Source organism: Microcebus murinus, chromosome X (genome assembly GCF_040939455.1).
Source record: "Microcebus murinus isolate Inina chromosome X, M.murinus_Inina_mat1.0, whole genome shotgun sequence".
NCBI lineage: Eukaryota > Metazoa > Chordata > Mammalia > Primates > Cheirogaleidae > Microcebus > Microcebus murinus.
The window spans coordinates 8397501-8541679 of NC_134136.1; the positions used below are offsets into that span (position 1 = coordinate 8397501).

A 144179-nucleotide genomic window follows, 5' to 3' on the forward strand; every position below is an offset into this window, starting at 1 on the left:
ATTAAGATGATCATATGGTTTTTGTCCATGATTCTGTTTATGCAATGTATCACATTTGTTGATTTGCATATGCTGAACCATCCTTGCATCCCTGATATAAAACCCACTTGATCATGGTGTATTATCTTTTTGGTGTTTTCTTGGATTTGGTTTGCTAGAATTTTGTTGAAGACTTTTGTATCTATGTTCAACAGGGATTTTGGTCTTTTTTTTTTTGGTTGTGTGTTTGTCTGGTATGGTATCAGGGTGACACTGACCTCATAGAAAGAGGTAGGAGGAATTCCCTCCTCTTTGTCCTCTTTGATTTTTTTGAAAAGTTTCAAGAAGATTTGTATTAGTGTTTCTTTGATAGAATTCAGCTCTGAATTTGTGTGGTAATGGACCTCTCTTTGTTGGTGGTTTTTGTTTTATTTCAAAATATTAAGGGGATACAAATGTTTATGGTTACATGGATCACTTTTTTTTTTTTTTTTTGAGACAGAGTCCCGCTTTGTTGCCCAGGCTAGAGTGAGTGCTGTGGCGTCAGCCTAGCTCACAGCAACCTCAAACTCCTGGCTCAAGCAATCCTCCTGCCTCAGCCTCCCAAGTAGCTGGGACTACAGGCATTCGCCACCATGCCCGGCTAATTTTTTTTTTTTGTATATATTAGTTGGCCAATTAATTTCTTTCTATTTATAGTAGAGACGGGGTCTCGCTCTTGCTCAGGCTGGTTTCGAACTCCTGACCTCGAGCAATCCGCCCGCCTCGGCCTCCCAGAGAGCTAGGATTACAGGCGTGAGCCACCGCGCCCGGCCCATGGATCACTTTTATAATGCTTGATCCTGGCTATAGGTGTGTTCATCAATCAAATAGTGTTCATAGTACCCAGTAGGTTGGTTTTTCCTCTCCCCTCCTTCACCCTCCCCCCTGATTGATTTCCACTGAGTTTTACTACCTTCTGTACACATATGTGCTCATCAGTTAGTTCCAATTTAATGGCAAATATATATGGTGTTTCCTTTCCCATTCTTGAGATACTTCACGTAGGAGAATGGTCTCCAGTTCCATGCAGATTGTTGCAAATGGTACTATTCTATCAATTTTTTTTCAGCATATTATGGGCGTACAAATGTTAAGGTTATATATATTGCTCATGCCCCCCCCCACCTGCCTGGCACCCGATAAATGTTATTTCTATATGTCCACTTAAGTGTTGATCCGTTAATACCAATTTGCTGGTGAGTACATGTGGTGTTTACTTTTCCATTCTTCAGATACTTCACTTAGTAGTATGGGTTCCAGCTCTATCCAGCAAAATACAAGAGGTGCTATATCACCATTGTTTCTTAAAGCTGAATAGTAAGTACTCTATGGTATACATATACCACATTTTATTAATCCACTCATGTATTGATGGGCACTTGAGTTGTTTCCACACCTTTGCGATTGTGAACTGTGCTGCTATAAATATTCGAGTGCAGGTGTCCCATTTGTAGAGTGTCATTTGATCTTTTGGGTAGATGCCCAGTAGTGGAATTGCTGGATCAAATGGTAGATCTACTTGTATCGCTTTAAGGTATCTCTATATTGCTTTCCACAGAGGTTGAACTAGTTTGCAGTCCCACCAGCAGTGTAGGAGTATTCCTATCTCTCTGCATCCATGCTGACATTTATTGTTTGGTGACTTTTTGATAAAGGCCATTCTTACTGGAGATAAGTGATATCTCATTGCAGTTTTGATTTGCATTTCCCTGATGATTAGAGACGTTGAGAAGTTTTTCATATGTTTGTTGGCCTTTATTCTGTCTTCTTTTGAAAAAATTCTGTTCATGTCCTTTGCCCACTTTTTGATAGGATTGTGTGAATTTTTCTTGCTGATTTTCCTGAATTCTAAATAGATTCTAGTTATCAGCCCTTTATCGGATGTGTAGCTTGCAAAAATGTTCTCCCATTCTGTGGGTTGTCTGCTCTCTTGACAGTTTCTTTGGCTGTGCAGAAGCTTTTCAATTTGATCAGGTCCCATTTATTTATTTTTGTTGCTGCTGTGATTGCCTTTGGAGTCTTCTTCATAAATTCTTTGCCTAGGCCAATATCTAGAAGAGTATTTCCAACATTTTCCTCTAGGATTCTAATAGTTTCACACCTAATGTTCAAGTCTGTTACCCAGCGTGAGTTGATTTTTGTGAGAGGTGAAAGGTGTGGGTCCTCTTTCAGTCTTCTGCATGTGGCTATCCAGTTTTCCCAGCACCATTTATTGAATAAGAATTCTTTTCCCTAGTGTATGTTTTCGTGTGGTTTGTCGAAGATTAATTGACTATCTGAGGATGGTTTTATATCTTGGTTCTCTCATTTTTATGGCTGAGTAGTACTCCATGGCATACATATACCACATTTTATTTTATTTTTTTTAATTTTTTTATATATTTTTTATTTCGGCATATTATGGGGGTACAGATTTTAAGGTTTCAATAAATGCCCATTTTCCCCCCTCCCCCCACAAGTCTGAGTCTCCATCATGACCATCCCCCAGATGGTGCACATCTCACTCATTATGTATGTATATACCTGCCCCCCTCCCCCCTCCCACCTGCCCAATACCCTATTACTGTAGTACCTATGTGACCACTTAGGTGCTGTTCAGTTAATACCAATTTGCTGGTGAGTAACATATACCACATTTTATTAATCCACTCATGAATCGATGGGTACTTGGGTTGATTCCACATATTTGCAATTGTGGTAGATTTTTTTTATTACTGATTGAGTCTCTTTACTCACTATTGGTCTGCTCAGGTTTTATATTTCTTCATGGTTCTATCTTAAAAGTTTGTATATTTCCAGGAATTTATCAACTTTCTCTAGGTTTTTTAGTTTGTGAGTATATAGTCTCTGATGATCTTTTGTATTTCTGTGATATCAGTTGTAATGTTTCCTTTTTCTTTTCTGACTACATTTATTTGAATCTTCTCACTTCTTGGTTAGCTAGCAATTTTTCAATTTTATTTATCTTTTTAAAAAAACATCTTTTCTTTTCATTGATCCTTTGCATTTTTTATTCCTACTTCATTTACTTCTTCTCTAATCTTTGTTATTTCTTTTCTTCTGCTAATTTTAGGTTTGGTTTATTCTTGCTTCTCTAGTTCTTTGAGGTGCATCATTAGGTTGTTAATTTGTAATTTTTCTATTTTTTTGATGTAGACATGTAGTACTAAAACCTTCTCTCTTACTACTGTTTTGATGTATACCACAGATTTGAGTATATTATGTTTCCATTTTCATTTGTTTCAAAAATTTTTAATTTGTGTCTTAACATCTTCATTGACCTGATGATCATTCAGGAGCATGTTTTTTTGATTTCCATGTATTTTTAAAGTTTCCAAAGTTGCTCTTGTTATTTACTTCTAGTTTTATTCCACTGTTGTCTGAGAAGTTATTTGATTTGATTTTGATTTCTTTAAATTTGTTGAGATATTTTGTGGCCTAACATATAGTCTATCTTGGAGAATGTTCCATGTGCTGATGAAAAGAATGTGTATTTTGCAGTTGTTGGGTAGAATGTTCTATAAATGTCTGTGAGGTCCATCTTCTCTAAAGTCTAATTTAAATTCAATATTTCTATTTATGTTCTATCTCAATGATCTGTCTAATACTGTGACTGGGGTATTCAAGTTCTCCACTGTTATTGTATTTCTGTCTCTGTCTTTAGGTCTAGTAATATTTATTTTATGAATCTATGTGCTCCAGTGTTGGATGCATATATGTTTAAGATTGTTATAGCCTCTTGTTAAATTGATCTCTTTATCATTATATAATGACCTTCATTGTCTCTTTTTACTGTTTATAATTTAAAGTCTGTTTTATCTAATATAAACATAGCTACTCCTCCTATGTTTTGGTTTACATTTCTGTGGATTATCTTTTTTCAACTCTTTGCTTTCAGTCTCTATTTGTCTTTACAGGAAGGTGAGTTTCTTGTAAGAAGCATATATTTATATCATTTTTAAGCCATTCAGCCAATCTGTATCTTTTAATTGGAGTATATAATCCATTTACATTCAAAGTTAATATTGCTATGTGAGGTTTGGTTCTTGTCATATTGCTAATTGTTTTTTAGCTGTTTTATAAATACTTGATTTCTTTTTCTCTGTCTTTATTGTTTGGTGAAATTCTCTAGTGGTGTCATTTAATTCCTTTCTCCTCCTCTTTTGTGTGATTGCTTTACCAGGGAGTTTTATAATTTTGTGTGTTTTCATGATGTTGAAGATCATCTTTTCACTTCCAAGTTTAGGACTCTTTTGAACATTCATCGTAGGGCTTGTCTAGTGGTAATGAATTTTCTCAGCATTTGCTATTCTGGAAAATACTTTTTATTTCTTTTTGATTTGTGAAACTTAATCTTGCTGGATATAGAATCTTGTCTGGCAGCTTTTTTTCTTTCAGCAGATTAAATATGTTATCTCATTCACTTCTAACTTGGTACCACTGCCTTGAGTCATGCTGAGACAGAAACAGTATCACCTAACATTGCTTTTAAAATATCAACACAAATGTCAACAGAAGAAAAAGGCAAATAACAGCTTGATGTTATTATAAAAACAGTTTTGGCTTTAAAGACATCCTGAAAGGAACTTGGGAAGCCCCAAGAATCCATGAATAACACTTTTAGTACTGCTGATTTAGAGAATTTCTTGCACATATATATCAGGATACATTTATTAGATACATTTATTCACTTATTTATTATTAAAATGTTCAAAGTAGAATCATTTTAATTCCAGAAAGCTGGAAATAGTTCAAACATTGAACAACAGAAGTATGAATAATAAATTGAAATATATATATTTTGAAATTGAAATATATATTATATTATATATAATATATTAGATTATATTGACATTCTCTCCAGTGGTAAAAATTAATTAACTGCAGCTACACATAATGATAATAGATATATCTCAAAAACATAAGTTGATCATATGCATCTCCAATCATGAAGAAGTAACATGGACCTGATTTATCATCCCAACATATATAAATAGAAAACAAAAAAATATAAAAAACAGAATAGGTAAAAATGGCAGATCAGTGGTGGAGAAAAAAAAGAGGTGAATGGGAGAATCAACCACAAAGTCTGGAGAGTGGGAGATATGCAATAGGGAATAGAGTGTGGGGTGACCACACTCACCTGGCTAGCCAGGGCAGTGTGATCTGACCCACAAGAGAACAAATGTTCCTGTACCGACCTTCACATCCACTCAGGTGGGTAAGCGCCCGAAATCAGTGCAAAGTTGTGGCATGGGATGACAGGCTATGTGGAGAAGAGACCTTAGTTGGAAACATTTTGAACTCCCTGGTGCTCTGTGCTAGGACTGCACTGGGTGGGGGAGGGGCTGGTCTGAGTGAACGCTTCCCAGGACCACATGAGGGAGTTCAGAAACAGGCTTCTTGCCTCTGGAAGTCAACAGGACCAGAACAAAGGAGGTGAATGCTGAAAGGAAAGCTCTGGCCCTGGAAACCACTGAAGATTTGGCTGGCTCAGGACAGGACACAGGGAGCAGGACCCTCTACTGGACTGACATGAGACAGCAGGACAGGGAAGTAGTGGGGGCAGCCAGGGGCTTGTTGAAACACCCTGCCAAACCAGCACCTGCTAATCCCCTGAGCAGTCACTCCCAGTGCTGCCTCTCCTTGAGTGGACAGCTGCCAATTTGGGGGGACTTTTGTGCCAGCAGGGCAGCTCTACCCTTGGAGGTGGGGAGAAATGAGAAAAGCCTCTTTCTGTGCTGGGACGCTTGGTGGTCTCTGGCAACACCCCTCCCCCAGCCTGGAGACTTTCGTGCCAGCAGGCTAGGCTACACCCTTAGAGATGAGGAAAAGTAAGAAAAATCGCTTTCTCTATGCTACTGGTGTAAATCTGTGGGACTTTGGAACTAAAAAATTGTCCACAAATTGTAGATTTGGCTAGTCAAGCCAGAGTCAGTGGGCAAAGATTGAGTGTATCTCCTCAACACTGGTGCTCTAAACCAAAGTCTGGTGGCAGTCTTGGGCAGCACCCCTTCCCCAGCCTGATGACTTCATGCCAGCAGGGCAGGCTCCAACCTTGGAGGTGGGTAAAAGTGACAAAAGTCACTTTCTCTGTGTGACAGGCATGAATCTGCGGGGCCTTGGTACTAAGCAATAGGGGGCAACCTGTTGATTCAGTCCAGAGGTTCAGCTCTGATCATCTGATAAGAACATAATACTAGGGCTCACTCTTGGCACCTGGGCCACTGCCAGCTATGGGGTTTGTGGACTGGGAAGGAAAGTCCTGGCCAGAGTCTTCAGCAGTTGCACCAATTGATGCCCCTCCCATTAGAATCTGCCTCACAAGTGTGGCCAAAGAGCCCTAAATAACATATTAGTGGCTCTCCCCTAGCAGCATATCAAATAACCATAGAAGTATACACTCTTAAGCTTGCAGGCACCAGTTTTCATTACCCCACCTAAAGTGGGAACAGGGTTCAAGTAAGCCTCAGGAGTAACAAAACATTTACCAATGATTGGGGAATTCATATACTCCATTCAGGGGAGTAGAGCCCAGCACAGAGGCATTGGAACACAGTGATAATTGGCTCCTCCATGCAAACTACAATCAACAACAAAGAAGACACCTGCATAGCTCAACACAGTGCCTTCCATCTCAAACTATTGGAAGGCAGTGGAGTCATACACACAAGAGTGATTCACCATCTAGGAGCTTAAGCAAGAGGACCAAATTCACTAATCTCCATTGGCAACAGGTGAAGACAACAGAGGTAACCCAGCTGACTAAAACATCTCTAAGGCAATACAGGACCCAGTCAGCTGGGTTACCAGCTCCCCAGCACTGTCAAGGATCATGCCTTTGGGGACTTAGAGATAAGGCCATATACCAGCCCAAGTACCCCCAGTTCTCAAAAAAGGAGCCTGATGAGAAAGAATCAACAAAAGAATGCAGGAAACATGAAAGATCAGAGAGAAAAGTCACACCCAAAAGAAAACATTCGATCTTCAACAATCGATACCAACTTACATGATATGATTAAATTGACAGAGGAAGAATACAAAGATGAACTCATACCTATACTACAGAAATTATTCCATAACATTGAGAAAGATGGTATCCTCCCCAACTCATTCTATGAAGCCAATATCACCTTGATGCCAAAGCCAGGAAAGGACATAACAAAAAAAGAAAACTGCAGACCAATATCCCTCATGAATATAGATGCAAAAGTCCTCAAGAAAATCTTAGCAAATCGAATGCAACAGCACATCAAAAAAAAATAATAATAATTCAGCATGACCAGATGGGCTTTATCCTAGGGATGGAAGGCTGGTTCAACATATGCAAATATATAAATGCAATTCAACACATAAATAAAAGCAAGAACAAAGATCATATGATTCTCTCAATAGTTGCAGAAAAAGCATTTGACAAAATCCAGCACACCTTTATGATAAAAATGGTTAACAAAATATGGATAGATGGGACATATCTTAGAATTATTAAGGCAATATAGGATAAACCCACAGCTAATATCATACTGAATGGAGAAAAAATTGAAAACGTTCCCACTTAGAACTGGAATCAGACAAGGTTGCCCACTATCTCCACTTCTATTCAACATAGTGCTGGACCTCCTGGCCAGAGCAATTAGATAAGAGAGGGAAATTAAGGGTGTCCAAAGGGGGCAGAAAAGACCAAACTCTGACTCCTTGCCATTGATATGATATTATATCTAGAAAACCCCAAGGATTCAACTTAGAGACTCTGATAGCAACTGATAAATAAATTCAGTGAAGTCTCAGGATACAAAATCAATGCACACAAATCACTTGCATTCATATACGCCAATGACAGTCAAGCCAAAAATCAAGTAAAAACACAGCACCTTTTACAATAGCTTCAAAGAAAATTAAATATTTAGAAACATATTTAATAAAAGAGTTGAGAGACATATATAGGGAGAACTATGAAACACTAAGAAAAGAAATTGTATAAGATGCAACCAGATGGAAAAAATCTACCTTGCTCATGGATTGGCAGAATCAATATTGTTAAAATGTCCACACTACCCAAACTGATCTACAGAATTAATGCTATCCCTTTGATAAGTACCATCATCATTCTTAACAGATCTAGAGAAAAATAATTCTACTCTTTGTATGGAACCAGAGAAGACCTTGTATAGCCAAAACAATCTTAAGCAAAAAGAACAAACTGGGGGATATCAGTCTACCATAATTCAAGCTTTACTACAAGGCTATAGTAACCAAAACACCTTGGAACTGGCACAAGAACAGAGACATAGACCTTTGGAACAGGACTGAGAACTCAGAAATGAAACCACCCATATATTGTCATCTAACCTTTGACAAAGCAGACAAAAATATACACTGGGGAAAGGAATCTCTTTTTAATAAACGGTGCTGGAAAAACTGGATAACTACATGCAGAAGATTGAAATTGGATCCCCATCTCTCACCTCTAACAAAAATCAATTCACGATGGATAACAGACTTAAACCTAAGGCATGAAATCTTAAGAATCCTAGAAGAAAATGTAGGGAACACTCTTTCAGACATTGGCCTAGGCAAAGAATTTATGAAGAAGACCTGGAAAGGCAATCGCAGCAACAACAAACAGGGACACAGACCAATGGAACACAACAGAGAACCCAGATATAAAACCATCCTATATAGCCATCTGATCTTTGACAAAGCAGACAAAAATGTACATTAGGGAAAAGAATTCTTATCCAATAAATGGTGCTGGGAGAATTGGATAGCCATGTGTAGAAGACTGAAACAAGATCTGCACCTTTCACCTCTTACAAAAATCAACTCAGGATAGATAACAGACTTACACATAAGGCCTGAAACTGTAAGAATTCTAGAAGAAAATTTGGATAAACTCTTACAGACATTGGCTTAGGGAAAGAATTTTTAAAGAAGACCTCAAAGGCAATCACAACAACAAAAATAAGTAAGTGGGGCCTGATCAAACTAGAAAACTTCTACACATCCAAGGCAACTATCATCAGAACAAACAGACAACCTACAGAATGGGAGAAAAAATTTGCATGCTACACATCTGCTAAAGGGCTGATAACTAGAATCTATATAGTTCTCTGGAAAATCTGCAAGAAAAAAATCCAACAACTCCATCAAAAAGTGTGCAAAGGACATGAACAAAAACTTTTCAAAAGAAGACAGAATAATCAGCAACAAACATATGAAAAAATGCCCAATGTCTATAATCATGAGGAAAATGCAAATACAAACCACAATGAGATATCATTTAATTCCAGTGAGAATGTCTTTTATCAAAAAGTCCGAAAACAACAAATGTTGTCATGGATCCAGGGAGATAGGAACACTCTTACACTGCTGGTGGGACTGCAAACTAGTACAACCCCTGTGGAAATAGTGTGGAGATAACGCAAATAACTAAAAGTAGAACTACTAAGCGATCCTGCAATCTTATTTCTGGGCATCTACCCAAAGGAAAAAAGGACATTCTATTAAAAATACATCTGTAATTCAATATTTACAGCTGCACAATACACAACTGCAAAGATGTGGAAACAACTCATGTGCCCATCAATACATAAATGAAATAATAAAATGTGATATATGTATACCATGGAATACTACTCAGCCACAAAAAATGATGGTGAACTAGCGCCTCTTATATTTTCCTGGATGAAGCTGGATCCCATTTTACTAAGTGAAGTATCAGAAGAATGGAAAAACAACCACCACATGCACTCACTATCAAATTTGTACTGACTGATCAACACTTATGTGCACACATGGAAGTAATATTCATCAGATGTCAGGTGGGTCAAAGGGGATGGAGGGAATGGGTAAATTCCCAACCAATGGGTGTAGAGCACAACGTCTCAGGGATGGACATGCTTGTAGCTCTAGCTTGGGTGATGCAAAGGCAATATATGTAACCAAAATATTTGTACCCCCGTAATATTCTGAAATTTAAAAATAAAAATAAAAATAAATCAAATAACCAACAAAAAGGACTAACTACTGCCATTTTGTTAATTGTTTTCAGATTTTGTAAATTCTTTATTCCTTTCTTCCTGTTTTTGCTGCCTTCCTTTATGATTAAGTGATTTTCTGTAATTGTATACATTGATTTCCTACCATTTATAATTTGTATATGTATAGACTTTTGTTTTGTGTTTAACATGAGCCTTACATAAAACATCTTATAATTATAACTGTCTATTTCTTTTATTTTCTATTGATGCATAATATTTGTACATATTTATGGGATACATGTAATACTTTCTTACATGCATAGAACCTGTAATGGTCAAGTCAGGATACTTAGATTATCCATCACCTTGAGTATTTATCATTTCTATGTGTTGGGAACATTTAACACGCTCTCTTCTAGATATTTTGACAGATACAATACATTGTAGTTAACTATAGTCACCCTAATCTGCTATTAAACCTTTGAACATAATGCTTCTATCCAAATATATGTTTGTACCCATTAACAAATCATCCAATCTTCATTCCCCACTCTCACACACACACTTACCAGCCTCTGATATCTATTATTTCACTCTTCACCTCCATGAGTTCAATGTTATTAGCTCCCACATATGAGTGAATACATGCAAAATTTGTTTTTCTGTGCCTAGCTTATTTCACTTAACATAATGTCCTCCAGGTTTGTTCATTTTGTCCCAAATGACAGGATATCAGTCTTTTGTATGGCTCAATAGTATTCCATTGTATAGATGTACCCCATTTTCTTTATCAATTTGTCTGTTGATTAACACTTAGGTTGATTTCATATTTTTGGTATTGTGAATAGTTCTGCAATAAACACGGGAGTTTATTGCAGGTTGTCCTTTGATATACTGGATTCTTTCCTTTGGATAAATAGTAGTGAGATTGATTGTACAGTAGTTCTATTTTTCATTTTCCAAGTACCCTGCATACTGTTTTCCAAAGTGATTGTACTAAGTTATATTCCCACACAATGTACAAGATTTCTATTTTCTATAAAGCCACGTCAACGTCTGTTAGCTTTTGTCCTTTCAATAATAGCCATTCTAACTGGGGTTAGATGATACATCATTGTAGTTTTAACATTCACTTTCCTGACGATTAATAATACAGAGCATTTTTTTATATACCATTTGTATGTCTTCTTTTGAGAAATGTCTATTCATGTCCTTAACCCACTTTTTAATGGGATTATTTGGTTTCTTACTATGGAATTGAGTTCATTTAAATTCTGGATATGAGTCCCTTCTCAGATAGTTTGCAAATATTATCTTCCATTCTGTAGGTTGCATCTTCACTCTGTTGACTGTTGTTTATTTTGCTGTGCAGAAGCTTTTTAGTTTAATTCTCATTTTTCTAATTTTATTTTTGTTTCCTATGCTTTTGAGGTCTTAGCCATTGAATTTTTTCTTAGATCAATTTCCTAAAGTGTTTTTCCTGTGTTTTCTTCTAGTTGTTCTATAGTTTTAGGTCTTATGTTTAAGTGTTTAGTCCATTTTGTTTTGATTTTTGTCTATGATGAGAGATAGCGGTCCATTTTCATTCTCTTGCATGTATACATCCAATTTTCCCAACACCATTTATTGAAGAGGGAGTCCTTTCCCCCACTGTATATTCTTAGTATGTTAGAAATCACCTGGCTATAAATACATGGGTCTATTTGGGGTTCTTCATTCTATTGTATTGGTTTATGTGTCAGTTTTTACACCAATACCTTGTTTTTGTGGTTACTGTAGTCTTGTAATATAATTTGAAGTCAGGTGATGTGATGCCCCCAACTTTGTTCTTTTTGCTCAGAATTCCTTTGACTATTTGGGTTCATTTTGGTTTCATACAATTGTTTTGAAGATGTTTTTCTAATTCTGTAAGAAATGACATTGGTATTTTCGTAGGGATTGCACTGAATCTGCATATTACGTTGAGTAGTATAATCATACTAATAATTTTAATCCTTCCAATTCATCAGCATGGGATGTCTTCCCATTTGTTTATGCCCTCTTCAAATTCTTTCTGTAGGCTGGGTGTGGTGGCTCCCGCCTATAATCCTACCACTCTGGGAGGCTGAGGCAGGAGGATCACTTGAGGTCAGGAGTTTGAGACCAGTCTCAGCAAAAGTGAGACTCTTTCTCTACTAAAAATAGAGAGAAATTAGCCAGGCAGCTAAAAATATAAAAAATTAGCAGGCATGGTTGTGCCTGCTACTGTAGTCCCAGCTACTCAGAAGGCTGAGGCAGGAGGATTGCTTGAGCCCAGGAGTTTGAGGTTGCAGTCAGCCAAGCTGATGCCATAGCACTCTAGTCCAGGCAACAAATGAAGACTCTGTCTCAAAAAAAATAATTATTTCTGTAGTGTTTTGTAGTTTTCCTTGTAGAGCTCTTTTGCTTCCTAGGTTAAATTTGTTCCTAGGAATTTTATTTTTTTGTAGTTATTGCAAATGGGATTGCCTTCTATATTTCTTTCTCAACTAGTTCATTATTGGTATGTAGAAATTCTACTGGTTTTTTATGTTGACTTTGTATCCCTCAACTTTAGTGAATTTATTTTTGAGATCTAAGTTTTTTGGTGGTGTCTTTAGATTTTTCTATATACATATTATATCGTTTGCAGAGAAAGGCAAATTGATATCCCCTTTTCTAATTTTGATGCTTTTTTGGTAAGATATGTGGTCTCACTGTATTTTCTGAGCTAGACTTGAACTTGGCTCAAGCAATTCTCCCACCTCAGCCTCCCAATGGATGAATTTTATTTCTTTCTCTTGCCTTATTGCTCTAGATAGGACTTCCAGTATTCTGTTGGATAAGAGTGGTAAAAGTGGGCATCCTTGTCTTGTTTAAGGGAAGAATTTCAGCTCTTCTCCATTTGTTATGATATTTGCTGTGAAATTGTCCTATATTGCCTTTATTATGTTGTGATATGTGCCTTCTATGCCTACTTTGTTGAGATTTTTTATCATGAAGGGATGTTTAATTTTATCAAATTTTTTCTGCATCTATTGAGATCATCCTATATTTTTTTCCTGCATTCTGTTGCTGTGATGTTTTACATCAATTGATTTGTGTCTGTTGAATTATCCTTACTTCCCTAGGGTAAATCTCACTTGATCATGGTGTTTTACCTTTTTGATCTTATGATGGATTTGATTTGTATTTTGTTGAGGATTTTTACATCTATATTCATCGGGATACTGGTCTGTACTTTCTGTTTTTTTGTTGCATCATTGTCTGGTTTAGGTATCAGGGTGATTCTCGACTTACAGAATGAGTTATAAGAATTTCTTCTTTTTTAGTTTTTTGGAATAGTTTGAGAAGAAATAGCATTCTTCTTTGTAAGTTTGGTAGCACTAAGCAATGAAACCAAATGGCTGAAGGGCTTTTCTTTGTTGGGAGACTTTTTATTACCAATGCAATCTTGTCACTTATTATTGGTTTTCTCATGCTCTATTTCTTCCCGATTTAGTCTTGGTAGGTTGTACATGTCGAGGAATTAATCTATTTTTGCTAGGTTTTCCTGTTTCTTAGCATATAGTTGTTTATAATAGTCTATGATGATCTTTTTAAATTTCAAAATATTACAAAAGTACAAATGATTTTGGTTATATGGATTGCTTATATAATGTTTGAATCAGGGCTTTGAGTATGCCCATCACCCAGATAATGCTCGCTGTACTTGTTACCTCATTATGTAGATTTTCACCTGTCCTCTCACCCCCCTACACCCTGGTTGATTCCTTTGAGTTTTACTGCCCTATATGTACATCTGTGCTCATTAGTTAGTTGAAATTTAATAGTGAGTATATATGGAATTTGTTTTTCCATTCTTTAGATACTTTTCTTAGGAAAATGGTCTCCAGTTACATACAAATTGTTACAAAAGGCATTAAGTCACCCTTCTTCATGGCTGAGTAGTATTCCATGATATACATATACCACACTTTGTTAATCCACTTATGAATTGATGGGCATTTGGGTTGATTCCATATCTTAGCAATTGTGAATTTTGCTGCAATAAACATTCGAGTGTAAGTGTCTTTTTGATAAAATGAATTCTTTCCCTTTATGTAAATACCCAGTAGTGGGATTGCTGGATCAAATGGTAGTTCTACTTTTATTTATTTGAGGAATCTCCATGCTATTTTCCACAGAGATTGTACTAATTTGGAGTTCCACCAACAGTGTAGAAATATTTCTTTCTCTCTGCATCCGTACCAACATCTATTGTTTTTGGACTTTTTAATAAAGACCATTCTGACTGGGGTAAGATGTCATCTCCTTGTGGTTTTAATTTGCATTTCCCTGATGATTAGTGACATTAAACATTTTTTATATGTTTATTGGTCATTTGTCTATCTTCTTTTGAAATGCCTCTCTTCATGCCTTTTGCCCACTTTTTAATGGGCAGTTTGATTTTTTTTCTTGCTAATTTGCTTGAGTTCTTTGTAGATTCCAGTTATAAGTCCTTTGTCAGACGTGTCTGACAAAAATACAAATATTTTCCTCCCATTCTATAGGTTGTCTCTTTGCTCTGTTAATTATTTCTTTGGCTGTGCAAAAGCTTTGTAATTTGATCAATTCCCATTTATTTACTTTTCTTGTCACTGTGTTTTCCATTGGGGTCTTCTTCAAAAATTCTTTGCCTAGGCCAATATCTAGAAGAGTTTTTCCAACATTTTCTTCTACAATTCTTATGGTTTCATGCTTTACATTTAAGTCCTTATCCATATTTAATTAATTTTTGTAAGTGGCGAGAGATATGATGTTTTTGAAGGGGGATGAGCTTTGGAAAGTCATATTTCACCATCTTTCTGATACAATGGTCTTATTTCTTTTTTAATGTAGGCATTTACTAATTTTCTTCTTAGCCTTGTTTTCACTGTATCCCATAAGTTTTGGTATATTGGTTTCCACTTTCATTTGTCTCAAAGTATTTTCTAATTTCCCTGTGATTTCTTCTTTGAACCACTCTTTGTTCAAGAGTTTTGTTTAACTTCTTAATATTTGTGAATTTAAAAAATTTTCTTCTAATATTGATATCTAATTTTACTCCATTTTGTTTGGTGAACACACTTTATATAATTTGTCAATTTTTAAAATTGATTTAAATTTCTTTGTAGCCCAATACATGGTCTATCCTGAAGAATGTTCCATGTGCAGTTGAGGAAGATGTGTATTCCAGTATTGTTGGGTAGAGTGTTCTGTATGTGTATGTTAGGTGTAGTTGGTGTGTGGTATTCTTTAAGTCCTCAATTTTCTTATTTATATTCTGTATAGTTATTCTGTATATTATTGAAAATGGGGTATTGAGGTCTACAATTATTATTATAGAACTGTCTCTTCATTTCTATCAATTTGCCTTATATATTTTAGAGCTCAATTTTTGGTGTGTATATGTTTATAATTATTACATATTCTTGGTGGGTTGAACTTTTATCAATATATAATGTTTTTCTTTATCTTTTTAACAGTTTTTTACCTAAGTCTATTTTTTCTGATATTAGTATAGCCACCTTAATTCTCATTTTGTTACTATTTGCATGGAATATATTTTTGATCCTTTAATTTTAGCCAATTGGCACCTTTGTATCTAAAGTGAGTCTCTTAATTTCTCACCACAAAATATTGTAACTATATGAGTGATATATATGTTAATTAGTTTGATTGTAGTAGTCATTTCACAATGTATATGTATATCAAAACATCACACTATACGCCTTAAATATATAAAACTTTTATTTGTCAATTATACCTTAATAATGCTGAAAAATTAAATAAAGTGAGTCTCTTATAGATAATACATAGATTTAATTTTTCCCATTCTTCCAATATTTGCCTTTTTAAAAAGATCAATGGCAAATGCTGTATACATATTTTTACCATCATAACCATTTTTAAGTATACAGTTCATTAGTGTTAATTATATTCCCATTATTGTGAAACTGATCTGCAGAAATTTTTCATTTTGAAAAACTAAATCTCTAAACTTATTAAACAACTCCTCTTTTCCCCATCCACCTGGCCCTCGGTAGTCACCATTCTACTTTCTGTTCCTATGAATTCAATGATTTTAGATACATTAGTGGGATCATACAGTGTTTATATTTTTGTGACTGGCTTATTTCACTTAGCAAAATGTCTTCAAAGTTCATCCATGTATTAGTATGTGTCAGAATTTCCTTCTTTTTAAAGGCTGAATAATACTCTACTGTATGTATACACTGCATTGGTAGATACTTGTGTTGTTCCACTTTTTTTGCTATTATGAATAAGGCTGCTGTGAACAAGGGTATATAAATATCTCTTTGAGACCCTGCTTTCAATTTTTATGGGTATATACCCAAAAATGGAATTGCTGGAGTATATAATAATTGTTTTAAATATTTTAAGGAATCACTATATTGTTTCTCATAGTGGCCACACCATTTTACTTTCTAACCTACAGTGCACAAGGGTTCCAATTTCTCCACATTTTCACCATCACTTGTTATTTTCTTCTTTTTTTGCAGGGGTTGGGGGAGGAATAGTGGTTGTATTCTTCAGGGCTCTCCAGAGAAACAGAATCAATCATATATAAATAATTTATTATAAGGAATTGGCTCACATGATTATGGATGGCAAGTCCCAAGATCATCAGGGTATGTCAGCAACCTGGAAACCCAGAACCAATGGTTTCATTCTAGTCTAAAGGCTGTCAGACTCTAGTCCCAGGAAGACTCAATGTTTCACTTCAAGTCCAAGGGCAAGAATAAAGCCAATATCCCAGTTAGAAGTCCATAGGTAGAAAGAATTCTCTGTTATTCAGGGAAGGGTCAGTATTTTTGCCCTATTCAGGCCTTCTACTAAGTGGATGAAGCCCATCCACATTATGGAGGGTAATCTGCTTTATTGAATCTACTTATTTAAATGCCAATCTCATCTAAAAACACCTTCACAGAAACACCCAGAATAATGTTTGGCCAAATATCTGGTCTCCCTGTAGCCCAGTCAAGTCAACACATAAAATTAACCATCACAGTAGCCATCCTAATGAGTGTGATATGGTATCCATTTACTTTTACTTGCTGATAAAAAAGGACTTAATTCTGCCTATTTGCTATTTGTTTCTTATTTTTCTTACATATCTTTGTTCCTCACTTCCTCCAGTACTGCCCTTTCTTTATTTAGTACATTATAATGTACAATTTGATTCCTTTCTCATTTACTTTTCTGTGTATTTTTTAGTTTTCTTAGTTGTTACCTTGAGAGTTACATTTATTTTTGTAATATATATTACATATGTATAATATGTATAATTATACAGATACAAATATACAATTAAATTTATAATAATTTACTTTGAATTAATACCAATTTATCACCTTTGCTTCAATTATATATAAAACCGTGCTCCTATACAGCTCTGTCCCTCTCCCTTCATGTTGTTGTTGTCAAAAATTACCTCCTTTATATTGGGTATCCATTAACATACACTGATAATTATTGTTTTATGCATTTTTCTTTAAAATATTATAGAAAAAGAGGCATTGCAAACCAATAGTACTGTAATACTATATAATACAATTATATTTTTATATTTATCTGTGTAGCTAATTTTCCAGATTTCTTGTATGTCTTCAAGTTATTGTCCAATATCCTTTCATTTCAGCCTGAAGGACTCCCTTTAGTATTTCTTGCAGAGCAAGTCTACTAGTGACAAACTCCTTTCAGCTTTGGTTTATCTGAAATGTTTTAAATCCTCCTTAATTTTGTGAAAGATAGTTTTGCTTGATATAAAATTCTTGCTTAACAGGTTTTTTTCCCCCTTTCAGCATTATGATGATGCCATCTCAATTCCTTCTGGATTCTATGGTTTCTGATGATAAATTTGCTGTTAATCTTATTGGGGTTCTGTTGTACATGATAAATTGCTTCTCTCTTGTTGCTTTCAAGATTCCACATGATTTTGTGTGTGGATATCTTTAAATGTATCTTTTTGGAACTCATTATGTTTATTAGAATGGTAGATTCATGTTTTTTTTTTTTTTAATTGGGGAAGGTTTTGGTCATTACCTCTTAAAATACTATTTCTTCCCCTTTTTCTTTCTCCTCTCCTTCTGAGACTCCTATTATGTGTTTTTGGCACACTTGATCATGTCACACAGGTCTCTTAGACTGTTTTTTTTTTCTTTATTCTTTTTTCTTTCTGCTCCTTAGATGGCTACTTCTCAGTTGCCCTATCTTCAAGTTTTTTGTTTCTTTTTTCTGCCTGCTCAGGTCTGCTGCTGACTTGTCTAATTGAATTCTTAAATTCCAATTATTGTACTTATCAACTCCAGACTTTCTGTTCGGTTCCATTTTATAATTTCTATCTCTTAATTGATATTCTCTATTTGTTGAGATATCAATTTCCTGGTTTCTTTTAGCTCTTTGTGCATATTTAATAAGGAAGATTTACTAATTTTTTTCTAATAAATCCAATTTCTGTACTTGAGGGAAATTTAATTTATTCTGTAAATAGGCCACACTTTATTTATTTGCATGCCCCATAATTTTTTGTTAAAATCTGGACATTTAAAATAATATTATATGGTAAGATGAGAAATTAGGTGTGTCCCCCTCTTGGGGTTTGTTTTTGTTGCTTTCTGTGGGCGGTAGTTGTTTGTTTAGTGACTTTCAAAACTATTTTTGTAAAGTCTGTATTCTTTGTTGTATATAATGTCTGAAGTCTCTTTCCCTATAATTTGTGGTCAGCTAATGTTTTTTAACAAAGATTTTCTTGAATGCCTAAAGTTAAAGAAAAAGAAAAAAAAAAACCTCTTCCACATATTGCAGATTGGCTTTGTATTAGGGCACTCCTTCAACACTTAACCAAGGTGTTTACAACTCTGCTTTATCTTGCCCTACTGATTGTACTGAGCCTAGAGATCAGCCAGAGGTAGAAAACTTAGGGTCTTCTCAAGTCTTTTCTGAACTGTGTCCTGTCTTGGGTATGGACATGTCTTTCTAAATTCCCAAGTATATGTATATGCTTTTTAATGCCCTAATTTCCTAAGAAAACTTTCTCCAATTTTTCCTTACAGGCTTTGAACATGTCTATTGATTACTTTGACAAAGACTCTCCTTTGGCAAAACTTGAGTCAGGCTACTGAGTCTTCTTTCTAGTCAAAAAGAAAAAAAGTCCCTAACTTCAGGCTTTGTCATTAGTCTAATGGCTTTGCCCACTTAGTATAGTTTCAGCAAGAATCCTACTGGATCTGTTTAGCAAAAAATCTTCACCTTTGATATCTAATTTAATTTCTTATCCCCCATCGTCAACGTCCTATCCCCCTGGACTGCCTTCAGTAATAATTCTGTCAAGTTGGCTTAGCCAGAATCCCCCTTACCCCTGATATTTCTCCTTAGTAATTTTCCGTCCACTGACCCTCATCCTGCTCCTTGGCTATAAATCTCCACTTGCCCCTCTTGTTTTTGGAATTAAACCCAATCTCCCTCCCCTACTATAATATCCCATTGTTGTGGTCCCCCTGAATAAAAAACTGCCTTACTGTGTTTAACAAGTATCATGAGTAATTTTTTTTTCTGTAACAGTCTCAATTGTAATGTTTTGCCCCAGGTGGCATATTGTTCATTTGGCTTACAATGTTTTTGAGGAATACCCTCTGCATAGCCACTTTTCCACTTTGAGTGGATTCCCACATAGGTGAAGCAGCAATGAGCCCCATGCATCAATCCTTCAGGAGCCACCAGGCAGGCCAGGAGAAGCACAATTCTTTGATAATAAGAGTTGTGCTCTTTCCAAAACCAGGAACCAGATCCTACACTGAGAATGCAGATTACTTTCTTCAAGACTACAGCTAAGCTGAGGAGGCATTAGGATAAGAGCAAGTAAAAATATTGCCAAGCTTTCCTACAATTTTTTTAAGTTGCCTTATTCTTGGTTCATCATTTGTTTGGTTGCTATAAACTTTTGCCAATTTTTCAGAGTTCTTACAAAGCTTATTCAGACAGATTTTTGCTCAATTATTTGGTGTTGTTAGGGATGAGTCCTTGGTGCTACCTATTTCACCTTATTTTCTCACTCTCTAATATTTTAACTCATTCTTGATCCCTCATTGGCAGCTAGAGTAGCCAGATCAGGACCTGTTTTGCATAAGCTAACTCAGAAAACCACGAGAACCTCAGACTGCAGCCTGAACTAGCATAGTGAATGAGTGTCAAGCAAATTCAAAATTATGTTTTTGCTTCCCTTGGTAGAGAACCTTCAAAATCCATAATCACATATTCCTTCTAAGATATCTTCCAATATTCATTAGAAAATCCTATAATTGTCTTCTAGGTGAAATTCCATTTATTATTACTCTGATTATTCATATTACTCTCTAGATGTTTGGTTTTAATCATATTTAGGTGTTAGAATTGAGTGAAACATATCAGGGAGAAATAACACTTTATCATTATAGGAAAACTACCACAGGTAGTACTATCCCAGGTATCTCCTTTGATAATTGTCAGGTTATTAAAATTAGAAAACTTTATCTTACTTAGGCAAAAAAGTAAAATAAAATAAAATAAATGTAATTTATTAGAATGAAAATGGTATGCCACAAAATCAAAGGTACCACATCAGTTTTGGAACCTTGGCAATAGGAGTTTTTGAGCTTTTGAGGAGTTTCTAATTCATTGCCATTAAAGTGATGCAGTTGTCCACTTTTAGTCTCCCTAAGTTCAAAATTACAATTTTATAAGAGAGTAAATCTTATTGGCCCAATTTGGATTAGGTATATTTATCTCTTTAAGAGTTATATTATAGGTAATATATGTAGATATATTATAGATAATATATGTAAGATATATATTATGAGATTTATTGTAAGGAGTTGGCTTACATGATTGTGAAGACTGGCTAGGCAAATCAAAAATCCATACAGTAGACCATGAGAAAAGATAGGCCAAAGCTCTTGGGCACAAGCTAAAGATGTTGTCCACAGGTAGAATTTATTCTTTTTCAGGGAATCTTCCTCTCTCCTCCTAAAGCCTTCTTCCAACTGATTGGCAAGAATCACCCAAATTACTTTGGATAATCTCCCTTGCTTAAAATCAATTGATTATGAACTTTAATCACATCTACAAAACACGTTCACAGCAACAATTAGATTAGTGTTTGACTGAATAATGGAGAACTGTAGCAAGTCAAGCTGACATATAAAAATGATCATCACATTGAGTGAGGCCCATTTCTGTGGCTCTAGGCTCCGCTTTGCAAATTATAACAGGGTAGTAACCAGAAAAGGAGGAATTGCAGAGATCTGGGGAGAGTAGCCTATGAGTACCGCTAAAATGCCTACTCAATGGCTCTAACATTGACATATGTAGCAGTACAATTTATTAAGTCATTAATTTGTGGGTTTTTCTCTTCCATGTATTTTGTCGTACATCATTCCAAAAATGTAGTCAAACCCCTTGTGCTCTCTTGCCTCAGGAGAGTTAGAACTAGAACCAGAAGATACCTACAGTATTTCATTTTCTTTTCTTTTTTTTAAAGTTGGATCTTTATTTTTTAATTAAAAAATTTAAAGAAATTGATATATAATAGATGTACATAGTTTGGGGATACATGTGATCATTTGATAGATTTATATAATCAAACTAGGGTAGTTGGGATATCCATTACCTTAAATATTTATCTTTTCTTTATGCTAGGAATGTTTTCATTATTTTCTTCTAGCTATTTTGAAAAGTACAATTGAATAATATTAACTATAGTCACCATGCTGATCTATTTAACACCAGGTCTTATTTCTTCCATCTAAGTATATATTTCTCTTTTTAATTTTTTTTATTTCAGCATATTACAGGGTTACCTCATCCAATGTTGACACAGAAGCTACAGAACCACCACATTTCAAGGATAATAAGCAGGCATAGATAATAAGGATATCATTGGTAGCCTCCATTATTAAAGCACCATACGGGCTTCTTATATTCTTCTGTGATTTATGGGGAGGGGAAGGGATGGCTTGGATTTAATATCCCATCAGCTCAGTAGGGTGCAGATTTGGAGGCAGATTTAATTAAACTAAAATAAAACAATGTGGTATTGCTTTCACATCTATCTGTGAAGTTAAGAGTTATACTTCCTACACATATAATAAGCTTGGTGACAGAAAAATTATTCTCCCTCCAATCCAATTCTAAATTCTCAGATAAGGGACTCTGAACAGCTCAGCTGAGTCTGATGCCCACCCTGAGACAATCAACTATGACCATAGGAATAATGTGATATTGAAGCATGGGCACTGGGGACCCACTCCTATGATCATATAGATTGGGAGTGTCATTTCCTGGAGAAGGTAAGAGCAATCAGTTTAAAATATCCACTACAACGCCACCATTAACTTCTTCTTCCTTAATTCAGAGGGTGTTATCCTATGCCTAATTGTTATCTGGTCTCTTCAGTAGCTTTAGTTCAAGTCATCTTTCAAAAGTGATGCAGCTCCAAAATCTATTTTAATACCAGGTTTCTCTCTGTCTTACAGTTCTGAAGTACATATTCTGAATACCCAAATCTTCCTCCAAATTCCTGCCATTCATATAGCAAACTCCAATCGGCTTTCCAGAGATATAGACAGAGAGGAAATACCAGATAAATCATTACTCAATTGAGCCAGGCACAGTGGCTCATGCCTGTAGTCCCAGGGACTCAGAAGGCTGAGGCAGTAGGATATCTTGAGGCCAGGAGTTTGAGACTAGCCTGGGCAACATAGTGAGACCCAGTCTCTAAAATAGTAAGAAAAATCAGCCAGGTACAGTGGCATGTGCCTATAGCCCCAGATGTGCAGGAGGTTGAAGCAAGAGGATCACTTGAGCCCAGGAGCTTAAGGCTGCAGTGAGCTATGATTGTGCCACTACATTCCAGCCTGGGTGACAGAGTGAGACCCTGTGACAAAAAAAAAAAAATACTAAATTGATCAGTCATTAATTCAATCAACAAATATTTATTAAATGCTTTCTACTAACAGATACTGGTATAGGTACTAAATATACACCCCATCTCAATCTACCAATCTTAAGTGATGTTATACATTGCACAACCATCATTACACTGCAAATAATAGCATCACTCTAAAATGCCACAAATATCCCCCCCTCACATCCAATCATATAAATAACCCTCCCTTCCCACAAAGTTCACCAGAGAAGAATATAGGTTGTTCAGAATATGAATATTATTATAGTTAAAATAATATACTAACATCAATATGAAATATAAATTTTGATATTAATAATATCCCCCCTCACATTTAACAATATGACTTCTCACCTAAGCAAGCTCACTGGAAAGGTTATACATTTTGTACTCTAAAAGGGCATCATCGAAAGCAAATAACATATGACATCAACATAAAATATCATAATAGTTCACCCGTTAACATTTAAAACTACTAGCCCCCTTCTATCAATTCAACCATTTCTCTCAAAATAAATTAAACACCCCAAATATTTACAAAAAAAATCTTCCTTCCTCCCTCCCCATCCCATTATTTTTTCAGTCTTCTTATATCCAATTATTCAAATTCCTGGTTGGAATCCAGACCTCTTTTTCAGGTGTAGACTAGGATACTTTCTGGTATAAGTGATGAGCCATGCTGTTATGTTATTCCAACCCCAAGACTCTCATGTGTCCTACAATAGGTTTTCTGATCTGATAACCAAGAATCTCCCTTCTGGCATCTACCTCTACAGTAGATAATAACAAAATCATATTCTAAATAATGTATTTCTATATAAACCTCTTCCTACTGTCAAATCAGGCTCTTATTCCTCCAGAGAAAGTAAAGTCACAATATATGTACAAGACTTTTAACAGAGCTTTACTTTAAAATTTGCAATCTCATCTAGAGTGACCCTATTCTCAAGAAATTTGTTGGATCTTGAGTCTCAGTAACAACTAAAATACTAGGATTTCTCCTACTGGAAGTGACAAAGCACCTATAAAGTCTTTCATGAGTCCTAGCTTTCTAAAGTTCAAAGAGCAACTATCAGAGCTTATAAGAATAAATGCCACTCTCATGACAGCTTGGAAACAAAACAAAATCCTAAACTAAAGGTGATACCTAAAATGGCTGACACTTTGAAGCCCCATCTCTTATATAAATGTGTTGCTCTCATTGTTATGAAAACAAAAAAAAACAAAAAAAACACAAAAACATAGTCCACAACAGAGGCTTAATGTTATTTGGACAAAGGAAGAATAGAGAAAACCAAAGAGATAAAAGAAGTGTCAGTCAATCCATGACAGCTTCCCAGATTCTACAAAGTAATAGATTTAATTCTTCCATGTAAAAATCTACCACTCACAGAGAACATCTCCTCTCTTAAAAATGACACCTAAGGCCAGGCGCGGTGGCTCCCGCCTGTAATCCTAGCACTCTGGGAGGCTGAGGCGGGTGGATTGCTCGAGGTCAGGAGTTCAAAACCAGCCTGAGCAAGAGTGAGACCCTGTCTCTACTAAAAATAGAAAGAAATTAATTGGCCAACTAAAAATATATATATATATATAAATTAGCCAGGCATGGTGGCACGTGCCTGTAGTCCCAGCTACTTGGGAGGCTGAGGCAGTAGGATTGCTTGAGCCCAGGAGTTTGAGGTTGCTGTGAGCTAGGCTGACGTCATGGCACTCACTCTAGCCTGGGCAACATAGTGAGACTCTGTCTCAAAAAAAAAAAAAAAAAAAAAAAAAAAAAAAAAAAAAAAAAAAAAAAAAAAAAAAAAAAAAGAATGACACCTAAGAAATATTCATGTATTTCAGCCAAATTCAGAAATTTTCTATACTGGCACCTCTATTTTCCAGGTTGTTTTCTATGATCCTGCACTATACACACTTCCCTTTGGTTTCTACCTCACATATATGAATTTATTTTCCACTGTTCCTGAGATATGCTCCATTTTATCCTGCAACACACTCCTGACTCCTATGTTTCAGCTTTATTGTCTCTGAATTAGGACATGTACACAGGGACTTAGTAGGGCCTTTTCATACTTACTTCCTTGACATGCTACTAGAGAATTAGCATTTATAGAAGTATGTAGAAGTGATGCTTGGTGTCCAGATACTCTTGGGATTTTGGCTTATGGACAGTTCCTAGACAACTTGTTAGAATGTGGTGGCAAGCTCACTGATGGTGAAGTTAATGCGTGGCAGCTCTGGTCAGAAATACCTGAGTGAAACAAACACACACAACCAGATAGTAGTCAAAGACCATGAATGATCCTCACATGCCCAGTTGAAAAAAATATCCTCCCATGTACTGTGAACAGAACAGACCACTCTCAGCATTTCCCTTAGTAGTCCAATTTCTAGAAACACCAGTCTTTCAAATTTTCTTAGGAATCATGTATCATAGATAGTTTTCAATTGTATAGCATTTGTAATTTTTTTATAAGGCAGCCAATCCATATGGATTTCCCAGTTTTATTTTCTGAGAGATGGAGTTAGACTGGCATTAAAAGTGTTGTAGTGGGTCTGTGGGTCTATAGAAGGAAGAAACTAATGATACAGATTGATTGTTCTAGCTCTTTCTTGCCTTTAACCACTTCGGTATGAGTATCAACTATAGTCACTAGCCACAGATGAACACGCACGTCAACTTTAGCCGACAGCCGTTATTTGAAGGCGCACAGCCCAGCGTCGACTTTAGCTGACAGCCGTGATATGACTTTTCTAATTTTTCATTTATCAAAATAAAATTGTGAACATTTAAAAATAACATAATGAAAACATATATGTATATGTTACCTATTCTGATTTACAAGTAAAGCTGCCTGTAAAGTAAGACAAGCTTTCAGTGCTTTAAAACTTTCGTCATCACACAAGAGCAAAACAGATTCGTTGTCAATGCACAGCACAAACTATTCTGCGGACTATGAGTGCCAGCTGTGGGCAAGGTTTCGTGGCGGGTGAGCGCCATACCGAAGTGGTCAACAGTTAACTTGTACCTCCCCAATTAGGTTAGTATTATCTTTCCTTTGTACAGTGTATCCAAGCTTCTAGTTACTTCATTTTGTAGGGGGGTTCAGCAAAAAGATGACTCAGATAATTAGATATAAATCAAGAGAGCATCTTACCTGAAATTATGGTGTGTAGATCTGGAGTAGGAATACCAAACATCAGGTCTGAAGGAAGGTACCAAAGTCAAACCAAATACACACATCCAAAGAAATTCATCGAGCTTTTAAATGGGCCTCAGTTGAAGATGAGAAGCCAAGGTATGAAGTCAAATGAGGTTCAGAGGTACAGGAATATTGGAAATAAGGAGCAGTAAGTCTGGGCAGAAGTGGTACATTATTATTCTTAACAGCATTCCACCCACAGCTGACTTTTTACAATAGCTGTGTTTGCTCGGAAAGTTCGGGCTGATGAAGGGGCTGAGCTGGGGTGGACATATATCCCCAAGATCCCCTTTCCTAGGTAGAGATTGGGTTTTTCCAGGGTTACCCATAGAAAACGCTAATGAAGTCCGGTGCATTCCTGAGGTAGTAGGGAGAGTTCCCATGATTGTTTCGTGATCCAAAACTGGCCGCTGTTTCACCAAGATTATAATATCTACTCTATGTTATCCTTGTATTTTCCTTGTTGGGCCAGAGACAACCATAGTATATATGGTGGAGAACCATATCAGGTAAAGCATAAAGCATGAAAACTAGAATAAGTGCATATGAATTGGCATGGGTATAAGTTCAAAATCATAGGGAGGAGAACCAAATGGAGTCTTCCACTTGGATGTTCTTGGCTGGGAATTTATAATGATTAGAATATTCTTTATATGTCTTTCTATATGCTATCAAGATATTGGTGAAACTAGGAGAAAAAAGGAGGTAGCAGGATTAACAATCATGATTACTCTGGAAGGGGAATGTTCAGGGTAGAGAAGTGCAGTGAATTGTTATTAATAAAAAGGAATATCAAGGTAGCAGATATGTAGGATGAACAGTCTAGAAATTTAATGCACAACATGAAGAGTATAGTTAATAAATTAATATTGTATTTGGGATTTTTGTTAAATAAGTAGATTTTAGCTGTTCTTGTCACAAAAAAGTAACTTGAGATGATAGATATGTTAATTTGTTTCACTGTAGTAACCATCTTACTATCTATATGTATTCTATAACACCATGTTGTAAACCTCAAATATATATAATAAAATTTATTTTTTTATAAAATGGAATATCATGATAGTAAGACCTTAGCTCAGCTGGATTATCATTAGGAGACACAGCAGCAGTCATAGTTTATTACCCAGTTTGATCAAAATAATCTTGCCATTAGTCTACAGGTATATGGCAACAGGCAGAAAGATGTGGACATGTGAAGCTATCATCGGCAGGATTCAAATATGCTATAGAAACAAGAAATAAAAACTAGGCACAACCTTAAAATCTGTACCCCCATAATATGCCGAAATAAAAAAAAAAAAAAACTAGGCACAGTAGTCAAGGTCTGATAGCAGGGGATCCCATGGTGGTGGAAAACTTTCTTCATGAATGAAGTAGCTATGGCTTGTCCTGTAAAGGAGAAGAAAGAATATGATTCTTGTGGACAAGGTAGCCATTGAGTTAGATTTGTTTTATGCACAAGATGACCATTAACAGGATAGAGAAAAGGTGAAAGACTTCTTTTATAATCAAGGTAGCCATGACTGGTACAGAAGCAGAAAAACATAAAGCTTCTTTCACAAAAAAAAAGTATTCAAACTGAAAGTAGAAGACTTCTTTTGTAGAAAATTGGCCATGGCAAATGCTGACAAAGAGATAAAAGACTTCTTCATGAACAAAGTAGACACAGTGGCTAGAGTGGCAAGATGAGTGGAAGATTTCATTCCTTTCTTGAACAAAGCAGCCACGTGGTAAGTGTAAACAGGGCAATGGGAGACTTATTTTGTGAAGCTCTGGTTAGTACAATTTGGGAGACCAAAGCTTTATTTTGTGAACAAAGGAGACATAGCTAGTATAGACTAAAAAGCAAACATCTTTTGTGAGCAAAGCATCACCAATGGTACTGACAAAGAGGTGAAAGACTTCTTTCCTAAACAAGATAGCCATGGCCAATGCATGGAATAACAGCAAATACTTTTTGATAAAAAATGTACCCATGAACATTATAGGCATGGGAAGTTGAATAATTATTCATGTACAAAAGCACTTGTGGCTGGAGCTCTTTGTATATTTTTCCCTTTCTTATTGATTTGGAATAATATATATAATATGCAAAAATAATACTATGTAACAATTCTAGCACTTACTATGTGTTTTCAATGTTTTGCATACATTACTGTGTTTAATCTTGAAAACAACCTTGTGGGGCATGTATTATGGTTACTGTTATTATTATCCCTACCTTATATATGGGAAACTGAGGCATGGGGCAATTAAATTAATTGTTCAAGGCTATACAGCTAGTAAGTGGTAGAGCCATAATTCAAATCCAAAAAGTATTCCTGCATACATTCTGATCCTGATCACTTTACTATACTTCCTATGCAGAGAAGTAGGAGACTTATTTAGTGAAAAAACTAGCCATGGTCAGGTCAAAGAGGGAGAAAGGAGATTTCTTTTAACAGCACAACAGCTATGGCTGAAACACGTAGGAAGGTTGACAGTTCCTTCCCTGAATACAGAAGCCATGGTTTGGGCAGAACAAGCAGGTGAAAAAAATGTGTGTGGAGTGTGGGAGGTGTGGGTAGGGGGTGAGAGGAAGGATCAGAGAATCTTTTTCAGTAGGAACATGAATACAGAAGATTTTTTCCCAAATAAGATAGACAAATCTCTTGCAGACATGTGAAAAAGAATTCTTTTGTTAATAAATTTGCTGTGTCTAGTGAAGATCAAGATGTTGAAGATAGAAGACATGTTTTCTAAATACATTGTCCATGGATATTGCCAAAGAAAGATGAAAGATATCTTTCATGAACAAGGTGGCCAGCTATGACAGGTTTAAATAGGGTGTTAGAAGATTTCTTGAATGAAAAAGTAGCTACAGCCAGGCAGACATAAGGGCTGGAAGAATACTCTTTTGGAGGAGGTGATCATTGCTAATGCAAAAAAATATATGGAAAAACTTTCTTCAAGAATGAGTAGATGTGCCTAGTTTTGAGAACAAAGCAACTATTGCTGAGACCGTCAGAGAACAGAAAGACTTATTTCATTCTTTTAAAAAAAGTGAAAAAAAAATCTACACCTAGCACAGACATAATGATGTACAACTTTTCATTAACAAAGTAACTATGGCTGAAGAAGGCAAGGGTGAGGGGTGGATGACATCTGTTATGAACAAAATAGCCATTGCTGTGACAGCCGAGAAAATGAAATAAATTGTGTTAATGAAGTTGCTACAATCAGAACATATACAGAAGTGGAAAACTTTCATAATCGAGGTAGGCATCTTTAAGGTAAATGGGATAAGGAAATGATATTATAAAATTTGTAAATAATGTGACTGTAGACACTGCACAAAAACAGATGGAAATTTTCCTGGAAGACTTGTTTTTCCTGAACAAAGCTGCTCTGACCATTAAAAACTAGGAAATGAAAAATTTCTCTCCTGAACAATGTTGTCATAGCCAATGTAAACAAAAAGTCAAAGACTTATAAATAATGCACCTATAGCATTTGAAGCCATGGGCATAGACCCATTCTTTTAGTAAAAAAATTAAAAGGACTATATCTATGGTCAATACCGACAGGAAAGTAGAAGATTTCTCTACTAAACTAAGTAGCCAGGATTGGTAAATATGGGAATCCATGGTCAGTGCCAGTCTTGGAGGTGAAGGATTTTTTTAATTCAATAGCTATGGTCAAGGAAGGCATGGAGCAGCACATTTTAAACATTTTGGTCTCAGAATGCTTCAACACTCTTAAAAAGTATGTTTTACATGAGTTGCATCTCTGGGAATTTATGAAAATAGAAATTAAAGCTGAAGTTTTTAAAAATAAAAATCACGAGGAACCAGAGCAAGGTGGCAGACCAGAGACACCACCAACCAGAGTGTCTCAGTAAGAGGAAGAAGTTTTAGATGAAAGAAAAACCAAACAGACAGACAAACATAGATCAGATGAAGGTCTGAAGGAAGGGTACCATAAGCTTCAGGAGATTCCACGGGAAGAGGGTTCAGAGCAAAACTGGAAGGAGAAAGGCATCAGTGAAGATTATCCCCCTAAAGGCTTGGAGACCAATGAGAAGGGTAAGTGGAGTGGTTAGTTTCTCGCTCACTTGCATCTCAGACTGTTGCTGGGCTCCTGAACTGCTGGAGAGACATTCTACCCACACGAGCCCAGAGACTGCTGCCACCAGTGAGCTGGGAGCTTTTCTAGACAGGGCACCAGGCTCCCAGGCCCACTGGGGTGCCTCCCACCCCACAAACCCGAGCCAGGATGCAGGCTCCATATTGCTTCTCTACCCACTGTGTGCCTTTGTCATCCACATCGGTGGATTCAGCTCCTCTGGTCCTGTCTTGCTCATCCCCACCCAGACATTTCCCAACTCAATACCAGACTGCAGGAGCCACAGGAGTCCAAGGGGTCCCAGGTAATCTGCGTGACTCCAGAGCCTGTATTTGATTCTTCATCTATCATTTGAATGTTCTGATTTTGGTTGGTATCCATTGCTAGAGAGCTGGTGTTCCCTTTTGGGGTTGTCCTTTCACTCTGATTCTGCATACTTCCAGAGTTCTTTTGCTCATTCCTTCTCATATGGAGCAGCTCTTGCTTCTTACTTTTGGATTTTCTTTTGTTTAGATAATGACACACCTTGTTTAATCTCTGAGCCAGTAGGTAGTGCTTCTGGGTGAGAATCAACCCCATACACTGTAATGTAAATGTAGTAAATGCAGTAAAAGGCATGCAAATTGATCTCCCTGTCATATGTGGTTCTTGCTGGAAGGAACAAGCTGCAATGTTGTTTTTGGGTCCTGTGATCAGCTCTAGTTCCTTAGAAGAAGCACTTGAATGCCCCAAGTGGTGGGTGAGGCCCTGGAACTTCCAGGTGAGTCCTTATTCTCCACCACAGCAAAGGCAGGTGGGAGAGTGAGGCTCAACAGGTCTGGGTTAGGTGAGCCTGCCCTCAAGCTCCATAAATGCTGGCAAGGGATCTGCTTCAGGAGGGGTCAAAGTTCTCTTCCTCGCCTCTGGTCAAAGCTGCCAGGGAGGGGCTAAAGTGGCCCCACCCAACCAGAAAGTCTGTGTGTAGAGGCAAGACTGTCTGATACCCACAATCCAACAGTCTTGAGCAGGCCTCACTCCTTTCCACCTTCACCTATTCTGTGGTTTCTTCTGGACCTCAGCTGGTGGGCAGGACCTCAAGCCAAGTGAGCTCTCCTACAACTGTAATTTCAAATACAGATTATAAGGAAGCTCAACAAAATACAGCATAAAGAGAAATCCAACACAAAGAAACCAGAAAAACAATGCAGGAAATGAATGAAAAAATTCACTAAAGAAATTGAATTATTAAAGAAAATTCAAACAGAACTTTTGGAAATGAAAAATTTGTTCAAGGAGTTACAAAACGCAATGGAAATCCTTAAGAATAGGTTAGATCAGGCAGAAGAAAGAATCTGAGAGCTTGAAGACAACACCTCTGAATTAAACAAATAAGTCAAAGAGATAGAACACAGAAATAAGAAGAATAAGCAAAGCCTGCAAGAAATATGGTATTGTGTAAAGAGGCCTAACATAAGAATCATAGGCATTTCTGAGGGTGAAGAAGAAAATATACAAGGGTTGGAAAACCTATTGGAGGGAATAATCGAGGAAAATTTCCCTGGCCTTGCTGGCTTATCTAGATATCCAGGTATAAGAAGCTTGAAGGACTCCTGGGAGATTCATCACAAAGAGGCAAACACCATGACACATAGTCATCAGACTGGCCAAAATAAACACAAAAGAGGCATTCCTACAAGCCATAAGGTGAAAGCATTAGGTAACTAACAAAGGCAAACCCATCAGACTAACTGCAGACTTCTCAACTGAGACCTTACAAGCCAGAAGGAATTAGGGCCCCATACTCAGTCTTCTCAAACAGAATAATGGCCAGCCTAAAATTTTGCATCCTAAAAAACTAAGTTTTGTATATGAGGGGGAAATAAAGACTTTCTTGGACAAGCAAACACAAGGAGTTTGTCAAGGGAAAACCTGCCCTGCAGGAAGTACTCAAAACTGCATTGTACATAGATCAGCACAATAGACACCCACCAGTGTAATATCATTCAAAAACTAAAGGTAAAAGGCCAGGTACCACAGTGGCTCAAGATATAAAAACAAAGCAATGAAGTTTTAGTTAACCAGCTTGAAGTCTGGTAAATTGATGCTTCCTAATTTTTTCTTTTTGCTTAAGGTTGCTTTGGCTATATGGGGCCTTTCTAGTTCCATGAGAAATAGAATTATTTTTTCTAGATTTGCAAAAATGATGTTGGTATTTTAATGGGGATTGCATTGAATCTGTAGATCACTTTGGGTAGCGGAGACATTTAACAATGTTGATTCTGCTGATCCATGAGCATGATATGTTTTTCCATCTGTTTACATCCTCTGCTGTTTCATTCTTCAGTGTTTTGTAGTTTTCCCTGTAGAGTTCTTTCACCTCCTCAGTTATATATATTCCTATGTATTTTATTTTCTTTGTTGCTATTATGAAAGGTGTTGAGTCTTTGATTTCACTGCTGTTGGCATATATGATTTGTGTACATTGATTTTATAACCTGAGACTTTGCAGAATTTGTTTATCAATTCCAGGAGTCTCTTGGTAGAATATTTGGGATTTTCTGGATATAAGATCATATCATCAGCAAAGAGTGATAGTTTGACTTCTTCTTTCCCTATTTGGATACCCTTGATTTCCTTCTCTTATCTGATTATTCTGGCTAGGACTGTCAGCACTATGTTGAGTATCATAAGAATGGAAAAATAAACACCACATGTACTCACTGTTAAACTGGAACGAATTGATCAACACTTATGTGCACATATGGAAATAACACTCATTGGAAATCAAGCAGGTAGAAGGGGGAGGAGGAGATGGGTAAATTCACACCTAATGGGTACAATGTACACTATCTGGGTGATGGGGACACTTATAACTTTGACTCAAATAGCACACAAGCAATTTATGTAACCAAAATATTTGTACCCTCATAATATTCTGAAATAAAATAAAAAAATATAAAAAAGAGCTGTTGAGTTTCAAAAACAATGATTTTATCTTTATTTTGAAAATGTTTATGTTAATTTATTTTTCTTGTTTTATTGTATTGGTGATGAACTCTAAATTCTGCAAAAGAAAGTAAGAGTAATATGGGGTTTCCTTATATTTTGCCCTTTAAAATCCAAATGTTTTGAATATTTCATTCATTATAGTATAAGAGAAAGGTTTCTGGCAAATACTTTTTATTAGATAAAAAGTTTACATCCCAAAAAAGGAACAGAACCTAAAGACTTGGAAAATTCTCAGCCAATATATACTACAAGAAATGAGAAAGTATGTTTTGGAGAAAACACCAAAGCTTGTGGCTGCACCATCACTTGGTAAAGAGATTATGGGATTATAACAGCAGAAACACTGCCAGTTTGAATTCAAAGGAACAGAAACAGGATGAAATGAAGGATAGATGTTGATTCTCTTGAATTCTACAAGATGGAACAATACAGCTAATCAATTGTGAATGTGTATTATCCTTCAAGAAAAGAGGAGAATGACCCCAATGGTGATTCAGAGATCAGCAGCACTGCCACTCCCTCCACAGGCTCAGAAAGCACAGTCCCAGGGGTCAAGTCTTCTCATTCTGTTTCAGAGAGTGGGGCCACCTCCTCAGGTTCGGAGGGTCAGGCTACTCCCATCCAGTGCTTCAGAGGCATGGCTGCCACCTGATTCTCAGCCTCATCACACAAAGCTAGCTGGTCAAAGCTACTGCCTGGGGCAAAGGCAATGCTGCTACACCAGTGGGCACAGAGGGCAGAGCATCAAGCCAAAGAAAATAGTTCTTGAGCCCTGATATCCAATTAAATTTTCCTTGCTAGGTATTGGACTTGCTTGATACCATCACTCCTTTTATCTTTCTGATCTTTCCCTTTTTCAATGGGAATGTTTATTCTGTTTTTCCACCATTATATTTTGGAATCATATAACTTGGTTCCACAGGTTAACAGCTGGAGAGTCATTTTGCCTCAGGATGAATCATACCTTGGATTTCACCTATACCTGATTTATATGATATTTTGATGAGACTTTGGATTGAATTGATGCTGGAATGATTTAAGCTTTTTGGGGCTGTAGGGATAGGGTGAATGTATTTTACATGTGAAAATGACATAAATTTGGGGGCAATGTAGGGCAGAATGTTATGGACTAAATTGTATCCCCCTAAATTTATATGTTGAAGTGCTAACCCCAATGTCAATATATTTAGAGATAGGACCTTTAAAGAGGTAATTAAGGTTAAATAAGGTCATAGGGGGCCCTCATCCAATATTACTAATGTTATCATAAAAAGAGAAATAGACATCAGGAATATGCACATACAAAGAAAAGGCTATGTGGGGCACAGCAAGAAAATGGCTATCTGCAAGCCAATAACAGAGGCCTCATGAGAAACAAATCTAGCTGGCTCCTTGATCTTGGACTTCCAGCCTCCAGAACTGTGAGAAAATACATTCCTGTTGTATAAACTTGTGGTCCCCAACGTCCAGGGGGATTGGTCCATGGCCTGTTAGGAACCAGGCCACACAGCAGAAGGTGATCGAGCAAAGCTTCATCTGTATTAACAGCCACTCCCCATCACTTACATCACTGCTGGAGCTCCTCCTCCTGTCATATCAGTGGTGGCATTAGATTCTCATAGGAGTGTGAACCGTACTGTAAACCGCCCATACAAAGGATCTAGGTTTCATGCTCCTTATGAGAATCTAATGCCCGATGATCTGAGGTGGAGCTGAGGTAGTGATGCTAGTGCTGGGGAGCAACTGTAAATAAAGATTATCATTAGCAGAAAGGTCTGACTACACAGTAAATGTAATGCACTTGACTCATCCTGAAACCATCCCTACCTCCACCCTTTTCCCGCCCAGTCCATGGAAAAATTATCTTCCATAAAACTGGTCTCTGGTGCCAAAAAGGTTGAGGACTGCTGGTTTAAGCTATCCAGTCTGTGGCAACATTAGTAGACTAATATAGCCAAGAATGCTGTACATGGAAAAATTATTTGCAAACCATATATCTTATGGTTTGGACTTATAGCTAGATTATATAAAGAATACACCAGATTCCTAGAATTTGTCAAATTTCAACAGTGTCTAGCACTTTTTCTATGCCTTCTAGACATTCCTAAGTTTTTTATCACCAGGCCTATCTAAATCTGATTCATATAGTTTGGATATTTGTCCCCTCCAAATCTCATGTTGAAATTTGTTCCCCAATGTTGGATGTGAGGCTTGGTGGGAGCTGTTTGGGTCATGGGGGCAGATCCCTCATGAATGGCTTGGTGCCATTTTGTTGAAAAGAGCCTTGAACATCTTCCTCTTTTTCTTTCTTCCTCTTGCCATGTGATGCTACTCCCCTTCACCTTCTGCCATAAGTGGAGGATTTCCAAGGCCCTCACCAGAAGCAGATGCCAATGTCATACTTCTTGTATAGTCTGAAGAACCATGAACCAAATAAACTTATTTTCTTAATAAATTATCCCACCTCCGGTATTCTTTTGCAGCCACACAAATGGACTAAGACACTGACCTTTATATTTTAAATTTTTAGTCTAATTATGATGCTTAATAATAATTGCCTGAACTTCCAAATCTTGACACAGGAGATCTAAAGCCATCTACCATGAATTTATAGGCACTTTGCTGCCCACAAACTGGCCTGAAAATTATCCTCTTTGTAAAAATGGATTAATAGGACCTGGCCTACCAATAGAAATAAGGTGATACTATTGCAAGGAGTTTTTTAAAAGTATTATTAGCCTCATTTTACAGATTAGACTAATGAGGACCTAAGAAATGCAGTGACTTACCTAAGATTATGTACCTAAGTAGTAGATAGCAGAGCTGGGACTGAAACCTAGAGATTTTTCTTCCTAGTTGGGTATTCTTTCTCTATACCACATAGTATTTCTCATACTTTATGTCCTCACTAATACCAGAATGTACTGGTACTCAAAAGAGATTTATTAAAACCCTTAAAGCTGATAGAATTGTGATAGTATATGAAATTCAGTGATAGTATATAAAATTCAGTAATTCATTCATTCCTCATTTCAATAAATGCATAATGAGAAATTACTATGTTGCAGGTACTGAACTTGGTAGTGTGGAAATATTTGAGGTGTTCAAAGAGGAATCACTACTGAATAACTCTTATTGAATAAATTTCTAGGAGCACTACTAGATATAACAGCCTGAATTTTTTCAAAGAGATCTATAATTCCTCATTTAAAGGGGGTTACCAGAGGTCTTACTATCTATTTCCTACTTCCAAATAGAACTACACTCAACTTTTAATTTTTTTTATTTCATCATATTATGGGGGTACAAATGTTTATGTTACATATATTGCCCTTGTCCCACCCAAGTTAAAGCTTCAAGCATGTCCATCCCCCAAATGGTACACACCACACCCATTAGGTGTGTATACCCATCCCCTCCTCCCCACTTCCATCTGCCCAATACCCGATGAATGTTATTGCTATATGTGCACTTAAGCACCACATGCACTCAACTTTGATGACTATAATTAATTTATATAGAAAGAGAGGCAGAGAGAGAACCCTCCATATGGTTTGAGAAAGAGAGAGAAGAAGAAGGAGGAGGAGGAGGAGGAGGAGAGGAAGGGAGGGAGGGAGGGAAGAAAGGAGGCAGAGACAGAAAGTGAGAGAGAGAGATTTAGTCTACACAATAACCCTAACAGGTAGGTGCTATTATCTCCACTTTAGAGATGTAGAGATGAGGAAAGTAAGGTATAGGAAGATTAAGTGACTTGTCCATTGCCATAAAGCTAGTAAGTTGCTGAGGCAATATCTGAACTCAATTTGTTTTGAGGGTCTACACTCAATCACTTCACTCTGTGGTTTCTACATTATTTTATAGCTATTAAAAAGTACTCCCAGGATGTCTCCACTAACCTAAGGTGAAAGACAGTAAGCAAAAAGGAAGGAAACTTAATAGGAGTCTAATTGAGTATTCTATATTTCTCTTTAAGTTCATAGAAACTTGTCCCACCATAGGAAGAAAAAAACAAAAACAAAAGCCATGATTTTGTCATAAAGGAGAGATGGAGAGATTAAATTTTGACTTTTATTAGATCCCTTTACAAGGTAGCACAATTGAAAGTGTTCTAGGGGGAGTTTCTTTGGGTAGTTTTTATTTTTTATTCTCTTTAATATAGTCTCAACTAGACATAAAATGGAAAGAATGTAGCATTTCCACTGAGCTTTTGAGCTTTATGCTCCAAAAGTGTTACTCATCCTACCTCCACCCCCCACTCCAACTGCCACCCCCACAATGTAACAATCCAAGAAATAGTACAATGTACCTTTTGGGAAAAGTGACTATTTGCAATTGTTTTTGATCATAAGAACATACCCTTTTCTTCACTGATGATTTCCCAGCAAAGTGTTTCCTAATGCCTATACTGTCAGCAGTATTTCTGCTAAGAAAAGCTGCTTCCCAATCCTGCCCTACAGGCTAAAGTCTCAAGTGGACAGTAACATTGGAAACCTCAGCAATTCTGCCAGCAAACCGGATAGAGAGGCAGAAGACCTGGCCAATGACTTCTATGATAAAGTTTCTGTGAAAGATATTATCCTGCAAGAACACATCCATCAGACCTGTCTTACATCGCAGGGGATAAATGAGAAAAAAGTGTGAGTGTTGTGGAGGGGGTGGAAGATGGTGAACAGTGCATGAACAGGGTATATAGAGCTGTTTTAGGACGTGAGAGACAACTTGAAGACAACAGACTCTGTGGCTCTTCTGTCCTGCCCCAAATAATATAATGACAGATTTGCAGAGAAGAATCTGACTTATTGAATATATTCCACCAGAGAAGTCACAATGGAACTGATCCATCTATCAAAACATTCTCAAGTGTATATCTCCCTTCCCTTGCCATTCATCCAGAGGGCACTAGAAGAGAACATATCTGCCATATGTACAAATGATAGCCTATTGTTATAGACTTGCAAAAGGTTTTGTCTTCCCTTATTCTTCCTTTGGTCAAACCCACATCTTTCTTGGGTGCAAACAAAACCCAATATCCTTCAGATGCTCTGCTGCCTGGGCTTGGGGTTGGGTTTCAAGAATACTTAATCATGCTGTGTTCTTCTTGACTCATCCTTCTGATGATCCCTGAGATGGGGCAAGCCTCTAGTAAGAGCTCCAGAGAGGGTGGGTCCAAGATGCTTATCCCTTTTGACTCCTTAGGTAATACGCCCACATCCTGGAGCCAAAGTTCCCATTAGTCTGGCCTTATCTAGCATAGCTGGCCCTGTTGCTCTTGGCCGAGGAGGTAATAACAGCAAACTGTTTCATGGTTTTGAGCAGGCTCAGCAGAGAACCAAGCTTAAGGCTAGTGGAAGACAGGTGCAGAGAAACTGAAGGGGGAGGATTTCAGCCACTGCCTTTGTGGCACAAACATGGTAAATTTGAAGATTAGAAGTGAGGAATGAGGTGTGGCAACTGGGAAAAAAGGTCAGTGACTAACTTTTCAAAAACCTTTTCAATTAAGTCTTTGTATGTCAGAGAGCCAGCCCAAGGAAGTGTCTTATGTCTTAGAGCTAAATTGTTGTTTCAAAGATATCCACATAGTTCTCAAATGTTTGCAAGATTATATATATAAATAAAACCCAGCATGTGGTCCCCACATACACACACAAAAGCCAGTACAAAGTTAAGACTGGGAAGATAGGACTTTACAACAGCACAGACTTTACAGACTAAAGACCAGTTAGTTGATTCTGTTTCAGGATAAGTCAGCAAGCTGTCAAAAAAATAATAATATAAAGTTAGGATGCATTACTAGAAGCATAATCCTCAGAATTAGGGAGATGATGGTTTCACTCTGTTCTGAGCTCTTAAGACTACACTTGAGATCATTGTTTTTATGGCTTGATGCCATACATTATGACTGCCAAAGACAAGTCAAGGTAAAATCCCAGACTATATTAACTGGAAACCCAAAAACCAGAAGAGATGCACATAGTAGCTGCAAAGTCCAATTAGGAGAACCAAGAGAGAAACAGGAGCCAGAACCAGAAACAGCTGTGGAAATTGAGTTCTACCTAGCAAGCTATGTCATGGCTCCTTCGGAAATAGAAACCTTGTGAGAGGGTGACTCAAAAAGGCAACTGACTCTACACTAGAATGCTTATTTTTTTAAAATTTCAGAATATTATGGGAATACAAATGTTTAGGTTATGTGTGTTGCCTTCCCTCCCATTCCCCCCCACCCCGGAGTCAGAGCTTCAAGCGTGCCCATCCCCCAGATGGTGCATATTGCACTCATTATGGATGTATATACCCATCTCCTCCTCACCACTCCCATCTGCCCGACGCCCAATAAATGTTGTTCCTATATGCCCACTTAGGTGTTGATCAGTGAAACCAATTTGCTGGTGAGTACATGTGGGGCATGTTTTCCATTCTTGGGATACTTCACTTAGTAGAATGGGTTCCAACTCTATCCAGGAAAATACAAGAGGTGCTAGATCACCATTGTTTCTTACAGCTGAATAGTACTCCATGGTATACATATACCACATGTTATTAATCCACTCATGTATTGATGGGCACTTGGGTTGTTTCCACAGCTTTGCAATTGTGAATTGTGCTATAAACATTTAAGGACAGATGTGTTTTGTTCTTTTGTGTAGATACCCAGTAATAGGATTGCTGTATCAAATGGTAGATCTACTTGTATTACTTTAATGTATCTCCACATTGCTTTCCACAGAGGTTGCACTAGTTTGCAGCCCCACCAGCAGTGTATGAGTGTTCCTACCTCTCCCCATCCACGCTAACATTTATTGTTTGGGGACTTTTTTTTTTTTTTTTTTTGAGACAGAGTCTCGCTTTGTTGCCCAGGCTAGAGTGAGTGCCGTGGCGTCAGCCTAGCTCACAGCAACCTCAAACTCCTGGGCTCGAGTGATCCTTCTGCCTCAGCCTCCCGGGTAGCTAGGACTACAGGCATGCGCCACCATGCCCGGCTAATTTTTTATATATATATCAGTTGGCCAATTAATTTCTTTCTATTTATAGTAGAGACGGGGTCTCGCTCTTGCTCAGGCTGGTTTTGAACTCCTGACCTTGAGCAATCCGCCCGCCTCAGCCTCCCAAGAGCTAGGATTACAGGCGTGAGCCACAGCGCCCGGCCTGTTTGGGGACTTTTTGATAAAGGCTATTCTCACTGAAGATAAGTGATATCTCATTGTGGTTTTGATTTGCATTTCCCTGATTAGAGATGTTGAACATTTTTCCATATGTTTGTTGGCCATTATTCTGTCTTCTTTTGAGAAGTTTCTGTTTGTGTCCTTTGCCCAATTTTCGATAGGATTGATTTTTTCTTGCTGATTTTCCTGAGTTCTATATAGATTCTAGTTATCAGCCCTTTATCAGCAGTGTAACATATGAATATTTCCTCCCATTCTGTAGGTTGTCTGTTTGCTCTTGTAAGAGTTTACTTGCCTATGCAGACACTTTTTAATTTGATCAGGTCCCATTTATTTATTTTTGTTGGTGGTGCCCTTGCTTTTGGGGTCTTAATAAATTCTTTGCCTAGGCCAATGTCTATAACAGTTTTTGCAACATTTTCTTCTAGAATTTTTATTGTTTCACACCTTCGGTTTAAGTCTGTTATCCACCACGAGTTGATTTTTGTGAGAGGTCAAAGGTGTGGAACCTGTTTCAGTCTTCTGCATGTTGCTATCAAGTTTTCCCAGCACCATTTATTGAATAAGGATTCTTTTCCCCAATATATGTTTTTGTCTGCTTTGTCAAAGGTTAGATGGCTATATGAGGATGGTTTTATATCTGGGTTCTCAGTTCTTTTCCATTGGTCTATGTCTCTGTTCTTGTGCCAGTACCATGCTGTTTTAGTTACTACATTGTAGTATAGCTTGAAGTCTGGTAAATTGATGCCTCTCAATTTGTTCTTTTTGCTTATGATTGCTTTTGCTATATGGGGTCTTCTCTGGTTCCTTACAAAGCATACAATTACTTTTTCTAGATCTGGGAAAAATAATACTGGTATTGTAATAGCAATTACATTTAATCTGTAGATCATTTTGGGTAGTATACACATTTCAACAATGTTGATTCTCCCAACCCTTGAGCATGGTATGGTTTTCCACCTGTTTACGTCCTCTGGTATTTTCTTCCTCAGTGTTTCATAGTTCTGCCTATAGAAGTCTTTTACCTCTTTAGTTAAATATATTCCTAAGTATTTTATTTTATTTGTTGCTATTGTGAAGGGTGTTCAGTCTTTGATTTGGTTCTCCATTTGACTGAGTTTGTATATAAGAATGCTACTGATTTCTGTACATTGATTTTACAACCTGAGACTTTGCTGAAGTTGTTTATCAATTCCAGTAGTCTCGCAGCAGAATCTTTGGGGTTTTCTAGATATAAGATCATAATTTCAGCAGAGCGATAGTTTGACCTCTTCAGCCCCCATTTTTATCACCTTGCTTTCCTTTTCTTGTCTGATTGTTCTGGCTTGGACTTCCAGCACTATATTGAATAAAAGCAGTGATAGAGGGCAACCTTGTCTGGTATGGTCTTTGTTTTTGCTTCTATTTATGTGTTGAATTACATTTATAGATTTTCATATATGGATCCATCCCTACATCTCTGGGATGAAGCCCACTTGGTCATGATGGATTTTTTTGATAAGTACCTAAATTTGGTTTGCTAGGATTTTGTTGAGAATTTTTTCATCTATATTCATAAGGGATATTGGTCTGTAGTTTTCTTTTTAAAAACCTCTGTGCTCATACTGGGAAATGAATCAGAAACTGGAATTATCTGACAAGGATTTTAAAGCAACAAAAATTTTAAATCATTAAGTGATTCAACAAACATCACAAATTCTCTTGAAATATATTAAGACCTAAAATTTCAGCAAAGAAATAGAGATTAAAATAAAAATCAAATGAAAATTATAAAACTGAAAATAAAATAACAGGAAAAAATTTTTAAACTCACTGGATGGACTCAATAGTTAGGCATAGATGTCAGAAGATAGAATCAGTGACTCTGAGAACATATCAGTAGAATTTACTCAACCTGAACAACTGGGAAAAATGGACTGGAAAATGAATAGAGTATCAGGGACTTGTGGGACAAGAGTAAAAGATCCAACATTAATATCATCAGGTCCCAGAAGAAGAGAAAAAAGAGTAGGGTATGTCTTTCAAATTTATTGAAAGACATAAACCCACAGGTTCAAAAAGCTGAGCAAATCCCAAATAGGAAAACTCAAAGAAATACATGTCAAAATACATCATAGTTAAACTTCTGGAAACTAAAAACAAAGAAAAAAACCTTAAAATAAAGAAATTAAAGAATATATCAAGATTTGGACAATCCTATACTTTCACAGTCTTCATTGCTGGTTTCTGTACCTCAAGATCTAGAAAACATTTGACCCAAAGATTATGTCTACCAATGATTTTACCCCTCACCTCATAGTCACCTTTTGCCTCCCACTTCAATGCTATTTGTATGATATCCAGAAGATTGAGGAATAAATGTGCTCAGACATCCTGGGGCCTGAAGTTGTAACTTAGAAAACACCCATCCTGTCACCCAAGCTAGAACTCTTCATGTTTATTCCCAATATTATCTTATCTTACCCTATACCTTATATCCTTGCATATTTTTTGATTTCCAGAGCTTCTACCTTCTCCCCTAGAAGATAATGCCATCATTTATTAGTTTTGAATGCTAGGATATTTTTTACCTTGTAAGGATATATTCTATCATCCCTTATTAATTTTATGTAATTAATCTTACTTTCTCCTCCTAGTACCAATCCAAATAATTTTCTCAATTTCTCATATTTGTGGGCTGTTATCATAGTCTCCTCCTCCCTCTCAGACCTTAGCAGGCAGTAAGACAGTCTCCCTATCCCTAGAGCCTTCAAGCTTGCCTTCACCCATCAGGAAGTCCTAGACTCTATTTGACTGATCCTAGTTGTCTTTCAATAATTCTATTGAAATTTCTTCGATTTGTTGAGATCTATTTAAAGGTAGGACACTTCTGAGCCTTCACTGGACACTTCTAGTACAAGCATAGTACCAGAATCAATGGAGTATTTCCATGACAGCAAAATTCAGATACTGATAAAAAAAAAAAGATGCCACATTTAGCCTCTTAAATTCCTCTAATCTTCATGCCTCTATTAATTCCTTGGTTTTTCAGGGGAAAATGATTCAGGATCAAAATCAGAAGTCGGCTCAACTTGTGTTTCATTCCCATTTCACAATATATACTCACATGCTGCTGCTAACACCTTGTGTTGCAGGAAAAATTGACCTTATAAATGTATTCATATTAAAGTGTTAAAGACTTAAGATGACATGCCTTCACAGGTTATTGCATATTAAAGAAGCTAGGAGAAGGCAATGATAAATCCAAGACTAGAGTATATGACTAAATTGTCAATTCCAAAAAAGAACTTTGGTCCATCAGAGGAGGCAATGTGATGCAACCAGAAAAGGGTTATAATGAGAGTCTGCCGTGGATTTACTGCTAAGGACTTAAGGCCAAGAGAGTAAACTTGAACAAGTCATTTCACCTTTCTCCATTTCAGCCTTGGAGAACTCTCATTGGTATGAAAGAGTTTGGATCAACTTACTTTAAGGTTTATTCTAGTACTTAAATTTTATGATTGTCAATGATGGAAATAGGCTTCAAATTATAACATAAAGGCTATTTCAGCTGCTTATGAACAAAGCTGATTATGAATGAGTCTTTATCTTCCTCAGCTATGAGAGCACAGAAAATAAACAATTAATTATACCTGGGGTCATTTGAAGAAAACTTCAGAAAGGGCAAGTAGGATTTTTCCAGGTAGCAAATGATAGAGAATAACATTCCAAGTTGAGAATAAAGTATATGAAATAAAAATGCCATGGCCATGTATAGTGGCTCACACCTGTAATCCTAGCACTTTAGGAGACCCAGGCAGGAGGATTGCTTGAGGCCAGGAGCACCAGACCAGCCTGGGCAACATAGTGAGACCCTAACTCTATAAAACATTTAAAAAAATTAGCCAGGTGTGGTGGCACGCACCTGTAGGTGGGAGGATCACTTGAGCCCAGGAGTTTGAGGTTACGTTGAGCTATGATTGGGCCACTGTACTGTATCCTGGGCAACAGAGAAAGACGCCATCTCAAAAAAATAAAAATAAAAAAATAAAGAAACAACATGCCAGTATGTAAGAATGTGCTGTATTGAAGAAATAAGGAGTGGTTGGGTGAGGCTGGAGAATCAGGTATATGGTGGGAGTTGAACCTGAAGTAGATTACGTAGAGACTGTGAAGGGCACTGAATACTACTCCAAGTGTTGGTAATTAATCCCATAAGTAATGGGTAGCCACTGAGGATTTGTAAACTGGGGAGTGACATGATCACATCTGTACTTTAGGACAAAATTTGGCTACAATGTAAAGCTTGAGGAGAACAGCCTGGAGACAGAAAGACTTCTTAGGATGTTATTGCAGAAATCTAAACAGAAGGCAATGAGAGCCTGCATCTCTCTTCCTTGGAGAAAATGGGGAAGGGAATAGGGCAGAGAAAGATGGATAGTACTTTGGGGGAAAAGCAATAACAAGTTAACCATGCAGCTCTCCCCTAAGTGTTTCCAGGACAAGAACAAAGCATTACACTTCTCTCTGTCTCCCACAGTGCCCAGTTCTCCACTGGACTCACAACAGGCATAGGACACACTAAGCCCCAAAACTTGAAGACTTGGGAAGTCCTTGGTTCTACTAAGCCTTCTAAGCTGGCTTTCACTTGATATAACACAGAATTCAACATGGAGGAATCCACACAGAGATAGCCCAGTGGAATATCTGAATATTCCAGATATTCAACAAGTCTGATTTAAATAACTTTAAGCTCTTGTTTACATGATAAAGGATTAAACTGTCAGTTCCTACCAACAAGGCAGGACTAGGCTTTAGCAAAAGACTTGCAGGACTTCCAGGGAGATTTTCATGCATCTTTGGATTAGAATTCTTATTTCTTTGACCATATTATCTGTTGTAACTTTTATCAAAAATTATATCCTAAAGTTTATTTTAACTACTCCCCATTTTAGCCTAATACAGGAGCCTCCTCCACATCTCTGACGAATGTTATCCAGCCCAGCATCTGCCTAAAATTCTCCAAGGATGGAATAGCCATTACTTCCAAAGACAACTAGATTCAGATCCTAAGAGCAGAAGGACTTTTGGTACTTTATGATATGTACAAATTTTCTAAAGATAAGGAAATTACTTTGAGCATGCAAAAGTTTGTTATTGGCACCTACCCACACCTTACCTTCCAGTTTAATAGCACTGTTTATATGTTAATAGCAAATAACAAACTTGTTTAACACATTCCTTATTTTAGCAATACTTATTCAACTCTTAATATGTACAGGGCACTGTTGTGGCAGGGGAGGGGGAAGTGAAGGTGACAAAATAGGGATAGAGGATGAAATCAGATACAAAAATTACCTTTAATGAGTTTAACATCTAGTAGGACCAGGTCACTGGTGTTAAATACAGAGCATAAGCGATTGGTGCCAAAAATCATTTACCAGGCTAGGTATGATTAGGAAAATGGCTTACCCTCTTAAGAAGAATGAACAAAACCAACTATTCCAATAAAATTTTAAAATTTACCAGTGGCTTGCCACAGGATGAAAAGTATTTATCTCTTTCTTTCAGTTTTTGTTGGCATATCACCACCTACTCTGTGGCTGGCTTGGAGACTGTCATAGTGAATGATGGCCTCCAAATGCCACCCTCCCTTGGGCCCATTAGTCATTGAGCATTGTCCAGTAGAGAAACTAGATTTGAAAATACTTTCTTAAGGACTCTAGTATTTGTTGATTATATCCAATCTAAAGAATATCTAAAACCATTACTCTTTCCCTGCTGGGACTTCAGAGCTCTCTAGTTTCCCTGAGTTGCCAAGAAATGCTATTAGCATTTGGCAGAAGGGGCAAAAGAGTACTGTATCTCTGTTTTTCTGTTTGTGACCTTTCAAAGTCCAATAGACTTTATTAGCAGGAGTATCCTGTCTTGCCTTTCATCAACTGGACTGTTATGCCCCCAAAATAACTGCTTCTTATGCTTGGAAATCATTTGTATCATATAACCCTCTTTCCTAGTATGAAAAAATCCTAGGTGTTTTGGGAAGACTTTCCAATTTGATTAGAAAAATGTCTTAGAGCTCTATTTTTAAGAACCATGAATTATACATGAACTGAGTAAATGGAACATAATTTAACTTTGTCTTAATGACTCAAGGTTACCGTCATAAACATGAATCACTGTACTATGCTGTACTACTCTCAGGCGTAATTAAGGTGTGTAGAAAGTTAACTTCTAAGCTAACTGGTTCCAGATTGCTATTATTATTATTATTATTTTTTTTTTTTTTGAGACAGAGTCTCGCTCTGTTGCCCGGGCTAGAGTGCCATGGCATATGCCTAGCATATAGCAATCTCAAACTCCTGGGCTCAAGCAATCCTTCTGCCTTAGCCTCCCAAATAGCTAGGACTACAGGCATGCGCCACCATGCCCGGCTAATTTTTTCTATGTATTTTTAGTTGGGCAATTAATTGCTTTCTATTTTTAGTAGAGACGGGGTTTCGCTCTTGCTCAGGCTGGTTTCGAACTCCTGACCTTGAGTGATCTGCCCACCTCGGCCTCCCAGAGTGCTAGGATTACAGGTATGAACCACTGCGCCCAGCCAGATTGCTATTCTTAAATAATTCTCTCTACATTTATCTCCTTCTCACTGTAAGTTATCCCTTCTTGTTGCTGTCAATAGGGTTGATTCTAAATGAAATGACTATTTTCTTCTCTATAATGAATTAACTAGCTATCTTACTATCTAATCCAGCTAAAAATTTGATAAATAAAAACAGTTTAATATCTTTTGTGGATCTGCCAGCCTTAAGTAAACCTAAACTCCTTTCCAAGATATGTTCTCATCCTGTACCACCTCTCAAAATAACAATTTCCATGTGCTCATTATTTCCTTTTATTTTCCTAAATTTGCTTGAAATTTTGGTATGCAGGAATATAGGCAGCCCAGTGAAGGATTCTAGAATTTGGCAAACAAATTTAAGTCCACCTAATCGACACCTTTACAAACTTCAAGGACAAAACTCTTTCACTTCTGTCTTTCTGAATAATGAGGTACCATCTTTTTAGAATATTCTTATATGATGTCTTATATGATATTATCCTGACATGATATCTCTCACTATTGGTATATTTTGTTGCCATTCATCTCTTGCCGCACTTTTTTTCTTTTTCAGGATCAATACATCATTCCTCAGGCACAGTGACAAGGTATATGGGCAATGCATCTCTGTACTAGAAACTCCAAAGAATACCAATGTCCTTCACTTGTTGCTTATTAGATGTCATCTTGCATCCTTCTTTATCTTTGTATCATCAATAACAGATAATATTGAATATTTAATAAGTGAGGAAAACAGAAGGGTATAAGCATCCATTTTCCAGGGTAGTACTAATTCCAAATAGCCTACCTAAATTTCTAGGTAATGTGTTCCAACTTTTGGTTTGGAAAATATGGTCACCATAAGTACAAGGCATACAAGAAAAATATCATATAATATACATTAATAATTAGACTGGTACAATTCAGTGCTAGAGACAAAACGAACTTAAAGAGCTGGAGAAGTTCGAGGAAAAGATAGACCAGTGTGGCCTAAAGCAACTAGAGGAGCTTCACAGAGAGGAGAAGACTGAGCTGAGCCCTGAGAGATAGGTCATATCTGGATATAGTGGAGATTGAAATAGGAGTGAGGGTTATTATCTGAGCAGATTATAGGGCCCATTTATATGGCTGTCAAATATTACTCAGCAACACTTACAATACCAGCCATTTTGTTGGCACCTATACTAGATTCTGAGGTCAATTGTTAGAAAGCACTGCCCAACCACTCAGAGGTTTCCCTCTTGGTCCCACATCCAATCTTGCCAACTCACTCCCTGGCCCCATCTTACTGGACTCACAGGCATGGCCCAGTTCCATTAGTCAATCAGAAGTTGACCAAATCAGGTTAGTTGTTTATGTGGACTAGAAATATTCCAGCCTGAGAGTTTATAAATAACTCCAGTCAGTGATTTGATATGATCTTAACACTCAAAGATTAGACTAATTCCACTTTTTTTTTTCCATCTCCAAATTGGTTGGGGGTGGTTACATAGATATAACCCATAACAAACAACGTTGACATAAACCAATGTACAGAACATTTCTAAATAGTAAATGAAAATAAAATAAATATAGATAAGAGTCAAATATATAAACAATTACACTATGTACATACATACTCAGACACATTAGCAGGGAGGTTAGCAGGTAGAGGCAATAAAGTTTCATGTTTAGACAGAGTGAGATTGGTAAAAGTTATTGGGTTTCTTTTGAGTGGCCTAGGAAAGCTTGGAGGACTTAGCATATAAAAAACTGCTTAGAGGTCTCTTTCTCAGGACATTTGCTCTGGGAGCCTTCAGCTGCTGTGTAAGAACTCTGGCTACCCTGAAGCTGCCTCGTGGAGAGACCTCAGAGAAGGGGTGTGATGTGCAAGAGCCCTAGCTATCTGTGTCTTCCCAGCCTAGGCTTCAGACATATGGATTGAAGAAGTGGCCTCAACAAGCACCACATGTACTCACCATCAAATTGGTATTAACTGTGTCACCGAAAATAAATGATGGTTAATGTTTAAAAAAAAACTTCTTGGATAGAGTTAAGTGAGCTAGGGAAAAATGAAAGGAAGCTTGTATTAAAGCTTGTGGACAAGAATAAGAAAATTTGGCTGGGGCTTTAGAGCATCTAACAAACAAGATTCCCTTTATTTCTATTTATTGTTTTCCTTTATTTCTAGTGTCTCTTAAAATTAGCATATACAAAGCCCTGGGTCACCAAACAGTTGGTAAAAAATCCAGGAATCCATGAGAGTTATGAAAATAAAGTAGTAGTATTATTACTAGAATTATGATTAATATCTAGACATATTAACAGATAAATAAGTAGAACTGCTAAAACAAATATCGCAATCCAGGGATGTCATAGGCATGGCCAGTTAGCATCTTGAAGGTTTCCTATGTATTTCAGGCATCTTGCTTGTTGCATATATGTTACAGGCATTGTGAACAATTTCTAGGAATGACTTATAAACATTATACACATTGCCTAGGAATTGTTTACAATTCCTGATTTAACATTCTACCTGTAACATAAATACCAGTTAAAATGCAAGGAATTTGATCATACACTGGCATCAAATCAGAAGGCAGTATTTCTTCAGGGCTGTCATATAACCAGATGAATAATTTTCACATTAAAAGATGTAACATAGCAGAGGCAATAACCAAATGACTATATTGTACTTTTTAAGACTCATATGCAGAAGATAATGCACGAATGGACGGAAAGGATCTAAGAGCAAGGAAAAATTTGATTCAGTGGTTTTTAAAATAAGGTAATTTTATAACTAGTTGTTGAATTGTACAACCATAAGTCCAAACATAAAATGGATATATATTTAAAAATCTAAGTGATTTTTTAATTCCAGGTTTTATTTTTTCATTGTTTTTAAGCAAATTAACTTCTAATTTAATATTTATTTTAAAAACATACCAGAACTTGTATGCCCAAATGTATACTGTACTTTTTTTGAAGTAGTCCCCTTGAGAATATGTATATATACTTGTTCTGATGATGCTGCCACTGCTCAGAATATTTTTGAAATGCTGACTTTAGAACTGCCTTCAGTGCCAGTTTATGAACTATACAATACAAAGTCACATTACTCTCTTATCATATTTCAAAAGGTAATGTACACAATATACATTAGCTATCTAATACATTAATAATTATATAGCTTATATAGACCAGATTAATCTGAGAAATCAAAATATAGTCATGTTATTATCAAAGCTTTTTCCCAAACCACCCTATAAGCCTTTTCTCAGGCTACATGAAAGACCATCCCCTCTCTCTCCACCCAACCCTTGCTCCCAGAAAACATGTCCAGTTGAAAAGTATTGACCATCATTTGTTTCAAACACCTAGACTGAACTTTTCCAAATAAGTTTCTTGGTATAGTACGTTTGGTCAAACCAGGCAGCTAGAATGTAAGCTTCATGATATCAGGAATTTTGTCTGGTTCACTGTTGTATTCCTAGTGCCTAGAACAGTGTTTGCTATATTGTAGTTGCTCAATAAATATTTGTTGAATGAATGAACTTCCCTGAAGAGTTATTATGGATCAACAAAGAGAGACAGAAAAATGTGAAATACCAAGGTGATGGCTATATGAAAAGTAAGACCATGCTTCCTTCTGGCAATGATCCCAAGATAGCACTGTTTGGCAGTGATTAACAAAGATCCTAGTGGTGGCTATAGCATGTCTCTGGATTACGAGCTGGTTAGCTTAGTGCTTTTAGAGGCTAGTACCATGCCCCTGCAGACTAGTTTGCTCATACCTTGTTCCATTCACAGATTAGGCCTCTGGTACAGACCAGCTAGCTTGCAAATACTTGCCATAGGGTTTTATTTTCAAGGATAGGTACTGAAACCCAGCAATCTAAAGTGGTTCAGGCTAGGTCATGTAGCAAACTAATGAAGGGTAGAAGAGCTCTGGTCTAAGATGAGGAAAATAAAATACTAGGTCCCTGTTCTATTCTAGTATTTACCCTATTCCAAGCTAGAATTGCAGTCCTGGAATCTTCCTCCTTAGTCTTACTACCTTCTTCATAGGCTAGGAAGTCATGACCCTGAGTTCCTCTTCAACTCCCCATCTAATTTGGAAATATCCTCCTAGTAATACCAGTAACTGCAGCAGCAGTAATAATAAAGGTAAAAGTACTTCTAATAGTAATAACAATATTGTCTAGTACCTACTGAGTGTTTAATATATGATATACACTATGCAAACTTTTTACATGTGATATCTCTTTTTGTCCTCTTCACAAACCTATCAAGTAAGCAATGTTATTATCCCAATCTTCCAGATGAAGAAACTGAGGCTCAGAGAGGTTAAGCCACCCAGCTAGTCAGGCGTCTATGCCTTTGCCTCCCTAACTCTGAAGCCCAGGCACTGAAATATAATAGTATGCTTCCTCCTCAGCATTTTGTTCTGCTCTCTGACCCACCCTTCCCCTAGCCCACAATAAAGTTGCAAGAAAAATCTGAAGAGCCACCATAGTTCAAACCTTGAAGTGATTTGGGACCACTTATAGCATTCAATAATAATGGCTGCATAGCGAACACAATCCTAGAGACCAAACATCTGTTTTAAGACCTTGAATGAGTATGTTTTTCTGGAATATCCCCTTAGAAATGTTTTTTGAACATTTGTTCAAACAAGTTGAGGTCTGGACACCCTCTGATGCCTTTCTCGATTGGTTATGCGCCAAGTATGACATGATCTTTCTGCATGTGGTTTGAGTTAGGTGGAAGTATTGTACGTGCCTGGGACACTGGGCAAGCCCTCCAGAGCTGCCTCTAGGTCCTGCCAAGCAAGCCCACTGAGGAGATGGCAGCCCTGAGGTGACTGGGCTGCAATCACTAATAGGGCTGGGTCACCCCATAACCCCTATTGAGGGGACAGACTTCACCTTATAACTAGGACATTTATGTTCTCCCAACTTTTCCTTTCCCTTTTGCCTGGATATTTTCTCATCTTTGGGACAGGTTCCAGAAACGCCCAATGGACTTCTCATGCCTTTTGACTTGAGAATTTCTGGGGCTCTGAGCCTGAACCACTAGCCCAGCATTGTTATGGCTTTATTTTCCTACTGCAAGCCACCTGGAGCTCTACCTGCTGTACTATGAAATCATTAGGGAACTGGTTAATGTCTTTGGAAGGTGCCGCCTAGTGCACATAACTGGAAGGGTCTACAATCCCAGACAGTTTTACAGCTTTGGCAGGATGGAAGTATACCCTGTGGATAGATTGAATGTCACCTCTTGGCCTGGGTTTGTGGGAGATGGCTGCAGAGCCCATCAGCAAAGCTGCCACGTGGCCAAGTCCATGTGAGTGATGGAAACATGACTGTGGGAAGAGGCCAAGGCCGGTAATGAGGGAGGAGACACTCAATCCTAAGGGGAATCCTTGAATCCCCAACATCTGTGAGATGGATCAGATGAGGCTAGAGGACAAAAAGTAACAAAAAAGCATTCAGCTGATATAGGTATCTCAGGAAAGAAGTAAAGAAGATCAAATCTTATGATGTTGTGGCCATGGAAAAGCTACAAGTGTCAGGTCTTCTTTAACATTCAAATTAACAGATAAAATATATAATAGGAGTGCTTCAGAGTTAGACACAAATCTAACTATGGGATAATCTTTCCTTAGGCCACAATGAACTTCTGAAGTTGCCTCCAACTATTACAAGAAGTTCTGCAAGCTGATGCTATTCCTTCTAACTGAAAATGCTATTCCTTCTTCACTACCCTCAATACAAAATGAACTTGTACTGCTGAAAAATGAGACTATTACCTCCCTATACACTTGAATTAACATTGCTGGCAGGAAAAGAAACTATGCTAAAGGTCGCTGTAGATTTTTATTGATTAAAGTTGATAAGGCTTAGAGGGAATGTATTGGATAAGAGGTCATTACAATATTTAAAACAAGAAGTCATGAAGGCCTAAATGAGAGTTGTGGTAATAAGTGCGGACGGGAGTTGCTGATAATGAAGGAATATCCACACACCCTTGGCTACTGACTGGATTTAGCAGGGCAACGGAAGTATCAGAGATATTGTCAAGGTTATTAGTTTTAGTGGGCAGGAAAATGAAAATAGAGGTGCCAGTAACATGAACAGTGAATTCATAAGAAAAATTTCTTGGAGGGAAGATACATGAGTTTGGGATGCCAGATTAAGAGACAGAACAGACACTTTGAAATTCTGGTCTGGTGCTTAGGAGACAGCTTTGAGCTAGAAATAAAAATTTAGGCAGGCATCATTTGCCTGCTCCTTCACCTAAGTCCAAACTTGCTAGTTCCCAATCCCTACAAGCAGAGACCACGTACGAAGGTTGTTTGAACCTTCCTGCCTTCTCCCTATTTTTGCTGCTAGTCCTCCCAAGTCCCCATGTTCTTCTGCCCTATAATTATCTCCAGAACCTTACAGTAGAGAAACCTAGTTGGCCTCTTTGTCTATTCCAAACATCCACTGTAAATATCCAGTTTAAAGAATGGTTCTTTATATTCCTGAACACATGTCATTTGTGAGTAATAAGTGATCCAAACTGATTATATTGATCAAAATTTCAATTGCTTTGAAAATTATTTACACCAGTGAAAAAATTGATATGCATGAGAAAAACCTAGAAAGCAAAGATCAGGTGAGTGCTACAGAGTAATGGCAACCATATTTTCTGAAACAAAAGTTGTTTGTTGGGTCTTGTTGAAAAAAAATTTGATACTCTGAAGTCCTTTTTGATTGAATGAAGCAATTTAGGAGATGTAATTGGAATGGTGAAACATTGCAATTTCTAGGATATTTGGACTGTTTCTAGAAACAATAGGACGGAATACTTATCCTGAGAAATCTGGGAAGTACATAGAGTATAATACTAATAATACAATGCATACCTCATGCTTTTGTACTCTAAAATTATTTTCTTTTATTGTTTTTATAAGCTATAACTTCCAGCTGAGGATGCCTGACAGTCTTGATATTTGTTCTTTCTCTAGAGAACTTTGAGGACCCAAAAGTATTGAAAGTCAGAATGAGAAAGTATCTTGGAGATCAATTAATCAAATCACTTTTTTTACATATAAAGAAAGTAAGGCCAAGAACTAGCAAATGACTTGCCCAAGGTCACATGGCAAGTCACGGCAGAACTGGAACTAGAAGCTGGGTATCCTGATCTCCCAAACAAACACCAAACCTCCATTTGGGCAACAGCCTTTCTGCTCCTCCTTCTTCACATCTCATCCTTTCCCTTGGCATTAGGAATCCCTGGAGGAATGGGGCCCACTATCAAGAGGTCACCGTACAAAAGTGCTGAAGTTCCAATGCCCATCATCTCAAATTCCTTTGATCTCTAGCAGCAGCACTCCCTCCTCTCACCTGAACATCTTTCCCTCTTGTCAGCTGAAATACTCACACCTCTGTTATAGCAAATGTTATAGGGTCAAATGAGACATCAAAGGGAAACATAGGTGGAACTTGGGTACTTGTTATTCCCAGAATTCCATACCCAGATGATTAAAGCTTGAGAACTTTGCACACCTCGAGCCTGCTGGAATGTCAGCTTATTTCCTGCTTTTCAAGCTTTTCCCAAAATTGTTGAAAGGACCAAACCTCTTGCTCAGGGGCAAATATTCAGAAAATTTATTGATGGATATACCTCATTTCTTGAGGTTTATTAAACTCCTCCCTCTGGTTAAATAAGAAGATGATAACACATTTGTATATGTTACAAGAAGTGATTTGCTCAAAATCAATACAACAGAACTAGAACCTAGGACTTACATTTCCCATGGCAGAGGTCCATTCCCTATTCCCTACTGCTTCCAAAGGCTATTAGAAAAACCAGTGGCCAGGAATAGAACAGGAGTGGCTCCTACTCCCTCATGTATGACTTCTTTATGTGAAACAAGCTTCCATGATTCCATTCATCATGCATGACACTCAGTTTCCCCTCTGAGCCTATGAATTTGGGAACTACTTAAATAAGGGCCCATAGAGCCGGGTGCAGTGGTGTGCACCTGTAGTCCCAGTTACTTGGGAGGCTGCAGTAGGAAGATCACTGGAGCCCAGGAGTTCAAGGATGCCATGTGCTAGGATTGTACCAATGAATAGCCACTAAACTCCAGCCTAGGCAGCATAGTGAGACCCTGTATCTAAAAAACAAATTTAAAAAAATAAAAGGGCCTGTAGAAATATTAAACTGTCTATCCCCAGGCCCTAGCATGTGGCCAGTAAGTATATCACAAGCACTCAAATAAATGTATATGGAACTCACCTGGAAGGGTGAGTGCAAAAGGAAATTAGAATGGAAAGGGAGGCCAGTACCCGAGTGTGGAGGGCTTGGAATGGAGCTCCTGGAATCTATAGGTTCTGATGTGGGCTGTGACTGTGCATCTTCGTGTCTTCTGCAAAACAGAACTTTTTCACCATTGAGGTATAGCTCCATAACAAGTAGAAACTTCGAAAACTATTTCCCCTTTAGTTCAGTGCCTGTACAAGAAATATTCAGCCTTTTTTTTTTTAATATTTGAGGAACTCATAGTTCCCAGGCACTCACTCCAATATGTCGCAAGCAATTTGATTGAAGTATTGCATATACCTTGGGCCTGAGACCAAGTGTGAGAAATTTCACTCCATCAGAAAAATCATTGAGGCAGCTTAAGGTAATGGAAACTGGTGTTTTGGATTAAACCTGTCTCTTTCCATCTCTGTTTTTGGTGCCTGGATAATGCCTTTGAAGGAAAAAACAGAGAACATATAGCTTGAATACCTTGAAGTTAAAGAGGGAAGAATGGCAAAATAGATATGGAGGTATGTTCTAGTCTTTAAATCACATCCCAAAAGAGATCTAAAGAGCAATATACAAATAAAACCTTCAAACCAGGGGCACCCCACAGGCCAGTATATTTCACTGCCACCACCCAAACTTAGAATATCTGCTCTTTAGACTGAAATGTAGGACTGCCGTTTTACCCTTTGTCTTTTCCTATGCCCCTGGCCTTCTATAGTGTATTATCAAGACAGAATCTATCAGATAGAATTGATAAACTACAGTATTGGAAATATAAAACTAAAGATTACAGGTAAATAAGTTTTAGGCATATAGTGCAATTGCCTATTACAGTTTTAAATGGCTTGGTTATAGGAAAGGAGGAATATTAATAAAAACATTAAACATTTATGTAAAGTTTTACCATTACCAAAGATCATATGCTTTAAAGTAATGTTCACAATACTAAGCGGTATTTGTATTAGTCTGCTCAGGCTGACTAAAATACCATAGACTGGGTGGCTTAAACAACATATTTATTTTCTCACAGTTCTGGAGGCTGAAAGTCTATGATGAAGGCGCCAGCAGGTTTGATTTGTGGGGAGGTCGCTTTTCCTAGCTTGTAGGTGGCCACCTTCTCACTGTGTCCTCACCTGGCCTTTCTTCTGTGCTCGCACAAAAGTAGAGAGCAATCTCTGGTGTCTGTTCCTCTTCTTATAAGGACACCAGTTCTATTGAATTGGGGAGTCACCCTTACGGACCTGTTTTCCCTTAATTATAGTCCTAAAGGCCCTATCTCCAAATATAGTCACATTGGGAGTAGGGTGTCAACATATGAATTTGGGGGGAGGGATATCATTCAGTCCATAACAGTATTATTAACCATATTGAACTGATGAAGAGACTGAGGCTCAAAGAGGTTTAGTGATTTGCACATGCTAGTAATAGAAGTCAGTACTAGAACTCAGAGCAGTTAACCTCTGGTCCTGTATTCTTGCTAACATATCATGTTGCCTTATAGAATGAGTTAAGAAGTATTCTTTCTGCTTCCATTTTCTGGAAGAGTTTATAGAGAATTAGTAAAAGTCTTTCTTTAAATGTTTGGTAAAAATCACCAGTGAACCGATCTGAGCCTGATACTTTCAGTTTGGAGAGGTTATTAATGATTGATTCAATTTCTTTCATAGATACATGCCTATTCAGATTATTTCTCCTTGTGTGAGTTTTGGTAGATTGTGTCTTCCAAGGAAATGGTACATTTCATATAGGTTATCAAATTTGTGGTCATAGGATTTTCCTAATATTCCTTTTTATTATCCTTTAAATATACACGGGATCAGTAGTGATAGTCCCTCTTTCATTTCAGATATTAGTAATTTGTGTCTTTTCTCTTTTTTTCTTAGCTAACCTGGCTAGAGGCTTATCAATTTTATTAATCTTTTCAAAGAAATATCATTTGGTTTCATTTATTTTCTCTGTTGATTTCTGTTCTAATTTTATTATTTTATTTCTTCTGCTCCTTTGGATTTAATTTACTTTTCTAGTCTCTTAAGATAAAAGCCAGATTATTGATTTTAGATCTTTTTTTTCTAATATATGCATTCAGTGCCATAAATTTCCCTCTAAGCACCACTTTGGCTGCATCCTACAAAACTTGATGAGTTATATTTTCACTTTCATCTAAAGCAAAATATTTTTAAATTTCTCTTCAGAACTCTTCTTTGACCCATGTTTTATTTAGAAGCACGCTGTTTAATGTCCAAGTATTTGGGAGTTTTCTAATTATAAGTCTGTTATTTACTTCTAGTTTAATTCTATTATTGTCTGAGAGCAGACACTGTATGATTTTTTTTTTTTTTGAGAGAGAGCGTCTCACTCTGTTGCCCAGGCTAGAGTGAGTGCCATGGTGTCAGCCTAGCTCACAGCAACCTCAAACTCCTGGGCTCAAGTGATCCTCCTGCCTCAGCCTCCCGAGTAGCTGGGACTACAGGCATGTGCCACCATGCCCAGCTAATTTTTTCTATATATATTAGTTGGCCAATTAATTTCTATTTATAGTAGAGATGGGGTCTCGCTCTTGCTCAGGCTGGTTTCAAACTCCCGACCTTGAGCAATCCACCTGCCTCAGCCTCCCAGAGAGCTAGGATTACAGGCATGAGCCACTGTGCCCAGCCCATTGTATGATTTTTAATCTTTTAAATTTGTTATGGTGTCTTTTATGTCCTGAAATGTGATCAATTTGGGGGGCATTCTGTGTGAGCTAAAGAAGAAAGTATATTCTGCTATTTTTAAATGAAGTATTCTATAGATGTCAATTAGATCCAATTAATTGATGGTACTGCTCAGTTCAATTATGTCTTTATTGATTTTATGCCAAGGGATCTGTCAAGAACTAATAGACAGGAGTTGAAATTTCCAAATATAGTAGTGGACTTGCCTATTTCCCCTTGTAGTGCTATAAGTTTTTACCTCACATATTTTAACATCTTGTTGTTATGCATATGCATAATAAGGATTTCTATGTCTTTTTGGAGACTTGACACGTTATATGTTATATTATATAGTGCTGCTCTTTACCCCTGATAATTTTCATTGCTCTGAATCTGCTTTGGCTGATATTAATATAGCTTTCTTTTATTAGTGTTAGCATGGTCTATCTTTCTTTATTCCTTTACGTTTTATCTATCTCTATATTTAATTAAAAGTGGGTTTCTTGTAGACAATATGTATTTGGGTCTTGGTTCTTTATCTACTTGGACAGTTTCTGTCTTTTATTGGGAATATTCAGACCACTAACCTTTAAAGTGACTATTGATGTACTTGGATTAATATTTATCATTGTTCATTGTTATCATTTTTCTATTTGTTACCCGTGTTCATTGTTTCTTTTCTTTTTTTCTACTCTATTTCTGCCCACTCTGGTTTTAATTAACCATTTTATATGATTCCATTTTCTCCCCTTTCTTAGCATATAAGTTATACTTCTTTGTTTTATTTTTTTAAGTGATTCCCCTAGAGGTTATAATATACATTTACAACTAATCTAAGTCTATTTTCAAATAACACTATACCACTTCACAGGTAGTATAAATACCTTATAACAGAGCATTCCCAATTAATTTTGCCCATTCCTTATAACACTGCTGTCATTCATTTCACCTATCCATTAGATATAATCTCCAAAAGCAATGTTTTTACCCATTAGATAAATTAAGAATACAAAAAAATAAAAGATTTTATTTTACTTTCATTTATTCCTTCTCTAATGCTCTTCCTTTTTTTTATGTAGATTCAAGTTTCTGACCTATATCATTTTCCCTCTTTGTGAAAAACTTCTTTTAACAATCCTTGCAAGGCAGATCAACTAGTGACAAATTCCCTTCATTTCTGTTCATCTGAGAAAGTATTTCTCCTTCAGTTTTAAAGTGCAATATTGCTGGATCCAGAATTCTAGGTTCATGGGTTTCTTCTTTCAATACTGTAATTATTTCATTCCACTCTCCTCTTGTTTGGATGGTTTCTGAAGAGAAGGCCAATGTAATTCTCATTCTTGCCCCTTTAGAGGTAAGGAGTTCTGCTCCTCTGGCTGCTTTCAAGATTTTTCCTTTGTCTTTGATTTTCTACAGTTTGATTATGATATGCCTCAAAATAGATTTTTGGTATTTACCCTGCTTGGTATTCACTGAGCTCCCTGCATCTGTAGTTGTTGTCTTTCATTGGTTTTGGAAGATTCTCAGTCATTATTACTTTGAATATTTCTTCTGTTCCTTTCTCTCCTTCTGGTATTCACATTATGTATATGTTACACCTTTTGTAATTGTCCCACAGTTCTTGGATATTCCATTCTGTCTTTTTCATTTTTATTTTTCTTTGCATTTCAGTTTTGAAAGTTTCTATTGACATTTCTTCAGGCTCACAGATTTTTTCCCTTTGGCTGTGTCCAGTTTATTGATGAATCCTTCAAAAGTTATTCTTCATTTCTGTTACAGTGATTTTAATTCCTAGCATTTCTTTTTATTCTTTCCTAGAGTTTCCATCTCTCTGCTTACATTACCTATCTGTTCTTGTATGTTGTCCACCTTTTCCATTATATCCTTTATCATATTAATTATAGCTGTTTTAAATTCCCAGTCTGATAATTCCACCATCTCTGCTATATATGAGCCTGATTTTGATGCTTGCTCTATCTCTTCTTAGATGCATTAGACAATTAGAGATAATGCATCTCTAATACATTAGAGATAAAAAAAACGGTGTTTTTTGTCTTTTTGTATGCTTTGTAATTTTTTGTTTATAGCTAGGCCTAAAGTACTAGGTAAAAGGAACTGACATAGATAGGCCTTAGTGTGAGATTTTATGTTTATGTGGCTAGAGGTTAGAGTGTGTTTACTCTTTGCTTTAACTGTCGGTATCAGAGGTTAAAATGTCTTCAGGTGTCCTTGTTTTTACCTACGCTGTTGTCTTTGAGTTCCCCTAAAGACTTCTCAAATAAGATCTGAGACACATAGTTCTTTCAGTTGTATTCCCCTGTTATTATACAGGAGCCTTATTAATGTGGTGGGAAGTATTCTATAGTCCTATGATAAGGCTTCAGTCTTTTAGTGAGCCTATGCCCCTGGGCTGTGACCTTCATTAGTGCTTCTCAGTTTCTCTCCCTTAGGACTTAGACAGTAATGGTAGAGGGAGCTGAATTTGGGTATTTACCTTCCCTATGGTCAGTTAGGATCTTATAAAACCCCAGCCAGTTAGGGTCTGATAGACTAGTTTCCCTTGAGGGAAGGACCTATTAAGAGGAGTAGAATGCTCTGAGTGTATTTCAAAATCCCTACCTTTTCCCTCTCTTTCTTGAAAACACAAGAGGATTTTTCTTAGATCTTCACTGTAAAACCTGGTAGGGCTCCTGGGGATAAAACTCATGAAAATGTGAGGGGTCTCCTAAAGCTTCTCTCCACCAGAGCTTTTAACTCTCAAGTTTGTCTACACTAAGCCTCCAGCAATTTGTCAATTACAGTTTATGTTTTCCTTCCTCACTACTGGCTCCAGTGGTAGTTTCTGTTTCTGCCATGATTCTCTGTATCTGCCTATCTGTCCAATTTAGAGGGTAGCAGTTTTCCCTGTGATCTCAATTCTCTAATGCATCTAAGAAGAATTGTTGATTTTCCATTTATTCCTTTTTTTCCCTAGTTATGAGGATGGAAGGGATGACCTTCAATCTCCTTACATGCTGGATCAGATGCCAGAGGTCTCAGTTGCCTTAACATACAAGATCTTGTTTTTTCCATGTCCAACCATTTTCACCTCTAGGTTCTTTAGCTTGCTCTTAGAGTCTCTAGTCCTAGGAAGTCATTAGGCCTGTCCTGCTTGGTTTCCAGTCCCCTTCACTCCACACCGCACCTAGGTTCAGATCAAAATTGCCTATGCTTCACCATCAACATCTACCTCTTGGTGATACCGTGTTTCCCCGAAAATAAGACAGTGTCTTATATTTATTTTTCCTCAAGAAGACACCCTAGGGCTTATTTTCAGGGGATGTGTTATTTTCCCCTCAAAGCCTCAGCTTGCAGCATGCACAGAACAGCTGGGACCTGACAGGGGGAGCCGACCTTATTGGTGGGGCTGCCCTCACCTTTCCGGTCACCTCTGGGATAGTAGCTGTCACAATGGGGCAGATGAGAAGAGAAGGGCTGCTCATCTTCTCTACCGCTCCACGATGAAATGCATGGGTTGTGCAGATACTCTGCGTAGCCACGCCCATCACTAGGTCTTATTTTCGGGGTAGGGCTTCTATTGCACAAATGCTTAGAAATCCTGCTAGGGCTTATTTTATGGGTAGGTCTTATTTTTGCGGAAACACGGTAGCTATAGTTAAAATATTTATGCTCCTCCATTGTTTTGTTTTGTTCCATGCTTTTCTTTCAAGCCCAAATAAGTAGCTATGTTGTGTTCCAAGACACTGTTCACATTTTTTTATTCCTCAGAGTTGGCACATAGTAGGTATACCACAAATGGGGAATTCCCTTAAAAGGTTGTCTTCTAATCACTAGGGCAAATGTTATAATATGTATGTTCAATTCCATATTTGCAGAGAGTACCATGTTTTGAAATCACCAAGAAAGGTGATTAGCTACATAGCTATATAGCTACATAACAGAAGCTAAAATTTAATCTTGTCCTAAAGAATGGATAGGATTTATATTGACTGAGAGGAGAATGAAATGCATTCCAAATTTTGTGTGCAGTATGAGCAAAAGTGCTGAGACAGAATAAAAAAGATCTGCTTTTAAGTGGCATATTCTATCTGCTGTTAACAAGAGCTGCTATTAGAACAGCTCTGGTGACCTGAAAGTTTTAAAAATATTAACATACTCCAGAGGTGATTAAATATGATTACATGGAAGGAGTTTGGAAAATATTGACTTAGTCAATAACAAACAATGACCAAAGTCTTATCACAAAGTACTTAATGGTTAAGCATTGCTTCTTTGAGTAGAAAGATTTCTTATGATAAGGTCTTGTAGGCCCAGGTGGCGGCATATATGTGGGAGAATTTACTAACTGAAGTTTAGAAAGATAAAGCAACTTTCTCAGTATCACCCAGTAAGGAGGCAGGATTCAAATTTATGTCTATCTAACTTTAAAAGATCGTGTTACTTAAACAATACTGTGCTTTTTCTAGAATACATAAGTTCAAAAACAGAAAGGGCTGCCTTGTAAAGAAGAGACTACCTTGAACTCCAAGTATGTAGCCTAACATGGATCACTATCAGGAATGGATTTTACAGAGGTGATCCTACCTCCCTGTAAACATGGGGTTAAAGAGAGAGGTAGACTCACTACTTAACTATTAAGGATCTCTTCAACTCTGAGAATCTTTTATCCAGTCTAAATATCTTAAGGGTACTGTTATACTTTCAGAATACATGTACACACACACATACACAAAAACAAACAAACAACAACAACAACAACGACAACAAAAACACAAAAGACTTTTCCTTCCCAGGAAAATTCCCTCCATGTATCCTTCCTTGAAACTTATATTTCAGCTTCCCAATGGTCTAAATCATTATCACCTAAAGTTTTCTGACCAGCAAATGTCAGCTCTTACACAGCTTTTATTCTGAAATAAATCACTGAGCTGTCTATGCAGGAATGTTGATCCTGTGGAATCCTCCAGACAAAACTTAGGTTGTCATAGCTATACTACGGTAAAATGGCTGTCCAGTGAGTGCCCTGTAAGTGCACAAAATGGCTGAGCCTATCGCTGCAATAATTTAGAAACATCATAAAGAAAACTTGCCTCTGTTGCTTGAAATCAAATCAAAGATATCAAGGGTGTCATTGCACAAGTTGGGAAATTATTAAAATCTTATAATATTATTGCCATTACTTAACACTATTAGTGTTTTCTCATTGAGGACTGTCCAGGAAAAATGAACACTTACAGCACATGGTAAACATTGTGCTGTGGTTATTGAAGCATCTGCGGGGAATATCTTTGGTGATAGAGTCTCTGTGTTTCCCTCTGTATCCTCATCTTGGCTATAGGACAGACTGCCGTTTTACAGCTATAGTGATCAAACAAATACTAATAAAATGGATCTTCTGCTTTAGACAGCTAGACAGAGATGAAGACAGCTTGAATCAAGCCTGAATTGCTGTCAAGAAAAACATCTTGCTTCATCTCTCTTCCCTCCCACCCTCTGGGTTTAGGGTCAGTCACCTGGAACTGGAATGACTATCAGGAGAGAATCTTAGCTCAGCCGGCAAGATAGGAATTTGCAATGAGTTTTGAAATGACAAAAAGATTTATTGTTTGTCTAGCATATCCTAATTGCATTATCCCTTTCAGATCTCCAAAATTTCTTTTTGTTTTCACTTCCTTTGCTTTTGATTAAGTTATAGCAAGAGTCTCTCTCTCTCTCTCTCTCTCTCTCTCTCTCTCTCTCTCACACACACACACACACACACACACACACACACACACACACACACACACACTTTATTCCCTCCCCCCATAAAATTATGAGGGTGATCCACTGCTCAGGTCAGCCAACTAAACTTCCTTTTATAATTATCTATGAGAGAGGTGCATTACCTCTCCTTACTTGAATATAAATTAATATAGAAAAGATCAAATATAATCTGACAACTTGAGGCTCCTCCAGGTAACAGTGGACCTTAATAATATTAAAAAAAAAAACAACAGCAAACTTGTCCTATGCCATAAATGTTCACCCCAATTGCATTTTTACCAACCCCATCCTCTTGAAAGGAAACCTAGGATATGACATAACCTTCATATCTAAAGGTTTGAAAAAATACTTGGGGTCAGCAATCACCATTTGGCCATAAATTAAAGGCAAGCTGGAGTCACAAGCTGCGGCCCTGTGGTGAACGCCTCTGAACCAGGGCAAAACGAAAGCAGTTGTCCACAATCAACAGTCTTTTTCCAGTACTAAACCCGACTGAAAAGCTTCCAGAACAGATTTTGAGCAGAATTTTTTTGAAGAGTCAGTCCTCCAAAGACTTCCCAAAGGGCTATTACTAAGTCTAAAGCAGAGAATTCAGTTCTCTGTGTGTCCGGCTGTAATTGCTCTACTAGATAGCATATTGATATTAGAAAAAAGATGAACTTAACTCTTACAGCCTGTTCTTTTAAATATTAATGGTTTTGAATTTATGCAATGTGAAATCCTATCTAGCAAGGCTTTCAAAACCAGAAAGAATAAGATCACAGATTTGGGCATAGAAAATAGGGTCTTATCCAATGTGTTACTGAATATTTCCATCTACTATGTATATTGTGTTAGGAAGAAAAGAATGAGCCATAAAAGTATTTTTCTCTATGATTTTTACCCAGTTAAATTTACCAAGGGGTGAAAAGATTAGCTGAGATGAGAAGGAAGCTGGAACAGGCCTAAGTCCTGAACTGCCACTATGGAGCTTATTGTCAGTGGAAATACTAGACACTGAATAGTGACAATAACAACATATTTTTACTGAGCTCTTACTATATATCTGTACTATTTTCAGTGGATATAGGAAAGCAAAAAACAGTCATGTGTTCTCAGGGAGCCCTTATAATCCAATAGGGTAGATTCTCCCCAGCCACTTCAGCTTCCCTATCACTGTATTCATAGGACAATTAAAACACTTTGGAACTTAGGAGGTTGTATTGTCAACTGTATATTTATAATGAATATCTCCTCATCTGGATTGTGAGGTCTTTGAGGGCAGTTCTTTTTACTTATGTATCCATTATACCTAGCAAATATAGTGGACACCCACTGAAATATATTTGAATGAATCAAGAAATTAACAAATAGAAGAAAACAGGTATGGACTACATAAAACAAAATCAAAAGTGGGTCAAGGTTGGAAGCTTCTAATCTCATCTTTCTCCAATATACTCTCTATACTTCTATTAGAGTGAATTTCCCCACAAATTTGATCAGATTACTGGCCTAGTTGCATGAGTATGCATTTCCTTGAAGATAAAAACCTGAATCTCTTAAGCATAGTATACGAGGTCATCCATGACATGCCCTCTGTCCGCTTCATCTCTCACCACAGTATGGGTCATATTATAATCATGGTTGACTCTCCAACTAGACTATAAGTTCCATGAAAGTAAAGATCTTGTCTAATTTATCTGTATGGTACCAGTGCCCAAAACAATGTGCCTTAATACTTACTAAATATTTCCTATGTACCAGACTCCTCCAGTGGCACTAGGATGCTACTATATATTCAATTATCCTGATATTCTCTTTCATATAACTAGTCATGCGTCCTAGTCCTTATAAAAATTTGTCAAATCATAATTCCATATGCCTCTATTGAATTAATAAACTCAGCTTCTAGTCCTGGCTGTCCTGCTATTTATCTGAATTTATATATGCCTATTCCTCACTCATAAAAGAAAAATGTCACCTGTACTTTATACCTTGCATGATGTTCTAAGTTGTCATACTTTCTAGAATAACGTAAGGTATAAAATACCCATATGCACAAATGTTATAATAAGCAAATAATATAATTTTATAAATGTCATAGTTATAATAGTCATAGTTATAGTATACTATAATATTATAATTTAAACTATAAAAGTCATAGTTATAATAATAATTTATATAAATTGAGTTTAGAGCCAGATTGCCTGGATTTAAATCTTGGCTTAGCCACTTGTCATCAAAGACTCCCTTTTTCATCACTTTCTTCATCTGTAAAGTGGAGATGAGAATTATACCTACTTCTCTGGGTTGTGTTGAAGATTAAATGAGTGAATTCATATAAAATGCTCAGAACATTACCTGGCACATAGTAGATACTCAACAAGTGTCAGCCATTTTTTTTTTCTAGTTATCTGTAACCTGATTGTGGCAGTGACTGTCAAGTTATCCATCAAATACAGACATTAGCTGTACACATAGGATGGCTGCCCAAGCTCTAAGAGCTAAACCCTAGCATACTCAGAGATAGATTTGCCTCTAAATTCTATCCTCAACCCCAAAATGTAATATATATGGCCAACTCTTGAGAACTTTCCAAATACTTATGGTATGCCATCTGGTCCTCAAGAGTGAGTACATTTTCATTTATTTGGAAACTTTGAAATTTGCCCCAGTAACCAGGGACAGTTCCAAGTTTACATATTTCCAATGAGACAGCCAACTTCCCCCAAGTAGGTGTGATATAAGGGGTTCCCCAAAACCTGTTTCCCAATAAATCCCTACCAAACTTCTCTGGTCCTACTCCCCTCCTGCCTGATGAGAAAACCAATTGTCAGAGCCTGCTAGAGTCAGCAAGAGCTCCAGAGAATGAAAGGTTGGGGAGAGCTTTCAAGTACTTTTTATGTTCATCACCACTTAGAGTTGTAAATAGAGTAACTCAGCTCCCTTGAGCCAGTTCAGCTAGGATTATATCTCATGACTGACTGTCTCCCAAGTCCTATTTAGAGGATATCACAGAGAATTTGATTTGGAAGGGAAGTAAAGAAGGGGGAGGAAGGGTGGTTGCACAAAGAAAGTAAATGTGTTTGATTTTATATACTTAATTTGCAGTATAGGTGAAATCAGCAGTCCTTATTGACCCTAAAGCCATAGATTCCCAGGGACGAAAGATTTTTGCTATGTCTCAAAAGAGAACTTTTTAAAAGGTAAGTTGAATGCAGGGTGGGATCTAGAGTAATTTTGAAAGTATGAAAGAAATTTGAGTCCTATTTAAAATGCTAGAAGAATAGACCTAGAAAGGGAGAGGAAGGGATTACACTAAATGGCTTCCTCTACAAAAACTATTCCAAAGATGAGATCCAAAGATAAGAGGTCACTCTTCTGGCCTAACTCTGATTGCCTCATCCTCATCCCAGCCACTCATCTGCCAGCAGATAGGGTAGCATTATTTTTGATTCCTGCAGTCTGTTAAAGTTGAATTTATGATTCTTGCAGTAAATTCGAAGTGTATTTTTAGTATGTATGTTTTTCTCTACCATCCTCCGACTCACTCATTTCTGATGTTACTTTTGAAATGAACTATTTCAGTTGCTTCTGCAGATCACACATAATTCGGAATAACTAATTTTAATTTTTTCATCTGGTTCCATGAATGAGCCAGTACCCAAGAGAGAAGTGATGTGGCTCTTGGAAAACTATACTGATCCAAAAGAGGAGTATAGAACGAGCCTCCAATTCATCAGACCAATGGTCCTCTCTAGGTAGAGTTAACAGGAGATATGGGGTATCTTGAAAGCCCAAAATTTCTCAATCATACTTTCAGTTCTGACTCATTCCTTTTGAACTCCTATACTTCCAGAAGATGAAAATGTCCAATTCTGTAACCTTTGTTTATGGTCAACATGAGGATTCAAATAACCCATTTTAATTTAACAGATTAGTTGTCTCTACCAAGGAAAGAACTTGATTTAGTCATATAAACAGTCAAGCACATTTTTTAGGTCAATCTAAAAAAATTAACTTAATTTGGTCAAAGAAACATCCTACCAGTCAATTCAATCAATTACTTCAGTCAAATAAATAATCCAGTCTAACAACAGGTTAATTCTGCCTCACAACTAATTAATTCAGTATAATCATTTATCATTCTATCAATCCATCAATTCATTCAGTCTAGCAAACAATCAGATTTAACAGATTCTATCCTATTGAATTAACTGACAAGAATAAAGAGAAATACTTTCACAGTTCCCAAAAGATTCTCACATGTAAAGTAAGCAGTTACTCTCTTTCCTGATATACTTTAAATGTACCAAGCCAAAGCAAACTCACAGAAACCCTAAGTTAAGGGATAATTTGTGGGAAAATAAAATTTCAAATAAATAGCTTATTGTTAACATGATGCTCAAGATAGACTGTGGGAACATTTTTAAATGTGTCATTTCACCTGCACTCAAATGTTTATAGCAGCACAATTCACAATTGCAAAGATGTGGAAACAACCCAAGTGCCCATCAATACATGAGTGGATTAATAAAATGTGGTATATGTATACCATGGAGTACTATTCAGCTATAAGAAACAATGGTGATATAGCACCTCTTATATTATTCTGGACAGAGTTGGAACCCATTCAACTAAGAGAAATGTCCCAAGAATGCAAAAACAGGCACCACATGTACTCACCAGCAAATTGGTATTAACGGATCAACACCTAAGTAGACATATAGGAATAACATTTATTGAGTGTCGGGCAGGTGGGAGGGGGGAAGAGGGGATGGGTATATACATACATAATGAGTAAGATGTGCACCGTCTGGGGGATGGTCATGCTTGAAGCTCTGACTCGAGGGGGGAGGGGGAGCAAGGGCAATATACGTAACCTGAACATTTGTACCCCCATAACATGCTGAAATAAATAAATAAATGTGTCATTCATACCTTGAAATATGGATTCAGATTTTTCAGTTTCACTGAAAGAAAGTCTTTTTATCAATTTTCATGGTTAATATACTATTCTATAAATGACTATCGGCATTATCAGTAGCATCAGAAAGCATTTAGTAAGAAACATACCACACAGAGATATTAGACCAAAATTTACACAGGCTTAGGCCTGCTCACTGGTAGCTTATATTTGAAGCCGAGCCAAATACTTATTTATAGGAAATGCACAGCAACCACATCAAAATATTAAACCCAATATGTGAACAAGCATTAAGATATATTCATCCAGGTCAAAGGTAAATACACCTTAGGAGTAAGATGGGATTGGTAGAAAATTTTTTCTGTTCAAATAATTAATACCAAGGGAGTCTTCACCTCTCCTCTGATTCATTCCAATAGACTTTGTAAAGTTGGAAACCCATCTTGACTTAATCAAATTTTCTTACACGCTCACTTCCCTTTCTCCCACCATGTATACACCACATGTCCACATGGTACAGTCCCTGGAACATTTTTAAATTCTCTAGAATATACTTTTTCTCTCCTCTAACCCCACCACCCTCCCAGTGCATTATGATTTTCAGTTAAGATTTAAATCAAAAGATTTCACACTAAACACCTTCATTTCAGGGCACATGTGGCAGAGGATCGCTTGAGCCCAGGAATTTGAGGTTACAGTGAGCTATGATGATGCCACTACACTCTAGCCTGGGTGACAGAGTAAGACTGTCTCAAAAACATGTTCTTTACCAACTTTGAGGAAACTTCTATATTTCTAAAGTGTTTTTTCAAGCAGTTAAAAGATAAAAATGATATATTCTTCAGAAGAACACAGGAATTAGGAATATAGAGACTTCCTTACACAATTTTCTTTTCCTATTCTAAACCAAAATAATAGAAGAAAGCAGAAAAACATACTAGTTCAACATGTATTAAGCTCCTACTATGCCAAACTCTAAGTTCTAAGCAGGAACTATGTATTTTCATCTTAAGTTCCCCAGCACCAAAATGTCTGTCACACAATATGCATTTAACATATGATTGGTAACCAAATGAATTAATTAATGAAAAGTATTTTGTAGCCAGCAAAGATGACTAAGACATGGCTAATGCTCTCAAAGGCTTACAAAATAATAAAAAGAATCAGTTATATATATAGTTTACTGAAATATAAAATAAGTACTATAATGAAGTACAGAATAAGGACTATGAGAGTAGAAAGAGAGCAGTTAATTTTTTTTTTTTGAGGCAAAGTCTCCTGCCTCAGCCTCCCAGTAGCTGGGACCACAGGCGTGAGCCACTATGTCCGGCTAATTTTACTATTTTCTGTAGAAATGGGGTCTCTTGCTCTTGCTCAGGCTGGTCATGAACTGGCCTCATGCAACCCTTTTGCCTTGGCCTCCCAGAGTGCTAAGATTACAGGCATGAGCCACCATGCCTGGCCAAGAGAAAGAAGTTAATTTTGATTGAGGGTATCTTGGGAAGCCCCCTAGAAGAGGCAGCACTTGAGCTGAGCATCAGTTCAGATTTTTATAAGGCCATTTTGATACCAGGAACTTCTTGACATGGCTACTTTAAGTCAGCCATTTTGATGTAGACTAAAAAAACTAACCATTATACTTTCAGAGGTTTTATAAATTACCAATTAATGTGTAAAATAGATGACCTTGCCCCATTCCCAAGATCTACCCTAATACCAACCTTTACCAGAAGATGAGGTTCAGGAATGAAGCAGGAATTTGACATATTTATACTTTCTATTTACCAAGAATTGTGTGTTGACCACCCCTGGTAACCTCATGAAGGGCCAACAATCATACTCAGTAAACTATCTTCTTACCCTTTGAAAATTTACATGTATCTTGATATACACTTCAAATATTCTGATTTTTTTTCCCTAAAAGTCAGAAATGTTAGAGAGAGAAGATATTTGAACCACACTATAAACTCTTATTCTTATATCCAGACTGTACAGGAAATCTTCAGTTGAATTTCTAACAGTAATCTCAGGCATCTCAGTAAAAACACATATATTTAATATCATAACACTCCTTTAATTGTGAGTTTTCAAAATCATAATTGATACTTCCTTAGAAGTTAAATTGGCTGGTTCAACAGATATGTATTTTTAAATTTTTTCCTACCTGTAAAGATAAAACATACATTAAATTTTTCAAAATAAATTAATACAGAAAAAAGTGAAATGTTCTGCTAATTAGGATTAGAGTTAGGTAGAGATGTATGCTTCACTCAGCAACTGATAGGTTTAAAACAATAACTGTTCCTAGTTGGAACAATTTTATCAAAATGTCTAGGTCAGAATGTCCTGCTTTAGATATTTTTTTTTTTTCTGAGATAAGGTCTTGCTCTGTCACACAGACTGGAGTGCAGTGGTGCAATCACAGCTCATTGAAACCTCCAACTCCTGGACTCAAGTGATCCTCTTAGCTCAGCCTCCTAGTACCTAGGACTACAGGTGTGCGCCATCATCCGTGGGTAATTTTTAAATTTTCTGTAGAGACAGGGTCTTACTATGTTGCCCAGTCTTGTCTCAAACTCCTGGCCTCAAGTGATCCTCCACCTCAGCCTTCCAAAGTGCTGGGATTACAGTCATGAGCCATCATGCCCAGCCATTCTTTACATTATTTTTTTTTGAGACAGAGTCTTGCTCTGCTGCCCAGGCTAGAGTGCCATGGCATCAGCCTAGCTCACAGCAACCTTAAATTCCTGGGCTCAAGCAATCCTCCTGCCTCAGCCTCCCAAGTAGCTGGGACTACAGGCATGCGCCACCATGCCCGGCTAATTTTTTCTACATATTTTTAGTTGTACGGCTAATTTCTTTTTATTTTTAGTAGAGATGGGGTCTCGCTCGTGCTCAGGCTGGTCTCAAACTCCTGACCTCAAGCCATCCTCCCACCTCAGCCTCCCAGAGTGCTAGGATCACAGGTGTGAGCGACTGTGCCCAGCCCATTCTTTAGATTTTTGAGTGTAGGAGATGGTGGCTGAGCTGGAAAAGATGGGGCACCAGAATAAAATAGGTTGATTGACTAGTGATAACTAAGAACATTACTAGAGTAAGGAAAATGATGTCATGAAATGAGACTCCACTAATGCCAACAGCTACATAAAGATGCACAATAACTTTATAAAAGGGAAAAATGAGGACAAGCATTTCAATAATCTATGGAAGTGAGAGATGAGTTAAAGCAATGAAGGTAGGATTAAATTAAATAGTGACATAAAAGTAGATAAGTTTTTTATTTGTACATATATGTTTATATTTTTAAAGTCTTACTCTACATTATGTACTTGATGGCATATTAAAACATAAAGATTAATATTATGATTTTATTTTATCCAAAGAATAATATGCTGAATGATCTCCACACTCAACCATCCTGAACTACAGCATGTTTTGCTACTAGGTCTAAGTGGCAAATATCAGATTCCACCATTCTCCTGTCACCCAATGCCTAAATACCAGGAAAAACTAACCAGGGGCCAATCCTGTAAATCTCAATCTATATAGCAGTGGTTCTTAACTTTTGGAGGGGTTAGGATCCTTAGACAATCTAAGCAAAGCTAAGGATTCCAGAAAAATGCACATATGCATATATACGTGATTTTTTTTTTTTTTTTTGCATACAACTTCTGGGGGCCCGTAGACTTGAAGTTAAGGGCACTGTCTTGATTTCTTTTGGCCCTGAGCACAGTGTTTGTTTTCCTGGCTAAAGATATAACATTCTTAGCTGGATACTAACAGACTCACCTTCCAGAGACATGTTTCTTGCTTTCTCTTTGCCTCAGATACTATGCTGATGAAAGATGGATAGTGACACAGCTCAACTTCACTTGGGGTCCTTGGGAAACTGGCATATTGCCACAACTGCTAACCCTGTCTTGGAGGCTAATGTGCCAGCTCATGTATAACAATAACATAGTAAAAATAACAGGACAGGAACTCCCCAAACCTTTTTTTTTTTTTTTTTTTTCAGCCCAGCACATTGACAGGCATGCAAAACCCGACCAGAGGTGTAATTTTTTTTTTTTTTTGCCTTCTTTCTCCATTAATTTTTCTTCCTGATTTCAATTAGCCAAACTTGAATGGAGACATTACAGACAGTTCAACCCCACCTCAGAGCTGTGCAGACAGCTCTTGTTGCCAAGCTGTCTATCACCAAGACAACTAGGCCAATGTGCTTTGCTCTGGGTAAATACCTCATCAGGGCCAGTTGCAGAAGGAGCCTCTTTTCAGTGACCTCTCATCAGATCAAAATCCTTACTCTCGGGGGGAAATGGGCATTTATTGAAACCTTAGAATCTGTACCCCCATAATATGCCGAAATTAAAAAAAAATAATAAAAAGATAAAAAAATAAAAAATAAAAAAAAATCCTTACTCTTAGCAATTCTACATATTTTTTAAAGTACATGAGGGTATAAATAATCATTAATATTTTAAATAGTCCTTTATGCTGATAAAAGGAGGCTCATTTCCAGAGATAGTCTCACATGCAGGCAAGTAGATTTGAGCGATCTAGAAAAGCTCTATCCTTCCTAGTAAGTCTGAAGTTCCTCTATTTGTGAGTCATTATTATTTTTTTCCTTTCAGTTAATCACAACTTTCTTCCAACACCTTCTTTTAAGCCACAAATGCCCCTGAAGTGGTCATCAGTAATATAGCAATCTTCCTGTCTCTAGTTTCTTCTCTTTAAAACATTTTTAATAAGAAGATATGATAAAAGATGAAATGGTTGGCATTCTTGCTGTAAACACAAAATGGAGGAGATGGGTTAACTCTCGGACACAGTGGCATTTAACAAAGTGATGTTTTTGATAAGTTAAGAACATGCAAATGAGTCAAAAATAGAAAACTCTACTTTCAGCAGATTCAAAGAAAGTTTATAAAAATCTCAGCCAAAAATGTGCTGAGTTTTTGAGTCCTTAGGGATGTAGCAGAGGTGGCAAATCATTGTACTCCTCCCATCTAGGCTCTATTAACACTGATCCACCCTCAGGAGCTTTCTGAGCAGCCCCTCACAGCTTTATTGTTTGCTGGTCTCCTTGGCTGCAGGTGTCTGCTAATCAAAGGCTTAAGAAGGTGTGGGGTTTAGGAGTCAGCCCTGACTGGAAGGAAAACTTTCCATTCAGCCTTGGGCAACAATATTGGAGCTTTTTTTTTTTTTGAATGTTATAATCAACTCTGTGCCAAGTGGGGCCCAACCTCCCCCTACACAGCCCCAGGAATCCAAAGGAAGAAGTGTTTTCAATTCTCTTCAGAATGTCTGATCTTCCACACTGCAGACCAAATAAAAACAGTCTGGGCCAATTGTGCCTCCTCCTACCCCCATCTATTGTGGAATCCGCCTGGGAGAAACTCAGGAAAGTTGGCCTCAGGCCAACACTGGCCTTCTACAGAGGCAGAAAAATTCCCTCACCTTCCTTCCATAAACTGTCCTGGAAAATAAAGGAAGAACTCCCACCTCAGATATCCCATGAGGAGGGCCAGCTGTGGGGTACAGGGAAGGGCCTAAGATGATGATGTTGTGATACCAAGAACTAAAAAGTTCTTGGCCCAGCACAGTGGCTCACGCCGGTAATCCTATCACTCTGGGAGGCCAAGGAGGGAGGGTTGCTTGAGTTCAAGAGTTCAAGACCAGCCTGAGCAAGAGCGAGACCCCGTCTCTACTAAAAAAACATAAAATACAATAGAAAAATTAGCCAGGCATGGTGGCACATGTCTGTAGTCCCAGATACTCAGGAGGCTGAGGTAGAAGGATTGCTTGAGCCCAGAAGTTTGAGGTTGCTGTGAACTAGGCTGATGCCATGGCCCGAGCAACAGAGTGAGACTCTGTCTCAAAAAAAAAAAAAAAATGGTATTTTCTGTGTGCTTACTATTTTGTTAGTTATCTTTTCTCTCTCTCTCTTTTTTTTTTTTTTTTGAGACAGAGTCTCACTTTGTTGCCCAGGCTAGAGTGAGTGCTGTGGCGTCAGCCTAGCTCACAGCAACCTCAAACTCCTGGGCTCAAGCAATCCTACTGCCTCAGCCTTCCGAGTAGCTGGGACTACAGGCATGCGCCACCATGCCCATCTAATTTTTTTTGCATAAATATTTTTAGTTGGTCAATTAATTTCTTTCTATATTTAGTAGAGATGGGGTCTTGCTCAGGCTGGTTTCGAACTCCCGACCTTGAGCAATCCGCCCGCCTCGGCCCCCCAGAGTGCTAGGATTACTGGTGTGAGCCACCACACCTGGCCTAGTTATCTTTTATCAAGTAGACTGGGAGGAAGAGTATAAAGAGTTGCTTCGGAGTTGATCTGGCCAGGGTTTGAATCTCAGCACCACTGCTTATTTACTAACTATAACAATAGACAACTCATTCCATAGATCAAAGCTCTCATCCCAGTTCTCTCACTGATGAGCTGTGTGACCCTGGCCAAATCCCTACTCCAATTTTGGTTCCTCCATCGTAAAAATGAGGAGGTTGCACTAGAAAATCTCTGACAGCCTCTTCAAGTCTAGTAGTTCAAGTCACTTCTGGGATCTTGAATTTGGAAAACACCAAGTGGGATTGTACACTTGAAAGTTATTATCCACCCCATCCCCAATCTCCACTAACCTCAACAGGCTTTAGCCATAGCTCCCCCAAGCCATTTTTCTTGAGAGTCTCTTAGCTGTGAGAAGCAGAAGGATGCGTAAACAATGTAAGGCCAGGTCCACAACAAAAGTCCAGGTGGTCATGCTCAAAGCAAGAGCCACTCAAGGTTTCCAGACCAGAAATGCCAGTTTATGAACTGATAATAAGGTAATAATAGTTTTTCCCTAAGAATATCACCAAGAATACTTTGCCAGGTGAACAAGAAGTACACTGGAGAACACAGTTCAAGGCCACCACAGCCAGGGCTCACGGCTCAGGGCTCAACTAATACATCCTGAGAATGTTAAGGAAAGAGCAAATGATCCAATAGAAGGGAATCAGGGAACAAGAGGCTGGGAAAGTTCTTAAGGATATAACGATAGAAACATCTCTAAAACCCAGTGGGAGGACACAAGGACAGAAAGCTCTTTCACACTGCAGAGGTTATCAACTATGAGCTGTAAAAGATGATGCCAAAGTCCTGAATAAATCACAAAGACTGGAATGAGGGTTCTTGGAAACCAAAACTCCTTTATGTACCTGAATGAACAAAAGGTTAAAAGGCTGATTATGAAATTTCAGGTACTGTTATAATTTGGTAGGGAAAACAATTGGGAGAGTAGAATGAGATAGTGATATTGCAAAGAACCCATGGAACTCTTCCCCCCCTTAAAATAGAATCTTCACCTCTGAAAGCTGTGGGGGTAGAAATATGAGAGAGAATATAGTAGAAATCTAAGCAGTATGATGCTTACAGTAGAAATGCAGGCTATTTCCATACTCAAAATATTCTAGTCTGGATTTATTAAAATAAAACTAAATAAATAAAACTAAATTAAAAAAAGAACATGGCCAAACTCAAACTTATGTTTTTTGTTCATAACACTAAATAAATAGATTCTAGTGAATTCTCCCTTTTTAACTAGTTGGTTGGTATTGTGTAGGTACAGCCAGCATCTAATATGCTTTCAGTTGTGCCCTCAGCCCTCAAGACCCTGGGGGTCTGAAATCTCAGCCAACTTTGCAATTTAATCCAAAACCCAAAGCAGTTCAGATTCCAAGTAACCTGTTACCCTCTGCAAGCAAAACATCACTCGTGGTTTGAAAAATACCATTTTTAATAACCCCTTTTCAGTTTCCTGGCAAGCCCCCAGCTTCACTTCAAAGTTGATTTTCCCCAGTGAGAGTACAGCTGGAAGAATCCACAAGTGCACTGTGCCACACTCCCACTACCCCAGGCTGTGAAGGCTCAGCTCTCGGGCAATGAAGAAAGCTGGGGTGGGGAGGCAGGCAGGGGGGTGGGCAAGCTGTGGATCACAAGGAAATGGCCTCAGTTCAGGCCTTCCCAGAGACAAAACAATGCATCAACCCTTAATAGTGAACAACCAGAGGAATTGAATCCAATTTGAATTTTGGATTGTATCATTTTGGCTTATTTTTAAATAAATCAAATTTTTGAAAACCGCTATAATTTGGGTTCCCTCTTGAATGCCATGTTTTTTTTTTCAGTGACCCACTCTTCAGATGTCACACGAAGAGATGCCAAGAAAACAATCTATGAAGAGAGCCACTGGAGGCAGACGTGGAGGCAAGGAAAAGGACTTCATCTTTGGAGACCTAGGGTCTCTTAAGACAAGTGAAGACTGAACTCTCCTTAAACTCCAAGACAGTAGCCTTGAAGTCCTGAATTTGCTCTTGTATTTCTTGCCCAGGACTAGCGAAGCTGGGGTTGCCAATAAAATGACCACTTTGTTCAAAATGTCTCATTTAAACTCCAAGTCTTCTTAAAACAGCAGAGTAGGATTTTGGCCAGAAAGCGCTTTCTAGTACAAACACTAGTGCACTTTTACAAGGCAGGTAAAGCCCAAAATTATGTTGCTAATTAATTTTATATTTCCTCCAGCTACCTAGAACCAACTGCAACTCAACATTCCCCAATTGGGATTTTGCCAAGAATTCAGATAATGCCATTTATGGACCATGCCAACAGCTGAGGTCATGCTTTCTGTCTGAAAGGGGGGAAAAAAAGAAAGAAAAAATAAATAGGGAAGGATTCATGGAAAGTACATATTAGGGGATTGGGCAGAAGGGAGAAGAAAAAGACAAGAAGTAAAAATCTTTCTATAGTAACCAAGCCCAAACAGACACACACGCCAGAGGAAGGCCTGGAGGCTTTGAGTTTGCATGATTTGGGGGCAAAAGTGAAATAAAACAGGAGAAAGCAGTGATTTTAGGAAATATTAGAGCAATAACAACTTGATCTCAAAGAATTAACCCCCCTCAAAAAATGTAAAGAATATAAAAAGGGAAAAGCCTGATGTTTTGTATTATGGCTGGTGCGAATGCTCTCTGTTATGTGCATGCCAGGAATGTGAAGTGCCTGCTACTTGATTTGGGGTTCTGTAATTGGAAGTAAATTCCTTTTTTCAGCACAAATTCAGATTCCAAGGACTGGAAAGAATCTCCAGAAATCACAACATCCTCAACATTAGAGCTGGGAAAGGCCTTGGATTTCATCTAATCTAATCGTCCCCATTCTAAAGATGAGAAAACTGAGCCCCCAAATCGGGAAGAAACATGAACAAAATCACATAGTAAGTTAGTGGCATAGTCAAGACTAGAACCCAGATCTAGTGGGATGGTTCCTAAATGTCAGTTCATAATGAACATTTGACTGGTCCAAAAGAAAAATGAGAAAAACAAAGACTATGTAGTGATTGTTTTACAAAGTTAAAAATTTTAAACTACTTTGAATTTTGAGATTGTCCTATTAATACTTTTTGATGTTAAAATATCCTTTCTTTTATGAAATGATAATCACAGAAAGTAATTGTTGTTTTATAATGTCCTTAATTAAAAAAACAATAAATTACAGCCTTATGTGACACCTCAAGATTCTTGGAAAAATATTTGCTATGTGAAAACCATAAGTCTTGGATCACTAGTCTAGTCCAATTCCCTGTCATTATGCAGGATATCACCACTCAATCCAAAGTCTCTTCTGACCCTAAGAGTTTTTGTAACTACTGTATATGCCAAAGAAGTGTTATATAGTGAACAATGCATTAGAAAGAGACTGGTTTGAGCCAGGCATGGTGGAGTGTGCCTGTAGTCCCAGCAACTTGGGCAGCTGAGGCAGGAGGATCGAACACTTGAGCCCAGGAGCTGGAGAAAGAGACTAGTTTGGCCAGGATGTAAGGTGGAAGGCAAACTAGAAAAGGAAAGAATCACATGGGCAGAACATAGAGAAACAAATTGGTTTGTAATCAATACCTCATCTTGTTTTTTGTTACGGTAACTTCAAATTACTGTAATACCCTGATTTAATAGGCACTAGCTCTTCTATATATTTATATTTCTCATTTGTGGCATAATTCAAATTTTCATCATGAGGAAAAAAATCCATTCAATTTCTGTGAAGTAGGCACACTGTATAGAAGAAGCTTAGAGAGGTGAAAAGTGACTTGCCCAAGATCACTTGGTTCATATGGGATTGAGTCAGGAATAAATCCTAGAACTATATTATAGATCTCATAATCCTTCTTTGGGTCCACATTTTAATCTGTGTTCATGTTAACTCAGTTTCTAGGTATGATCCATAAGGGGGACAATGACATTGTGGTATGTACTATCTGCCCCCAGCATAGCCACCCTGGCACCCAGGACCGAAAAGCACCAGGATCCAGGACCCAGAAGAATTACAGGGTTACTAGGAGTATAAAGGTCTGATGTGGATTTGTGGGAGATAAGTGTCCCAACAGTCCTATCACTGTAGCCACCTGTTGCTACCACCTCTTGTGAGATTAAGGCCAAAGGAGTGAATCTGTGTATCAAAATACACACCCATGTATCATTATCATCAAACTTTCAATGATCCTCATTGAGATGATTTAATTTATGGATTATCTAGGACAAGACAAACGTTTCATCTTAGCCAGCACCCTCTACCACTTAATCAAGATCTCCCAAGAATGGAAAAACAAGCACCACATGTACTCACCATCAAATTGGTATTAACTGATCAACACCTAAGTGCACATATAGGAATAACATTCATCGGGTGTCGGGCAGATGGGAGGGGGAGAAGGAGATAGGTATATACACACATAATGAGTGCAATGTGCACCATCTGGAGGATGGACACACTTGAAGCTCTGACTTGGGTGGGGCAAGGGCAATACATGAAACCTAAACATTTGTGTCCCCGTAATATGCTGAAATAAAAAAGAAAAAGAAGATCCAATCTGATCATCTAAATGGATTTTGGCATTATCTCAAGCCAAATAGTCTTAAAGGTAGAGCAAATAATACTAACCTAAAGCACCACATAATATATTCCAAAGCCAAACCCAAATACCTTTGAGATTCCTGCTATGTGTAATTTTGACTGGGATTACTGCTATTTGGGATTCTGGCTGTTTGTCTCCATTTCTGCACCCCTTTAAGTAGGCAGGAATAACAGGTTTGTTTGTTTTTTAAACAGATGGCAAAGACTGCCTTCTGGCTCTTGGGTAGGTTGGTGGTTAGCAACTTCCAGGGCCCTGACTCAGCAGAGTACTGGGAGGAACTACATAGTAGTCACTTAGCTGTGGCCCAGCCAGAAACTGCCTTCATTCATAATAAATAACCTTTAAAAAAGAAATCAGTATCTCTATCTGGACAAGCACAAGCCCCATACAGATCTTAGACCTGGTCTATCCATAGATGTTTATCTCTCGAACCTTGGTAAAAGAAACAGGGCTCAGGGGCTCTGGGTAAAATAGTCAGCTTCCCAGACTCACATGGGAAAAAGTTAATATGGTCGTAATGAGCCACTTAAATGCCTGTCTGCCTATGTTACAATAACATGCCTTTTGCAAGCCTTCCAACAGCTCCCAAAGGGTGCTATGGACAGCCACATTTTGTGGGTACTTTTATCCCACTCCATGTACCTACCCCCCAAAAAACAGATCTCTTCTTATCTTTCCCAAACTTTTTTTAACCTATTGCTTTTTTCCCTTTCCTTTGTTAAGCTTTTTTCTTTCTCTTATGCTTTTTGTTGTTGGGAGTTTTTTCTTATTATACTTTTATTAATATTTTTTGAGTATTTTTTTCTTTGTTGCTGTTGATGATGTTTTCTCTTTCCTTTCCCACTTTTTGCCCTTTTCTTTCTTCTTCTTCTTTTTTTTTTTTTTGGTTGTGTTTTTAGAGCTGTTTCCTTTCGTGTTTAAAGGGATTTGTTTTAATTTTTTGTGGTTTTGGGCAATTTTTTTGTATTGTTGTTTGGTGGGGTTTTTGGTGTTTGTTTTGTTTTTTGTTTGAAGTCTTTATTTTTAATTTTTCACTTCCAGATTTTTAGTGCTTTGTCTGTTTGCTTTTTTTCTTTTTTATATTAGTCTTTTCCATACTTTCATTCTTTCCTGGGTTTGGGGTTTTAATTATGCTTTTGTGTTTTTTAGGGGGGTTGTTGAGAATTTTTGGAATTTAGGGCTTTTATTTATTTTTTCTTTTAAAGTTTTCCCTTTTTGCTGTACAGTTTCTTTAATTCTTTAAAATCTTATTCTCTCCCCTTGCTTATTTAAGTGTGTCATCTTTTCTTTTTGTCTTTTGTCTTCTTTTAGCTTTTAAAATATTTTTATTTTTGAATAGTTTCAGAATTATGGAAAAATTGCAAAGATATATTCAACACCCAATTTTCCCTGTTATTAACATCTGACATTAGAATGGTACATTTGTTACAATTAATAAACCAATTCTGATACATAATTTTTAACTAAAGTCCATTCTTTATATTTTTTTAGTTTTTACCTAATGTCCTTTTTCTGTTTCAGGGTCCCATCCAGAATACCATACTACATTTAGTTGTCATGTCTCCTTAGGCTCCTCTTGGCTTGTACAGTTTCTCAGACTTTCCTTGTTTTTGATGACCTTGACAGTTTTAAGGAGCAGAATGTCCCTAAATTGGGATTTTTTCCAATGGTTTACTCATGATTATACTGAGGTAATATATTTTGGAGAGGAAAACAACAGCGGTGAAGTGCTGATCTCATCACATCAAAACAAGGTACCTAGTATGAACATGATTTATCACTATTGATGTTAATCTTGATCACCTGGCAGAGGTAGTTTGCCAAGTTTCTTCACTATAAAGTTACTTTTCCCTTTTCCTTACCCTACTTTTTGGAATCAAGCATTAAGTCCAGTTCATGCTTGGGATGGGAGAGACTGAGGTCCACCTCCTGGGGACATAGCCAAATAAATGGTTTGGAATCTAGTACCACATTATTTATTTTGTTGTTCCAATTGTCCCAGCTTTGACTATTGGGAGTTTTTTCAGGTAGGAACCTATGTTCCTTTGACATGCCCCCTTCTTTGTATTTTTTCAGTCATTTAGTTTTTTAAAATTATTTCCTCCTCTTTTGTCTTTTATGTTTGTTTCCTTATTCATTTCAATTTTTTTTCTCCTATTTTCTGTCTTCTTCCTCTTTTCTCTCCTTTGTTAGCCTTTAGTATTTTCTCCTTTCCTCCCTTTCCCTTTTCTCTTTTACCTTTCTGCCTATGTGTTTACAATAATGTTCTATTTTCCAACATTCATTTTATCTTTTCCTTTTATATAACATTTTGCTTATTAAAATTTTAAAATATATTCTGCATAACTAGTAAAACAATGTAAATGTGCAAAAAAAAAAAAAGGAAGAAAAATACACCCTAATCCGTAACCTCTCAGCCTTACTGCCAATACTGTTGGTCATCTACTAGATTTCATACCACTCTTGTAAAGCTCTTGTATTACCTCTCAGGCATGACCAAAGGACCCGATGTGGTAACTCCTGAGAGTTTGCTGCCTTCCTTGACGACTGTGTTCCACTAACAGTCATAATGACTACACTGAAAATTAGCTGGAATGCTAAAGCAGTAATCAGAAATGTAATGCTTTTCTGACATAGAAACTTCCACATTAAAATCACCTTGGCTGGCTATGACCGAAGGTGTCCTACAAAGCCCTTGTCTAGGACTTTCTAGCTGCCAGCATCAGGACAGTGTGTATATGTGTGGGCACCCAACTCAAAGCCTCTGCCCCCAAGCTCAAAGAGTAAGAAGTGAATGGGAGCCTAGGGGTCTTGGGGAGGAAGATCTTGTCAGAAGTGAAATATTCATGTAGATAGAAGATACCAGGAAGATACCAGAAGCTTCACAACTCAGGTGACCTATTTGAAGGCTCCATTCTGTCCTCAGTCTCTCATCTTAACTGCTTCCTCTCTGTCCAGGTATGTTTTCTGGGAAGTTGACATTCCAAGCCTAACCCCATGTGCAGCCAGGCTGGCAAATAAAGCCGAGTTGCCTTTGCCTTTTTGCACTCCAGTTTCCCTGGATGGAAATGGAAATAATAATCTTAGAGCCTTTCCTGACAAGTCCTGACAAGTTTAGTGGTTAAGGCTTGTTTTAGGTATAATCCTGCATGGGAGCTAGAGGTGGAGAAAGAAGAATGAGGTCAATTAGATGACCCATAGAGCCTCCATCTGATGGCATGTCTCAGTCATCTAAGGGATTTTGCTGTTGCTGTCAATTAAGGTTGACACCAGGAGCCAAGCAGACTCTGTAAGCTAGGACAAATATGAATCACCTTTGGAGTTAGGAAGAAGAGAAAACATCATTCCAGATCCTACCACAGCTTTCTACTGCTCCCTTTCATTGTCATGCCATCAGTTTAGAAGAGAAGCCAGAGATAATTCTATTTTTTTAAAAAAGATATTCCATCCTTCCAAGCAAGGGATCCCTTCCAAGCAAACCTGAGTTGGAATGGTGCTCACAGTTCAGGACCCTGGCCTAGAGCACAGTTTCCTGGTTGGTAGAGATCTACTACAGAGACCTGCTCTTCCTGTCCTTTGTTTTCCACTATTTATCAGCCAAGGTTTGCTATTGGCACTGGGACTACAGACCATATGACTTTATCTTCCTTTAAAATGGTATTAATCTTCACCGGGGAAAAGAAAGAAAGTGATTAATGGAAATCAGGCACTTAATGTAATAAGGGAGACAGATATTTTCCTTAAGGCAAAGCACAAGGGTTTGATTTTCCAAGAATTCTCAACTTAATTCTGAGGTCAGAGCAATTAGTTTAGGGGCAGCACAAATACATGTAGTGAAGTCTTCAATCTGGGACCCAGAGCCAGAAGGACCCGCTAGTTCAAGAGTATGGTGGCTTTAAATCACCCACATATTGGAGGTCTTGTTAACAATGTGGCTGTAATCTCCATAGTAACCAGATTGAGCAAGCCTGCTCTGGCAGGTAACCTCAAAAGTTCAAGGGTAATATTGGGATGTAGAGGGATATCAAGTGAGGCTTCACAAGAATGATGAAGTTTCTGTTTTGTTAGTCCATTCCTCACTTTATGGCAGGAGAAGAATAGCTGTTTATAAGGGAAGATGGATGTGAGGGACACTAGAAAGGCCTTCACCCAAAAACTTCAGCCTCTTTGAGATTAGACATTTCACTGTTAATGTGACAATCCATTTCTTTGGACTAAGCAGTGAGAATTTCCTGGTCTGCCCCTGGAAGAAAAGAAGTATTATATATTCAACCACTGACACCATAAATCCTAAGGAAGGTATGTATAGGAAGAAGGACAACAGAAGTAGGTTTGCCCTTTGGAAAGTGAAATACTTGTTTCAAGTGAACCAAAGACTTGTAGAGGAGGGAGTAACCTTAGAGATTTTTTCATTCACCTTGAAATTAAACTATCATAAACAGTTCTCTCAGACTAACAGAAATGAGGGAGTGAGCTGGGAATAGAGAGCTAGGAATAGAAAGAGGCTCTGGGCTGTGTAGGAAGGTTAAACTATAAAAAGATTTTCATTTTCAGGGTGGTTGGCATATGATATTGAGAGGATGAGGCAAGATGGCATTGGGAAAGATAAAGGGACACAGGTATAACTAAGCCAGTACATATGGCATGAGTGTGTTGAAGTCTAGTATTAAAATAGAATTTTCAATGAATTCCAAGGCTGCAGAAAACTCTTTTGAATGGCCAGACATCTACATGATGGTTTTCTTAGATTTAGGTCCCTCAGGCTAATTGAAATAGAATGTTTTTGTTAAAGCAAACATCCACCAGAACACAAACCCAGCTATAACCCCATTTTAACTAAAGGTATGGGTTGAAACAGTGACAAATGTTTACTTTTTTCTCATTTTGGAATATTAATACAGAATGTACACTTCTGAGGTTTGTTATGGCCCTATTTGGAATGTTATAGATGTAATAAGACCTTTCAGAATACATGGCAAAAATCGCAGCCATAAGCTCCTCTTAAGTTTCCTTCCCCTACTTGAAATCTTGTTATGAGTATGGAAATGTTACAGTGTCATTTAGGAGAAAATGGGAAGATGGGGAAATTGAATTTTCAGAAGAGCATTCAGAAAGTTATTCTCTTTTACTATCTGTTTTCGGGTTTTGTTTTGGATTTTGAAAGGTAATACATGAACATGGTAAACAATTCTAACATGTTCAGTTATAATTACAATTTTAAAGTCAGTTAACTTTGCTAGAGGAAAACATTGTTAAAAGTTCCTTGTATTATCCTGGATAGAGCTGGAACCCATGCTAGTAAGTGAAGTATCCCAAGAATGGAAAAACAAGCACCACATGTACTCACCAGCAAATTGGTGTTAACTGATCACACTTAAGTGCACATAGAGGAATAACATTCATCAGGTGTCGGGCAGGTGGGAGGGGGAGGAGGGGATGGATATATACACCCATAATAAGTGCGATGTGCACCATTTGGGGGATGGGCATGCTTGAAGCTCTGACTCAGGTGGGGCAAGGACAATACATGTAACATAAATATTTGTTCCCCGTAATATGCTGAAATAAAAAAATTAATTACATTAAATTTTTAAAAAATTCCTTGTGTTACCTTCCAGAGATAATCTATGTTTACAAACATATATATGTAATTATAATTTTGGATTTTATAAAACCTTTGTGAAGGTGTCTCTCTGTCAGGTTCACTTCAGAGCAACACCTGATTCCCAAACCGTGTAGCCAAAATAATCTCCAAAGATTTAGCCAGCTATCAACCTCTACCTCTTTGTTACATACCCAGGACCCACCACAGTAAGGGTAAGATCCTCGGGGTAGGTGGGGATATATCCTGGGAATTGTAACGATGTGTCATTCTCTTAAGAAAATGGGGATATTAGTACCTACCTCACGGGATTATTTTAAGTACTGAAAGATAAGTGCTATATAAGTGTTAGCTGCTGCCATCATCAATATTATTATTGTTGCTTGCTGCTGTTACTGTGAAAGAGGATAGCTTGGGGCTTCTTGAAGCTATTCCCTATTTTCTCCAGGTTTTTTTCATAGGTACCTCCAAGATGGCTGTCACTACTCTTCCTCTGGGATACCTCCCCAACCAGGATGTAAACTCTGGAGCCAACTAGTAACTAAAATTATACCTCAAAAGCTCTGTGGGACACGAGGAAAATTTAGCCTCACTGCCTGACATTTCTCTCACAACATCAGTGAGATAAACTGTTTCATATGTTATTACTCAATACTGTTCTTGTAGGGGTGGGGAACCTATGGCCTTAAGGCCACTTGTGGCCTTCTATGTCCTTAAGTGCTGTCTTTTGAGTGAATCCAAATTTTACAGAGCAAATCCTTTTATTTAAAAAGGTGCAGCAGAGAAAGGTGAAGCTTTTCTTGCCTCCTTTGGTGCTTAAAAAAGAACAATCTTGAAATCAGAAGGCCACAGGTTCCCCAACTCATTGGCAGCTTACCACACTTTCTGGGAAATTACAGAACATGCTGTTTCCATCTTCTTTGTGTGATTCCATTCCTCCTTATCCCTACATCTCTCACTATTTGTGAAGAGTTGAGTATTACTGGCTAGCCACAGACACTGAACTGCCTTATCCTCCTGGTTAAGCCTTTACGCAGCTGGTGCTACTAGGGCAGGCTGGACTCCACAGTCACAGGTCAAACACCATGTACAACCCGAGTCTGCCATCTAATTCCCTTAGAATCCCTTAAAGGAGGGGAAGCCAAACTTACAGATATATAGCACATCTTCCCTTACCTACCTCTTTAACTGGGAGGGTAGATGAATGACAACTAACACAATTAACATTCCCCTACCAATGAGTCTCATCACTGACATCTGTTTACTTCCTCGTTTCTCCCAAACAGAAATTGAACATTTGGCTCCTGGTGGAAGTCTTTGTACCATAAGGAAGGGACTTCAATATCCATGGGGATTAACCATAGAGCCCCACCTCAATGACTCAACTCCAGTGACCTTTTCCTACACCTTATTCATCCACACCCATGGCCACATCCAGGTGCTTTTCATCACCCCAAACTGCATCACCTCTGAAATCTTAAATTTGTATGTTCCACTCTCTGGCTACCTTTCTTTTTCTAATAAGGGCTTTTGCTTCCTCACCCACGCTACTCCTATCCCAGGGTTTCTTGCTTTCTCCCGATTTATCAGTGTCCTCCAACCTAATTATCTTCTCTGATTGGCCCAGGCCCTAGCATTTATTATTTCAATCCCCATCTTTTCCATACTCTTAATTTACCACATTTTGAACTGGTGCCATCCAAAAATTCATTTTCTCCTGCTTCAGGAGAGTTCTTCGTGCCACACAATATTTTTTTTCAGGAGTTCTTGGTCACCTTTCTCTCCTATATCCTCAGAGATCTCTTTCCATCAATCACTACCCTAACTTCTGAATCTTCACTCCTTCCTTCTCTAATGTTTCTTTTTCCTCTGCACAACAATGTGCTCAAACCTCCCATCATATAAAAACAGTCCCTCAACCTTGCCTCTCTGTGTTTGCTACCCTCCCTCTCCTTTTCTTCCTAACCAAACTTTTTGAAAGAATAGTCTACATTCATTGTCTTCACTATCCTCCCAGTTTTACCCCCTTAATACACTACAGTCTGGTTCTGTTTCTGGGCTAGATTCTCTCCGATCCCTACTTGTACCTCTGTCATAAAACTTACCATCATACTGTAACCATCAGTAGACCTAAGTAACTCAAAAAGTAGGACCTTGTCTAACTTATCTATGTGGTCCCAGAGCCTAGCACAGTGCTTGATTGATAGGAGGTGCTCAATAAACGAATTATGTCACAAACACTTACTGAACACCTACTAGGAACCAAGTACTGTATCAGCTCTGTGTGAATCCACAACACTTAGACCCTAATCCATCACAAAATCTATATTTAAGCACCCTTATTCTCACAGAAACTTTCTCCCCTTTGTGAATGTTAAGTTAGTACATTTAATAAAGTCATACAACCCCTGCCCTGTGCTATGCCTTACTCATAATAGTCATTCAACATTTGTTGAATGAATGAATGCTCAATAGATCTCAGCAGACCAAAAGCACTAATTATGAAGAGCTTCTGTTGAAAATGGCCACAAAGATGCCTATTCTGGGATCTTGTTCCTTGCATAGTAGGGCTTTTCAGGCCTTCAGAACCATTTCTAAACAGTTCTCTAGAAACACACACATTTGCAACTTTTTCCCAACATTGCTGATAGTTTTGTTAAGCCTGTTCATAATCTCTCCCTTTTCTTTATCTTCAACTTCTCTCCCCTCTCTCCAGGCTTTTTCGCCTCCATCTATAAACAGGTGCAAAAGTCTCTCCTAGTCACGAATAAAGAAATACCTAAATTAGAAACCCTCTCTTGACCCCAACATCCCACTTTACCTTATATGTTTCCTTTCTCCACCAATCTTTTCCAAGAGTAGTCTATACTTGCTTGCTCCATTTCCCTCTTCCCATTGGGTCCCACACCAAGTGGTCAGAAGGGCTAGAATATGGGTTAGAATGGTCAGAGAAAAGCTTCACAGACAAGTAAGGGCATAGCGCACCAAGGAAATACTGTGAGTAAAGCACAGGAGATGGAAATGTATTAGAGGAGTATGAGGATTTCCTATTTTGCTTTTAATCTGTTTTATAATTTTCTTTTTGAAGTAGGTAACACATGTAATACGATACACACTTCAAAAGGTCCAAAGTGAAAGTAAGTGATCTTCCCACTCCTACCCAGTTCCCTTCTCTGGAGGTAATCACGGTTAAAAGTTTCTTATGTATCCTCCCAGAGATGGTATATACAATTACAAATATTTTTTTATATATGGAGTTCCTATACACTATAATAGAAGAAAACAGGAAGTGCAATGAGCATGGTGAACTGACAGGCACAGGGAAGGTTTTGAAGAATTAGGGAATCTCATCTTCCTTCCAATATACTCTTCCTTTTGAGATCCCACCTCCATCCTCCCAAGCTGCTCAGACTCAAAGCTTCTGCACACTGGCACAGTGGTCTGCAGTTTACAGTGCACTGTCATAGTCTTTATTTCATCTACTTTGGCACAAAGCTGTGAACTAAGCAGAATCCCAGCAGTTATTTGCATATTACAGTTAAGTCTATTAACAATCCCTCCACCCCTGCCACTGTTGTTTTCAATTTTGTTTCCAAAATGGAAGTTACATACATCTACTCCTCACCACCTCCACTACCCCACCCTCCTTTAGGCCTTTATTACTTCTCATTTGCAAAGTCAGAATACTTGCCTACTTCATGAGGTTAAGTACATTCAGCAAAATTAAATAAGAACTGTAACAATTAGCAAGCACTCATCAAATATTTGTTCCTTTCTCCCATCCCCAATATCTCCCCACCACCCCACCACCCCACCACCTTTAATCCATTCTCCATTTTACATACCTGAGTCATCAAAATGAGGTTAAATTCTCAAATTTTTTGTGTCTATCCTCTAGTGATTCCAAGATCAGTGCATCAGAGTATGACAACTTACCTTAACTCTGAGAAAAGGCACTAGAAAATTTCTGGTAACGCCATCCCCCCCAAAAAAAAAATCATTCTCAGTGATTTTTTCAAAGGCATTGCCTTTATAGTCTAGGGTGGCATCATTGGCATCTAGAAACCAAAAAGTTCAAGATCTACTCTGCATTTCCACCTAAAAGAATCCTACATGTCCTTCATGACTCAGTTTGAATGTCACCTTCTTCTTGAAGCCTTCCAAGATCCTGCCTATGTTACCTCTTTTCACCCAAGTCCGAATTTGTCCTTTCTCTGCATTACCAAAGGTGAGGGGAAGGAAGGAGGGGGAGAGGGAAAAGAGGAAGGGGAGGGAGATATACCAACTTCTATTCCTCCTGGTCTGGTCCAACCCATTAATACTCAATTCTCTGTTCTGAAAAAACTTATTGTCCAACCTCCTAAAATATGCCCAACTTGATAAGTAATGGTTACCAAGCAGCAGGTCAGGAAATCCCCTAACTTTCTAGGTCCTGGTTAAAAATTAAAGACATATACAATGAAATATTCTTTACTCTTAAAATAAACTTACTTGTTTTCAGGTTGATTTTCCTTTTGTATATATGAATTTAGCACAATTTAATTTTTATCATATATGTCTTATATCTGCTTTATTTCAATTAAATCATGAATATTTTCCCATGTCATTACCTTTTCTTTAAAATATTTTTTAGCTATGATGATGTGCTGTACTCTAGCCCAAGCAATGGAGTGAGACCCTGTCTCAAAAAAATTTAATGGTTTTATAAGTCTTCCATCCTGTTTTCATCCATAATATATTTGTTACTCTATTTGGGGGCATTTATGGTTTTATTCCCATTCTTGTTTTTTTACAAATAATGTTATATTGAAGGTACATGAATCTTTATCTGAATTTCCATTTCCTTGGGAGACATTCTTAGAAGTTGAATTTCTGAGTCATAAGATATTAACATTTTTAGAGCTGTTGATAGATATCGTCAAACTACTTCCAAAAACTATATATCAATTTAATCCACTGGCAGTGTACAAGAATGACTACCTCACTGCACTCTCATCAGCATAGAGTATTATCTTTTCTATTTTTCTCTAATTTGATAGGCAGCAAAAATGACATGCCATTATTACTTCGATTTGATTTCCTTGAGTACTAGCAAAACGACAGTTTTTCAATAATGTTAATATACATGATTTGTTCTTCCTATTCTGTTAATCACCTATACGTCTCCTTTGCCCACTTTTGATTGAGATCTTGCTGTTTCTCTTACCAACTTACATGTACTTTGATATGGTCAGCATGTTAGATAATAATTATATATAGTTTATTCTTGCTATTCAGTTGATAGGTTTTATAAAGTCACTGCAAGCATTGAGTTAGGGAATACTAAACCATTGGTCTTGGGGAAATACATGGTTAGGTTCCTGTGAGCCTTTGGTCACATTTTCATCAACCAGTCAATATACAACCTTGTTTATGTGTGTTTCCATTTAAATATACTTTATTTAATATATACTGTTGATTCATTGCCTTTGAAATCATGGCCAAGAACACTATAACTCATGCCTGAGAAAAGCTTATCTAACACACATAGTTTCTCCATAAGGCACATTGCAGCCTTCTTCAGCTTAGAAACTAGACAGCATTTAGCACGATAGTTGAATCACCATTATAAACAGCAAAATTACCAATAAAAAGGCATAGAAATGTGAAAAATCTGTCACCAAAAAGACCATGAAAAGAGCATTTATTTACAATATGAGAGATGAAACAAAAAGACAGAACTGGATCTCAGCTGGAAACTTGCACAGTGGGCAATTCAAATTTTTGCCACACTGCTCATATCTGCAAATGACCACAAAAGTGCCACAAGTATTTTTTTTTTTTTTGAGAGAGAGAGAGAGTCTTGCTCTGTCATCCTGGCTAGAGTGCAGTGGCATCATCACAGCTAACTGCAACCTCAAACTCCTGGGCTCAATGATCCCCCTGCCTCAGCCTCCCAGGTAGCTGGGATTACAGGTATGCACCACCATGCCCAGCTAATTTTTCTATCTTTTTGTAGACACAGGGTCTTGCTCTTCTCAGGCTGGTCTCAAACTCCTGGGCTCAAGTGATCCTCCCACCTTGACCTCCCAGAGTGCTAGGATTACAAGCATGAGCCACCATGCCCAGCCTTGCCACAATCATTGATCTTGGGTTTATAAATAAATTTTAGCAAGCAGGCAAATTTGCAAATATGGAATCCACAAATGAAAATTGACTGTATCTATCATATTGTAGCACTGTTTTCCAGTTATCATGTATATTTTAATTTTGTTCATGTTTTTAGATTTACAGATTTTCATTTCTATTTATGCAAATATATAACATTTTTTCCTTTGTGATATTATATATTACTTACACCTATCCGAAGAGGAAATAATTCAATCGTTGATTCACCAAAATTTTCTTCTATTTTTTAACTCTTTAGTATTCTGCAAAAATAAAATAAAATAAAATAATTTCAGTCAGGGTCTCACTCTGTTGCCCAGGCTAGAGTGCAGTGGTGTCATAGATCGCTGCAACCTCAAACTCTTGGGCTCAAATGATCCTCTTGTCTCAGCCTGATGAGTAGCTGGGACTACAGCCACACACTACCAAGCCTGGCTAATTTTTCTATTGTTTGTTTGGAGACAGGGCCTTGCTATGTTTCTCAGGCTGGTCTTGAACTCCTGGCCTCAAGCAATCCTCCCACCTCAGTCTCCCAGAGTGCTAGGATTACAGGTGTGAGCCACTGCACCCAGTCAAAAACCAAAAAAACCTTCTTTAATACATTTGAAATCTAGTTTGGTAGATGGTGCAGCAAATCTTTTTGGGAGCTAAGAAGCCACCAATCATCATACAGTGAACCTCACCTCTTAAGCACTGTATTGTAACTGCTCTCAATGAAGTGCCCTTCTAAATACAAGTAGATCAGTTCCAGAGTATCTAAGAAACTTCAAGAAAAAAAAAAAAAGGAAAAGCAAGGAAAAAAGTCTTACCTTTTTCATTAAATCTAGGTGTTGGATATCAGGAGAAGAGATGGGGCTGGTGATATCCTAAAGCCACTTCATGGCTGCATTCCTCAGTGAAGCAGGATAGCATGGGGCTAAAGGCCAAATGACTGCCAGAGACAAAGACAGGTAGGATGCAGTTCTCTCCATAACACAGAACAGTATTTCTCAGACCATGGTCAAGAACAACCTGCATCAGAATCATCTGAAGTGCTTGTTAAAACAAAGATTCCTGGGTCCTACTGAAGACCTATTGAATCAGAATATTGGCAAATGGGTGCCCAGAATCTTTACTGTAACAAGCTTCACAGGTGAAGTGTTTACACACTAAAGTTTAAGACTCACTGCCACATATAATCACTATTTAACAATAATGATTGGGCATCAATAATATGGTAGTACCTGCTAAAAGACTTAGGAGGTGTAGTCAACTATGTACATAATAGGAGTCAGTGGTAGACATGGAGACCAGAAATGAACGAATACAATCTTAGGCCACATCAATAAAAGTATAATGTCTAGAATGAAGGAGGTGATGATCTTGCTCTAACTCCACACCACATCGGGAGTACTATTAATATATTTAGCTTTAGAGCACATACCTCAAGTACGACAAAACTAAAATGTGATGTATCCTCAAAAGGACAATTCAGTTGATGAAGAGGCTGGAATCCAAGACAAATGCAGAATTATCAAAGATGTTAAAACTAGAGGCTAACATCTAAGGATGTCAAACCTGGAGAACTGAATAATCTGGATAACATGACTATCAACCTCAAATAGCTAGAGGACTCTCATGTGGAAGAGATCTCTCAGCCTAGGCAATGCCATCCGTGCTCATGGCTGTACACACCTTCCCCTTAACTATTGGTTCTCAAATCTCTATATCCAGATGGGGTCATTCTCCTGAGCTTCAGCCCTCCCTAGATCTCTCCAAGTGAATTTTCCACAAGAATCCCAAATTCCACATAGGTGTAATCAAACTATTATTCCCATTTTCACAAATGAAGAATCTGAGGCTAAGAGACATTAAAGAGTTTTCCCCGGGTTGCAGTAAAGAAATTGAACCCAATCTGTCTGACTCTAAAGCTTATGCTCTTTCTATTTTTTATACTTCCTTCCAGAATATTGTTGGGGGCGGGGGGAAGAAACCAGAACACTACATATCTACCTTGTAGCTCTAAAACAGAGTAGCAAGTTTTACTGGGGAATTGGTCCTTCCTGAAAAACAAATCTGCTCTTAGAAGCTCTAACCCTAAACTTGCTACATTACATTTTTAAATAAATAAATCCCTGGCAATATCAGGGGCAAAATTATTATGTGGAAGAAGCAGGAGGAGTCCCTTCCCCTCTCTGCACCACAGTTTCCTGATTTTTAAAAAAAGATCTCTATGGCCTCTTACAGCTGTGCCATTCTCAGGGTCTATGGAAGACAGTGTTCTGTATAAGGTACAGACATTATGAATAAACAGTCATGCCATTTAGCCTGTGTAATAGCTCAGCTGCATTCCAACACCATCCTCCAGGACCTGCTGGACTGGAGGCTGATCATATATCTTCATGATATTCTCATCTACTCCAGGCACCCAGCCCAGCATGACGCACTTGTCCACATAGTCCTGACTCGCCTCTGGCAATACCAGCTCTTGACTCAACTGGAGAAGTGATCAGGTAAAAGTATAATAGAAATTCTGTGACATATCTCCCTACAGAGAGTTCTCACATCTTCCTCCAAGGTCACTTACTAGCTTCGTGACCTTGGGCAAGTCACTTAATGTCTCTGAGCCTGTTTTCTCATTTGTAAAAGAAAGGCTAATAATACATAATTCACCTGACTGTTGTGAAAATTAAGAAATAATGTGTGTAAAATCAACAGGCATATTCTAGGTATTTAGTAAATGTTTCCTTCCTTCAGTGTCATCCTTGGCTGGGCCATATGAGCATTTCTTTGGATTCACTAATTATTATGAAGGCCCACCCTACCTACACGTCTACTTTCTGAACAGCACCCCCTCTATCAGCCACACAAAAAACATTCAAGAAATGCAAATGGATATTCTTAATCTGCTGAACTGTAGCAATTAAGGCTGCATTTGAGGTTTTCTAGCAAACTTCAAGCCCTAACATGTAGTTAGCCAGCTTCTGCTTAAATGAATACTATGATAGAAAATTCAGTCCCTTCTCTTTTTTCAATTTAATTTAATTTTTTCAGTATATTATTGGGGTACAAATGTTTAGGTTATGTATCTTGCCATTGCCCCCCTCCCCCCTCGAGTCAGAGCTTCAAGTGTGTCCATGCCCCAGTTGGTGCTCATCACACTCATTATGTGTGTATATACCCATCCCCTCCCTCCCATCTGCCTTATGCTCGATAATAAATGTTATTCCTATATGTCCACTTAGGTGTTGATCCATTAATAACAATTTGCTGGTGAGTACATGTGGTGCTTGTTTTTCCATTCTTGGGATACTTCACTTAGTAGAATGGGTTCCAGCTCTCAGTCCCTTCTAATCCAGCCCATTTCATCTTCAGTCAGCTCTGCTGGAACTTCCTCCCAATAATCCTAATTCTGTTCCTTAGGGTCAAACTGTACAGATAAAATCCTATTTCTCATGGCAACCCTGTAGATACTGGAAGACAGCAATTATGTCCCACTCCATCCTCCAGGCTTCTTTACTTAACCTCTATTTTGTCTCTGTCCCTCCTTAAAAGATAACTGCCATAACTGAGCACAATACTTGAGGTATGGTTCTACCAACTAAGAAACAAGTAGAATAATCACCTGCTGCATACTAGACTCTATACTACTATTAACACAGCCTGAGTTTTCATAAACTTTGGCAGCCATGCCAAAGTTTCATAAACATGGCAGCCATGTTGAACATGGACTCATCCTGTAGAGTTGCTAATTTTTTTAATATTTTTCCTGCCCTCCAAGTTACTAGTTTTTAAACGTTTTCTGTTTGCTTTATGAAACTAATGCAAGATGCCACATTTATTCTTATCAAATTTATTTTGTTGTTTTTTGACCGTCTTTGCAGTCTGGTAAATTCTTCTTGGATTCCTGGTTCTGTCATCCAGCACATATACTTACCTTCCCATTACAGTTCTCTTTTAACACTTGATGAGTATACTTTTTTACATCTCCATCCAAGCCATTAATTAAAATGTTGAAACAAAGACAGAGTCAAAACCAGAGAGTACAGCTAGCAGCAAGGGCCTCTCTTTGCAATAATGAAACACAACCCTTTTCCTATCTCAATACATCTGAGATACCTTCCCACCACCCATTTACATTGATCAAAGTAGCTCACAAAACATCAGAGATAGATACCAAAGGATGGGTAGGCCTCTTAAGAGCAAAACTAAAATGAGGAGGAAGCCTGTGTGGTCTGTAAAAACCATTATACAGTAATGGATAATAATTCCATTAAATTAATTCTGATAAATCTTCCAGAGAATGTGCCCTTATCCCTTACAGATCTTAAGAATTACTACTTCAGGGAAACATAGAATCAATAATTAGCACCCTTTGTAAATGGTTTTCCTCATCTGTATGATGGAGCTAATAATACACAGCTCCTGGGGCTGTTTTAAGGATTTAATGATTAGTGCATATAAAGTACTTAGCACAATGCCTGGCACATAGTAAATGCTCAATAAAAGTAGTATTTTAAAAAACCTTTTAGAATCCAACTAAAGGAATGATATTCCAGCTCACGTTTATTCCATCTTGCTCACTAGGATGTTATAAAAATAAAAATCTTTGTCATGTTCCTTGCTATAATACAAGCATACTATAAGCATCACCTATCTGCATCTATTAGTCAAATGACCCTATCAAAAAAAAAAAAAAAGGCCACATTTCCCAGCCCACAACTCTGAGTATAGGATGCAGCTCCCTGAGGGGATATTATGGTCACAAATATATTAAAATTTAATTTTTTAAAGCTGAGCCTGCCATGTCTCCTGTCCCCCTCATCTATGAATGGCAGAATCAGGATCTCCACATTCCTGAAGGCCCATATCATTGCTCTTCCTGTTATACCATTACCTGATCCTGCTGTTTTCAGGGAAGATCCAGGTGAGATTATCCAGGCTTGCCTTGCAACAAAATAATTTTAAGATGTTTAGGCTGAAGGACAGGTTGCAATACCCCACCCTATATCCCTGACATGACCCCCCCCCCCGCCCCCGACATCTCACCACCCCTCCTTTGGGTCACTGTGATTTACGGATGCTCCATACCACATCTCAGGACTTCTGGTGGCCACAGGTCCAGGATGAAATAAGGCAAGAACTGAATCTGGAACCAGAGAAATCTGTGAGTCTGCAACAATGGAAAACATTTTATGCTGTGGCTTTGCTAAGTGCCACTTTAATGATAATCAACATATTATAAAAATAACAAGTGCCCACATCTACATTATACTTTATAGTTTATAAAGTTCTACAATGAACAATTTATCCTTGGCTCCTCAGAACAGTTAGGTAGCTTCATTTGGAACAAACATTGCTGAATAATGTAAAAAGAAATCATCTTTCTTAAGCTAAATTATGTTTTATATCCCCACACATACACAAAAATAATCCCTGCCACACAACCTAGTTTAATGTTAAATGGCAGCTACTTTGCTCCAAAAGACATTAAACCCTAAGCTTTTTATCTTTAGAACAGATGATACTAACTTTATTTTACAAATAAGGAAAACAAGTCTATGGGAGGTTAGATAATTTGCTTAAGGTCCACATAGCAAATAGAAGAACCAGGACTCAAAACCTAGGTTATCTGACTCCAAATGTTCTAATTTTTTTTTCCACCTCAACATTTGGAAGTGCCATTCAACTGTCTTGACTAAAATGGCCGCCATCCTCCTTGTCAAGAAATAGGCAGTGGCTAACTGAAGCCATCTTCCTAAAAGACATCTCTCAACTCACTGGCTCCTAAACCAAGTTTTTTCACAAAAGAATCAGTTTTCCTCCCAGGCAGCAAAGTTATTCTTCCATGCTAGGAAACCTTTCTTTTTTACCTTACAGGTAAACAGTCACAGAGCCTCATCCATCCGCAGAAAAGATGTTGAGACATACTGCACCAAACAGAGCTCCAACCCCACCCTCAATTTTGCAGCATTATGTCACTCGTCATCAAAGCATCTGGCCTGCCCACTGTCCCACTGCAGAGATTTTACACAAATTAGAAATGCTGCAGTCTATGAAATTTTTATTTTTCATCTTCTATGTTTTTCAGCCCCTACCCTTTACACTGCAGTCTCCACAAAGTACAGAAAAGACAACAACCTGGGAGAAATCCAGACAACACAGGCCAATTTCTACACCAGCCCACAAATAACAAGGAGATAGCCAGTCCCACAGATGACAGATTAGATACTGTTCTCAATCTACTGCCTTCTCCCACACATCTCTCTAAAACATTGCAAGGTAAATGCCTCAACTCAATCCTAATTAACTTAACTGACTCATTCACTTCATGCCTTACCCATTGTAATTAGCTCTTTTCTTTAAGATATACTAGTCCCTTCTTCTAACCTAAATAACAACCCTAAACAGCTAAATAGCATCATGACTATCCACAGTTAAAGAGATGGGAAGGTGGTCATTCATGGTTTGAGAGTCTATTAATTTCAGCCTGAGGCGAGGCCAAACACAAAGAATGGCCCCAGGGGCTGGATTGCAGAGCCTCAGCTCCAGCCAGATGGGGCTACTAGATGATGTCAGCTCCTATACTGCTTTCCAGACAAACCAAGGCAGAGCCCCCAAACCCTGCATTACCTTGTCAAAATGGCCTCTCACCTCTCAAAAAAAAAAGAAAAAAAAATAACTTTGGGTGCAACTAACCTCTTTTGAACCTCCTCAACCAACCCTGGCTCCTGTATTTCCCTGTTACCTTAATCTGTTTTCTTTCCTAGTTCTCAGCTCAGTTCCAACTTCTTTAAGTACCTGATTCCTTGCTTTGGCTCGTATCAGCATAGTCTTCAGCTCTTCCTGGATTTACCGATCTCAGGCTCCAGCTCTGCAGAATTGATTTCAACTGGGCAAAATAGATTTGAACTGATCAGGATCAACTTCTGACCATTTTAAACCCATTTGGGCCAGTTTTCCATTGCTAATGCAGGAGCAAGCCACTGAAGGGATCAGGATGAATCAGAAATGAGATGAAGCTGCTTCAATCTGCTTAGAAGACCAGTGGGGGGACAAAAAAGGACCTGATGCTAAGGACCATACCATTTGTGGTGGTGATGCTGGAGGGGGAATCAGGAAGGACCTAATAGTCCGAGAGGTAGGATCAAACCACTGTGGACCCCGGGGGAGGGGCTAACAGAAACTGATGCTCAATGACGCAGGATCAAATCATTGGTGTGAGACAGGAGGGGGAAAGATGCTGATGCTCTCCAGACAGGATCAAACCACTGAGGTGTATAGGGAACCGAACAGGGATGCTTTTTCTATAAGGCACTATTGAACCAATCTGGGGTAGGGACGGAAAAGAAGAAGAGGGAAGAGTAAGAACATAAAGGGCCTAGTAGTCTGTGAGACAGGATCAGACCACTGTGGAGGATTGACGGAAAGGGGATGCTGTTCTAAGAAGCAGGACCAAACCACTGTGGAAGAGAGGGGAGCAAACAGGAGCTGAAATTTCTTCAAGCAAATTTAAATTCCTCGTATAATAGGAAAGTAAAAAAGAATATTATATTCTGTACGACAGAATCAAACTCTGTTTTTATAATTAATAAGGGGCTTTTAAATATATTACTTCATTTGCTCTTTGCTCTGTCCTGATGGTTGGGTCAGACCATCTTCCCACAAAGGCCTCTGCAGTAATTCTCAGCTGCCCCTAATGGTTGCTAGGCAACAGTGAAGCAGCTGCCTGATGAACCTTGCCCTTTTGACATTAACCCCTGGATTTCTGGAAGAAAAATAAGACGTACATACATGAAAAAATTTAGGAAAAAATTGAGACAGTATCATCAAATGCTAGGTGGGGAGGAATAGAAGACAAACACACAGACCTTCAAAAATAAAAGGGACCCAGCAGATAATTAGGAAACGATGGTTATTTGGAGGAAGAAACACTTTGACAAAAGCACAGTCTTATAGACTCAGAAAGCATCAAGTTTGATCCCCCATTAGACCTTCGAGTCTTCCTATGACATCCCTAACCAGTTGTGCTTGAATACCTTTTGTGAAAAAGTAGTAGTTCTAACTTCCTGGGCAACCTCATCCATTTTGCTATAACTCTGGTCACTTTTTTTATTATTATTATTTTGAGCCAAAATTCTCTTCCCCATGGTTTTCACCCAGTAGTCTCAGTTCTGTCTTCTAGAGCAGGCGTTGGCCAACTAGGGTTTACAGGCCATATCCAACCCACCACCTATTTTCATACCGAGCATGAGCTAAGAATGATTTTTACATTTTTAAATGGTTAAAAAAATCAAAAGAAGAATAACATTTTATGACATGTGAAAAATGACATGAAATTCAAATTTCTATCTATGAATAAAGTTTTGTTGGGACATAGCCATGCTCATTCATTTACATATGGCTGCTTTCCTGCCACTATAGCTAAGGTGAGCAGTTGCATCAAAGACAGCAGGGCCCTCAAAGCCTAAAATATTTACTATGTGTCCCTTTATAGAATCAGTTTGCTGACCCCTGATCTAAAGCAAAAAAAAAAAAAAAGAAATCCATTTTGAAGAGGACTCTTCTTAAGTAAGAATGTAATGGGAATAGTAGATATGAGAGAGAAAGAAGAGACCTCACAAAGAATCCCAAATTCTCAAAGGCAGGAAGGAGATTTGTGCCGAAGTCCACCAAGCCCATGAATAACTTCATGTCATTTCCCATGGACTCCAGGGAATAAGGAAGAGATTTAGCTTGTATGGAGAGCTAAGAGTCTCTAAGAAGAATGAGAGAACAGTTGGAAAGCAAGGTCAAGACCAGACTGTCTTGAACACCACATACAGTTACTTGGCTATCATGAAAGAAAGGGAAGAGACACTATTAGGTTTCAGGTTGGGATAGGGTTGAGTGACAGGGCAAAACTGGGACCTAATGAAGATGATTCATGCTTCCAGACGTCATTCTAGTTCTATCTCAGCTCTACACAAGTTGCACTGGACTGAGAAGTTCATATCATTCTGGTCATTCAGGTTTAGAACCATCTCAATACAGGTACCCTAGTATCAACACAATCTGGTTGGAGGCCAGAATCCTACAGTAAACCAAAGACGCATGTTGGGTCAATTTCAAAGGATTTGTGCCTTAGGAGAATAAAAGAACTCTCATCACATCTTTCTCTGATTCCTACACACTTTTCAAAACCCAACTTAACCCATACCTCCCCCAGGGCTCTTGCCTGCCTATGAACTCCTTCAGTTCTTCTTAGTGCCACTCAACACGGTCCTAACTATACCCTGACTAATATTGAAAGTATCTCTTTGTGAAAATGGCCTGTTTCCTCAGAAAGATCTTGAGACCCTAGAGGAAAGGGATCATAACTGAGACTTCTCTGTGTTCCCATGGGATCTGATTAGTTGTTAAGGATATTGATCCAATGATTCAGTGGTCTCTTAGTGTGGGAAGACCCACCTTAGGGGATCTCAGGCACTTTGGGAACTGTGTCAGGCCTTGCCACACATCCAACCTTTCTAGACCGGATAGCCTGGGAAGGAGTGAAGCCTAGTGATGCACTCCAGCCAGGCCTGGGATACGGTGACCATACAAAGAGCAGCTAGCTCTTTTTGGCCCTGATGCCACCATGTCCCTGGATCCCTATCGTTCCTGCTTTCATGGACTCAGGGCTAAATGTCCTGGTCAGAAAGACAAGCCCACATTTCTGGCTGCCAGGCATCCAGTCCCATTTTCCATGGCCTCTGTTGATCCTGGACCCAGCCATCAGGCTGGACTCAACAGAGTCAGGACAAAAATAGGCTCTTGGCCGGGAAGGCTGGCTTTCCACAAAGTACTCTTTCCCCCAACGGCCAAAGCAAACGCCACCGGCCAGAGCTAAAAGCCAGACAGCCGCTCCCGACCTCTGCCGGCCAGCACCAAGGAGGCCCAGAGTCAACAGTGCATGGACAGGTCTGCTATTTCACCCCTTCTAATTCTGCAAACATCAGATTTCCCTTCAGTGAATCTAAACAACCAAACAGAATTAAAGTCATCTCTACCCTCTAGGAAAAAGTAAAAAATCCCCCTTGAGCCTCAATTGCTGAGAGTCAGAGATTCAGTACGTCCCCACTTTCATTCCCCTCAGCCTCTCAAGAGTGCCGAAGCCCACAGGCCACCTTCTGGTGTCTCTCTGTTTAAATTGTTTTTCTCTGTTCCCTTAGGGAAGAGGAAGGAGGTATGCAACATTGAGCTATCAGCACCCACTGTTCTTGCTGGCTCACAGGTCAAGCTGAGACTCAAAACAGAGTCCAACCAATTATTCTTCCTGAATTAAGTATCCAGCCTCCCTTCATGATGAGTGGGCAGGGGCCAGGTTTAAGACACTGGCCAAGAGGGACATGGAGAGAGGAAGAGGAAAGGAAAAGAAAGAAAAAGAGAGTGGTGAAGACCAAGCAGAGACAAAGGGAAGTATTTTTGATCAAGTCTCTTCTGAAAGAGTGACTTTAGGCTAATGAGTGTGAACAGAAAAATGGGAAAATCTTGGTAGTGACAAAGCTAGAAAATGGGACTGCTCTGGGAATGAAGTTTTCTTGTCTGTACACATAGAAACCACTCTTCCCTCCCAGACTAGGGTAACTTGGTTCTGGCTTAGAAAACACGTGGGACTAGGCAGTATTACTCTCAAACAGGGAAGCATCCTTTCTCAGGGAGAGTCAACATCTGATTCAAACTACAAACTACCTCTTTGGTATGCAGGTCCCCTCTAATAATAATCACATTTTACAATAAGTAAAATAATTACTACCTAATTAGCACCAACTATTTATCTGGCAATGTTCTATTTCTAACTGGTCATCAGGGCAACCCAGGGTGCCTAGCCAACTCACAAAGGTACTGAAAGATATTTTAAATTTTTGAGGGAAACATAGTGGAGTCTGTCAGATGCCTCATGAACTACTACTATCAAGTTTTTGCACCTAATTACTCAATACACAGAAATGTTATGTATTTTTATTGGCTTAGGGGTGCTGTGAAAAAGATTACTAAGACACTAAGGGCACAGTGGACTGAGAAACTTTAGGAACTTTTGCCATATAGATGACAAAAGGCATATAGATGCCATATAGATGATGGATCACCTCATGTAATACTCAAACTTTAAGGTAGGTCTCAATATTATTTCCATTTTGTAGATAAAGAAACTAAGGTTCTAAAAGATGAAGTAATTTGTCCAAGGTACTCAGCGAAATGATGGCAAAGCAGAGATGAGAACACAGATATGGCAGACTCCAGAGACTGTGCTCTTAAACCATTCACATAATTAGCTTTTCACACTGTCCTCATTGAATATGCAGGCTGTGAAGAATGCTTTGACAGCACAAGTGAACTTTGTGTTATGGGACTAGTATTACTATTCTAGAAGTACAGAATTTATTAGTCTCTAAATCAACATATATACATAAGGGGCATAAGAAAAGGGATGCCATTTGAAAATAAGAATTAAACAAATGTGAAACAGAAGCCAAAATTTGGATTCTCACCAAGCTATTTCAAATGGTCAACTGCTTTTGAATCAATTCTCAGGTGAACGCCCCTACCATGCTTAGTATAACCTTACCCTAAATTTTAGTTATCCTGAACCACAAGGTTCACTTCTGTGTTACAGTGTGCAAAGCAATGCCCTCTACCTCATTGAATACAAAAGAGGAAGTATCAGCCCCAGTTGTCACTCTTATAATCATGAGGGAAACCAGTCTGAAGAAAAGGGCAACATGCACAGGAGGGCAAATTCAAGAGAATCACAGAGGAAAGAAGCCAGTGTCATGACTAAACCATTCTTGAAGCCTGTCTGACCTCTGGACTTTGCTGTTATATGAACCAGTAAGTCCCCTGCTTTGTTTCAATCAGTTTAAGTTGAGTTTTCTGTAATTTGCAGCCAAAATCATCCTCAGTAAGAGTTACTTTCCTAAAGCATCTAGTACAATCCTTGGCATACTCATCCATAAAAGTCCAGTTCCAATGTTGATTCCCCACTGAAACTTGTTCTAAACCCTAAAACACAATTTATTGCTCTATCCTTTGTGTACTCATAGCTCATTATACATAACTTTGCTGTATAACATACCACAGTGGGCTATTTATTTACAGTTACTTCTTTACCTACTGTCTCTGCCACTGTAAGTTGAATCTGTGGTGCCTTATAAAATGCCTAGCACACAGGAGAACATCCATACACATGTATTGCTCTAAACTGAAATGAAATGTTGAGCATTCAATCAATGTTAGTTCAATTCTCCCTACTCTGGTAGATAGAATAATGACTGACCGGCCCTATTCTTACTATAAACTGATGGCTCTATGACCTGACCCACTTCGAACCCAGGCGCATGCAAAGCATCTACAAATGGCAACACTCACACAATCTGCTGTCCCAGTATCCAGCACTCACCACCTGGCAGATGTCAATTCAGAGGTTGCTGGGACAAACCATGGCCCCCACTGAACACAGCCCAGGCAGTAGCAGCACAATGATGGCCACTACCAATGTAACCAAGTATGTTTCCAATCAGAGTAGCACAGGGGTATTTTTAGGAAGGCCACCAAAACAAACCCATTTAATTATCTTTCTGTCCCATCTTTAATTCTGCAATTCTATCATAGGAACTTAATTGTATTAACTAAGGGCTTTGGCCTTTTTCAAAGGCCAATTCCTCTATGTACCACAGTTCCTTCTTCTGAACTCTCACAGTGCTTTTCAAATTCTCTTATTGGCTTCTGATTATCTCTATAAGTGTCTGTGTTTCCCACTAGACTGCAAGCTCCTTGACAATAAGATTCGTGTTTTCTCAGTCTCTGCATCCCATGCACCTAATGTAGTGCTTAAAACAGAATAGGTGCTCAGAAAGTGTTTGTTGAAATGAATTATTGTTGAATCCCCTTAAAAATGGGTTAGATCTTATGCCAATCAGTACTTGATGCCTCCTTCTGCAGTGGAAAAATTTAGGATTCGAAGTGTAAGGTAGAAGACATGGATTTGAGCCTGTCCTAGTCAAATACTAGCCTAATATCTTTGCTCAAGTCCTATAACCTTTCTGAACCTTAGTTACCTCACCCTCACAATGAGGACAACTATAAACATACCTCACACGGTGGCTGTAAGGAGAAAATGAACCAAGCCAGCACTTAGTGAACATGATATCTTGTGAAAAAAAGTGAGTTAATTTGTCCTGTAACTTAATTGAAGGAGGGTTTTTTTTTTCATAATTCTTTTTGTCTACGGGTACATGAAGGTTTTTTCAGAGCTCTGCAAAGATTGCCATTGTACATACAGGATGTTCCCTGTGGGGTTTCTTTTGAGGTTGTATGCCTAGTCTCCTTCCTCCATTAGATAATAAACAGCTTTCATCCTTCCCTGGCCCTCCACCATCAGCAGTGTCAAAGGCTGGCAAGTGACAGTGGGAATAACCCAGAATTGCACAGAAACCAAAAGGCTCTTAAGAATCAGCACTAAAATGGTGTTCTTGCAGATGAGAGGCCTTCCTCATTCAGCCACACTTCAGTTAATATTAACACCAATTTATGTTTCCTGAGCACCTGCAGGCTGGATGGTGAAAGAAGCCATCTAGGAACAGGGATGATGATGGGGAAAAAAGTCACCTCTGAATGCCAAGCTAAAGCCTGCCAAATTGAACTACTCACTGCTCTTCATACATGCCCTATGATTTTTCGACCTTTAGATCTTTGCTCTTCCTGGTCCAGAGAGGTCTGAAATGGGCTCCTTCCACCCCTTTCTCAATGTCAAATGCCAACTATCCTTCAAGGCTTGGTCAAATTCTGTCTTTATACATTTTCCCCCATACACCAGTCCCCACTTTTCACCTAGAAGTTGTTTCTCCCTCATATTCCCCCAATGCACCCGGATTCTGGCATTTATTACTTTCCTATCATCTGTCTCAGTGTCTCTCCAGTTTATCCTCTCCTCCTAGGCACTCATCATCTCTTGCCTGGATTATTACAGTTACATACTAAGCAGTTTCCCTGCCACCAGTCTTTCCTTCCTCTAGTCTTTACTCCATACTATTGCCACATACAGCTTTCTAAAATTCAGACCCTACTCTTATTTAAAATTTCTGATGGCAGGAGAAAAATCTAAACTCAGTAACATGATATATCATAGTAGCTACCAAATACAAGTCCATGAACTCTCTACATCAGAATCATGGGCAAGAATGGGAGATAGTGGAGGGGAGTAGTTTCTTAAAAACATAGATTCCGAACAAGATTCTGTTTCATGAAAATCTGTAACTTTAAAAGCATTGTAGATCAATCAAGGATGGCTAATATGTTTCACCTCACAAATCAATTCAAAATGACTGCAAGTAGCCATTTGGAGTATTGTGTTTTGAAGGATTCTAAGTCACATCCATGCTTATTAGGAAAAAACATAACATCTAATTAACAATTTCTGCCATGGGCATGGAAGGAACTGATAGTGGTGATCATGCCAGGCATTTATCATACCTTCTCCAGACACATAGAACAACTAGCTATATCCCAGACAAGCTAGGCAGCTCCCACTTGTGTGTACTCTTCCATTTGTCTAGAATGCCTCCCCCTGCCCAAACCCCTGACCCCTGAGTTCCTAGAAAACTTATAATCATCCTCTAAATTCATTTCAAATATTACCTAGTCTGGGAAGCTGTGGCTGACTCTCCATATTATTGCTTCTCTCATCTGGGCTCTCATAACAATTTTTTCATAAACAGAGCTTACCATATTTGCCACGGAGAGGATCAGGTCCATGGAGGCAAGCGAACACTTTCAAATAAAGGAAAGCAAAGCACTAACAGAAGTACATCCTCAAATAGAGGCAACAATGTCTCCTTTCCTTTATAATGCCTCCTGGCACTACTTCAGCCCTTAGTGATCTCCCACTAGTCTCAATAGTGCTTCTTGTCTGTATCTCACAATTTTTTAGGCAGGTGAGTCTTGCTTCCACTGTTAGACTGCTCCTAAAGAGCAGGAAATCAGGGCTGAACATCTTAGGAGATCCCTAAGCAACTAGCACAGGTCTAAGAACATATTAGGCACTCAAAAAAGACTTATTAATTGATTTATTGAATGACTCTGGTATTTGTGGTTTAATAGGCCAGGTATTTGTATAGGTCAGGTAACACTTGATCCAACTGTTATTGCCCTCCGAAAAGCAGAGAGGAAAATATTCAAGCAAACTCTTGCTTGTGGAAAAGTCAAATTCTTCCATTGCCACATTAATCTGCCCAGAGCTTACTTCTCCAGATTTACAATGCCTTACCTTTGTTCTGTAGTTGGGAAATATGACTAATTTGTGTGCCTACAATGGTGTAACAGGAAAAGTTGTGGATCTAGACATAGGTGGTTCAAATTCTGATCTGATTCTGCCAACAACTTGCTGTATTACCTTGGGCAAGACCCTTCCCCTCAGTCTTACTGTCTATTAAATGAGGTAGGTTTGCTAGAAGGTCTCTAAGGGCTCTTTATGATCTAAGTTCCATTTGTTCGATTAAGGCACACATGTTTAACATGAGGAACATGAATGCAGGAATTGAACAGAGACTATCCTTAAGATTTTTATACTCTTGTTTATTTATTCATCCAAAAGATATTTTTGACTGTTTACTATACACCAAACACTGGTCTGGAGGCTAGAAATATAGCATTGAACAAAACAAAGTATTTGTTCTCAAACAACTTATATTCTAATGAGGAAATATAGACTATAATCAAATAAACAAGCAAAATTATAGTATGTCAGTGAGTGCAATGGAAAACAATAAAGCAGAGTAAGAAGGAAAGGGAGTGCTAGGGTGTACCATTACTATTCTACATAGGATAGCAAAGAAAGGACTCTTTTATAAAGAGATTTGATTAGAGACATGAAGGAAGTGAGAGAAACAGTCCTGTAGATATCTGGGGAAAGATATTTCCAGGAAGAAAGAACAGAAAGTACAGAAGTCCTGAAAGAATATACTAGAGGTGTTTGAGGAACAGCAAGGAGGCTAATGTGGCTGGAGCAGAGCAAGCAAAGGGAGAATAATAAGAGAGGAAGTCAGAGAGATAACAGGCAGGATGAAGAGCATGAAAGGGCCTTGTAGTCCATAGTTAAGACTTTGGATTTTATTCTGAGTGAGACTGGAGACCACTGTCAGGTTTGATCACAGGATGTGACATGATCTGACTTGTATCTTAAAAGGAAGACTCTATCTTCTATCTTGAGTATAGACTATCAGGACAGTAGTAAGAGTTGAAGCAGGAAAACCAACTATAAGGCTTTGTTACAGACGATGATTGCTTATTGAGGGAAAACAAACATCTACACATAAAACAATTGGAGAATCAAATAAGAATAATAAAGTGACTACACATGGACTATAGAGTTTGAGTACCATAATTAGTGGGCAGTGCCAGGACCAAGTATGTGGATGGAATTATTAATATCATAGAGGAGGTAAAGCTCGATCTGAGCCTTAAAAAAATAAAAAGGTAGGATCTATCAAATGAGAATAATAATGAAACATGTAACCAAAATGTCTGTACCCCCATAATATCCTGAAATAAATACATAAATGAAAGAATCCAAGCCTTATCAACTCCACAGGTTCATGTTAAACTCAACCAAGAGCCTGAATTGAAAAGCACTATGTAAAACACAATGTAACATACAGAGGTAAAGAAATATTACCCTTGATACTTTACTTACCTATTCCCTATTCCTCATGGGAAACTAGAGGAAAGGGACTGAGAACAGTGCAATTTTGGACAGCATGACATGCTAAAATCATATTAAAGAATTAACCATCAACACAAAGACCTTCATATGTGGTAGCCAATATGAGTTGTCCTAATCCCATGGAGAGGGTAGCCTTGAATGGTTAACTGAAATCTCGAAGTTCTACAGCATTTGAGTCTGCAAGCCAAGGCTTTGAAATTTGGAAATATTATCAATATTTGAGCTCAGTCTAATTGGCATGGCCCATTATTCAATAACCAGAGCCAAGGAAGTTTCTCTAACCCCCAAGCCCTAGTCTTTTTCTTTCACACTATGTGAAATCACTGAGGGAAAAATGCCAATGCCATAGGCTACAACTCTCTCCCTTTAATTCTTTCTCATCCTTGTGACACCTACCTATTTTGAGGAAACCCTCTCAAATTCTTCAGTGGACTGTAAGTATAGGTGAGTAGTTTTCTAGTGCTGTTGCCAGGCAAGCAAAGTCACAAAGAATCTGAGCTATCAAATACTCAGATACCATCCAGCCCATTGATTGATTCTGATAAGCAGAGGGATGACCAAGAGCCCTGCTTGTTTCCTCCCCTGATCTCTACCTCAATAGGCCCTAACAGGGCTCTCTAAACCACTTGTGGGCCACCTACCCAACCAAGTACCATCTACCCAACCAAGTATCTTCATTCATAGATAAGAGTATTGGGACCTATAGAGGGAGAAAATTGTCTAGTAACAAACTGAATTCATAGTCTAAGCTAAACCCAGGTCTCATAACTCTCTTCCCTATGCCCTTTCTGCTATAATCAAGTTGTCTTGTTTCATCTGGGTTTGTACATTCACTTTTCTCAGATATTCATCATTTGCACCTATGGGGTCTATATATGCCCACATCTCAAAGACATCTTTTGGACTCTCCCACTAATTTTTAGCCTTGGATACTTTTTAAGGACTGTCTCCATGCTGGGAGGCCTGATCTGAAACAGCCAAGTTACTTTACCTATCTTTGCTAGATGAATCACCATTTCACCAGATTCAAAGCCCTAAAGTTTTTTCTGTCTCTCCCTCCTGCTTTATCCCCCCAATGTTTACTACTTCATCATGTCACTCTGGTTCTCAAACTTTATCTAAAATTACAACTCCTACACATATAACCTATCCCTCATCTCTGTTTTATTTTTCTCCTTAGCATTTAAAACCATCTAGCATACTATATGTTTTACTTATTATATTTATCTTGTTTTTCTATCACTCCCTCCAGCTACAATGTAAGCTCTATTATGTTAGGGATTACTGTTGTTCACTGCTTTATCCCTAGTACCTAAACAGTGTCTTGCATATATTAGTCAACCAATACACATTTATTGAATTAACTGAGAGGTAGCATTGAAAGTATTGAGAACCAACGTTCCCATTTTGTTGTTTTGCCATTCTCAACATGCAGCTTCCAATTCATGATCCAAGATAGCTGCCCTGGATTCTACCATCACATCCAGGTTTCAGTTAGTAAGAAGAAGAGGAGTGCACAGACATCAACACAGGAACACAAGTAACATGAAAAATCACAGAAATATGACACCAACAAATGAATGCAATAATTCTCCAGTAACTGACTCCCCAAAAAAGGAAATATACAAATTTTCTGAAAAGGAATTCAAAATAATGATCTTAAGAAATCTCAGCAAGATACAATGTAATACAGATAGACAATTTAATGAAGTCAGGAAAACAATTCATGAACTGAATTAGAAATTTAACAAAGAGATAAATATTAATATTACTTAAAAACAGAAATCTTGGAGCTGAAGAATTCAATGAAATGAAATAAAAAATACAATATAGAGCTTCAAGAGCAGTCTATATCAAGCAGAAAAAGGAATCTCTGAACTTGAAGATAGGTCTTTTAAAATTACCCAGTCAGAGGAGAAAAAAAGGAAAAAAGCATGAAACATAGTGAAGAAAGGCTATAGAATTTATGGGACACCATTATGCAAAGAATCACTCATATTATGTGAGTTCCAGGAGAAAAAGAGATAAAAATAGGGACAGAAAGCTTATTTAATATCAATAAAATAATTATTGAAAATTTCCCAACTCTTGGAAGAAATATGAACATCCAGATCCATGAAACTCAAAGATTCCCGAACATATTCAACCTGACGAGGTCCTCTCTGAGGCATATTATAATTAAACTGTGAAAAGTCAAAGACAAAGAGAAGAAAAAGAAAGAGCTGAAAGCATGGAAGGCCTATTTGAGGAAATTAGTCAGGAAAACTTCCAAGGTATTGAGAACTTCCCAGAAATTTAGAAATACATATACAAGATGGACATTGAACACCAGAAAGATTCATAGCAAATAGGTAATCTCCAAAACATATAGCAGTAAGCCTGGCCAAAGTCAAATAAAGAAGAAAATTTGGCGAGCAGCAAGATAAAAGCATCAAATAACTACAAAGACAAACCCATTAGGCTAACTGCAGACTTCGCAGCAGAAACCTTACAAGCCAGAGGGATTAGGGCCCATCTTCAATTGACTTAAACTGAGCAACTGTCAGCCTAGAATTTTATGTCCTCCCAAATTAAGTTTCACAAATGAAGAAAAAATTAATTATCTTCCAGATAAGCAAACACTGAGGTAATTTGCCATAACCACACCTGCCCTGCACGAAATACTCAGAACAGCATTATACACAAATCGGCACAAAAGATACCCACCAGTATAAAATCACCTAAAAAAAATTCAATCTCACAACTCTTGTAAAATAGAACTAGAGGTAAAACAAAGCAATAAGGGACAACCCAACAGGATGAACAGGCCAACGCCCCACACATCAATGTGAATGAACTGAATGCTCCCCTCAAAAGACATAGGCTGACTGAATGGATGGAAAAACACAGCCCAAGTATCTGCTGTCTCCAGGAAACACATCTGAACCACAAGGATGCACACAGACTCAATGTGAAAGGATGGAAAAAAATAATATATGCAAATGGAAATCAAAAGAAAGCAGGTGTAGCCATTCTCATATCAGATAAAATTGACTTTAAGGCAACAAAGATGAAGAAAACAAAGGGAGCCATGATATAATGGTAAAGGGAGTAATTCAAAAACAGCATATAACAATCCTAAATATAAATGCACCCAAAAAATGAGCTCCCAGATACATAAAGCAAATTTTACTAGATCTATACAAAGAAATAAATAGAATCATCATAAATGTGGGGAATCTCAGTACCCCACTTTCATAGCTGGACAAATCATAAAAGCAAAAAATAAAGAAACAATGGACTATATGTAACTTTAACACTTATACCCCCATAATATGCTAAAATAAAAAAAAATTTAAATAAAAATAAAAATAGAATTAAAAAAAAGAAACAGTGGACTTAAACCAAACTCTAAATCAAAAGGACTTAACATTTACAGAACATTCTATCCACAAACTACCAAATACACATTCTTCTCAGCAGCACATGGGACATTCTCCAAGATTGACCATATCTTAGGCAACAAAACATTGCTCAACAATTTCAAAAAAATAGAAGTCATATCATGTACCTTCTCAGACCACAGCAGAATAAAACTGGAAACCAATTACAAGGGAAACACTCAAACCTACAGAAAGTCATAGAAATTAAACAACATGTGGCTGAATGATTATTGGATCAAGAATGAAATTAAGATGGCAATAAAAAATTTGTTGAACTGAATAACAAAGGGGACACAAGCTATTAAAATCCATGGAACACAGCAATAGCCTTCCTCAGGGGGGAAATTCATAGCCTTAAATGCCTACATGAGAAAGACAGAAAGATCACAAATTAATAATCTAATGTCACACCTAAAGGAACTACAAAAATAAGAACAAACCAAGCCCACAGCCAGCAGAATAAAGGAAATAATGAAGGTCAGAACAGAACTAAAGGAATTAGAAAGCAAAACATAAAATACAAATGATTAATAAAATAAAAAGTTGGTTCTTTGAAATGACAAACAAAATTGATAGACCTCTAGCAAGATTAACCAAGAACAGACAAGAAGGGACCCAAATAAGCTCAATAAGAAATGAAAAACTTGACATTACAACTGATAATGCAGAAATGCAAAACATTATCCATGAATACTATGTAAAACTCTACTAATATAAACTACAGAACTTACAGGAAATGGACAAGTTCCTGGAAACACAAAATGTTCCAAGACTCAACCAGGAAGAAAAAGAAATACTGAACATACCAAAACTGAACAGTGAGATTGAAACTAATAAAAAAAATCTCCGAAGAAAAAGAAGCCCTGGACCAGACAGATTCACAGCATATTTAATCAGACCTGCAAAGAAGACTCATAATATATAAATGATTTCATAATACTGAGAAGGAAGGAATCAATCCCAACTCATACTATGAAGCCAGTATCACCTTGATAACAAAGCCTGGAAAGAAACAACAAAAAAAGAAAACTACAAACCAATAACCTTTATGAATATAGATGTAAAAATCACCAATAAAATACTAGCAAACCAAATTCAACAGCACATAAAAAAGATAATAATCCACTAGGACCAAGTAGGCTTCATGCCAGGGATGCAAGGATGGTTCAACATAAAATTTCAGTTAGAAAGGGGAAATAATTTCAAGATACCTAACATGGAGACTGTAGTTAATATTATAACAATATGTTGTATACTTGAAATTTGCCAGAAAAGTAGATTTTAAATGTTCTCACCACAAATAAATGATGACCATATAAAGTTAAAAAAAAGATGGTCCTACATACCTAAATCAATAAATGTGATTTACCACATAAACAAAGTCCACATGACTATCTCAATAGATGCAGAAAAAGGATTTGTTTGTTGGTTTGTTTTTTCTTGCTGATTTGCTTTTGTTCTTTGGAAATTCTGGATATTATTCTTTTATTGGATGTGTAGCTTGCAAATATTTTCTCCCATTCTGTAGGTTGTCTATTTGCTCTGTTAACAATTTCCTTAGCTATGCAGAGCTTTTTATTTTAATCAAATCCCATTTATTAGTTTTTGTTGTTGCCATAATTGCCATTGGGGTTTTAGTCATAGATTCTTTGCCTAGGCCAATAAAAAGTGGGCAAAAGACATGAACAAAAGTTTCTCAAAAAAAGAAAGACAAATGGCCAATAAACATATGAAAAATGTTAAATGTTAGTAATCATCAGGGAAATGCAAATTAAGACCACAATGAGATATCCCTTACCCCAGTTAGGATGACTTTTATTTTAAAAGTCCAGAAACAATGATGCTGGTGTGATGCAGAAACAATGATGCTGGTGTGATGCAGAGAGAAAGGAACACTTATGCACTGTTGGTGGATCTGCAAATTAATGCAACTTCTATTGAAAACAGTATGAAGATTCCTCAAAGAACTAAAAGTAAACCTACCATTCAAACCAGCTATCCCACTATTGAGTATCTACCCAATGGAAAAGTAGACTTTTCATCAAAAAGACACCTGCACTTGAATGTTTGTTTATTGCAGCACAATTCATGATTGCATCAATGTGGAATCAACCCAAGTGCCCATCAATGCATGAGTGGCTTAATAAAATGTGGTATATTTATACCACGCAGTACTATTCAGCCATTAAGATATGAATGAATACCTTTTGCAACAATCTGTATGAAACTGGAGACCATTCTCCTAAGTAAAGTATCTCAAGAATAGAAAAGTAAACAGCACATGTACTCACAATTAAGTTGGATCTAACCAATGAGCACACATGTGCGCAGAGAGAAGGAAAACTCAGTGGAAATCAACCAGGGAGTAGTGGGAGGAGGAGGATAGGCCCAAAAACATACCTAATAAGAACAATGAACACTATTTGGGAAATGGGAACATCTATAGCTAGGACTCAAGGATTACAAAAACTATCCATGTAACCTAAAATATTTGTACCTCCTTAATATTTTAATTAAAAAGTGATGAAAAAAACACAAAACTCCTTTCAGTCAAAACCACTATACGCAGCAAAGCTGTTCTTCAAAAATGAAGGAGAAATAAAGTCTTTCCCAGAGAAATAAAAGTTGAGGGAATTTACCACTACTAGATCTGACATACAAGAAAATGTTTAAGGGAGTTCTTCAAGTGAGAATGAAAGCATACTAACTACTAATATAAGCACAACAAACTATAAAATTCACTCGTAAAGATGAATAGCTAGTCAAATTCAGGATATTCCAATACTGTTATGGTACTCTGTAACTCATATATATTGCTAGTATGAAGGCTAAAAGTTTAAACAGTCAAAAAATGATAGCTACAACAAGTTGTTATGAAATAAATAATATTAAAAGAGGTCAATTTTGATATAAAAATATAAATTGTTGCAGGGAGGGTAAAAATCTAGAGTTTCCATATGCAACTGAAGTTAAGTTGTTATCAGGGTAAAACAGTCTATTATAACTACAAAGTGATTTATGTGAGCCTCATGTTAACCACAAAGCAAAAAAGCTATAGGAGATACACAAAAAATATAGAGAGAGGAATCAAACCTTAGCACTACAGAAAATCACTAAATCACAAAGATAAGCAACAGCTGAGGAAGGAACAAAGTACTAACAAAACAACAAGAAAAAAATTAACAAAATGACAATAGTACATCCTTACCTACAAATAATTACTTTGAATGTAAATGGGTTTCATTTTCCAATCAAAAGACATAGATGGATGAATGGATGAAAAAACAAGATCCAGCTATATGCTGCCTATAATAAATGTAATTTAGCATTAAGGACACACATAGGCTGAAAGTGAAGGAGTAGACAAATATATTTCATGCAAATGATAACCAAAAGAGAGCATAGGTGGCTATACTTGTATTGGATAAAAGAGACATCAAGTCAAAAACTGGCACAAGAGAAAAAGAAGGTCATTATTTAGTGATAAAGGGCTCATATCATCAAGAGAACATAATAATTATAACTATATATACACTAAATATTGGAGCACCTAAATATACAAAGCAAATATTAATCTATAATACATGAAGGGATAAATAAATAGCAATATAATAATAGTATGGGACTCCAATATCCCACTTTTAACAATGAACAGATCAGCCAGACAGAAAATTAATAAAGTACTACTGAAATTGAACTGCACTTTAAACAAAATGAACCTAACAGATATATAGAAAACTTTCTATCCAACAGCAGCAGAATACACATTCTTCTCTAATGTAGATATAACATTCTTCATGATAGACCATATGGTTGACCACAAAACAAGCCTTAACAAATTTAACAAGATCAAAATCATGTCAAGTAGTATTTCCAATCACAATGGTATGAAACTAGAAATCAATAACAGGAGGAATTCTGAAAACATCATAAATAGGTAGGAAATAAACAACATGCTCCTGAGCAACCATGAGTCAAAGAAGAAATAACAAAGAAAGATTTAAAATTTCAAACTACCTTGAGACAAACTATGGAAATAAATCATACCCAAATCTGTGAATGCAACAAAAGCAGTTTTAAGGGGAAAATTTATAGCAACAAATGCCTTCATTAAACAAGAAGAAAGGGCCAGGTGCAGTTGGTCACACCTGTAATCCTAGCACTCTGTGAGTCCAAGTTAGGAGGATCACTCACAGTCAGGTATTAGAGACCAGCTTGAGCAAGAATGAACATCCATCTCTATTAAGAATAGGAAAAAAATAGCTGGGCATGGTATTGTGCACCTGGAGTCCCAGCTACTCAGAGGCTGAAGCAGGAGGATTGCCTGAGCCCAGGAGTTTGAAGTTGCTGTGAGCTAGGCTGATGCCATGGCACTCTAACCTGGGTGACAGAGCAAGACTCTATCTCAAAAAAAAAAAAAAAAAGATGAAAGATCCCAAATGAATAGCCTAAGAGTACGCCTCTATAAATTATAAAAACAAGAGTAAATTGAACACAAAGTTAATAAAGTAAAGAAAATATTAAAGATCAGAGAAAAAATAAATCAATCACATAATGAATACAAAAAACATAGAAAAAAAATCAATGAAACGAAAAGATTCTTTTAAAAAAATAAACAAAATCAACAAACCCCTATCTAGACTGAGAACAAAAGATGGAAAACTTAAATATATAAAATCAGACATGAAAGTGGTGACATTAAAACAGACACATCAGAAATAAAAATGATCATAAGGGAGCATCATGAAAAATTATATGCCAAAAAGATTGATAACTTAGAGAAAATGGAGTAATTGCTAGAAAATAAAATCTGCCAAGGTTGAATCAAGAAGCAATAGAAAGTCTTAACAAACCAATAACTACCAAAGAGACTGAAGTAGTAATTAAAAACCTCCCAATAGGAAGCAGAGACAAGATGGCTGACCAGAGAGATCAACTTCCATACCATATGAGAAAGAAAGAAAAATTTTAGATGAAAAATAAAAAATAAAATAAAAAAATAAACAGATCAGGTGCAATTCCAAGGGAAAAGTGCCAGAACCTACCAGAAATTCCATGCAAACAAATTGTGGAGCACAACAAGAAAGAGCAAGATATCAGCAGAGATCAACCCCCAAGAGGCTTGGGGTCTAGGGAAAAGAATAGGTGGGGTCGTTTGTTTCTCCCTTGCTCACATGTCTGGCAATCAGCAGGCTCCTGAGCTGCTAGAGAGCCTTTCTACTTTCACTAGTCCAAAAGCTGTTGTCACCAGTGAACTGAGAGCATCTTGAGGACAAAGCACCAGGCTCCCAGCCCCCTTGAGGTCACTTCCCATCACTACAGACCTGAGCTGAGATAGCAGGCACCATATTGCTTCTCCACACACAGTGTGCCTTGTCCTACCCAGGGAGCTTCGGCTCCTCAGTTATCATCTCGCTCATTCCCACACAACCATAACTCACCACTGCTACAGCCTACAAATAACTAGCATCTGAGAGAACCACCACACTAAGGATATCTATTTTCCCAAGACATCCATCCAGAACCTAGACTGCCATCACAGCACCCACAAGCAAAGCCCAAGATTCTTAGCCAACATATGCTACAGACACACACTTATGAGTGAGGGGGGAAAAGCCTCTTCCAAACAAAAGAAAATCCCAAAATAAGTGGCAACAGCTGCTCCAGATGAGAAGGAATCACTGAAAGAACTCTGGAAGTATGAAAAATCAGAGTGAAAGGACACCTCCCAAAAGAGAACACCTGCTCTTTATCAATGGATACCAGGTAAAATGAAAATATTAAAATGACACATAAAGAATTACAAATATGGATTGTGAGGAAGCTCCATAAATCCAAGAGAAAATGGAAAACCAACTCAAAGAAACCAGAAAAACAATTGAGGTAATGAATTAAAAATTCACTAAAGAGATTGACGTTAAAAAATAGAAATTCTAGAAATGAAAAATTCATTTAAGGAAACACAAAACACAGTGGAAAGTTTTAAGAGTTGTCTAGAACACACAGAAGAAAGAATCTCAGACCTTGAATACTCTTTTGAATTAATTCAGTCAGTCAAAAATGAAGAAGAAAGAATTAAGAGGAACAAACAAAGCCTACAAAATATATGGGATTATGTAAAATGGCCAAATTTAAGAATCACAAGCATCTGTTAGGGGTAAGAAGAGAATTCACAAGGGCTGGAAAATCCATTTGAGGGAGTAATTGAGGGAAACTTCCTGGGTTTTGCTAGAGATTTAGACATCCAGGTACAAGAAGCTCAACAAACACCTGAAAGATTTATCGCAGAGGCAATCACCAAGACTCATAGTCATCACACTGGCAAAAGTCAACATGAAGGAGTAACTCCTGAGAGCCCTGAGGTGAAAACATCCAGTAACTTACAACGTAAAACCCATCAGACTTAACTGCATACTTCTCAACTGAGATTTTACAATCCAGAAGGAATTGGGACCCTATCTTCAATCTTCTTAAACAGAAAAGCTTCCAGACAAGAATTCTGTATCCTGCAAAACTAAATTCCATATATAAAGGAGAAATAAAGACTCCCAGAAAATAAAACACTGAGGAAATTTGTATAAACCACATCTGCCATGTAGGAAATACCCATAACTGCATTATGCATGGATCAACAGAATAGACACTCACCAGTGTAAGACTACCCAAAAGCTATACCTTAGAGTTCATATAAAACAATAGCACAAGAGGTAAAACAAAGCCATAAGGTAATACCCAACAGGATGAATAGAACAGCATCCCACATATCAATTCTATCAATCAACGTGAATGGTCTGAATGCCTCACTCAAGAGACCTAGTCTGTCTGAATGGATGAAAAATTACTGCCTGAGTATCTGTTATCTCCAGGAAACACATCTAACCCACAAGGATTTATACAGACTCAAAGTAAAGTGATGGAAAATAATATTCCATGGAAACAGAAAGCAAAAGAAAGCAAATGTAGCCATTCTCATTTCAGATAAAATTAACTTTAAATCGACAATGGTAAAGAAAGAAAAAGTTAGTCATTATATAATGGTAAAGGGAGAAATTCAACAAGAAGACATAACAATACCAAATATTTATTCACCTAACACAGGAGCACCGAGATTCATAAAGCAAATTATACTTGATCAAAGCTAAGAGATAAATAGCAGCATCATGATTGCTGAGGATTTCAAGACCCCACTGACAGATCATCCAGGCAGAAAATTAATAGACACTGGACTTAAACGGGACTACAAAGCAAATGGGCCTAACAGATATACACAGAACATTTTACCCCCAAACTATGGAATATACATTATTCTCATCAGCACATAGAACATTCTCCAAGATTGATCATATTATAGACCACAAAACATGTCTCAGCAAATTCAAAAGAATAGAAATCATACCATGTATCTTCTCAGATCACAATGGAATATAACAAGAAATCAACTCCAAGGGAAACACTCAATTCTACACAAAGTCATAAAAATTAAACAACATGCTGCTGAATGGTTCTTTGGTCAATAATGAAATTAGGATGAAAATCAAAAGATTACTTGAAGTGAATGACAAAGGGGACACAAGCTATCAAAATCTATGGGATTCAGCAAAAGCAGTCCTAAGGGAAATATCAGAGCCTTAAATGCCTACATCAAAAAGACAGAAAGATCACAAGTTAGCAATCTAATGACATCTCATAAGGAACTAAAAAAGGAAGAGCAAACCATACCCAAAGCCATCAGGATAAAAGAAATAACAAAAGTCAGAGCAGAACTAAATGAAATGGAAAAAAATATACAAAGTATCATTGAAACAAAAAACTGATTCTTTGACAAAATAATCAAAATTGATAGACCTTTTGCTAGCTTAATTAGGTATTGAAGAGAAAGGACCCAAATAAGCTCAATCAGAAATGAAAAATGAGATATTACATGTGATACCACAGAAATGCAAAATATCATCTGTAAATACTATGAAAATCCCTATGCACATAAACTCAAAAAAGTAGAGGACATGGACAAATTCCAGGAAACACACAACCTCCCAAGACTCAATCAGGAAGAAATGGAACTCCTCAACAGACCAATAGTGAGCAGCAAGATTGAAGCAGTAATAAAATATGTTCCAAAAAAAGAAAATCCACAGACCAGATGGATTCAAGGCAAATTTTATGAGACCTATAGGAAAAGTTAGTACCCATACTGCAGAAAGTATTCCATAATATCAAGAAGGAGGGAATCCTCTGTAACTCCTTCTATAGAAGGTACTAATATCACCTTCCTACCAAAGCCAGGAAAGGACACAACCAAAAAAGAAAACTACAGACCAATATTACTTATCGATATAGATGCAAAAACCTCAATAAAATATTAGCAAACTGAAATCAACAGTGCATCAGAAAAATAATCTGCTAGGACAAAGTGTGCTTAATCCCAGGAATACAAGGATGGTTCAACATACATAAATCAATAAATGTGATTCACCACATAAACAAAAGCAAAAACAAAGACCATATGATCCTCTGAGTAGATGCAGATAAAGCATTTGACAAAATCCACCACCGTTTTATGGTAAGAACACCTATCAAAACAGACATAGATGGGATATGCCTCAAAATTATAAAAGCCATATGTGACAAACCCACAAAAAAACATCATGCAGAATGGGGAAAATTGAAAGCATTCCCACTTAGAACTTGAACCAGAGAAGGTCACCCACTAACGACTTCTATTCAACATAGTTCTGGAAGTCCTAACTAGAGCAATCAGACAAGAAAAGGAAATCAAGGGTATCCAAATGGGGAAAGAGGAGGCCAAATTATTGCTCTTTTCTGATGATATGATCTTATATCTAGAAAACCCCAATGATTACAACAAGAGACTCCTGGAATTGATAAATAAATTCAGCAAAATCTCTGGTTATAAAATCAATGTACACAAATCTGTAGCATTTCTATACAGCAATAATAGTCAAGTTGAGAATCAAATAGAAATCTCAATACCATTCACAACAGCTACAAAGAAAATAAAATACCTAGGGATATGCTTAACCAAGGAGGTAAAAGATCTCTATAAGGAGAACTATGAAACACTGAGGAAATGAATAGCAGAGGACACAAACAAAGGGAAAAATCATTCATGGTCATTCAAATCATATCATGGTCATGGATCAGTAGAATCAACATTGTTAAAATGCCCACACTACTCAAAGTGATTTACAGATTCAGTGCAATCCCCATCAAAATGCCAATATAATATTTCTCTAATCTAGAAAAAAGGAATTCTAAGCTTCATTTGGAACCAGAAAAGAGCCTGAATAGCCAAAGCAATCTTAAGCAAAAAAAAAAAAAAAATCTGGAGGCATCACATTACCTGACTTCAAACTATACTATAAAGCTATAAAAACCAAAACAGTATGGTACTAGCACAAAAAAGACATAAAACAATGGAACAGAACAGATAACTCAGATATAAAACCATCCATATACAGCCAGCTGATATTTGACAAAAGCAGACAACGTATACTAGGAAAAAGAAGACCTATTCAATAAATGGTGCTGTGCAAATTGGATAGCCCCATGTAGAATAATGAAACAGGATCCATATCTCTCACCACTCAAAAAATTAATTCAAGATGGGTAAAATACTTAAATTTAAGGCACGAAACCATAAGAATCCTAGAAGAAAATGTAGGAAAACCTCTTCTAGATATTGGCCTAAGCAAAGAATTTATGACTAAGATCTCAATGTCAATTAAAACAACAACAACAAAAATAAATAAATGAGACTTGATTAAATTAAAAAGCTTCTGCACAGCTAAGGAAATAATCAACAGAGCAAATAGACAACATACAAAATGGGAGAAAATATTCACAAGCTATACATCCAATAAAGGGCTAATAACCAGAATCTACAAAGAACTCAAACAAATCAATAAGAAAAAAATCAAACAACCCCATTAAAAATTGGGCAAAAGACATGAACAGAAGCTCCTCAAAAGAAGATAGACAAATGGCCAGCAAACATAAGAAAAAATGCTCAATACCTGTAATCATCAAGGAAATGCAAATTAAAACCACACTGAGATATCATCTTACCCCAGTTAGAATGGCTTTTATTAAAAAGTTCAAAAACAATAGATGCTGGCATGGATGCAGAGATAAAGGAATGCTTATACACTATTGGTGGGACTGCAAATTAGTACAACTCCTATGGAAAACAGTATAGATATTCCTTGAAGAACTAAAAGTAGACCTACCATTTGATCCAGCAATACCACTACTGGGTATTTACCTAAAGGAAAAGAAGTCATTTTATCAAAAAGACACCTGCACTTGCACTTTATTGCAACACAATTCACAATTGCAAACCCAAGTGTCCATCAATTCATAAGTAGATTAACAAAGTGTGGTATATGTATGCCATGGAATACTATGCAGCCATACAAAAGGATGAGTTAATGCCTTTTGCAACAATTTGGATGGAACTGGAGACCATTATCTTAAGTGAAGTATATAAAGAATGGAAAAACAAACTCTACATGTACTCGCTATTAAATTAGAACTAACTGATGAGCACATATGTGCACAGATGGAAGTAAAACCTAGTGGAAATCAAGCAGGGGGAAGGAAGGAGGAAGGGATGAGCAAAAACTTACCTAACCGGTACAATGAGCACTACCTGGGCACACTTACAGCCCTGACTCAAGGATTACAAAAGTGATCCATGTTAGCAAAAACATTCATATCTCCATAATATTTTGAAATAAAAAAATAATTTTAGAAACCTCACAACAAAGAAAAGCCCAGGACTAGATGGCTTTACACCTTAATTTTCCCAACCTTTCAAAGAAGAATTAATACTAATATTTCTTAAACTCTTTCCAAACTATAGTGCTGGAGGGAATACTTCCTAACACATTTTATGAGATCAGCATTACCTTGAAACCTAAGACACACAAATAAAGAAATAAAGAAAACTACAGGTCAATATCTCTGATGAATGCTGATGCAGAAATCCTCAATAAAATATTAGCAAATGAAATTCAACAGCACATCAAAAAACTATACATCATGACCAATGGATTTAACCCTGGCATATAACACTGGTTTAACATATGCAAATAAATCAATGTGATACATTAACAGACTGAAAAACCAAAATCCCATGGTCATACCAATTGACATACAAAATGGTATTCAATGAAGTTCAACATCCTTTCTTGATAAAAACTCTTAACAGTTTAGAAATAGAAAGAAAGTTCCTCAACATAATAAAGGCCATTTATGAAAAACTCACAGCTAACATCATACTCAATGGGGAGAAACTGAGAGCTTTTCCTCTAAGATCCAGTACAAAACAAGGATGCCCACTCTCACTGCTTCTCTTCAACATACTATGGGAAGTACTACCAAGAGCAATTAAACCAGAAAAATAAATGAAAGGTATCTAGGTCAGAAGAAAGAAGTAAAATTATCACTATTTGAAGATGACATAATACTGCATGTAGAAAACCCCAAAGACTCTACCAAAAAACTGTTAGATCCAAATAATGAATTCAGTAAAGTTGTAGAATATAAAATCAACATATAAAAATCTGCAGCATTTCTATACATAAATAATGACCTATCTGAAAAAGAAATCAAGAAAACAATCCCATTTAAAGTAGCATGAAATAAAATAAAATACTTAGGAATAAATAATCAAGGAGGTGAAATTCCTATATGCTGAAACCCATAAAACATTGATAAAACAGAGGACACAAATAAATGGAATGATATTCTTTATTCAAGGATTGAAAGAATCAATATTGTTAAAATGTCCATACTACTCAGATATAAAACCATCTTCATACAGCCATCTAAACTTTGACAAAGCAGACAAAAACATACACTGGGGAAAACAATCCTTATTCAATAAATGGTGCTGGGAAAACTGGATAGCCACATGTAGAAAACTGAAACAGGATCCACACCTTTCACCTCTCACAAAAATCAACTCACGCTGGGTAACACACTTAAACCTAAGGTATGAAAATATTAGAATTCTAGAGGAAAGTATTGGAAATACTCTTCTAGACATTGGCCTACGCAAAGAATTTATGAAGACCCCAAAGGCAATCACAGTATCAACAAAAGTAAATAAATGGGACCTGATCAAATGAAAAAGCTTCTGCACAGCCAAGGAAACTCTCATGAGAGCAAACAGACAACCTACAGAATGGGAGAAAACTTCACATGCTACACATCTGATAAAGGGCTGATAACTAGAATCTATTTAGAACTCAGGAAAATCAGCAAGAAAAAAATCAAACAACCCTATCAACAAGTGGGCAAGGAAATGAACAGAAACTTTTCAAAAGGACACAGAATAAAGGCCAACAAAAATGAAAAAATGCTCAACATCTCTGACCATCAGGGAAATGCAAATCAAAACCACAATGAGACACCACTTATCTCCAGTGAGAATGGCCTTTATCAAAAAGTCCCCAAACAATAAATGTTGGCATGGATGCAGAGAGAGAGGAACACTCCTACACTGCTGGTGGGACTGCAAACTAGTACAACTGCTGTGGAAAGGAATATGGAGATACCTTAAAATGATATAAGTAGATCTACTATTTGATCCAGCAATCTCATTATTGGGCATCTACCCAAAAGAACAAAATATGCTCTATAAAAAAGACACCTGCACTCGAATGTTTATAGCAGCACAATTCACAATTGCAAAGATGTGGAAACAACCCAAGTGCCCACCAATACATGAGTGGATTAATAAAATGTGGTATATGTATACCATGGAGTACTATTCAGCTATAAGAAACAATGGTGATATAGCACCTCTTGTATATTCCTGGCTAGAGCTGGAACCCATTCTACTAAGTCAAGTATCCCAAGAATGGAAAAATAAGCACCACATGTACTCACCAGCAAATTGGTATTAACTGATTGATACTTAAGTGGACATAGAGCAATAACATTTATCGGGTGTCGGGCAGATGGGAGGGGGGAGGAGGGGATGGGTATTTACATACATAATGAGTGCAATGCGCACCAACTGGGGGATGGGCACGCTTGAAGCTCTGATTCGAGGGGTGAAGGGTGGCAAGGGCTATTTACGTAACCTTAACATTTGTACCCCCATAATATGCTGAAAAAAATAAATAAAAAAAATTTTAAAACACCACATGTACCCTATAAATATATACAACTGTTAGGTACTCATAATATTTAAAAATAAAAATAGAAAAATGTTTAAAAATAAAAAAATCTCATGTATGGTTTGTAAGCAGTCTATAGCCTGACTCTTTCACTACCTGCCCCGTAGCACACATATAGCTACAAGTAACAGTCTTTTTCCCTAGTAAATTATCATAAGCACAATAAAATTAAGTCCTTCCGTTTGTATAACATTTTTCAGAGTTGGGAAACCTGTAAGACCCAGCCTTGTGTTACCTTGACCAAGTGATATAATATCTTTGAGCCTGTTTATATATATATATATATATATATATATATATATATATGTATGTATATATATATATATATATTCTATTAAGGAAGTTCTAAGTTTCAAACACAGTAGGAGATATAAAAATGATCTGTAAACTGCAGTGCCTTATGTAATTGAGAATCATTATTTTAATGATAGAGAACTTCAGTCTGATCCTCACAGCCATGCTCTGAGGGAGGCAGCCCCAGTTTATCCTCTATAGCTGCCCCACAGATTGGGTTCAAACTTGACATGGAATCCATTGCACTAGCTTTTTCCAATACTGGCCTCCATTATGGATGCCTATTTAAGCTACCTAGAGAAGAGGACTAAGGTGAAGCAGTGTAGAGAAATTTATTGCATTCTGGAAATATTTTATATAATTCCCTGAAAAGCTACTGCCTTAAGGAGCCATTTATAGCATCATTATTTAAAAGGATTAATTACTCTTGTGTACCCTATAATGTGGAGATTAGGGGAGCAAGTCCTGTTCTCAAGTAACCATGGTCTGAATCAGTGTAATATAGCATGTATGTTTTAAAGTCAAATCCCAGTTCCACCAGTTAATAGCTATGTGGTCTTGGGCAAGTGATTTAGCTTCTGTAATTTTCATTTACCTAATCAGGAAAATAAGAATCACAATAGTTTCTGCTGGCATAGAATAGGTACTCAAGATAAACTGATGAAGGAATGAATGCATTATATATAGATCATTTAGTGGTGTGCCTAACACACAGCAGATGCCAGGCCCCTTTCTCTAAGATGAAGGTCCTATGAGTAGCAAACATGTCCTAAATATTCACTGAAAATGTTAATCTGAAAACTAAATGACTATCTTTGTATTCAGATATGTTTCTTCCAAGTAGAAAGACCACTAGTTTCCATGGTGAGTGACATGGGATCCATCACTCATTTATTCTTCTATTAGTTCATGCATTCATTCATCAAGAAATATCTATAGGCTGGGCGCGGTGGCTCACGCCTGTAATCCTAGCTCTTGGGAGGCCGAGGCGGGCGGATTGCTCAAGGTCAGGAGTTCAAAACCAGCCTGAGCAAGAGCGAGACCCCGTCTCTACTATAAATAGAAAGAAATTAATTGGCCAACTGATATATATATAAAAAATTAGCCGGGCATGGTGGTGCATGCCTGTAGCCCCAGCTACTCGGGAGGCTGAGGCAGAAGGATCGCTCGAGCCCAGGAGTTTGAGGTTGCTGTGAGCTAGGCTGACGCTACGGCACTCACTCTAGCCTGGACAACAAAGCGAGACTCTGTCTCAAAAAAAAAAAAAAAAAAGAAATATCTATAGACCCCCATTATGTGCCAGCCCTGTACTAGGTATTAGAGACATGGTAGAGAGTTAAAATTGACATGGTTCTTAATTTTATGTAACTCACAATCTACTGGAAAAGATAAGTCAACAGATGATTATAATATAGCATAACAACAACTATATTAACAAACAAGTCCTTGGTGCTATGCAAATTAAGAGAAGAGGCACCCAGCCCAGCCTGGATAGGAAGGGAGCTCAAGAGAAAGTTCCCTGAGAAAGCAATGCTGTATCCATGTGTGCTGCCTTCTGTAAAAAAAAAAAATAAAAAATAAAAAAAAATAAAAAATAAATAAAGCAATGCTGTAGATAGACCTTGAAGGACAAATACGAGCTTGCCAAGTTGAGTAGGAAATGGAGTATGATTGACATAGGAAATAGAAGTGCACAGAAGAGTCAGAAGAAAGCCAAGAATCTCCAAAGACCTCAAAAATTTCAGAGTTATTGAAGAGCATAATGCAAGGAAGGAGTGAGAAAAGGTAGGAGTGGCTAGGTAAGCTAAACAGACCATACAGAGTTGCATGGGCCAGATTCAAGAGTTTGTTCTTTATTGTAAGAGCAATTGGAAGGGTTTAAAACAGGACAGTGTTATATTCAGCTTTACATGTTAGAAAGACTACTCTGATTGTTAAGTGGAATATGGATTGGAGGACTTGGGCTACAGTGATGACAATGATCATGGAAAAAGTTGACTGATTAAGAAAGAGGTAGGAAAAAGAATCATCCAAACTTGGTGGTTGACTAGATATAGAGGGAAAGGAGTCAAGGATGCTGTCCAGACTTTTTCCATTCTTAGCCTAACACTATCAGTTAATAATTAGAGGCCCTTAACCATCACAACCATCACTTTATTTTGGTGAGCCTCAATTTCTTTGTGTGTCAAATAAATATAATAACTTCTTTTTTTTTTTAATTTTTTTTTTATTTTGGCATATTATGGGGGTACAGATTTTAAGGTTTCAATAAATGCCCATTTCCCCCCCTCCCCCCAAAAGTCTGAGTCTCCATCATGACCATCCCCCAGATGGTGCACATCTCACTCATTATGTATGTATATACCCACCCCCTCCCCCCTCCCCCCTCCCACCTGCCCAATACCCTATTACTGTAGTACCTATGTGTCCACTTAGGTGCTACTCAGTTAATACCAGTTTTCTGGAGAATATATCTGGTGCTTGTTTTTCCATTCTTGGGATACTTCACTTAGTAGTATGGGTTCCAGCTCTAACCAGGAAAATATAAGATGTGCTATATCACCATTGTTTCTTAGAGCTGAATAGTACTCCATGGTATACATATACCACATTTTATTAATCCATTCTTGGATTGATGGGCACTTGGGCAATAACTTCTTTTTTATTTTTTTAATTTCAGCATATTATGGGGGTCCAAATGTTAAGATTATGTATATTGCCCATGCCCCCTCCCCCCCACACCCGCCCGACACCCGATAAATGTTATTCCTATATGTCCACTTAAGTGTTGATCAGTTAATGCCAATTTGCTGGTGAGTACATGTAGTGCTTACTTTTCCATTCTTGGGATACTTCACTTAGTAGAATGGGTTGCAGCTCTATCCAGGAAAATACAAGAGGTGCCATATCACCATTGTTTCTTAAAGCTGAATAGTACTCCATGGTATACATATACCACATTTTATTAATCCACTCATGTATTGATGGGCACCTGGATTGTTTTCACACCTTTGCGATTGTGAATTGTGCTGCTATAAACATTCGAGTGCAGGTGTCCCATTTGTAGAGTGTCATTTGATCTTTTGGGTAGATGCCCAGTAGTGGGATTGCTGGATCAAATGGTAGATCTACTTGTATCGCTTTAAGGTATCTCCATATTGCTTTCCACAGAGGTTGAACTAGTTTGCAGTCCCACCAGCAGTGTAGGGGTGTTCCTATCTCTCTGCATCCATGCTGAAATTTATTGTTTGGGGACATTGATAAAGGCCATTCTTACTGGAGATAAGTGATATCTCATTGCAGTTTTGATTTGCATTTCCCTGATGATTAGAGATGTTGACCATTTTTTCATATGTTTGTTGGCCTTTATTCTGTCATCTTTTGAAAAATTTCTGTTTTTGTCCTTTGCTATAATAACTTCTGTTGTACTTCCCTCCACAGTATTAGGGAGATTCAAGTGAAATAACGGCTGTGAATGCTCTTTCCAAGGTACAAAAGGCTATGAGAGAGGAGGCACAAGGATAACCCGTGGGTTTAGGCTCACTGCACAAAGGCAAGTGTGTGCTCACCAGATAATAAGAAGCCTTATCCAGTCACACTCTCCCAGATTTTTTCCTTTGTTCCTTTTATTTCAAAGCTCCATTAAAGAGCCCTTGCAAAGGATGAGCAACCTCTCAGGAGGCCATGAGCTCTGAGGTAGCACAAAAGGGTTGGGCTTCCCTAAACCATGAATACTGTTTTCCAGGCCTTTCATGAGCAATGCAGGGCTGTTCATCTGGCTAGTGGCTACTACATTGGAAAGCAGATTTCTAGATCTCAGGAGGCCAGTAAGTCAGACATAGGAACAGCAGAGCACACGTGGAACCAAAATGAGCTCTGATCCTGAGGAAGAGGCTGTTTGTTCTCTGTACTTTCTGACCCCCCCCCTCCCAGATATATGCATCCCAAGTACTACCCTGATCCAAAGGAAATCAGGAATTTGAAGATTACCAAAGGTAGGCCTAGCAACCCAGGTAACTAACAAAGGCAATGTCTAGAGTAGAATTAGCACCAGTCCAGGGCACAAGGTTAAGAGGCAATAAAATTTGTCCTTGGCACTCTTCACCTTCCTGGCACCCCTAATATCACCCCTGATCCCAACATCTTATTTCCCATCATCATAGGACTTTGCTTCCAGCTTGCTATCAATATCTCTTTGATAAGATTTTAGGGTATCCCACTTTCATATCAGATTATTTTACTGCTTATACTATGATTTTTTACCTTATCCTCTGACCATCTAAATCTCTGGAGACTTTCCCATACTCTAACATTCTACCAACACCATGGAACAGTGGTAAAAGAAAGAACAGCAACTAGTTTAGTTCCCTGGATCTGAAGGGAGATAAAAATAAATTCCTAGCATCTCTTCATTTCCCCTAGCACATTTATCAATGTCCCCCACACCTTGTTCTTACTCCCTAGATGTGAGCAGCAGGTATTAGTAGTTCCACTTTAAATGGAAGGAACTGAGGCACAGACAGGTGATTACTGACTTGCCTAAAGCCACAGTACAAGTTGATGGCAGATCTGGAGCCAAAACCCACATCTCTGGCCCACCAGCCAGCTAGACTCTCTGTCCAAGGGAATATGTTTCTCCATTAGAAGATGACTTCTCCCTATTGGAAGCCAATCAGTTAAAGAAATGCAACCAGCTGCAAGCAGGGATCCACCCAGCAGGGACCTCTTCCATGAACCCCTCTCCCCTACCCCCAATCCCAACCCCAGAGACCCAATTCCAGGCCTGAAAATTGTAAGCACCAGCCAGGCTTGGGGGTGGGGAGGAGCAGTACAGAATTTGGTCCCCTCCTCCTCTTCCCTTCCAGATCCCTAGAGCTCGAGCCTTGGAAAAGCCACGCACTACAGGGAGGAGGCTGCCCCGTGACAGCTGCAAGCAGGTTATTCCAGAGAACGTTGAGATGGCAGGAATATTTTCCAGTTGAAATCAACCCAATTCCCTTTGCATTTGAGTCTCAGGAACATTCATGATGAAAATCTAGACAGCATGACATTGTATGAACTCTGAAAGCCGGGCTGATGCTACTCTGGTTGGTGTTGCCTTTGGCTCACACTGAGGATAGAGTCAGAGCCCTGGAAAGGACCGGCCAAAGCAGCTTCAGCCAAAGACCCTGTGCCATCCATATTTTAAAGGCTGTCTGTGTGTAGTGCTGACCTGGTCTCTGAGTCAATGATTGCATTTTTGTACTGCCCAAGGAAGATCTGGGGTTGTGAGCCTCACAACTTGGCATAGCCCAGGAAGGAGAGCCCCTTGGTTGTACCTTTGCTCCAGCGACCCAGGGTGAGGGGAAAGGGTAGCAAAAGGGAAACATGGCAGGCTGCAGGCAAAGGTGACACATTCTTACCAAAACTATCACAGGCATAAGACAGGCAGGGGTACAGAGCTGAGGGTGGTCAGAGCCAAGTATTTTTCCATCAAGGTCGAGGGAGGTAGCATGGTCTTAAGGGAAGGGGTTCCAACTGGAAATGAAGAAAAATATGGTCTCCTGACTTTCTCCTTCCATATCCCAGCTGGGGCCCTGTCTGAAATCTGAGAGGATTTCTAGTATGCTCATAAAAACAACCACTACAACCCCAAGAGCACAAGTGGAAGCATGGAATACTGCCGGGAAGGCAGAAGTGAGCTGTGCCACTCACTGGCTGCATGACAAGTTGCTTCTCACACTCTGGTTTTCAGTTTCATCCCATTAAATCATGAGTATAATAAGCCCTACCCACCTCAGAGTGCTGTTGTGAAAACTGAATGAGATAATGAGTGTGAATGAGCTTTAGAAGCTGTAAACTATGAAGCCTTTTGCTGTAGCTCGGGTCTTTGGAGCCGACTGGGTGTTGCAACAAGTGACATGTACAAGCAGACTCTAGGACTGGGGCTTAGTGAGAGGAGTAAAAGGAGGAGCCAGGTACTCCCTAAACTCTGGGTCCTGAGCTCATAGTACATCGAAACCTGAGTGCAAAATGAAACCAGAGAGCAGAAAGCAGCACTGAGCCTTAGCAAGAGCTGGTCTGAGTGAAGTCCAGGGAGCAGATCTCCACAGCATGATGTTGCAGGGCCAGGAAGGCTCCAGTTCCCAAATATCCCCATTACCAATGGCTGAAATCCCAGAAGAAAAGCTGAGTGTTACAGCTAAATTATTTCTTCTGTTAAAAATACAAATGTATTCATGGCATGGGAAGGGGGAGTGGGTCTGTGGTATTTGCAGCCTACATTTGGGCCTACTTCTTAGTTGCTTTGCCCCTTCTAAGTACTCTTCCTCCACTCCAGTCCACCAGGTACTACTGCATCACCCCATTAGAATAACCTTCCTAAATCACACCTCCGTTCCCAAACCTTCAGCAGCATCCCATTACCTACAGGAAAAAAAAATTGAAAGCTTCAGCCTGCCACTCCAAGTTATCTACAGTCTTGCCCTACCCTCCTTCCAGCTGTACTTCGAATATATGCCCTCTAAACTCTGTATTTTGGCCAAACTGCTCCATTCTAGAAGCCTCAAGGCAAATAGAGATTACAAGGGAAACACACTGGACCAGAAGTCAGAAGAACTTGGTTCCAGTCCCAGCTCAGCCATTAACTTTCTTGGTGACCTTATATAAGTCATTTATTCAATCATAATGTTGGGAGTGTTGAGTTTGCTTGAGAACTGTGTCAAAATCAATTTGCTACTAAATTAAGGTATAAATTTTTTTGAATGACTTAATTTTTATATTCTAGAACAGAGTGTAGGTCCTCTATATAATGTCACCCATATTCACTTTATTGACAATAGGTTTTCCAGAGTGAGAAGGAAAATGCCTGCAGTGACAGCCAACACCCACAGAATCACCCAGAACCTTGGGTAAACATAAAGATCCTTCCAGTTTTAATACTATAACAACCTGAAGTCATATGCGTTTTTCTGCCTTTGTGCCTCTCCTTCACATTCATGTCTTCTAATATCCTCCCACCTTCCCGGAAAGTATTTAAATCCTTCTCATTCTTCAAGACTCAATTCAAGACACTACCACTGCCACCACTAATACTAGATATTCTTTCCAATGCCACAACCCTACAGCCCACAGTGAGCTTGCCCTCCTCCCGAGTCTCTGACACTAGCTATGCTTATTCTCTGGCTCTTCAAGAGTTGTCTTGTGGCTTCTTCTCTTTCAGCTACCTATTCACACAATATAGAAGCTTCTGAGGATATCTCTATGTCTTATGGGGCTTGAGAGAAACTCTATAGAGGATGAGGGGTGAAAGGCTTAGGGAATGAATCTGGCTGCTGAGGTATGGTATAAAGGCAACAGGAGCATCGTTTTATCATTATCATCATCATCATCATCATCATCACCACCATCATCCCTGAAATGTGAGGGCACAATGTAAAATAGATTTTTACATTCATTATCTTACACAATCAGAGAATCAAAGCTGGCTAGGCCTTAGATTACTGCAGTCTAGTGGTTCCACTTGCCTAGAAATCTTGTTAAAATACACATTTCTGGGCCCCATCACCAGAGTGTTTGGTTCACTTGGTCAGGGATAAAGCCTGAGAACTGGTATTTCTAACAAGTTCCTGGGTGTTACTGCTGCTGCTGGTCCGGGAATCACACTTCAAGAACTGCTGGTCACTGATAACAGTCCAATTTCACCACTTGACAAATGAGGTCCAGAGTGAGAAAGAGACTTGTTCAAGGTTACCCCACAAGTCAGTGACAAAGCTGTGGCTCCTGACTCCTAAGCCAGAACTCTTTCTCCACACCACAGCTAAACCTCCTCCTTTTCTTTCTTCCCTCCCAAGGGTGTAATGAAGATGAATTAAGTGCTGTCTGGAAAAACCCTTTGGGTTCTGCAAAACTAAGATGCTCATAACCAGGTGGCAGTGTTATTGCTCTGCAGAGACATCTGATCCCAATTAGGCCTCCTCTCCTCTCTGCCTGGACCCTGATGTTTGGATGATCCCCTTGGCCCCCACCCTTTCACAGCTGTGTCTGCAACAAAGAGCCACCCTTCTTGGCCCTGAGCCAGTTTGGGCCACTGTTGCTAGCTGTGCCTTCCCTGAGGCTATGTGCACATGGAATGCCCCAGCTCAGTAAAGGAGATCATAGGGGAGGTGGAGCTAGCTTGCTTCAAGTAGGGCCCCAGATGGGCCTGAGGCTCAGGTTCCACCTGTGACCAGTACCTACCCCCACCTCCAGGCCCAACCAAGAGCAGTTTGGAAACTATAGGCTATACTTAGGTCCTGTTGGGGATGAGGATGGCCTACATTCTCCCCACTGTGTGCCCTGTCACGTGTGCAGGGGGCTTGATGCCGGGGTCACACCATAGATTATCCAGGGGTTGGCAACCTATGGCCCACAGGTTGGATTTTGTTCATGGCCTGTTTTTGTTCTGCCCATGAGCTAAGAATGTTTTCTTACATTTTTAATGGGATTTTAGAAGAAAAAGGAGCAGGAAGAGGCAGCAGCAGTTGTGACAGAGGCCATAGTGGCCCACAAAGTCTAATATATTTACTCTATGGTCCTTTACTGAAAAAATTGGATTACCCTGGAATAGAAAACTGACCAACAAACTGATGCCAGCAAGGCGTGGTGGCTCACACCTGTAATCCTAGCACTCAGGGAGGCCGAAGTCAGAGGGTCACTTGAGGTCAGGAGTTTGAGACCAGCCTGAGCAAGATCGAGACCACGTCTCTACTAAAATTAGAAAGAAATTAATTGCCTAACTAACATATATAGAAAAAATTAGCCAGGCATGGTGGCGCATGCCTGTAGTCCCAGCTACTCGGGAGGCTGAGGCATAAGGATTGCTTGAGTCCAGGAGTTTGAGGTTGCTGTGAGCTAGGCTGATGCATGGCACTCTAGCCCAGGCAACAGAGCGAGACTTGGTCTCAAAAATAAATAAATAATTTAAAGAAAAACCCTGATACCATGGGAACCCTGAAACACAGAGTGTCAGAACTGAAAGGACCTTGGGAGGTCAGTTAGTTGAGGACCAAACTGCATTCCAAGGTGTCCTGGGTTTCTAGAAGTGGCTCAAGGGATGCCTCGGAGGTGACCTGACTCCCCATCCGCTCCCCAACACACACATTCAACCTGCTTTCTAAACCAAAGGAATTAAATTGATTTCATTTTTAAAATAGGTTTCTCTGCTTTTAAACATATTGAAAATCACTAGCAAAAACCAAAGCCCCTCACTTTATAAATGTGAAAACTCAGAACCAGATAAGGGAAAGGTCATATTCAAGATTACACAGTGACTCAGAGCTAGAGCTAGGAGAGGAACCTAGATGTGCTGATTGCACAGGTCAGTGGTCTTTACACATCAACACCCCACAAATAAAGTAGGACATAACCATAACACTTACAGCTATTTTCAGAGGATTTGTCACTTTATAAAGTATCTCACATACTTGTCATCCTACAAGATAGCACATAATAGCAGAGTTTTGCCAATTCCATTAATGGAAATTCTATAAGATAAACCATTTTAGAACATAACATCATCCCATCCAACACTCTCATTATACAGGTAAGAAAACTGAGACCCAAAGCACATGGGTGACTTTACCCAAGGAATATAATGAAACTAGCTCTTTCCACTGCACCATGCTTAGAAATCAAATATCAATCTGGGAAAAAAAGAACAAAGCTGCTTCCTCCCAGGAGATGAGCCCAGTTTCCATCGCTTCTCAGCCTCTTGACAAAAATTAGGGCCTGAGAAGTTTCACATAACTCTCTTTTGTCTATACACTTAGTCTTTAATTTATCCCATCAGTTCTGATGGCTTAAAATGTCATCTATTTGCCAAAGACTCCAAAATTTTATCTCCAGCCAAAACTGTTTCTAAAATTCCAGATTCCTATATCCAATTGCCTATTCAACATTTCCATTCTGATGTTGAATAGACCTCTCAAATTCAACATGTCCAAAACTAAATGCCTGATCTCCGCCACCTTACAAAAAGAACACCTGTTCCACCCACAGGGAAGAAGCACCAATAGCTTGAAATCCACTTGAATCAATCCAAATAATAAAAGGTGTTGGTAAGTATAGTGATGAGTGAGAGATTGCCTATATAGAATAAGCCAAGTTCTTTTCTAAAAAGAAAGAAGCTGACCTTTAGCGGTCTCCTTTCTTTACCAGAGCCTTCTGTGAGAGCACAAAATCAATTAATTTCAAACAGCATGAAATTAAAAGCAAATGCAAAAGTGGTTTGTGGAATGTTTTGCTCTTTTTAAAGTGAATATAAAGGGGTGGTGGGGAAAAAATGAAGGTAAACCAGCCCAGAGATTGACAATATCTGTGAGTACATGGGGGTGGGCTAGAAATGGAGGCAAAAAGAGATGGAAGGAGAAACAGTATGATCAGGCAGCAATCAAAAGAGAGGAAAGTGAGGATAAACAGTCCATGAGCCCCCACATATCTTTAAGCTCAGGCCCAAGGAAATCTCCAAAACACCCAAATGTGGTCTGAGGAGTCAAATTCACCCTTCCCTTCCCTCAAAGCTCTGGACCATCTTCCCTCATAATAGCCATCTACAAACACTCTGGCCTGTATTGCAACTGAACTCTATTTGTAACAGACTCCTGGGCTCTTAGTATTTTGGGAACTTCCTTAGCTAGGACATACCAGCTCAGTGAGGCAGTGTGGGTGCATAGGGAGTACTGGGCTTAGAGTCAGAAGACGTGAGTTCCAGACTCAGTTCCTAATTAACTTTCTGTGAGCATTACCCCCACTCCCAGCTCAGGCCTTAGTTTTATGGCATTAAAAATAAAAAGACTGCACTTGGAGTATGTACCTGTTTCCAAGCCCATAGGAAGCCTTCAGAGTCTCAGTGCCCATGATGCTCTGTCACCACTTTCTGGCAGCCCCATTCATATCTCCGTACTCCACTCCAGCAAATATACAAAAAGGTGAAGCTCCTATACAAACTAGTGGTTATGTGCCCCTCTCAATAAGGCCTACATATAAAAACATATTCATTAATTCCCACTCATTTTTAGATAGGGAAACTAAGAATCAAGGCCTAGAGAAGGAATGTAATTTTCCTAAAGTCCAACAACAATCCAGTGGCAACACACATCACTGCCTAGAATTAAAAGGGAACCAGCCCTGAGGAGATTGAGAGAGACTGGTCATAGGACAAGATCAAAAGGGCAATTGTGACATCCTAAGGCCACAAACCAAGCTAGTGGAAAGAGTCCTAGAATGGGAGTCGAGGAGTCCTTCTACCTCTAGTTCTAGCTCTGCTACTAACTAGCTACTTGGCCTTGGGCAGTTGCCTTCACATTTTAGGGTTTCCAATTCTTCATCAGTAAAATAAATGACTTAATTCTCTAAGGCTGCAGTCCCCAGTCCCCAGGCCATGGTCCTGTACTGGTCCATGGCCCATTAGGACCCAGGCCGCACAGCAGGAGGTGAGTGGTGGGTGAAGCTTCATCTGCATTTACGACTACTCCCCTTTGCTCACATCACCACTTGAGCTCCACCTACTGTCAGATCAGTGGTGGCATTAGATTCTCATAGGAGCAAAAACCCTTATGTAAACCACACATGCACAGGATCTAGGTTGTGCACTCCTTATGAGAATCTAATGCCTGATGGTCTGAGGTGGAGCTGAGGCACTGGAGAGCAGCTACAAATACAGATTATCATTAACAGAGATCTTGACTACACAGAGACCATAATCAACCAATTGCTTGAATCAGTAGATCACTTTGGGTAGTATAGACATTTTAACAATGTTGATTCTGCTGACCTATGAACATGGTACGGTTTTCCACCTGTTTACATCCTCTCCTATTTCATTTCTTCAGTGTTTCATAGTTCTCCCTGTAGAGGTCTTTTACCTCCTTAGTTAAATGTATTCCCAGGTATTTTGTTTTCTTTGTTCCTATTGTGAAGGATATTGAGTCTTTGCTTTGGTTCTCCATTTGACTGTTGTTGGTGTATAGGAATGCTACTGATTTCTTTACGTTTATTTTGTAACCTGACACTTTGCTGAATTTATTTATCAATTTCAGTAGTCTCATGGAAGAATCTTTGGGGTTTTCTAGATATAAGATCATATCGTCAGCAAAGAGCAATAGCTCTTCTGCCCCCATTTTGATGCTCTTGCTTTCCTTCTCTTGTCTGATTGCTCAGACTAGGACTTCCAGCACTATGTTGAATAGAAGTGGAGATAGTGAGCAACCTTGTGTTGTTCCAGTTCTAAGTGGGAATGCTTTCAATTTTTCCCTATTCAGTATGATGTTGGCTGTGGGTTTGTCATATATGGCTTATATCATTTTTAGGTAAGTCCCTTCTGTGCCTATTTTGTTAAGCATTCTTATCATAAAAAGGTCCTGAATTTTGTCAAATGCTTTTTCTATTGAGAGGATCATATGGTCTTTGTTTTTGCTTCTATTTATGTGGTAAATTACATTCTTAGATTTGCATATGTGGAACCATCCCTGCATCTCTGGGATGAAGCCCACTTGGTCGTGATGGATGATTTTTTTGATAAGCACCTGAATTTGGTTTGCTAGGATTTTGTTGAGAATTTTTGCATCTATATTCATAAGGGATATTGGTCTTTAGTTTTCTTTTTTGTTGCATACTTTCCTGGTTTTGGTATCAGGGTGATGTTGACTTCATAAAATGTGTTGGGGAGGATTCCTTCCTTCTAGATGTTGTGAAATAATTGCATGAATAATTGCATGTTGTGAATAACTGCATGATAGACACCAGTTCTTCTTTGTAGGTCTGGTGAAATTTGGGTGTGAAACCATCTGGTCCGGGACTTTTCTTCTTAGGAAAGTTTTTTTTATTGCTGCTTAAAATTGGGTACTTGATATTGGTCTGTTCAGGACTTCTACCTCCCTGATTGAACCTAGGGAGGGTGTGTGTTTCTAAGAATTTGTCCATTTCTTCCACATTTTCCAGTTTATGTGAATATAGGTTTTTATAGTATTCATAGATGATATTTTGTATTTCTGTGATATCAGTTGTAATTTCTACTTTTTCATTCCTGATGAAGCTTATTAGAGTCCTTTCTTTTCTGCTTCTCATTAATCTAGCAAGAGGCATGCCAATTTTGTTTCTTTTTCTGAAGAACCAACTTTTTGTTTTATTAATCTTCTGTATAGTTTTTTTGTTCTCAATTTCACTTAGTTGTGCTCTGATCTTTGTTATTTCTTTTCTTCTGCTGGGTTTGGGATTGGTTTGCTCACCCTTTTCCAGTTCTTTAAGACAATTCATTAGATTGTTGATTTGTGATCTTTCTGTCTTTTGGGTGTAAGCATTTGTGAATATAAATTTTCCTCTCAGGACTGCTTTATCTGTGTCCCACAGATTTTGATAACTTGTGTCTCCTTTATCATTTAGTTCAAAGAATCTTTTATAGCAGCACATTTCACAATTGCAAATATGTGGAAACAAATCAAGTGCCCATCAATACATGAGGGGATTAATAAAATATGGTGTATATATATACCATGGAGTTCTACTCAGTAACAAAAAACAATGGTGATATAGCACCTCTTGTATTATCCTGGATAGAGCTGGAGCCCATTCTGCTAAGTGAAGTATCACAAGAATGGAAAAACAAGCACCGTATGTACTCACCATCAAATTGGTATTAACTGATAAACACTTAAGTGCACATATAATAGTAACATTCATCAGGTGTTGAGCAGGTGGGAAGGGAAAGGAAGAGATGGGTATATTCACACCTAATGGGTGCAACAAGCACCATCTGGGGGATAGACACTCTTGAACCTTTGACTTGGGTGGGTAAAGGCAAGATATATAACCTAAACATTTGTACCCGTAATATGATGAAATAAAAAATTTAAAGTTAATAAAATAAATAAATTGCTTGCAGACTCATATCAAAACCCTATCAGTGAGTGGCAAGTGACAATGTAATAATAATAGAAATAAAGTGCACAATAAATGTAATGCATTTGAATAATCCTGAAACCATCTCCTTTCCCCCTATCTTTGGAAAAATTACCTGGCATGAAACCAGCCCCTTGTGCTTAAAAGGTTGGGACCACTGCTCTAAGGAATTGTCCCATACTGATGATGCTCTATGAGATATTGTTCCAAGCTGGCCTCCTTTCTCTGAGTTTGAGCTCCTGATGTGGTTGGTCCCAAGGAAGCTTATGGCAGGATTCAGGGATAATGAGGCTGTAAGAAAAGTTTTAGCTACCTCCCTCAAGAGAAGGATCAGGGCCCTGAAGACACCCAGAAAACTACCCTTCTCCTCTTCACTGAACCATGTTTTCCTGTTGAACTCCTTTTGAACCTTTGAGACCCAGCTTTAAGCTTCATCACATCTCTGAGAGCTTCTCTCACTCCATGGAACAGAATTGATCACATCTTCATTTAGGCCATGACTAAACTTAGTATAAATACCTCCATTATAGCTCTAATAATTCTGAATCAGCCTTTCATTTATGAGATAAATTAAATGGCTATAAATAGGGTAAAGAATGAGTGTTAGGAATAGTAGAAGATAAAAGTTGGAGTCAAGTGTTGGAAGGCCTTAAAAGTTAAGCAGAGATGCCTAAACCTGATGAAGGTACAATAGGGATGACTTTGTGCAAGACACAATATGGTGTTCAATATGGTGAGAGTAAAGACATGGAGGTGGGAATGATCCTCATTTTCATGGGTCTGCCTATGTGTTAAGCAGGTGGGGAAACTAGTGAGAACCCAGGCATATGATCTTGTGGGGCCCAGACTGAACTGCTAGGCAATTTCAGAATGCAAAGAGCTCTTTTTTTTATGCTAGATGGACCCAAATAAAGCCCTGAAGACCATGTTATGTTACTCCTAAAGAGTCTCTGTGCAGCTCCATACAGAAGCACCAAGACCACACTAGGCAAAGGAAGAAGGGATAGGGGTAGGGACTAGTCTCAGATAGCAATGGGTTCTGTAGACCATTTTGCTTTGGGACAATTTAGGAAGTAAGAGGGAATAAGAACAGCTGGGTCCAAGTCAGAACCCTCACTGTCCTGTGGTCTACCTCAGGAGTCAGTTCAGGGATGGCCCTTATACACACACATCCCTGGCAGCCCTTAGTGCTTCCACATAGCAGGGGAAAACCAACCTTCCCAACAGCATGAGCAATGGCCAAGCACCCGAGAAGCCCCTGAAAAGGCGATTCAGAAGGTATAAAAAGTACACAGGTGTGGCTGGGCACAGTGAACAGCAAAGATTGTGGACTCCTGCTTCAAAGTGGGCTTGGCTTGGTACGGCCAAACAAGACAGGAGGCGCAGCTTGATTTTGGCCTGACTTCAGAGGGGGCAATAAGTGCCCACAAACAGCTGGCTATGAAAAAAAGATCTGCTCCCTCTGGAAAATCATGGCCTTTAGCACATTCCCCAGAATGACATCAACCAGGGAACAGTGCCAAAAATGTGACTTTCACGTTTCTGCAGCAACAGATGATTTCCTCTCCCCACTTGGCTTTTTTTCTTATATGTATAAATAAAGGAGCCAGTCAATCGTTCAAAAATATGAACATCTTAAGCACTTCCAGGCTTTGCAAGTAGTAATTATTAATAGAAGCAAGTGACCATGCCTCTTAGAAATGTTATTTCACATATTGCTTTTCTGGTTCCTTAAAGAAGATTTATACATGTGGCCATGCTGAACTGAAATAATAAGAGTTGACACGATGACCGCACCAAAATAGATTTTTCCCCACTTGATTTATATCACCAACATTGCACATGAATGTTCCATTTGGTCTGCCCAAAGATTTTTAAGCCTAGGGACAGGGGATTTGAGGTCACCCAGCCAATGATGGCTGAGGACAGAATCCACCAGAGCAAAAGAAGGAGAATGGAAACATTAGGAAAGCTCAGCTATATAACTGGAACACTGACTTACCCAGAGGACATTGTAAATACCAACAATGAGGAAAAAGCAATATTCATTGTTTAGTTTTTGCCTTCAATTTCTATCCCCTCATACTTACACCCTTGCTTAATCTGCCTTTTTTCCTATACCATAGCAGTCCTCTAAACTCTGTAAATGATATGTGTCTCACTCATTGATCACCTGAGCCCCCTCTCTTTCCTTTGTCTCCACCAACCATTTGCCTCATCATCCCTCCCAATATAACATAACCTTTAAAATTTTGCCCAAAGATATGAACAGAAGCTTTCCAAAAGAAGATAGAAACATGGCCAATAAATATATGAAAAAATGTTCATTACTAATTAACAGGGAAATTCAAATTAAAACCACAATGAGATATCACCTTACCCCAGTTAGAATGGCATTTTTAAAAAAGTCCAAGAACAATAGATGCTGGCATGGATGCAGAGAGAAAGGAACATTTGTACACTGTTGGTGTGACTCCAAATTAGTACAACCTCTATGGAAAACAGTATGAAGATTCCTCAAAGAAATAAATGTAGACCTACCATTTGATCTAGCAATCCCACTACTGGGTATTTACACAAAGGAAAACAAGTCATTTTATCAAAAAATCACTTGCACTTGGATGTTTATTGCAGCACAATTCACAAGTGCAAAGATGTCGACTCAAACCAAAGGCCCATCAATTCATGAGTGGATTAACAAAATGTGGTATATGTATACCATGGAATACTATTCAGCCATGAAGAAGGATGACTTAATGCCTTTTGCTACAATCTGGGTGGAACTGGAGAGCATTCTCCTAAGTGAAATATGTAAAGAATGGAAAAGCGAACACCACATGTACTCACTATTACATTGGAAGTAACCAAGGAGCACACGTGCATAGAGGGAAGTATAACTAAATGGAAATCAATCAGGGAGGAGGGGGAGGAGGGATTGGGCAAAGTCCTACCTAATGGGTACAATGACCTCTATCTGGGTGACAGGCAGACTTATAACCTTTACTTAAGCATTACAAAAGTGATCCTTATAACCGAAAACATTTGTACCCAAGTAATACTTTGAAATAAAAAAAATAATAATAAAGAAATTTTGCCCAACTACATAGCTCAGATCTAATTTTCACGTAGCCAACAGCCTTTCAGTATGAGTTGTAGCTGGGAATATAAAGGGAACTAAGATCCCAAACTGGTTCCACCTGCTCAGGTGAGTAGAGTTTTTTAATTAATCTAGAACTGAATGGGCTACTTACTGGCCCATACCTTATATGAATAACCTGCTTTACTGCTAAAAGGATTTTTCCCTCCAGCTGCTAATTAGCTATCTAGCTAAAGGAGAGCTGTCCTATTCCAGGATGTGTCAATTGAGATGCCAAAATAGAAGTCCCTGTGGTATAAGATAGGAGTGAATTTTCACTTAGGAACACATAGTTCTGCTGCCAGGAGCCAAACAGCCAAGAAATGCCGGCTAAGAGTTTGCATCAAGGATTGATACTAAGCAAAAAACAATTCCAACGGGGCTAGTTCTTCAGCTTCCCAGACTTCAGGAGACAACTTAAAGACCAGTTTTCTATAGCACTTTAATGAGGATGTTGGTCATGTTGAAGAAGTGTAAGGTGATCCTTTTCTTTTTCAGACTCCAAAGAAATGTTGAAAGTCCTTGGAGCTTGCTAGCATACCAGCTCTAATATGTATTAACTCTGTAGGGAACCCATCAAAATTACCCATGGTGGGAATAGTATGTACCGGACCTCAATCATGGCCTGATCAAATTTGCATTTTACAAATTTGGTTAAGGGTTGGCATGACTGTGCTGGGCTCAGTCAGTCTTTTAGAATAAATCAAGGAATATATTTCATTGATTAAGTACATGGATTTCATAGTCAAACAGATAAGCCTCCTTTATGTATGACATGGTGTAATGTGTGGCCCACTAAACTGGGGTATACCCCAGTTTCCTAATTTGTAAAATGGTAACAATAATAGTACCAATGTATTAAGTTTGTTGTAGGGACTAAATAAAACAATATATAAATCATTTAGTATAGTGTTAAGCACACAATAAATGATAACTATTATTATTATCATCTACATGATTATCTCTTTATTAGGTCACAAAATATATAAAGCTTAAATATACATGTAGAACATAATAGAGACCAGATGTCATGAACCTAGGTCCACAGTTCTTGAATCTGATTTAGGATGCCATCTTAAAAAATCCACAAATAACACTATTAGCCTCAAAAGGACCAGCTTTGTAAAACTGGTATTAGTAAAAAGTTGCTCAAGCAAGTCAGGAACAGTGATTACACTGCAGGTCTAGTAGACATTACAGAGCAGAACTTCCCTGTTTTTTTTTTTTTTAATTATGAAAATTACAGGTGTTTAAGTAAGAGAAGTAGAAGAATGAAATGAATCATGGCACAGGTTGAATGCAGGAAAGCTCTAAAGGACTTGGCCATGGTATTTCTTAAGTTCTCAAGTTTTTTTCTAGTTCAGGACCTTTTGGAACTCTCTCTGCTGCATCATCAATTTATCCTGCTCTAATGGGTCATTCCTGACCCTGCTAGGGAGAATAATGCTGGTTTCAAGTCACCAACAGGGTGTCCAAGCTGCATCAATGTCTCTGTGTCTTGAGGTTTGCCCCACTCTGCTGGACTCACCAGGTAAGCAGCACCAGGGCGGGCTGGCAGGCAGGGAGCTCACAGCCTGAGTGCCCCTCAGTCTGGTGCAGGGCCCCAAAAGGAAATGTCCCTTTCCCTGTGAATGCCTCCAGGTGGTGGCTAAATTGTCTCTCTTGGCAGCCATGGGAAGGGGAAGGAAAGGGAGAATGAAGCAATATGGCGCCTGCCAATCGGCTGGGTCTGTGGGGTGGGCTGTATCCCCAGGGAGCTGGGAGCTTGCTGCCCTGTCCACAAGAGGCTCACCACTCACTGGCTCCTGTAGGTTCAGGTACCCTTCCTTCCAACCCTCATCCAATCTATGTTTGTCTGCCTGTTTGTTTTTTTACTTTTATCTAAAATCTTTTCTTCTTGTAGAGACACTCTGGCTGGAGGTGTTTCTTGTCTGCCATCTTCTTGATTAGATCTATCACAGAGAAACTTCTTCAAGGTATTTTCTAGAGTCACTGTCTTCAGTTCCTTACCTCTGTTTCTAAATTCAACCCACCCCATTTGGCCTTATAGTCCTAAAATTCTACTGCAACTACTCTTACAAAGGTCACTAATGGCATTCATACTACTAATGGGTAGAAACC

At 38.1% G+C, this 144179-nt stretch overlaps 1 long non-coding RNA gene across 4 annotated transcripts; it reads right to left on the reverse strand.

Annotated features, from left to right (window-relative positions):
* Nucleotides 1–22908: 22908 nt before the first annotated feature.
* LOC105866151 (uncharacterized) lies at nucleotides 22909–98463 on the reverse strand. Of its 4 annotated transcripts, none has more exons than XR_012915992.1 (7): nucleotides 98145–98463; nucleotides 96435–96516; nucleotides 96241–96290; nucleotides 92174–92295; nucleotides 91555–91627; nucleotides 25061–27578; nucleotides 22909–22953 (listed from the first exon to the last, which is right to left on the reverse strand). It is a non-coding gene; the product is annotated as an uncharacterized LOC105866151 (long non-coding RNA). The 4 variants fall into 4 exon arrangements; XR_012915993.1 differs by having other exon boundaries at nucleotides 25061–25234; nucleotides 26142–27578; nucleotides 92174–96290; nucleotides 98145–98462; XR_012915994.1 differs by having other exon boundaries at nucleotides 92174–96290; nucleotides 96435–96492.
* Between the last annotated feature and the right edge of the window lie 45716 nt (nucleotides 98464–144179).